Source organism: Camelina sativa, chromosome 2 (assembly GCF_030686135.1).
Source record: "Camelina sativa cultivar CO46 ecotype springtype chromosome 2, ASM3068613v1".
NCBI classification, from domain to species: Eukaryota; Viridiplantae; Streptophyta; class Magnoliopsida; order Brassicales; family Brassicaceae; genus Camelina; species Camelina sativa.
This window is the reverse complement of record NC_141881.1, coordinates 11,558,632-11,663,671: the sequence shown is the minus strand read 5'-3', so window position 1 is coordinate 11,663,671 and position 105,040 is coordinate 11,558,632. Positions and strand designations below refer to the sequence as shown.

At 35.5% G+C, this 105,040-nt stretch overlaps 10 protein-coding genes and 1 pseudogene across 21 annotated transcripts; 6 read left to right on the top strand and 5 right to left on the bottom strand.

Annotated features, from left to right (window-relative positions):
- Positions 1–20,275: 20,275 nt before the first annotated feature.
- LOC104721375 (uncharacterized) lies at positions 20,276–23,473 on the bottom strand. Of its 2 annotated transcripts, none has more exons than XR_002034792.2 (13): positions 23,107–23,473; positions 22,901–22,985; positions 22,737–22,807; positions 22,486–22,600; positions 22,306–22,385; positions 21,930–22,014; positions 21,762–21,842; positions 21,376–21,470; positions 21,238–21,288; positions 20,904–20,995; positions 20,728–20,800; positions 20,579–20,656; positions 20,276–20,500 (listed from the first exon to the last, which is right to left on the bottom strand). XR_002034792.2 is itself a non-coding variant. In XM_010439345.3 (13 exons), exons 1-13 carry the CDS (start codon positions 23,229–23,231, stop codon positions 20,459–20,461), a joined length of 1,062 nt encoding a protein of 353 aa, XP_010437647.1. In that variant the 5' UTR covers positions 23,232–23,473; the 3' UTR covers positions 20,276–20,458. The 2 variants fall into 2 exon arrangements, 1 of the variants encoding a protein (XP_010437647.1); XM_010439345.3 differs by having other exon boundaries at positions 20,904–20,984.
- Positions 23,474–25,839: 2,366 nt separating this feature from the next.
- Positions 25,840–26,824, bottom strand: LOC147948461 (potassium/proton antiporter CemA pseudogene; annotated as a pseudogene). Its single transcript, XR_015566790.1, has 2 exons — positions 26,753–26,824; positions 25,840–26,427 (listed from the first exon to the last, which is right to left on the bottom strand). The product of XR_015566790.1 is annotated as a potassium/proton antiporter CemA pseudogene (transcript).
- A 186-nt stretch (positions 26,825–27,010) lies between these two features.
- Positions 27,011–35,472, top strand: LOC104721334 (uncharacterized). 4 transcript variants are annotated; one of them, XM_087481952.1, is made up of 20 exons: positions 27,011–27,265; positions 27,818–27,873; positions 31,005–31,109; positions 31,223–31,279; positions 31,363–31,433; positions 31,519–31,618; positions 31,700–31,770; positions 31,864–31,967; positions 32,070–32,170; positions 32,249–32,302; positions 32,389–32,444; positions 32,538–32,576; positions 32,731–32,878; positions 32,964–33,139; positions 33,226–33,293; positions 33,395–33,467; positions 33,534–33,595; positions 33,671–34,520; positions 34,606–34,896; positions 35,001–35,472. In XM_087481952.1, exons 2-20 carry the CDS (start codon positions 27,832–27,834, stop codon positions 35,299–35,301), a joined length of 2,769 nt encoding a protein of 922 aa, XP_087338078.1. In that variant the 5' UTR covers positions 27,011–27,265; positions 27,818–27,831; the 3' UTR covers positions 35,302–35,472. The 4 variants fall into 4 exon arrangements, with proteins under 4 accessions (XP_087338078.1, XP_010437602.2, XP_010437610.2 ...); XM_010439300.3 differs by having other exon boundaries at positions 27,203–27,510; XM_010439308.3 differs by lacking the exon at positions 27,011–27,265 and adding an exon at positions 27,495–27,686.
- Positions 35,463–40,252, bottom strand: LOC104721359 (uncharacterized). 2 transcript variants are annotated; one of them, XM_087481963.1, is made up of 8 exons: positions 39,563–40,252; positions 39,067–39,458; positions 38,799–38,984; positions 38,610–38,711; positions 38,473–38,544; positions 38,275–38,388; positions 37,510–37,613; positions 35,463–36,895 (listed from the first exon to the last, which is right to left on the bottom strand). In XM_087481963.1, the coding sequence occupies exons 7-8, from the start codon at positions 37,552–37,554 to the stop codon at positions 35,684–35,686; spliced, it is 1,257 nt and encodes a 418-aa protein (XP_087338089.1). In that variant the 5' UTR covers positions 37,555–37,613; positions 38,275–38,388; positions 38,473–38,544; positions 38,610–38,711; positions 38,799–38,984; positions 39,067–39,458; positions 39,563–40,252; the 3' UTR covers positions 35,463–35,683. The 2 variants fall into 2 exon arrangements, with proteins under 2 accessions (XP_087338089.1, XP_087338084.1); XM_087481958.1 differs by lacking the exon at positions 37,510–37,613 and having other exon boundaries at positions 39,563–39,894.
- A 75-nt stretch (positions 40,253–40,327) lies between these two features.
- LOC104721326 (uncharacterized) lies at positions 40,328–42,334 on the bottom strand. The gene is made up of 2 exons (XM_010439281.3): positions 41,086–42,334; positions 40,328–40,702 (listed from the first exon to the last, which is right to left on the bottom strand). Exons 1-2 carry the CDS (start codon positions 41,899–41,901, stop codon positions 40,577–40,579), a joined length of 942 nt encoding a protein of 313 aa, XP_010437583.1. The 5' UTR covers positions 41,902–42,334; the 3' UTR covers positions 40,328–40,576.
- Positions 42,335–48,500: 6,166 nt separating this feature from the next.
- Positions 48,501–52,867, top strand: LOC104721310 (elongator complex protein 6). 2 transcript variants are annotated; one of them, XM_010439270.3, is made up of 6 exons: positions 48,501–48,836; positions 49,423–51,311; positions 51,393–51,465; positions 51,971–52,179; positions 52,279–52,425; positions 52,531–52,867. In XM_010439270.3, exons 2-6 carry the CDS (start codon positions 51,075–51,077, stop codon positions 52,654–52,656), a joined length of 792 nt encoding a protein of 263 aa, XP_010437572.1. In that variant the 5' UTR covers positions 48,501–48,836; positions 49,423–51,074; the 3' UTR covers positions 52,657–52,867. The 2 variants fall into 2 exon arrangements, with proteins under 2 accessions (XP_010437572.1, XP_010437565.1); XM_010439263.3 differs by lacking the exon at positions 48,501–48,836 and having other exon boundaries at positions 50,159–51,311; positions 51,968–52,179.
- A 2,142-nt stretch (positions 52,868–55,009) lies between these two features.
- On the top strand, positions 55,010–55,888 carry LOC104721295 (molybdopterin synthase sulfur carrier subunit). 2 transcript variants are annotated; one of them, XM_019234590.2, is made up of 2 exons: positions 55,010–55,148; positions 55,484–55,888. In XM_019234590.2, the coding sequence occupies exon 2, from the start codon at positions 55,495–55,497 to the stop codon at positions 55,783–55,785; it is 291 nt and encodes a 96-aa protein (XP_019090135.1). In that variant the 5' UTR covers positions 55,010–55,148; positions 55,484–55,494; the 3' UTR covers positions 55,786–55,888. The 2 variants fall into 2 exon arrangements, with proteins under 2 accessions (XP_019090135.1, XP_087338065.1); XM_087481939.1 differs by having other exon boundaries at positions 55,031–55,169.
- On the bottom strand, positions 55,847–57,346 carry LOC104721301 (uncharacterized). The gene is made up of 4 exons (XM_010439259.3): positions 57,133–57,346; positions 56,826–57,037; positions 56,573–56,729; positions 55,847–56,135 (listed from the first exon to the last, which is right to left on the bottom strand). Exons 1-4 carry the CDS (start codon positions 57,167–57,169, stop codon positions 56,029–56,031), a joined length of 513 nt encoding a protein of 170 aa, XP_010437561.1. The 5' UTR covers positions 57,170–57,346; the 3' UTR covers positions 55,847–56,028.
- A 2,497-nt stretch (positions 57,347–59,843) lies between these two features.
- On the top strand, positions 59,844–60,422 carry LOC147948460 (zinc finger BED domain-containing protein RICESLEEPER 2-like). Its single transcript, XM_087467032.1, has one exon. The coding sequence runs from the start codon at positions 59,844–59,846 to the stop codon at positions 60,420–60,422; it is 579 nt and encodes a 192-aa protein (XP_087323158.1).
- A 289-nt stretch (positions 60,423–60,711) lies between these two features.
- Positions 60,712–65,656, top strand: LOC104721273 (putative pirin-like protein At3g59260). 4 transcript variants are annotated; one of them, XM_010439216.2, is made up of 12 exons: positions 60,712–60,898; positions 61,134–61,296; positions 61,749–61,977; positions 62,167–62,213; positions 62,321–62,463; positions 64,017–64,138; positions 64,242–64,291; positions 64,388–64,426; positions 64,532–64,560; positions 64,664–64,726; positions 64,809–64,909; positions 64,999–65,656. In XM_010439216.2, exons 5-12 carry the CDS (start codon positions 62,461–62,463, stop codon positions 65,486–65,488), a joined length of 897 nt encoding a protein of 298 aa, XP_010437518.2. In that variant the 5' UTR covers positions 60,712–60,898; positions 61,134–61,296; positions 61,749–61,977; positions 62,167–62,213; positions 62,321–62,460; the 3' UTR covers positions 65,489–65,656. The 4 variants fall into 4 exon arrangements, 3 of the variants coding, with proteins under 3 accessions (XP_010437518.2, XP_010437526.2, XP_087338056.1); XM_010439224.2 differs by having other exon boundaries at positions 60,745–60,898; positions 62,333–62,463; XM_087481930.1 differs by lacking the exon at positions 61,134–61,296 and having other exon boundaries at positions 60,763–60,898.
- Positions 65,657–98,143: 32,487 nt separating this feature from the next.
- On the top strand, positions 98,144–100,161 carry LOC147948459 (putative pirin-like protein At3g59260). The gene is made up of 7 exons (XM_087481891.1): positions 98,144–98,643; positions 98,747–98,796; positions 98,893–98,931; positions 99,037–99,065; positions 99,169–99,231; positions 99,314–99,414; positions 99,504–100,161. Exons 1-7 carry the CDS (start codon positions 98,555–98,557, stop codon positions 99,991–99,993), a joined length of 861 nt encoding a protein of 286 aa, XP_087338017.1. The 5' UTR covers positions 98,144–98,554; the 3' UTR covers positions 99,994–100,161.
- The last annotated feature ends 4,879 nt before the right edge of the window (positions 100,162–105,040 follow it).

Sequence of the window (105,040 nt, the reverse complement as noted above, 5' to 3'; positions counted from 1 at the left end):
TATACGGTTCCACTTTCTCCTCCTATTTGTTGAATCTGTGCAGGGTATTGACGCGATGTGAGGAGACAAACCTGGTGCTGAACTGGGAGAAGTGCCATTTCATGGTTGAAGAAGGGATCGTTCTAGGACACAAGATTTCTCAAAGAGGAATTGAGGTTGACAAGGCAAAGATTGAGGTCATGGTTTAGCTTCAACCGCCTAGGACAGTGAAGGACATCAGGAGTTTTCTGGGACATGCTGGGTTTTACAGGAGATTCATCAAGGACTTCTCAAAAATTGCAAGACCTTTGACAAGGTTGCTGTGCAAGGAGGTTGAGTTCGAATTTGATACAACATGTTTGCAAGCCTTCAGCAAGATCAAGGAAGCCTTGGTTTCAGCACCCATAGTGCAAGCTTCGAATTGGGATCATCCTTTTGAGATCATGTGTGATGCTTCAGAGTTCGGAGTTGGAGCAGTTCTAGGACAGCGTATCGAGAAGAAGCTTCATGTCATCTACTACGCGAGTCACACCTTGAACCTTGAGGAATTTCTGGTAGTGAGGAACAAGTGCGAATGCATCCAGTAATGGCATCCTCAACTCAATCTCCTTGACTTGTTTTTCGAACAAGGCTTTGTATTTCTCAGTAAGCTGCTTCTTGAACCTCACTAGAAATGGTAGAGGAGGCTTGTACGGTGGAGGGATGAACTTCGCAGGTCTGTCTTCAGAAACAACAGGCTCCTTAACCGCTTCATGTTTGGACTGCATCACTGGTTCAACCGGGTCTTTGACTGCTTTGTCTGGGTTCTCCATCTGAGCGTCATCCTGACCAAAATCATCACTCCGCTCTGAGACACATCTACTCGAAGAAGGATACCAAACCGAGACTGTTGAGATGGATCCTACTTCTCCAAGAGTTTGACATGGAGATAGTTGACAAGAAAGGAATAGAAAATGGAGTTGCAGACCACTTGTCAAGGATGAGGATTGAAGATGCTGTTCCAATGGATGACTCAATGCCTGAGGAACAACTTCTGGTTACCCAGGTTTGTGAGCAGATGCATGACACCGGGGTTGAGAACCTAAAAATCAACTGTAAGTCGATCACTTCGGATACTGCGCCATGGTATGCTGATTTCGTGAATTACAAGGTCTGTGGAGAAGTTCCTGATGACATGGATCCCTACAGGAAGAAGAAGTTTTTCAGAGAAGTCAACCACTACTTCTGGGATGAACCCTATCTGTACAAGAGAGGTTCTGACGGTCTGTTCAGAAGATGCATAGCAGAAGGGGAAGTACAGTGAGTGCTTGAGCATAGTCACGGTTCCGTATATGGAGGTCACTTCGCCACATTCAAGACAGCTCAGAAGGTTCTCCAAGCAGGTCTCTGGTGGCCAAACTTGTTCAAGGACGCTCACAGTTTCATCACCAAGTGTGATGCTTGTCAGAGGATGGGCAACATCACAAGGAGGAACGAGATGCCCTAGAACCCGATCTTGGAAGTAGAGATATTTGATGTTTGGGGGATAGACTTCATGGGTCCTTTCAACCCGCCATCAAATGGCAATGTCTATATTCTGGTGACAGTTGATTATGTCTCTAAGTGGGTTGAAGCCATTGCCAGTCCTACCAATGATCACAAGGTTGTTCTAAAGCTGTTCAAAAGTATAATTTTTCCAAGATATGGGATACCGAGAGCAGTGATTAGTGATGGTGGAACTCACTTCGTCAACAAGGTGTTTGAGAGTATGCTGAGAAAGTATGGGGTCAAGCACAAGGTGTCTACTGCATATCACCCTTAGACCAGTGGGCAGGTTGAAGTTTCGAATAAGCAGATCAAGGGAATCTTGTCAAGGATCGTTGGGGTTTCGAAGAAAGATTGGTCTGTCAAGCTGGACGAGACACTCTGGGCGTACCGAACAGCGTTCAAGACGCCAATAGGACGAACACCATTTCAGTTGATCTATGGTAAGGCATGTCACCTCCCTGTTGAAGTTGAGTACAAGGCGCTCTGGGCTATCAAGTTGCTGAACTTGGATATTGACACATCTCAGGCTAAGAGAACTCTTGACATCCATGAGTTGGAAGAAATAAGACTTGATGCTTATGAGAGTTCCAAGATTTACAAGGAAAGGACAAAGAATTTTCATGACAAGAAAATTGTTGTCAAAGAGCTCAAGGCTGGGGATCAAGTTTTGCTTTTCAACTCCAAACTTAAGTTATTTCCTGGAAAGCTTAAGTCTAGGTGGTCTGGAACTTTTGACGTCAAGGAAGTTCTGCCATTCGGAGCCATCACTCTTCTGAACAAGGATGGTAGTGAATGCACTGTAAATGGTCAGAGAGTCAAGAAATATTTAGCTGATCAAGTCCGACCAGAGGGGTCTTCTGTGCTCCTCTATGACCATTTGGATTGACACCTTAAATACTACAACACTTAAGGTTAATTGAACCTGCTAGGATAGACACACAAAAAGCCTAGTATCATGAGAGCAAGAACACAAAGGTGTTTAGGAAGAATTATATTAGACTCTCCTAATTTCAATGATACAATATGCATTCTCTTATATAGAGATTTAGTTTCCTATTCTAAGATATATATAAATGTAAATTATACATTAGAGAGAAATATTAACATTCATAAACTATATATTCTAAATCTTCATGTATTCCATTTTTTTGGACAATCATCTCGACCGTCGATCTTTCGGTTTGATCTCCGGTTCTCAATCTCCCAATACAGCTCATTCTCAAAATCAAAAAATCAAAAGACCACATCGACAAGAAAGAAATATCAGCTACACAAGCTCATTCTCCAATGATCATATACTACAATCAAACAATCTACATTTCATAAACATAATCAACTTTTATGTTATTTTCTATAATATAATCGAATCAGGTAATTTAATGAATAATTTGACAAATTCTATACGTGCAGCTATCCTATTATTTGGACCAGCCAACCTGCAACCACTCAATGTATTTTTTGAAATCGAAGATCACAATCCAAATGCAACAAAAAGATTTGATGTGGAAGTCGTAATACAAAACCTAGATATAACACAAAAGCATGACATCCAAGATGAAGAAGGAGAATGCTCAATTTGTTTTCAAAAGTTTCAAATAAAACAATTTCAAAAAAAAACAAAAAAAAAATAGTAAATGCATTGCAAAGTTTCTTGGAAAAAATATAATTAAAAAGACAACCAAGCCCCAACGACTTTTAACCAAAAATAATAATACTAATAGTATAATATAAATATAATATAAACTAATTGTGCAATTCACTTACTTATTTAATAGATTAGAGAGCCAAAAGGTTTGTAGGTTGTGTTTAGTACAGGATCTTTGGAATGTTGATATTAGGGTTTAGATTTTACAATTAATATATTAGGGTTTAGATTTTACAATTAAAACAAAATTATATGTCAGTTTGAGTTTACAAATAAAGTAGTTAGGGTTTAGATTTTATAATTAAAACAAAATTATATGTCAGTTTGGGTTTACAAATGAAGTGGTTATGGTTTAGATTTTACAATTAAAATGAAATTATATATTAGTTTACGTTTACAAATGAAATAGTTAGAGTTTAGATTTTACAATTAGAACGAAATTATATGTCAATTTGGGTTTACAAATGAGATGGTTAAGGTTTAGATTTTACAATTAGAACAAAATTATATGTCGGTTTGGGTTTACAAATGAGATAATTAAGGTTTAGATTTTACAATTAGAATGAAATTATATATCGGTTTGGGTTTATAAAAAAGCAGTTTGAATTTTTAACTTTATAATAATGTATACAAATTTTGTTTACTTATTTAATAAGGAGTTGAATGAATATATTTTTAAATGTATTATGAGATGTCAAATTCTCATTGGTTAAATAAAGAGAAGTGAACAAAGGGATTCACTTTAGGAACCCAAGAATTGTTCTTTTTTTTTGAATCATTGAGAAAGAGAAAGAGAGAGACAGAGAGTGATTATATATGTACATTATTATATACAAACCTTTGAGGATCAGATTTTCTAGCTTGGGAGAGTTTTTTTAACAGAGTCCAGAGTCCAAAGATAGTTTCACAAGGTTTTTAAACAAGGGAAATCCATTACGCCAATAATCAAAGCAATGAAGCATCATCTGCAACACACACAAACAAAGTGGTCATGACTCATGAATGAAACTCAAACAAACTAGAAAAAATACATGGAATAGAGAGAGACATCATAACTTAACGGTATTAGCTGGAAGGTAAGAATTTTTACATTGCAAACCCAAGGAATGATTTTCATTTTATCTTCAAATTCATAAGGAAAAACGCTTACGGCATAGAAAGATAGAGGCGGGCTTCTTGAAAACAATCGGTGAAATTGGACCAGTAATAGTCTCGACATCAGAAACACTGTCAGAGTAGTCATGGTAGACAAGATTTGGCGTGTTGAACCCCAAAAGGCGGACCGTGGGTGTAATGACCCGTATCAAGAAGTACGTACCGGACGAAGGAGATGTGTCCAAGGGACGTGCGATACCTTTGCAAGACGAAGAAAAGAAAACCTCGAAGATTGAACGAGTGACTTGCAAGAGAAGTTACCAAGTCAAAGAAATGGTCTAAGAAGGAAAATGGTCTTGGAGAAACGGACGTCAAATGACCATAAGACCGGAGTGGTCGGAGCTAAGAGAAACGGACGTCCTAGACTATGGCTAAAGAGAGAAATGAGACAAGAAACAAAGAATCACTCTTTGGGAAAATAATTTCATTCAAGTCTAAATAGTTTTGCTAAGGGATAGATAGGTTTAAATAGTGTGAGGGTTTAGAGGGAACCAAGGACACGCGGACTCGCTATGGTCCGCACACGTTTGCCCTTGACGTGTTTTCCTTTTATGGAGAACATGTCGCCCTCTATGTGGTTTAAACAGGACCACACACATCACACTATTCTAACGTTACAAAGGAAAGATCTAGATAAAGTTCAAAACGCAACACTTAAACAAAAAGATAACATGTCCTTAGGCTTTGACGCGGGACCACGTCATCGGCTTCAAAATACGATGGTTTGCGTTAGAACTCGTCGCCTCATTAAATCCTTCTCCGGTAAACCTCGTGGGACAAACCCAGAGTAAGGAAAAAGAGTATGGTCATGATCCTAACGACTTGGTCGCCTTCATCCTTGGGTAAGGATGAAGGCCATGCGACCGGTCTCCACTTGGGTCGCCTTGGCCGAGTTGTTCTCTTGATCTTCTCGAACAAAGGCTTGCATGAATTGGTGTATCTTTTGTCTTGTGGCCTTAGACGAGCTCTTTGATCGTGTAGTAGCTCCTAGAGTGATCCTTGGTGCATTGGCTTGATGTTGTCCTGTGGGTAATGCAAGTGTCTCGGCAGCGTCCTGGGCGTCTTGGTCCGGTACGAGTGTTTCTGGTCGCGTGTCCGGTTCCGTGCTCACATCACCATGTGTCGCCATCACATGCATTTTCGCCAGAGAGTGAGATGCACACGAGAGTGAGTGAGATTGGAAGCGTTTTGCATGCAGAATTTCTGCCACTTGTCAAACACAAATTGCCACTTGCCTAGATAGAGAACTCGACCAAGGGCTTATAAATTGCCTCTTTGGTCTCTCATTTTTGACAAAGCCTCTATCAAACACTAGACTCTTGCAGAAAAATTTCTCTCAACCATTCTTGAAGAAAAATCAAGAGACTTCCAAGGGAAGAAGAGGAAGAAGCTCGTCGGAGCTAGAGGAGGAAGAGGAGGCAGAGCGCTGTCGGATTGCGGTGTGGTGGTGGAGCTCGACTCAGTCAATTCTCTGCCTAAATCACTGTGAGTTGAGGTTATGATTTTAGAGTTGTTGTGATTTGCGTTTGGTGTGAGCATAGAGAGTACATGAGCTTGGTAGCTCTTGTGTCTTTCTTGATTCTTGATTGTTGCATGTTTATCTTTTAGATCTACATGGCAATAAGTTAAGATCTGGAGAGTAGACTAACATGCATTCATTTATTGTTGCATATAGTCTTATTTGGGGATAAAAGATCATGCATGCATAAAGAAATTGGTGATTTGGGTTGCATGCAAGATCAGATCCGAAATGGATGATCATGCATGCATCCTTCTATGAATTTTTCAACCGGTTAGGGAAGAAAAATGAAGTGGGAGAAAAGTGGAACAATCAATAATTTGTCTTGCATATTTTTTGAGAATTAATGTCAGTACCATGCATGATAGAAGTGGGAGGAAAATAGGTTAGCATCATTTGCATGTCAAGGAAAATATTTAAGAAATTGTTCTTAATATTTCTTGAGAATTAAAATTGGTTGCATGCATGTGGATGTTGTCTTAAATGCTTGAATAATTTATTTCTTGCATTTTAAGAATTTTTTGGGTGAATTTCTAGCTTATTTTTCTTGCATGCATTGCTTGATTCTTGCTTGAAATTGTTTGTTAATTAAGTACTTAATTCTTTGTCTCGATAGACTTAGATTAAGTACTTATCTAGCTAGTTCTCATGTGTCATGTTGGACTAGCAATCGACTTCTGTCCCCAAGTGAATGTGGAGTTCCGGCGAGTTAACCTACACGGTCTCGTGGCTTGGACAATCGGTGTCTAGTGAGAGACTAGTCTGATCTATTGCATGACGATGCAAATGTGTGGTGATCCGGTTGGTAGCCTTTGTGGTTTCAACGCGGTGTGGATTGGGGAGATGGGTCAGAAGGTCATTGGGCCCTAGGTTGCGTGTGTGAGATGAATTATAGTGTGTACTTAAGGTGGTAGCATCACTAGTACTTTCATTCTCTTGAGTTTTGGGAGTTGTGGAGATGGCCTATGGTGGCTATGACTCTAGAAGTGTCTTGTTGAGTCATTTCTAGTTCTTGCATGTTGTGTGTTGTTGCTTGTTTGCTTTGTTTGCTTGCTTGCTTGCTAATCGCTTCCGCATTGCGAGATTCTGATTGTTGTTGTGGGTAGTTGGTGTTAGGGGTAGTTGGATTAAGAGGACTGCATGTTAGAGAGTCATCCAACTCACTGAGTAATCGTGGATTACTCACTGAGTAATCGTGGATTACTCACTCCTCTCCATTATTATTTTCTTGCAGGGAAAGTAAGTGGGTAGAGTTGGGCAGCTAGGAAAAACCGGATAGGATGTTTTATATTGTGTGATTGTTGAAATAAAAATCCTTGTTTCCTTTGACATACATTTCATTAAAAAAAAATGGATCCAACTTTATTTGCTTTGTATTTCGTTTTTAAATGAAAACCTTATACATAAGCAAATCGTGATATTTTCTATATATAATCGGACAAGTGGAAAATTAAATGGCCTAGTCCGGGTTAGCACAACGTCGCGCATGCACTAAAGTTGAAAAGCCGGAGGTGTATGCGTAGCGGGTAGGCGGTGGCCAGTGGGCTGGACGGGGAACCTAATTCGTTGGAGGAACATCAACCGAATTTGCTAAAGATTGTCGACCTCACTGTGACGCCCCCCCCTCCAGCCGGTCCGCGGTTAGTCCGGCCAAGGGGACGGTTTGGGGGCGTTACAACGGTGGTATCAGAGCGGGATGTGAAACTCGTGTCCACTTGGGTTTTTCAAACGTTTTTATCGAGTAAATGTGTCGCAAAAACCAGCATTTAGATTCCGGTCTTTGCCTGTTTAGTTTGAGAGAACCTTAGACTTAACTAGCAACTTGCCTTGTGTCTGTGCAAATGTCTTTTGGTGGCAGGGATGGCGGTTGTGGTTCAGGAGAACAAGGTCTGGGGCAGGAGTAGTCAAGTAACCACAACGGTTTCTTTCGAACGAGTCAGAAAGTTCTCGTGTGGCCATGGACTCGGATAAGTGGAGTCTTGAGGGTATGTGTGACGGTTATAATGAGGAGGTGGACCAACTTGTAGGATCCAACCCTATCGAGAATATGGGTGTGGATAATGGTGAGGAAGAGAACCAGTCTATAGAAACTGATCCTTCCGAGTGCTTGGGAGATGACGAGGAGGTCAAAAATGGATGGGATGACCAAGAAGCTGCAGTATGGACCGAGGTGTCGATGCATATTCAAATCACCATCGATGGATGAGGATTGTCCGTGACGATTCCGGATTCTGTGCTGGAAGACTAGAGAGAAGAGATGAGGACCCGAGTTATGGGTATGCTGTCGGAGATAATAGATAAGATTAACCAAGAGGAGCCGGTTGGAGATGGACCAACGGTGAGGCCTAGCACAATGATGGCGGTGAGGCCACTTCTGGAGCATAGGAAGTTAAGGGTTGTGGAGACCCTAACTCAAGTGATGATGATCAAGAAGAGTACCTGGAAGTGGTTGAGATGCTGTCCAGTGATGAAGAGGGTGTACCAACCCTCATTGTTGAGACAAAAAGGAGACCAAGGGAAGCGGCTAGAGAAGGAACTTGATCCAAGTTAGTGGCGGTTCCAGTGGTGGTACCGGATCAAGGAGAGGCGGATGTTGAACCAGTGATTAGAGAGAACCGAGTTCGAGACCATAGTGCCGAGGCACAAGAATTGGAGAACCAAAGAGATGCGGCCAGAAGAATGAGTCAATGGGATCCGATGCTGCTAGAAGTCGAGATCAAAAACAAAGAGTTGATGAGGCGGCTAAGATTGAGTGAGAGGGTGCCAGTACGAGGACAAGAGGGTGAGGCTGAGGCGAAACCCGAGAATGCTCCTATACCGATGGTTGAACCCGAACTAAGGATGAACCAAGATCGAGAAGTGAAGAATGAGAACCCGAGAAGTAGTACAAAATAAATTGGGGGTGAACCCGAAGGGGACCAAGTAATAACCACCAGTGGAGAAACAAGGAATGACCAATCGTATGAGGTCAATAGTGAACCAAGGGGTGACTAGGAGATGGCACCGGATCATGGTTTGGGAGAGCAATCCGTGGAGGGAGTAGACCAAGGACTAAGGGACTCCATGATGGAGTTAATTGAGAAGTTAGCAGATGAAAGAAGAGTGAGGAAAGAAGTTGTTCGATTGGAACATGGTCAAGGTAGTGAGAAACGGTCCAAATATTTGGAGGATGGATTAAGACCCACGAGACATGTGGAGATGAGACCGATGAGAGGTATGCCGAGAACTAGAGCTCAGGCACGGAAGAGGGTGACAAACCCGTCTCGATTAAAGTTGAGGAACATGGCCCACTGTGTTGCGTGTGGAGAAAACGGACATCGAGTCCGCTTATATTGCTGGAGAGCAGCGTTGTGCGTTCCAGGACCGGGAAATACCGTGGTGTGTTGGGAATGCACCAGCTATTGATAAGGTTGGACTTGATCTAATCGGTAATGTGGTCTGGTCCGTACGACCGTCTGTACGATCGTTAGTAAGGCCACTTCAAATGAAAATAAGAGGCTGAATTATCATAAAAGGTCCAAGAGAAGAGAAGGATCGAGAAGAAGTCTTGTAGCAGTTAGAGATAAGGTCACATGTTTCCTTAAGGGAAACCATGGGACGTCGCTATCACTATGGGGATTAGCCCTTTCTCTCTCCCCATGTCTCTATCGTTTACCCTCGTTTGTAAAAGGGTGAAGCCCTAGTCTCATATACTATTTAAGGCTCTTAGCCGACATTGTAAACATACTATTCTAATTGAATCTCTTTTCTCTTTTATTCTCTTTGTTTCATCAACCTTATCTCTTATCTCATCACACTTATCCTTCAACTCTACTTTTTTATTCCGCTTAAACTAACATGGTATCAGAGCAATTTTTTCGATTCACCACTCTCTAAAATCACTCTTTCTATTTACTCTACCCTAATCTACCTACTCTCTTCTTCACTCTCTAGAAATTGTATTCTTTTTCTCACCATGGAAACCGCAAAACTGATTGTTACTCCGGTGGTTCTCAAAGGTGCAAACTATCTCTTTTGGAAAAGAACCACAAAGACCGCTCTTAGTGGCCGGAGACTCTGGATTCATGTTGAAACAGACCAGCTCCCCAAGAAAGCCAACAAAGAGGACGGGAAAGAAGAAAAGGAAGAAGACAAGGAGGTTGACCTCGAAAAGGAAGTCAAATGGTTCCAAGAAGATCATACCGTGCTTGCCATTCTCCAAAACTCGCTGGACGCATCCATCTTAGAAGCCTACTCCTATTGTGAGACAGCCAAGGAGCTATGGGACACGCTAGCGAACGTGTACGGGAATGTAACCAACCTAACCCGTGTATTTGAAGTCAAGAAGGCCATTAACAGCCTACATCAAGAAGACTTGGACTTTACCAAGCACTTTGGGAAGTTTCGGTCTCTTTGGGCTGAACTTGAGATGCTTCGGCCAAGAACCATCGATCCGGCTATTCTAAACGAAAGGAAGGAGCAAGACAAGGTTTTTGGCCTACTTCTCACCCTCAATCCAGCATTCAATGATCTCATTAAGCGTATCCTCCGCGGTGACAAGCTTCCTACTCTCGATGATGTGTGTGCCCAAGTTCAAAAAGAACAAGGGTCACTTGGTCTCTTTAGCGGTAAAGGGGAACTTGTCACGGCCAACAAAGGGGTTTACAAGCATGAGGAGAGGAAGAGGGTGGTGTGTGACCACTGTAAGAAGAGAGGCCATGTGATGAACAAGTGTTGGATCCTCCACCCTCATCTCAAGCCGGCCAATCTTTCGCAAGAGGGTACAAGCGGCCAAGGGACCGGAGCGGTGAACCAAGGAGGCGCAACGGCTATGACAGCATCCTATGGAGACTTGTTGAGGAAGTCTGACTTGGAGGCTCTTATAAAGTCCATTGCTGCACTCAAAGAATCTGGTACCAGCTTCTTTGCTTCTAAACCAAGTAATGCTTGTCATTGACTCGGGGGCTTCTCATCATATGATTAGTAACCCGAGTCTACTAGACAATATAGAACCAGCCCTTGGTAATGTTTTCATTGCTAATGGGGACCGAGTTCCAGTAAAAGGTGTTGGTAACTTGAAACTATTTGAACATAACTCATCTAAAGCGTTTACATGCCAACATTTACTTCTAATCTCTTATCGGTAAAGAAAGCAACTAATGATTTAAACTGCTATACTGTATTTGGTCCTAATAGTGTTCATATTCAGGATATTAAGACCGGAAAGATACTTGGGGAAGGAAATGGAACCGGAGACTTTTATGTCTTAGAGAAACTTTCACAAAGTCCCTCTAATCCGATTTCTTTTACCTCTTGTCTCTCATCTAATAATAATGATAAATGCATTGTGGCATGCTAGGATAGGCCATCCTCACTCTCGTGCTCTTGAGTTGTTGTTGCTGAATGTTTCTTTTAGTAGTTCTAGTTGTGAGTCATGTATCCTTGGAAAACATTGTAGAACTGTTTTTTCCAAAATCCTCTACTATTTATGAACATTGCTTTGATTTGGTTCATTCTGATGTTTGGACATCACCATGCTTGTCTATAGATAACAACAAGTATTTTGTGACATTTATTGATGAAAAGTCGAAATATACTTGGTTAACACTGTTACCCTCTAAAGACTGTGTGTAAGATGCGTTTATAAACTTTCAAAACAATGTTACTAATCACTTTAATGCTAAGATCAAAGTGCTTAGGTCCGATAATGGAGGGGAATACACGAGTCACAAACTCAAAGAACATCTATCTAAGCATGGCATTCTTCAACAAACCAGCTGCCCGTACACCCCTCAAAAAAATGGTGTGGCGGAAAGAAAGAACATGCATCTCATGGAAGTGGCCAGGTCGATGATGTTCCACATGAATGTCTCGAAGAGGTTTTGGGGAGACGCGGTCATGACAGCCTGCTATCTTATCAATCGAACGCCAACAAAAATCCTAAGCAAACTGACTCCCTTTAAAGTTCTTACTAAGACTAAACCATCATTAGGCCACTTACGAGTGTTTGGTTGTGTGTGTTTTGTCTTGATACCAAGAGAACAAATAAGTAAGCTCGATGCAAAGAGTACCAAAAGTATATTCATTGGCTACTCAGCAACACAAAAGGGCTACAAGTGCTATGACCCGGTCAACGGCCGTATGTATGTGTCTCGGGATGTCAACTTCATGGAGAATCAAGGATATTATGAGACAAAGGATTGGAACAGTCTCAAAGACCTCTCAGACTCCACCACTGACCGTGCTACCAACCTCTGATTCCTACTTGAACACCTCGGTGTCACCAAGCCATCATGTCTCGAGGAGTCTCACACAGTCCAACCTTCAGACGTGCCTACAGCCTCACCAGACCCTCAAGACAATCATGATGCCAATTCTCAACCCGAGGAAATGATCACCAAGCTGAGAGAGACACTACCCGGAGAAGCCTTAACAACGCCCTCGGCCCCACCGACTAATGGCAATGAGGCTGAGGTGGGCCAGACTGCACCATCATCATCCGAGCCACTCTCATCTTAACAGCCACTTCGGCGTAGTGAACGCCTCAAGAACAAGCGTTTCTACTACAACAATCAAGCCATGCCCATCCTATTCAGGCCGTATGTTCGCTTGCCCTGTTGCCACCTGATCATTCAGCATTCTTTGGGGCCATTGATGCACACTATATTCCCCAAACGTATGATGAGGCCAAAGATCACAAAGTGTGGCTAGACGCTGTGGCTGATGAAACCGGTGCCATGGTTTGTAATCACACTTGGGACGAGGCCAACCTACCTCATGGGAAGAAAGCGGTTAGCTCCAAGTGGGTCTTTACCATCAAGTACCTGAGCACTGGTGAGATCAAACGATACAAAGCTCGTCTCATGGCCCGTGGTTTTACTCAAACATACGGCACCGACTACACGGACACCTTCTCTCCGGTTGCAAAGCTTCACATTGTTCGGGTTGTTCTCTCCATTGCCACTAACTTATCGTGGGATCTTTGGCAAATGGATGTTAAGAATGCTTTTCTTCAGGGGGAGCTTGAGGAAGAAGAGTATATGCATCCTCCACCGGGGTTAGAAACCATGGTCGCACCGGGAAAGGTTCTCCGACTTCGCAAGGCCATTTACGGCCTCAAGCAGTCCTCTCGGGCCTGGTACCACAAACTGAGTTTTACTCTCAAAGCCCAAGGATTTAAGTATTATGAAGCTGATCACACCCTCTTTACTTGCCGTTCCACCAGCGGCTTAGTGGTGGTTCTTATCTATGTTGATGACCTTATTATCTCCGGCGATGACAAAGAGGACGTCCAGGCCACCAAGGCATTTCTCCACTCCGCTTTTGACATTAAAGACCTTGGTGAACTTCGATATTTCCTTGGGATTGAGATCTATCGCTCGTCGGAGGGTTTATTTCTCTCTCAAAGGAAGTACGCACTTGACCTATTAGCTGAGACTGGTAGACTTGGTGCGAAACTGGCTGTGACTCTACTGGACGAGGGCTACCAGGCCAAGCGAAAGGGGGAGAGTATTCGGCCCAAAGAGGTACAACCGCGAGAACCCATAGACGAGCCGTATGAGGATATCACGCGATACCGCCAGCTTGTAGGTAAGTTAATATATCTTACCATCACGCGACCTGACATATGTGATGTTGTGAACCAGGTTAGTCAATACACGAAGGCCCCAACCCGATATCACTGGAGCATGGTCGAGAGGATCCTAAGTTATCTTAAGGGAAGCCCGGTTCAAGGCATATGGATGTGCAAGAATTCGAACACCGAGATAGTGGGCTATTGTGATGCTGATTATGCTGGAGATCCGTTGGATAGGAGGTCAACCACTGGGTATTGTATATTCGTTGGAGGGAACTTGGTTACATGGAAGTCAAAGAAACAAAAAGTGGTCTCTTGTTCGAGTGCTGAAGCTGAGTATAGAGCGATGAGGAAGATAACAAATGATTTGACTTGGTTGAAGGCACTTCCCAAGGATCTTGGCATTGACTCAAAGAAACCAATCACCATGCATTGTGATAATGAAGCTGCAATTCATATAGCCACGAATTCAGTCTTTCATGAGAGAACCAAACACATTGAAGTTGATTGTCACAAGGTTCGAGAAAAGATCGAAGAAGGGGTGATTTTACCGTGTCACACTCGAAGTCAAGATCAATTGGCGGATATATTTACTAAGGCTGGATGTTCCAAGGTGTGTGAACACATTCATAGCAAGCTTGGACTTGTAGAAATCACTCACCCTTGATCATTTACTCTAATCCATGGACATCACACTCTTTTTCCCTTAACATAGTTTTGTCCCATGTGGTTTTCTATGTTAAGGTTTTTAATGAGGTGATGCTTCATAGAATCCAAGCTTAGTCAGTTCACTCGACTAAGCTTGAGGGGGAGTATTGATAAGGTCAGACTTGATCTAATCGGTCATGTGGTCTGGTCCGTACGACCGTCCGTACGATCGTTAGTAAGGCCACTTCAAATGAAAATAAGAGGCCGAGTTATCATACAAGGCCCTTGTAGCCGTTGGAGGTAAGGTCACATGTTTCCTTAAGGGAAACCATGGGACGTCGCTATCACTATGGGGATTAGCCCTTTCTCTCTCCCCATGTCTCTATCGTTTACCCTCGTTTGTAAAAGGGTGAAGCCCTAGTCTCATATACTATTTAAGGCTCTTAGCCGACATTGTAAACATACTATTCTAATTGAATCTATTTTCTCTTTTATTCTCTTTGTTTCATCAACCTTATCTCTTATCTCATCACACTTATCCTTCAACTCTACTCTTTTATTCTGCTTAAACTAACACCAGCTACAGAACTGTCCAACTCAAAGTGAGAACAAAGCTCCTGCGCCTGCGGCTACGACCTCTGTCAACCCACCCGCTGAACCAAGAACCGGCAGCCACCAAGACAGTGTGAGTGTAGCTGTAGGATGTGTAAGTTCCTGAGAGAACCCTAGGCACCTGTTAGCCATGTGATAGGGGAATATGTAATCTTTTTGGGGAAATATTGGAACTTGTCCTGCAGTGTATGTTTTTTTTTATCTAGGTCTTTAAGACTAGATATTAAACTCGGATAGCAAGCCAGTAGAACCCTTAATTCTTTTTGGTAAATTTATTAAAGGGAGTTTGTGCTAAGTCTTTAGCATGGTGGTTGTTAGTTATGTGTGATTGCTTGCTATCTTTGTTTGTGATTGCCTGCATTGTGTGTGATTGCTAGCTATCTTTGTGTGTGATTGCTTGCTTCTAGTAGAGTAGTTGCTTGCTAATCATTGACTGCATGCATACTAGTTTAGGATGCATATAGGTTGCATAAACTAACCAAACATTTAAGTTGTGATTGTCTTGGAATGATTGATTGAGGATTCACCTAACACCGCAAGAGCGTAATCCGAGTCGAGGATAGCACAAAATTGATTGAGGAAGACACTCGAATCAATTATGGCAAAGTAGAGAGAATAATGATGATTAAAAAAATAATGTGAAGAGTTAGACGCACGATAAGCCAAGTCCAAGGGGTGGACGTAAGTGCAAAAATAATGTGGCAGAGGCAGAGAGTGCAAAAAAATAATGTGGCAAAAGCAGAGAGTGCAAAAAGATAATGTGGCAAAGGCAGAGAGTGCAAGAAAATAATGTGGCAAGAAAGAGTGTGCAAGAAGATAATGATGAAGGAACAAGGAGTTAATATCTTGCCAAAGGTCAAAACTCGGTGAAATTTCACTAAATCAAAAATCAAGGTCAAAATGGACTCAGTGTGAGGAGCCAGACCAAAGATAGTGAACAACTGTCTGATTTGTGAACGAAAGCACAAGATGAAGAATAAGAAGTCGAAGAAGGCGAACCAAAATATGGTGATGGATAAAGGAATAAAAAGGGGTCAAAGGCGGAGAGTATTACGACCAGAATGTGGGACAAGTCGAGTAAGGTTGTGATGAGATAAGACAGATAACCGAGAGAAGTAGGGATACAGGAGGTCCAAGATAATGCTGGAGAGGAAGAAGCTTTGATGACACAAGTCAATAAAGCTAACGTTGTATCAACAACATTTACAACGGAGAGTGGAGACAATAAAATAAGGACTGCAACGTTGGTCGAGAAGACGCCCAGTAGAAGATGTAGATGACAAGGGGTCATGAACATCATGGAAGGGTGAACGAAACATTATAATTCGAGGACGAATTCTTTTGAGGGGGGTAGAATGTAATGAACTGTATCAAGAGTACGTAGATGGAGGAGACGTGTCCAAGGGACGTGCGATACCTTTGGAAGACTAGGGGTGGGCATTTCGGTTTAAGTTTGGGTTTGGTTTGGGTTCGGTTCGGTTTGGTTAATTCGGTTTTCATAAAACTCTAACCATACTCAACCAAAGTTAATTCGGTTTGGTTTGTGTTTGGGTCGGTTTATGTTCGGTTTGGTTTGGTTCAGTTTGGCTTTAGTTTGGTTTGATTTTATTCGGTTTAAAAATCAGTTAATGTAACAAAACAAAATTTATTGTCTTTTGATAATAATAAGTATAAAGTAAACAACAAGTTGTAAGTTGAATAATTCAAAGAATCCATAAAATTTTACCTAAAAATAATAACAATGTTATTATTAAATGTTTAGTAATTAGAGTAAAATAAAAATGAAACAAACCAAACAACATAAGAAGATAGAAAAGTCTAATTTTTTATTGAGTTAGTTACAATTTTACTCTTTAAAACATAGGGTTAAAGTTTTAGATATAACTAAATCTAATTTAACATAAATGAATTCATAAAGAATATAAGATTATGATTACATATTATACAAAAATTATGAATATAATTAATTAAATTAGTTAATAAAAAGCACATTGGATTATCGGTTCGGTTTGGGTTTAAACCAAACCAAACCGAACCGTTTGGGTTGAGAAAAAACTTAATCAAATGATTTGAGAGTAGGATTGGATCTGGTTTGGGTCGGTTTGAGTTCGGTTCGGATCGGTTCGGTTAAAATGCCGAAGATTGAACGGGTGACTTGCAAGAGAAGTTACCAAGTCAAATAAATGGTCTAAGAAGGAAAATGGCCGTGGAGAAACGGACGTCAAATGACCATAAGACCAGAGTGGTTGGCGCCACGGACGCAAGGTCCGGAGATGTATGAGAGTGGACGGAGTCACGGACAAAAAGTCCGGAGACAAACGCAAAAGTCCGAGGTTATGGATGAGGAAGTCCGAGGTCACGGACAAGAGGAGCCAGAGTTACGGACGAGAAGTCCGGGAATGGACGAGAAAGATGGAAGTCACGGTCGGAAGGACCGGGGAATGACGAGGAAATAAACTGCGAATGCACAGTTTTTGATTTTTTTGCGGACAAGCGCGGGAGCTTGGGACGCAAGGGAGACGCGGGAAGGTTGGAGGAAGTGAAAAGGTCTCTCAAGAGTTGTGAGACGCCACGTGTCGCCATCGCATGCTCTCTCGCCATAGAGTGAGATGCACGCGCGAGTGAGTGAGACTGGAAGCTTTTTGCATACAGAATTTCTGCCACTTTTCAAACACAAATTGCCACTTGCCTAGACAGAGAGCTCGACCAAGGGCTTATAAATAGCCAGCCCCGTCTCAACAATTTTTTGGTCCTGTAAATAGCCTCTTTGGTCTCTCATTTTCGACAAAGCCTCTCTCAAACACTAAACTTTTGCAAAAAAAATTCTCTCAACCATTCTTGAAGAAAAATCAAGAGACTTCCAAGGGAGGAAGAGGAAGAAGCTCGTCGGAGCTAGAGGAGGAAGAGGAGGCGGAGCGCTGTCGGATTGCGGTGTGGTGGTGGAGCTCGACTCAGTCAATTCTCTGCCTAAATCACTGTGAGTTGAGGTTATGACTTTAGAGTTGTTGTGATTTGCGTTTGGTGTGTACATAGAGAGTACATGAGCTTGGTAGCTCTTGTGTCTTTCTTGATTCTTGATTGTTGCATATTTATCTTTTAGATCTACATGGCAACAAGTTAAGATCTGGAGAGTAGACTAACATGCATACATTTATTGTTGCATATAGTCTTATTTGGGGATAAAAGATCATGCATGCATAAAGAAATGGGTGATTTGGGTTGCATGCAAGATCATATCTGAAATGGATGATCATGCATGCATCCTTCTATGAATTTTTCAACCGGTTAGGGAAGAAAAATGAAGTGGGAGAAGAGTGGAAAATGCAATAATTTTTCTTGCATAATTTTTGAGAATTAATTTGAGTAGCATGCATGATAAAATTGGGAGGAAAATGGGTTAGCATTACTTGCATGTCAAGGAAAATAATTAAGAAATTGTTCTTAATATTTCTTGAGAATTAAATTGGTTGCTTGCATGTGGATGTTGTCTTAAATGCTTGAATAATTTATTTCTTGCATTTTAAGATTTTTTTTGGTGAATTTCTTGTTTGTTTTTCTTGCCTGCATTGCTTGATTTTTGCTTGAAATTGTTTGTAAATTAAGTACTTAATTCTTTGCGTCGGTAGACTTAGATTAAGTACTTGTCTAGCTAGTTCTCATGTGTCATGTTGGACTAGCAATCGACTTCTGTCCCCAAGTGAATGTGGAGTTCCGGCGAGTTAACCTACGCGGTCTCATGGCTTGGACAATTGGTGTCTAGTGAGAGACTAGTCCGATCTATTGCATGCGATACAAATGTGTGGTGATCCGGTTGGTAGCCTTTGTGGTTTCAACGCGGTGTGGATTGGGGAGATGGGACAGAAGGTCATTGGGCCATAGGTCGCGTGTGTGAGATGAAGTATAGTGTGTACCTAAGGTGGTAGCATCACTAGTACTTTCATTCTCTTGAGTTTTGGGAGTTGTGTGGAGATGGCCTATGGTGGCTATGAGTCTAGAAGTGTCTTTTTTGAGTCATTTCTAGTTCTTTCATGTTGTGTGTTGTTGCTTGTTTGTTTTTTTGTTTGCTTGCTTGCTAATCGCTTCCGCATTGCGCGATTCTGATTGTTGTTGTGGGTAGTTGGTGTTGGGGGTAGTTGGATTAAGAGGACTGCATGTTAGAGAGTCACCTAACTCACTGAGTAATCGTGGATTACTCACTCCTCTCCATTATTGTTTTCTTGCAGGGAAAGTAAGTGGGTAAAGTTGGGCAGCTAGGAAAAACCGGATAGGATGTTTTATGCTGTGTGATTGCTGAAATAAAAATCCTTGTTTCCTTTGACATGCATTTCATAAAAATAAAAAAAAATGGATCCAACTTTATTTGCTTTGTATTTCGTTTTTAAATGAAAACCTTATACATAAGTAAATCGTGATATTTTCTATATATAATTGGACAAGTGGAAAATTAAATGGCCTAGTCCGGGTCAGCACAACGCCGCGCATGCGCTAAAGGTTGAAAAGCCGGAGGTATATGCGTAGCGGGTAGATGGTGGCTGGTGGACTGGACGGGGAACCTAATTCGTTGGTGGAACCTCGACCGGATCACGGGCTGTCGACCTCACTTTGACGCCCTCGTGCGCCGGTCCGCGGTTAGTCTGGCCGTGGGGACGGTTTGGGGGAGTAGGAGGACGGGAATGATAATCAATGTGAATCGTGATTCTCTTAACGTTTGGATGATCAATGTAACTGTGTTGTATGTATAATTCCTTGAGCACAGGGAAAGAACGAATTGTGAAATCAGAAAAATCGATGTATGCAAACCAAACTGTATAAAGGAAGAGACTATTTAGCACAGGAAGGCCAAATTCTCCTCTAGGCCAATGTCCGATACAAATCCTTGTTCCTAATGTAAGCTTGACCAATGTGTTGCTTGTGAAGACACTGCAAGGAAGAAAAGTCCTAAGTCGTTTGAAGTATCGTTGAACAAAGGCAAAGGCATCATCATAATGCACAGATCAAGATCTGAGACGCCTCGTTCCAAGGCATTCATCATGCATCATGAGACATCAAGTGGTCAAAATCATCCCGACATTTCAATGAAAACTTCTTTAAGGAGGAGTTGTTGTTGCAATCACCGCCGTCTTGTTGCAGAGACAGCGTTGAATCAACGAAAGCCCTGAAGTTGTCCTGAGCATCGTCCCTGTTAATATTACTACCCTCGTTGGGATAAAAGACATCTGAGTCATCGAACTTGAGATGGTCTTGAGATGAAATCATGAGTGTGAATAGATCCCTCCATCTTTTGGAGAGAATTGATGTGGAAGCAGCTCGTTTGATGGGAAGCAAGGACAAGATTTGGTCCAGGATCTTATCTGGAAGGGAGCTAAGTGCATCTCTACATCTAACCTCTTTGGTATTCATGATGAGACCGATCCGGTTTCTATGAAATCAAACGGCGGACTTAGATCAGGAGATATATATATGTATATCATGCAAAATTGAAAAAGAAAAAGCCTCCACGTTCGAGAACAATCATCGATCGAACTCAGAAGAAAGATGAATAAAAAAGTAAAAAAAAAAAACAGAAACTGACCTATTAATTTAATTTCAGTGGTTCGACTGAATCATTTCAGGATTTGATCAAAATCTAAAAACGTACGGGCATAAAACTGAATTATTGAAAAAATATCGAAGGTGATCTTTTTACTTTGATTTTCTTGTATTGTCCAATCCAATAACACGAGCTAGAGATTGTTTTTGTTATTCATAAGCTGACACAGCGTAACAAGTGAAAAACACACGACGGCTTTGGCATTGTCTGGTGGTGGTGACGGCTGATTCAAGTCTTAGGCTGTTGTGAAGGTTTCCACATTCCTGGTATCTGTTAAGTAAACGGAATATATAATCAGACTTTGAAGACTAAAACAAATTGATATTGATACACAACACTGACACAAACCTCAACACCATTAGGCCCAATTCTGTTACGTGATACGAAATTCAGAACTAGATTTGCAAACTCCTCCGGTACATCTTCCTGCATCCACGTAGATCATCATTGCACAAAAAGACTCAAATGTAAGAATCATTAGGCAATCGCATTTTTACCTGTATGGCATGTCCAGTGTGTTTGACCACGATCATCTGGAACTTTCCTTGCATTTGACCAATTGTGAGGGTCCTAATCCAATTTAACGACACCATTATTACGACAGGCTAAATATTTCGATCCAACACAAGTTGAGACCTTAGCCAGAGTTCCAGAGGGACAAAAACAGATTTACCTGTCCAACCTATCAGTTCCAGCTAATAGCAAGAGTTTTGGAACAGGAGATGACAAGAACTTCTCCGAGAGACCATCATACCTGCAAGGCAACTAACATCGAATCATAAACTGTCAAAGAGAGGTATATGTTTACACTCGAATTCACAAGACTAGCTGTTGACACTAATAACTCTTGTTATTCGACCGTACCAACAACCTAATAGCCTTAGCATTTGTTTACATATGGATGATAGATTACTTATAAGATCTCAGGGTGACCAAATATGGCCAAGATTCTCTGTGTTGTGCTCAGTGATTTACTGAACGAAAACAAGGGGTAGTGAGGGTCATACCAGCCTTTCCAATATTGCTCTGTTTCCTCTAGGCGCGTCCGGTATACGTAGCTGGACAAAAAAAGTTCATTTCCAGTCATTAGGAAGCAAACATGTGAATACCTCAAAATGGTTACTATCAGTAACAGAGATACGCACCACTGCTTTGAATCATCATATTTGAGGGTTGTTGGGATGGAGACACGAGCAGAATCAATGTTTCTTAAGGACCCTCCTCTAACGCTGTATTCAATCTGCATAAATTATACATTACTTTAGAGATGGCAAACCCAACAAAACTTTACTATAAAATAATCAATAGTTGTTTGCAGCTTTAGCTAAATCTAAAGATCTCAAGGCAATGAGGGGAGCCTTGGAAGCTGAAAGGCCAAAATTTTCATTACCAATGATTCAACAAAAGAAAATATCACACAGCCGAAAGACCAGAAGTAAAACACTATATATTAATGCCATAATACGACACATAAAATTGCTAGATGTCTTGTTTGTGTATTCATTCAACCAAGTGTTTAAAAGTTGCTTACTGCTTTTTGGATGCTAGGAAAATGCTGCATTCTGTTTGAAAGAATTTTCTGCATGTGAATCAATGAGGCAATAGCAGTACCCTGCAATGAAAGCGCTTTGATCAGTTAATCTACAAGAGTGCAGACCAAATGAAAAACATCTGAGACTTTTCCATAAAAAAAGCAAACCTCAACAACATCCACAACGACAAGCCCAGCCAAACTACGCAATGTTTTGTTTGCAGCAACTTGCACAGCGACCGAACCTCCCATGCTGTATGTTAATAACATGAAACCAATTCATGAAAACTGTATTACACTACTTTTCTCCTACAGATTTATGCATGCGTCTATCACTACAATCATGTACCAAAGGGAGCCCACATTTATTCCTTAAAAAATTCAAGTCATAATCATAGGTTCAGTATACGAAACATTGTACCAAGTTGATCGTAAACAACTAAAATCTTAAACTTTATCAGATATGTTACAGGTGTAAGATATATTCCCAGGCACACTCCGTTTACACTTTATGAAACAGATCAAAAAAGAAAAAGAAAAAAACCTGTGACCAACTAGCACAATAGCTGGAGGAGAGTCTCCATACAATTCCTTAATCACAGCCAAAACATCATTGCTCATTGTCTGCATTTCCCATCTTACTACATCAGTCTCAATTTTCAAACACCAACCAGCTAATGTATAAAATCAAACGAGGAAATCCAGACTAGTAAAAACGTTATACCTCGAGCGATAAATCCAATTCATTCTCTGAAACCGATTTACCATGTCCTCTCAAGTCCATGGCAACCACTCTTGCTTTCTCCTTGATTTTACTTGCCACTATAGAAAACGAAAGCCTAGCAAGAAGAACAGATGAAACTATTATATTCTTCATGCCTGTCTAAGTAGTAAGTTCCATACATACACATATTCAGCGAGTTCTCTCATCAGTGAAGTTAACCTGAAGAGCCAAGAATCAAAAAAAACACTCACCCAGAGTATCCACCACCATGAAGACAAAATACAACAGGTCCTTCAGTTCCAGCCATATATACGTGAAACACCTAAAACGATACACACTCCATTAGAGAGCCAAAGAGAGAACAAAACTAAAACGTTCTGGAGAAACTTGAGAGAGCAATTCATTAAAGCGTTACATCGTCAGATCCAGTGATTGATACATCATCTTCTTTATCAAAATAGCTTGTCCACTCTACAGGCGAATACTTCTCCGACGAACTCCTGAATCCCACAAAAAAAAAAAAAAAACAATTTCAATTTATCAATCCACGATGTAAGATTTGTACAGTTGACGATAGAGATGAGAATTGGAGAAACGAAATCAGAATTGAATTTGACTGACGTGGAAGGAGGACGAAGAGGACGAGCGGCGAAGACAGACGCCGGAGCTTCATCTATTGGTTCTACTACATGATCCTCCTCTGAGGTATCTTCACGAAGCGGATTTAAATTTGAAGAAGAATCCATTTGTTGAATTCAGAACAGATCAAATGGGAGTATAGTACGTAACCTCACAGATCTTTAACACTTCTTCTTCTTCCACTCTTCTTCTTCTTTGTTTACAACTCTCGCTTTTCTCCATTTTTCGCGTTTGTTTTTCCGTCGTTTCAATAGGAAGGTGACACCTCGACGAAGGCAAATTGGACTGGGCTTATATATTTTTGGGCCATTTTTAGGCTTAATGAATTCAATCTAACAAATAACTATTCAAAAATCTAATCCAATAACAAGTGAAATATTTATAAGGATTGCTAGATTCATTAACAATCCTATATTCTTTTATTTTAATTGAATAACACAAAATTTTTATTGATTTTATAAAATTTTGAATCCAATAACTCAAATTTATTAAAATTTTAAATGACTTTTTACAAATCACAAACTAATAACACTAAACTTAAATCTATATACTTATTTAAGCAACCCTTTAAACAAATAACCCTACTCCATGTAAAATATTACACAAAATGCCACTATATTTTAATACAAAATATAATAACAGAATCTTAATATTAATTTGTTGTAACCTGAAAATGATTATCCAAAAAATAATAATTATTAATTTATTAGATTACAAGAAATCATTAATAAAATAATTTTGAAATTATTTAATAAAATAATAATAAAATTATTTCGAAATTATGTAATAAAATAATTAAATATATTCTATTTATTGTTTCAGAAATCTTAGGAAACAATAACAAACTATTTAGAAAATTATTAAACTTAAATTTATTTATAAAACTAAGATTAAATATTTACATATCTAAATCATTTAATAATAACAAATATATATTAAAATTAGGATACAACATTGTTTATATTTTTAAAATATATCTATATACTTATTTAAGCTATGTTGTTAAAAATTTAACCAGTTCTGATGTGACATATTACGAAAATGCTATTATATTTTAACAAAATAAAAGTTTAGATTTGTTTACAAAATAATAAAACTCTATTTATTGTTTCATAAATCTTAGGAAATAATAACAAACTATTTAATTGGCTAAAACTTAATTTTTTATACACAATATTCACTATATAAACAATACTAAGTGTATAGTATTGATAATATACATAACTTAATTGTAATTTTCACCTATAAAATTAATATACAACATGTTATACCAATAACTTCAATTTATAAATTTGGTATATTAAGATCTCTAAAGACGATCACATCAATTTGTAATACCAAATCACGGGTCAATACATGTTTTGTTGGATTTTTTTGGTTTTATCGAATGTATAATTAACAAATTTGATATTGCACCAAACCAAAATAGTAGTACCAACTACGGGCCAAAATCAGAGTACGACCTTAAGTAAATTAAATATATGATTTTATAAAATGTATAGAATTAATAAATTTTCTACTATTATTTTGTAACAAACAAATCCAAATTTACATAAATATTTCCTCACGCTGGTAACATTATTCTACAAAATATTAACGTGTATTTATGATTCGGGTAATAAAACGGGTAATGAGACGGGTAACAAGACGATCAAAAATTAAATTAATATCCGATACTCGATCATTATTCATGGATAATATAATTATTATACCCTTCACTCGACCCTAAAGCTGCGGATACTTTTTTTCGGGACGGATTCAAACCAAAAAACGGGTCCAATACGGGTATCGATAGTAGTTTCTAGGCCTACCTATTTGTAGTTTAATATGAATCAAATTTACCATATAGTACTATATTATATAACATGTAAATGAGTGATACAACATAAACATAATATTAACCAGTGTTCAAGAAAGCGGTCTAGGCGGCCGCCTAGGCGCCGTCTAGGCACTAGGCGCTCAGCAGACGTCTAGATGACCGCCTAAACCGCTTAAAATTACATAAATTGTATTTTAATATTTATTTTTGATTTTTAAATTACATATATTAAATTATTATGTTTTATATCTATATATATAATTATAAACATTTATATGTTGTTAATATAATTTAAATACATGTATTTTTTTACTTTTGTTTATAATTTATATTTTTTTATTTTTATAACATATATATTTGTATAATTTTATATATTTAATGTTTTATGTTGTAAACGCTTAAACCGCCTAAAAACCGTCTAGGCCCCGACTAAGCGTTTTAGGCGCTAGGCGCTGGATCACCGCCCAGATACCGCCTAGCGCTTTCTTGAACACTGATATTAACAAATAACAAAATAAAAAAAAATTCCCCGTGCTACCAGCGCGGATTATTATCTAGTTTAAATTTAAATTTACATAACATTTAAATTTAATAACAACAGAATCTACATAACATTTAATTTTTTTTTTTTAAACTCTATTCAAAAATCTTAAACCAATAACTCTCACTTAATGATTTTGTTGAACTCTTCACTTATCCAAGAAAAGGTATTTCTAGTTTGCATAGTCCAATCATTTATTCCGAAAATTTCTACAATAAAGTTAGCTAGGTCGATAAGATACTTCCCTAGCCACAATTCTGCTATTTACATTTACTGAAAAAAAATCAAATTTTTTTTGTTGAAATATACAAGGAATCCCTCATGGGTAAAAAGAGTAAAGTAAATACGACTTTGATTTGGTTATGATGTATAAGGTACGAAAGATTAAAATTGGATCGGTGAATCTTTTTTTAGTCGTTTATTGCATGATAAATCACTACAAGTGACGGAGATACACGATTTAAATAACGAAAAATCCAATATTTAAAAATTGTATCAAGAATGACTGGAAAGGTAGAAACTAGACCAGATAAAATTTGCTCATAATGAGCAAACCCAAAATCTTTGTAAATATAACCAATCATTAGTTCCCAACCGTGAGGCGAATGGAATCCAATACATAAATCAGTTAATAAAAGAATCGAAAAAGCTTTAATTGTATCACTTAAATTATATAGAAATTCTTGAACCCAAGAATTCAGAATAAAAAGCTTTTCCTTACCCCAAAAGGAATAACCACTTAGAATAACGAAAGATATTAGATTTGTCGAGAAGTGCAAGATTGTATGGATATGATACTCATTGTGTATCTTGATGAATTGGATCGTTTCTTTGTGGATTCTTAGACGAAATTGTTGAAATCAGTTTCTGGGTATTCCTTTATCATTTCATCGAGCTGGAATAGAAAGAAGAAATCATATACTTCCGTGGAGGTTCGAGTCCTCTTCAAGGCATAATATTGAAATGGAATAAGTTCGGCAGCGGATCGCGAAATCTTGGCGATCTTCTCTATCTAATGAATGGGGAGGGGGAGTCCGCTTTGAAATCGTCCGCCCTGCACCCCGCAGTATATGATTCAACAGGAATCACACAAAGGTAGATTGATACAATCTAAACCTCTGGTAAAAAGCCCCCCGTAACCCGGCAGATTAAAGTACATTACATAGTTCGTTTTAGGGATTGGTGACTTACCCATTCAGTGACTTTGGCACTGGATGGACGTTACCAAAATTGGTACTATCGGGTGTCGGGTGAATTCAATAATAGACGCCTGGCGACATTCCAGCCTTCCTTCTCCTTTCAGGACCTATCCTAAAGAGAATACAGTACTTCTTGGTCATGAATATCTGAATAGGGGTTGAACTCTTCACAAATTTTTATAAATTAGAATACAATAACAAACCTTTGATGATAAAATTTAACAAATTTTAAAAGGTATGATTATACTAATATGATTTTTTTAATTTGGAGATTGGAAATCTCACAATTTTATGTGAAATGCTCTTGCATCTTTTTTTATTTAATGTGAATGTGAATAATTGAGCATCCAATCTTCTTCTTTTTTTTTTTTTGATTGATGTGAATGATAGAGCATCGTATATTACAAAGTGATAAAAAAGAACAAATTTCACGTTTATGTTTTTTTTTTTTTTTTTTGTCCCTAGAAGGATGCTTCAACCATCTTGACCTAAGTTCAAAATCAGGCGGCGAGATAACTTGTGCTTTGTCAACAAAGTACTTCCACACTTCACCAGAGTAGAGTACGAGCAGTCAAAGAAAAGGTGCTGACGATTCTCATCTTTTAAAATATAGTTTCTTATTAGGAAGATAATTAATATCATCACTCATCAGTACTGGTATATCGTATATGTTTTGGATTTTACAATTTGCCAAACATCACCAACCGAGGGCCTACCGTACCCTATCTTTCCATCAAAGAAAAATTCCATATCTTGCTTCAAAGCATGCTTATCTTCATTATATAAACCCCTTCTCTCTCTCAGACTGATCAACTCAGACTCCTTTGGTAAAAAAAAATTACTTTTTAATTTTAAATACTATTGTGATCGTGGTCATGCATATATTTTATGTCAATCATCAGTTTCAAGCGTTTCCTAGTTTTGTTTTCCACTCAAAAACTGATATCAACTTCGTTCTTCCAAAACCATGCATTGATAGTTGATCTCAATCTCACATCCAAAAGTTTCAAATTTTAAACCCTTCATGCTACTTTTCAAGCTTTTGCAAGTTTATGTATTTTTTGTTGTTGTTTGCTGTTCCATGTGTTATATAAACTCTTTGCATAACCAGTGAATCCTTTAATCCTTATATAGGTAACTAATTAAAGATGAAGAACGGTCACTCGGAAAGCGAACTCCAAACTCAAATGGTAATTTAATATTTTCTCTCATGTTACATATCTGTTCTGAACATGAAAAACTTTGGTTTTGATCACTTATCCATAATCAAGTACGTATGGTTGGTTTTCAATCATACTTCAAGTACGATAAAAGATCTATAAATTGTCAATCTTTTTTTTTTCTTATTCTTTTTACTAAAAGACGAAGAAAAAAAGAAAAAAATCAGTCAGTTTGCAACGTCAAAGTCACAATCAAATTACGTGTCTAATATTAGTAGTTTTGGACCACTCGTTTCCTAAATAGTAATGAAGAATGTGAACTCTCTTGCGATCTTTTTACTCTTTAGATACATGTCACTGTCATCTATTTTTATTTTTTTCCTTTGTCAACATCTGTCGATTACAATTTTACTATATATTGCACGTTATATTTGAAGTTTTCTTTCTTGTAGTTTTTTAACCTCTTGTCTTGTTGGTTTATATGAAGTTTACTACCATTAGAATCAATTCCAATACTAAACATAATAATCGAATAAGATTAAAAATGCTTTATCACAGAATATTAAAGCAAAAGATGAAAAACATACTGTATATAGTAGTATCAGCTGTCTTCTACTCTACCCCGAATAATAGTATTGTCTCTATCTCGAATAAAATGGAAGGTAATCTTGGGAATATATATATATTAAACTAATGATACTAATAATATACATCCACCAAGTGAATTTTCAATAGTAACGTTTTTAAAACATATTTATAAACTTATATTAGTAAAATTAATGAGATATAGATATATACATATTTATAAACTTATATACATTGTCGTAAAATAAGGTGGTAAAAAGTTGATGATACAAAATAGAATAACTGATAGTACAAAATTTTAGACTCCACTTGGTACCGCAATTAATCATTTTGAGACTGTAAATAGGCGGAAATAGTATACTATAACATTTCTTAAAAATGTATGGGACTATACCACTTTTTCCCTAATTTTAAAATTTTGTTTGATATTTCTAATTTTTTTTTAAATTATTGTACCACCATCTTTTAAAATCATTTCTTATTTTGCACAGTCAAATAAAATTATTGTCTCGTCAAATTTTGCACCGTCATTGCTACAATAACCCACAATTTATTAGAAACAACTAAAATAATCTATCAAGATTTTAAAATATTTGTTAGCATATTTTTACTATATTACCCTTGCATATATTACTCATTTTTCTTCTTAACTACATAAATATTGTAAAAATCACACATATAATACTAAATATTCAGAAAATTATTTTAAAACAAAATTTTAAAAAGGAAATAATGGAAAAACGAAAATTAATAAAGAAAATCATTTAATAAGGGATTCAAATGAAAAAGGAAATATTTTTTAAAAGAAAAATCTTCAAAAATCTTTAGTAATTTTTTGTAGACTTCAAAAATATAAATTAACAGATTTATAGGTCTGCATAGTTCTATAAACTTTGGTTAAGTCTTCGCATTTTTGGTAGACTTCAAAAATATATTAGTCAGACTTATAATTACTTTGCAAAGAATCATAGACTTTAGTAAAGTCTTCAGATTTTTGGTAAACTTAAAAAATATATTAAGCAGATTTATAGTTAGTCTGCGGAGATTCATATATTTTGATAAAATCTTCACATTTTTGGTAGACTTCAAAAATATATTAAGCAGACTTATAGCTAGTCTATGGAGTAATCTAGACTTTAGTTAAGTCTTCGCATTTTTAGTAGACTTCAAAAATATATTAAGTAAACTTATAGCTAATCTGCGGAGTAAATCTAGACTTTTGTTAAGTATTCGTATTTTTGGTAGACTTCAAAAATATATTAAGTAGACTTATAGCTAATCTGCGAAGTAAATCTAGACTTTTGTTAAGTCTTCGTATTTTCGGTAGACTTCAAAAATATATTAAGTAGACTTATAGCTAATCTGCGGAGTAAATCTAGACTTTTGTTAAGTTTTCATATTTTTGGTAGACGTCAATAATATATTAAGCAGACTTATAGCTAATCTGCGAAGTTCTATAGACTTTTGGTTAAATCTTCGTATTTTCTGTAAACTTTAAAATTATATTAAGCAGACTTATAGATAGTCTGCAGAGTAATCTAGACTTTAATTAAGCCTTCGCATTTTCAGTAGACTTCAAAAATATATTAAGTAAACTTATAGCTAATATGCGGAGTAAATTTAGATTTTTGTTAAGTCTTCATATTTTCGATAGACTTCAAAAATATAATTCAGTCCAGAAATTCAATAAACTTGAACAACTAAAACTAATCAAAAAGAAAAAGACGTAAGAGATCTTATATTGTAGACAATGAAAAAAGTCGATTCAATATTAATTCTATTATATTAGGTTTTAAACAATTAATATATTTTTATAAATATTTAAATATTGAAATTTAATTTTAATAATTTTATGAACCATATATATTTGTCATTTGAAAAAAAAAAAGGCAAAGGATTTTTGGTATTATGAAAATTATTACACAAAAAGTGAGTTAACCTAACAATAAAAATAAAAAGAAGTTAGTCTGGCTAATCATTAAAAAATTGGATTAATTCTCTCTTTTTTTTTTACTGCCAAATCATTTTTTACTCTCTCTGTTTTACAAAGAGTGTCATTTTGACACATTTCACACAAATTAAGAAAAGTTTGAATTATACTTATTTGCCCCTATTTATTAAGTGATTAATGATCAAAATTCAATGAAAATAGCTTTAGATTTAAGGATAAAAAAGAAATTTTAGCATTAAAACACTCATTGAATATGTAAAATGACATTCGTGTTGTGAAACAAGAAATTTTTTCGAGAATGACACTCTTTGTGAAATTATATTTTTCTCTTAGAGGGTTCAACAACTCGTTTAGGGAAAGTGACAGCTATCCACGAAGTGCCAACAACTCGTCACCACCACCGCCTCGTGGCGGCTGGCATCTAAGCGCCTCATTTCTTTTGCTTCTGTTATCTTCGCCACCAAAAAAAAAAAAAAAACTTATCAAAACATCTTTTTTTGAATTCTTAATAGTTAGTTATAAGAACATGAAACATTTGGTACTAATTAAAGACTAAAACTTTTGTTACCTAGCTTATTGATTTAGTCATACATGTTAAGCAAATTTTGATTTACAATTTTTTTAGATTGGAAATGAGAGACTTCCTAAAGTAACGTGGCAAAGGAAGTTGAACAGCAACGTAAAGAACCCTTCTGAGTTCAAGATGAGTATAAGAGATCTTCTTCATCTGGTACATTTCTTTTTATAGTTATAAGCTGAATCAATATGACTAAAGTTTATTCAGATGATTGTAGATATTAAAACTTGTTTCTCTCTTTGTCTCTTTGTGTGGCATTTCTGAAGTTTCCAATAGGCTACAGATTGTGGCGTTACACTAAAGAACAAGCTGTTAAAGGAAAAGTAAGTTGTTTTATAATGTATTCACAAACAAAAAAACATTTGTTCTTTAACACCAGATTCTGAAACTTCAATTTCTTGATTAGGTTTCGATGTACGATATGTTCAAAAAGCGTCATGTAACAGGCAACCATGGCGTCCCATTAGGTGGAATTGGGTAAGATTTAAGTTTAATATAAGCAACAGGTTGATCTTTCTATTGGAATTGTTGTTAATACACAAAATCGCGCGTTTTTTTTAAGTGGAGGAAGCATTGGAAGGAGTTACAAAGGTGAATTTCAGCAGTTTAAGCTCTTTCCTAAAGTTTGTGAAGAAACTCCAATCCTCACAAACCAGTTCTCTGTAAGTATATATCTCTCGTTCTGACACTTACATTCACAAAGATGCATGCTTTTTGATTACGACGTTATGGTAATTGATTAGGTTTTTGTTTCGAGACCCGGTGGGATGAATTATTCAACTGTTCTATGCCCAACAAAGCCAGAATCTGTAAAGTGAGACACTTACTTGGTTTTTTCATGGATCATTTCAAAGGCAAACTTTGTTGCTTATTGTTCCGGTTATATAACTTAATGTTATTTATGCAGTGGTAAAACAGAGGATTTAGGAATAGAATCATGGGACTGGAACATGAAAGGGGACAAATCTATGTATCATGCTTTGTATCCGAGGTCTTGGACCGTTTACAACGGTATTAAAATGAATCTAACCATGGTTCGTTATAGAGCAAAATGTACTCAGATTCATGATTGCTAAAGGTTATAGTAAAATGTCTTTTGACTTTGGAGAACAGAGCCTGACCCTGAACTAAGCATAGTTTCTCGTCAAGTTTCTCCCTTTATACCTCAAAATTACAAAGAAAGCAGTCTTCCAGTATCGGTTTTCGAGTTTACGGTAAGAATATCCCAATAAGAAGTTCTTTTTTATGACTTTTTATCTCAAGAGATCATAACAATTGTACCTTTTTGGCAGGTGAGTAACCTTGGGAAAGAAGAAGCAACGGTTACTTTGGTCTTTACTTGGGAGGTACTCTAATCGCAAACAAAAATAATATCTATCTGTTTCATGTATTTGAATTTTCAAGACCATTTTTGTTTGTGTGCTTTACTTAGAACTCAGTGGGAGGAGATTCTGGGTTAACTGGAGAACACTACAACTCAACAACAATGTAAGTATCTACCTACATCTTAACGTCTATTGTCACAGCTTCTGTCGTTTTGTTCTAACACAAGAAACTGATTTTGATGGTGTGATACATCAGGGAAAGAGATGGAGTTCATGCAATAGCTTTACATCACAAGTAAACTTCTTTTACTTAACCCTTAAGTTACTGAAAATTCCTCTGTTTTCGCCATTTGAACCGGGGTTTATTGCCGGTTTCCGGATGATTTAGTGTCGATATATTACAAATGTGATGGAATTAAATTGTTAAAAGACTCACTGATAACTTGCAGGACGGCCAATGAACACCCGCCAGTTACTTACGCCATTGCAGCGCAAGAAACAGAGGATGTTCATGTCTCGGAGTGTCCATGCTTCTTAGTTTCTGGTCATTCTCCTAAAGGAATCACAGCAAAAGAGATGTGGGATGAGATTAAAAAGGTGTAATCTTTTTGTTCTCATTTCTTGCAATGTTCTTCCAAATCTATTCAAAGAAAGGTCTGAATGTTTTTGAACTCTCTTTCAGAACAAATCGTTCGACGGGTTAAATAACGAGCCAGGCTCACCTTCGAGACCTGGAACATCCATTGGAGCAGCCGTAGCTGCTAAAGTGAATGTTCCTCCAGGTTGTGACCGTACTGTCACGTTTTCACTCTCATGGGACTGTCCTGAGGTGCGGTTCAATGAAAAGACTTACCACAGGTACAACCTATTCATTCAAAAATCTTGCATGAATATATATACTTCTATTTTAGTACTCACCTAATGTGAATCCTTATACTTTACAGACGATACACAGAATTCTATGGCAACTTAGGCGACGCAGCAGTGGAAATGGCTCGAGACGCTCTTCTAAGTACGTACAGGAATTTGCAACAAAAGTCTCATATGATGTTTTCGGTTTCTTCTTTGCAACAAAAGTCTCATATGATGTTTTCTTTCTTCTTGAAACACAAGATTATGTTGATTGGGAGTCTCAGATTGAAGCTTGGCAAAGCCCTATTCTTTCAGACACTACACTTCCTGACTGGTAAACTCTATTTTTACCTTGAAGCTTCTCTTTTACTCCGCAATCGCTAACCAATGAATATTTCAGGTACCGAGTTACTCTATTCAACGAACTTTACTATTTCAACTCCGGAGGAACTATCTGGACAGGTAATTTAGTTATAATGTATAAACAAACAACTGTAGAATTTTTCTTTGACTATTTTGTTTTTTCACTATCCATAGATGGCTTGCCTCCCAAGGAAAACAATGAAAGAAGCAAGAGTTTAAATACAGAACAGAACAACATTGTTATAGACCTCTTCAAGAAAATAAATGCGGTCTGTGAGCAGATTCATTCTCCTCAATACTCGAACGCGGAAGAGAACATTGGGCAGTTCATTTACCTCGAAGGAATTGAGTATCTAATGTACAACACTTACGACGTTCACTTCTACTCTTCATTTGCACTTCTTAGTCTCTTCCCTAAGCTCGCACTCAGCATCCAAAGAGACTTTGCAGCAACAGTTTTGTTTCAAGATCCCACCAAGAAACAGATCATGAGCTCTGGCGAGTGGGTTCCAAGAAAACTTCTTGGATCTGTTCCTCATGATATAGGTCTAAACGATCCGTGGCTCGAACTAAACGAATATAACTTCTTCAACACGGATCGTTGGAAAGACTTGAACGCCAAGTTTGTTCTTCAAGTCTACAGAGACGTGGTTGCCACCGGCGATCAGGGTTTTGCGAAAGCGGTTTGGCCGTCTGTTTACACAGCAGTTGCTTACTTAGACCAGTTTGATAAGGACGAGGACGGGATGATTGAAAACGAAGGGTTCCCGGATCAGACATACGATGCTTGGAGTGTTACAGGGGTTAGTGCTTATTGTGGCGGTCTCTGGGTTGCTGCTCTTCAAGCTGCGTCTGCGTTTGCTAGTATTGTTGGGGAAAACGCTGTTGCCATTTACTTCAATGCAAAGTATGAAAAGGCGAAAAGCATTTACGAGAAGCTATGGAACGGTTCGTACTTCAATTACGACGATAGTGGTAAGGGGTCTAGCTCCTCAATTCTTGCTGATCAGTTGGCTGGACAATGGTAAGAGTAAGACTCAACTACTCCGTTTACATACTCAGTTCTTTTCGCAACGCTATTGAAGTAGCGGTCTTTTGTGTTTTTGTAGGTACGCGAGAGCATGTGGATTGAAGCCGATAACGAAAGAGGAATGGGTAAAGAAAGCACTCGAGACGATCTATGAGTTCAATGTGATGAAAGTGAGAGGAGGGACGCGTGGAGTAGTGAACGGGATGTCTCCGGATGGACAAGTGGATACGAACTCGTTGGTTTCAAAGGAGGTTTGGGCTGGGACTACTTACTCTGTTGCAGCTTGTATGATTCAAGAAGGAGAAAGAGACAAAGGGTTTCAGACAGCAAGTGGAATCTACGAGGCTGTTTGGTCTGATCGTGGTCTCAGGTATATACATAATAAATAAGCTCACTTTCTGTTTCGCTAGACAAAACAAAAGTTAGTTACAAAATCTTTCTTCTTCTGTGGTGGATTTGCGTGTGTTGGTGCAGTTGCTCGTTTCAGACACCAGAAGCGTGGAACATGAATGATGAATACAGGTCTCTGTGTTACATGAGACCTCTTGCTATATGGGCTATACAATGGGCATTGACACGAACTGGATCGTTTGAAGAAGAGAAGCAAAAGTTAGTGGAAGGAAAAGAAGAAGAAAGTGATTTGTTGTTAAGGCAACACAAAGGGTTCCAAGATGTGGCTCGTTTTGTGAAGATAGTACCGACGAGCAATGAACATAGAACTAGAAGCCTCCTCCAAGACACGTATGAGGCCGTCCTCAATACACTCCGCTTATAGCCTAAGACCTCGAACTTATTTCTATGTCCCGGATGCAACATTTTTGCATCACATGTTTATTTATCTTGTCTCGTTAAATGAGGATCAAAATCTAAAACACTGTTCCTGGTTTTGGGAACAGTCACGATATTGTCACTGGTTTCGAGAAATATAAAATCTACTTTTGAAGCATGACCAACGAAAATAAATATAAGAGCTTAAACTATCAGCAACAGTTCAACAACAGTTCAACATCTAAAGGTTAATAGAGAGATTACAATAAAGCATTGAAGGTGAAGGAGTCAAGAGACGAATCAGATCCACCTTTTCATAAGAAACTGTCTTAGACTCCAGCTGCGTGAGTGCAGCAGGTCTAGCAACTTTGCAACATTGGATGATTCTCTTAACGTGGAGCTGCGTAAACCTGGTTTGCATCGTACTGATTCACTTGTGTGCTCCCTGGAGCAGTCACATACCCTGCAGGTTGAGTTGCAGGCTGTTGCTCATATCCTGCTTGAGTAGTTGCTGCTTGTGAATAAGCTGTTTGGCTTCCTGGTGCTGCACCATATCCGTAGTTAGGATCTTGAGAGCTTGTGTTGTAACCATAGTTTCCACTGTTTTGGGTCTGAGCAGTACCATAAGCAGGCTGTGAGGATGGATATGAACTGTATCCACTGGTTGGAGCTACTTGCCCACCATATCCAGCTGCTGCAGCCTGCTGTGCACCAGGCTGGTCATGAGTGGAAGAAGTTGGCTGAACACTTTGTTGCTGGTAAGCTGGACCAGTTGCAGGTGTTTGTGTACCATTGTTGTAACCGTCAGATGGAGCCGAGCTATAGGAAAGGTATGCTTGCTGTTGCACTGGCCCACCACTTGACGTGTAACCATATTGTTGTTGTGGAGCCATGTTGGTAGTGGTACTGCCATATGGTGCTGCTGCTGCTGGAGTTGCACCCTGGTAAGGAACATCACCGGAAGGAGTTGCCGCTGCAGGCCGTGGAGGCCCATATCCTTGCTGGACTGGACCTTGTTGCATCCCATAAGGCCTACCACCAGGTTGCTGCATTTGTGAATAGCCTGGCTGAGCACCACCCACTGGTGGGTATGAAGCTCCATAAGGAGGCTGCATCGGAGGATTATTGTCATACTTGGGCTGTTCATACATCTGCCCATAAGTCTGCTGATGACCGGTCTGGGAGTAAGGAGCAGTATGTCCATACTCTTGCCCGTGACTCTGACCGTAACCATAACTTACTTGGGAAGGAGGGGGACCACCCAAGGCAGGAGAAGGTGCATGGCCAGGAGGTGGAACTGGACCAGAGGTTTGAGCTCCTTGTCTACCATAATAATCGTAAGGACCAGAAGGTGGAGGTCTTTGGTCCCAGCCAGCATTATATCCACCTCTAGGGGGCATATGCTGTGGAGGATAACCACCGTAACCGGGAGAATTGTAATGTGAACCTTGAGATGAATACGGTCCACGGTTGTGGTAATCATAGGGCATTGAGTGGGGAGCATAAGGACCTCGAGAACCCCATTGAGGTGGACCACCAGGCCCTCGGGGTCGGTAGGGAGGCTGATTATAACCACCAGTATAGGGTGATGGCCTTGCATCCTACAAACAGAACAACAATAAAACCTCCCATCAGAGACCATAAAGATGGAATAACATATCAAACAGCAGGTGATGCTATTATAAAAACATGATTCCACTAGGACAAAGCAGATGAAATTGTAGATATTACACAAAAGTGATCAAAGAACATAGCAAGACAGCAAGAACAAGAAGGATTTTATTATGGCAGTCCGGCCAAATGAAAATCAGAAGCATGCCACAGATGCAGTGACAGCTATAATCCTACAGATAACATGTCAAACTAATAAATATTTCAAGTGAACAGAAATTTTTTGCCTAAGTTTGGCACCATCGAATAATTGGAACTGCAGTACTTGACACAAATAAAATTAGATCTTGATGTCATATTAAAGCAACTCCTCATTACACTCTCCCCTAAGCCATTCCATGCAAGTTCAGGCATATCTTATGCAATTTATTTACATTAGGTTGCAAATGGAGTTACAGAAATCTCCCAATCTCAATGGTAAAACACTAGGTGTGCATTGGCCCACAATATTCCAGATAAAGCTTTCTTCAAAGACATTAATTATGGACATTTTCCCTAGATTTAAAGTTATCAGTATTGGTCCTGGAGTTGTTAAGTCTCAAACCTGCAAGCCTGAATAACAATGTCTGATACCTTCTTCTGCAGACATCAGTCTACTGAACACCAGCGAGGCAATGCTGACCCCAAAGTGAACGGTACTAGCGAAATCTGCATTTTTAAAGCCAACACCAATTCGAGAACGGCACCTTTAATATTAAAAAAATCATGGCAACCGATATCGAGGATAGAACATATGATGTTCTTAACAGGTTTAAGTGAGCATTATGGTACACTCGCACATGTTTGTTTTTGCAAGCTAACCTTTTTGGCAGCAGATCAACTGTTTTTTAAGGGGTGTGTTCAAAGAAGATGCAGCTATCTAATGACCCTAGGAGATGGTATTGTTAAGAGCACTTAATAGACTACTGCATACGTTTTCCATACTTACTAAAAGATGGAATGTAACATTGATTTCATAGCGTAGCATTATTCCCAGGAAAGCAACATAAATCTGAGAAGAAATCCCCATCTTAAACAGCACAACATGAAAATAATATACTAAACCAGATGATGGAAACACTTTAAGCAAGCGCACATATCTATCAGCTCAAACAAAGTGTTTGCATAGTAAAATTAAAGACAGTAACAGGTACCACCATATCATAATATAACATCCCAACCACATAAACCATGCACCAAAGACGAAACGAAAGAAACATAGTAGCATTCAGGAAATGAACGATTTTTCAGGCACACGATACAACAAACCAAACTCAAGAATGAATGAAAACACATGCATCGTTCAGAGCAAATAGTATCAGAAACAAACCTGATACATAACTTCTTTTATCATGTCGGTTGCTATGTCAATCTGCCTCTTATCTCCAGAGATACGGACAGTCCTCTCCTTCTCACCATCACCTTCTGCATGTTGAGGTATTAACTACACAGCAAATTTTTAATCAGTTTTCACATAGATTGAGTCATGGTAAAAAACGTGTCCTAACATCATATAAAAGTAACCGACCTGAATGCGTGCTCCGGACCTTGTCTGCATGTTTTTGATTGTCTCCCCGCCTCGGCCAATAATAAGACCAACCTGTCAGTTGAAGCCGGATTAGGGATGACTAAATTGATGCTAGAAAAAAATAAAAGAGGGAGTACCTTATCATTCGGAACTTTAATCTCTATCTGTTCTGGAATCCCAATCGCATGAGTGGCAGGATGACGCCTCGCAACTAGGGCAGGTGAACCTCCTGCTTCGGCCTAAGGTAGTAGCAGAAGAAAATATTATCTTAAGATGTGTAGTGAAGAAGCCAAAACTGATGGGAGAAAAAAAAAACAACTGTTAACCTCTGCTATGACTGCACTGATAAGCTTCTCAGCATTTTCAATGCATACAACAGTTCCAATGATCTCAACTGGTCTTAGCGCAGAGTTGGGATCAGCTTCTGAATCCCTCAAAATTTGGATTTTAGCACCCGAGTTAAATTGAAGATGCCGTATAGTCTCCCCGCCTTTACCAATCAGTATACCTACCTGCAAAGCATTGACAAATTTACAGTAAGACATAGTATACTCAACAGACTAGTCAGAACAGAGACAAAATAAATGATATCACCTTTGAACTTGGGACATCAATTCTACGAGTCGTGGATTGAGTAACATCAACCTCCTTCTGAGAATTATCACCATCCAATTCCTTAATTTCTTCTTCACCAATCTTCTTCTCATTCAATTCCTTACTACTTTCATCAACCTCTTTCTGAGATTCACCACCATTACATTCTTCTATAGTACTTTCAACTGCTGGCTGATCTACACCACAAGTCTTATTTTTTTCAGACTCTTCAGCATTAACGGGATCTTGAACTTCCTCAACAGGAGGTAAAGAATCTTGATTCTCATCCTTGTGTACACTTGGTTCCTCAGTTTCCTCTTCCTTAGGTTCTTGAACCTCTTCTTCATCTTTAACCTCCACTGAAGAACCATTTTCTTGTGTTTTCCCATTATCTATACATCACAAAATGCCCATAAGAAAAAAAAAGTGAGACTAACATAGCCAAAACTGTAACCCCCCCAGTTTACAAAAGAAGCGAAAGAATCAGAAAAAATACCTAAACCATCTTGAGTTTCATCATCTTGGAGCTTGGCTCGCTTAGCCTGAGAAGAATCAGAAGCTGGTTTGCTCTCATCTAAAATATCTCCGTTAGAGCCATTATCGAAGCCGGCATGTTGCTCAGGCTCAACCTCGTCGAGCTTGCGTTTGAGATCGAACGGTGTCGCAGGGATAGTGACAACCTCTTCCTCCGCCATCTCTTGAAACGATGAATCTGGTGAAAGCTGCGTACTTTTTAGGGTTTGGGGGAAAAGAGAAAGAGAGAACTTTTTTTTTTATCTCCTCCGGCAATAAGCTGTGACTCTCTCTGAGCGGTGACACGAACAACTGAGATTAACTTTGTAGGCTCGACAATGTGTTTCTTAAGTTTGGGTTGGGCCTTTTAATGGGCTAGCCCGTTTGTTTTTTGAAAAAAAACAATACCAAAAACTACAAAGTTCATCATGTTTTGTTTTTCTTGCTTTCCGAGGCTTTTGGTTTTGGAAATTTCTTTTTTAGTTTTTTACTCTCTCATATACAAGTTACAACCCCTTCTGTCGTTGATGTTGTGGAGACAGCTTCTGCTTAAGGTTTGTAGTATCAACAAGTACAAGAGTTTATATGCGAAAAGTAGGATTTCATAGGCAGTACCTCTTTGTGGTTTTATCGACTTCGGACTATGTTATCCTGATATGCGAGGGTTGTCCTCCTATTAATAAGAGAGTTGTTCAATTCTATCTCTGTGGATTTGTTATACCTTTTGATGTGTTTAAGATCAAACAAATAAAAACGCTTACCAACTGGGATTTTTAGTCTCTTGACATAATACATAAATTGCTACAGTAATCACTTAGCGTGTCTCCCATGGCAGGGACAAGACTCAGCAAAAGCGACTTCGTAAGATGGTAAACTACTAATGGATAGGTACGACATAAACACATGGTTTTGTATTCTTTTGATACATAACATGATGAGACAGACATTGTACGACTGTTTCTCCACTGTGTATACGTATTGTAGACATCGGCTTCTCTCATCTAAGGCTCATAACCGGCCATGCGCCAGGAGATGGTAGAACAGGGCGGATCACAGGGACCCTTCTTACCTCTGTGAACACTTCATTGAGTCGGGCTGCCTGACTCATCACCCGCGACGCCTTCTGCACAGATCACAAACAACCCAAGACGTGATAATGATAGAAGACAACACCACCAAACGAATAACATGCAAAAGAGCTGTGAGCTAAGGGAAAATATCAAAATCTCAGCACTTTCTACGGGTGATACCCTAAGCACCTTTTGTTCTTGATCCAGACAAATCACAAGAACATATATTAACTACAAAATGAAACCTTAATTTAAACCAGGACAGGACAATCATTGCACTAAAGAACTAAACCTGAAATTCTACTGCTCAACTCAAACCAATTGCATCAACGCAACCTAATAGAGGAAAGCCTCCTCCTAAAACGAATCATTCTACAATAGCAGACCAACTTAAAGCAAAATGGTAAACACAAGGCTGAAAGTTAAAATAGTGTACCTTGTCGTCAATCGTAACTTTAAGGTGGAACCTTTGAGCTTTCTTTTTCATATTATACAATCTGCGTCCCAAGAGAACCAAACCCATCACAGCTGCAGCCATAGAGACAGACCAAACCGGACCAATCTTAAACACAGAGTACTTAAGAAGCACGAATGGCATCTTCCACCACACAATCTCTCTACTTTTACCCTCATCGCCAGATCTCACACCCCCAACTTCTACAATACTCCCTCCATTTCCTTCACTCGCTTCAGTAGAAGCAACCACACTATCAGAAACAATCTCATCATCTTCACCATTCACAACCCCAGAATCTCCAGAAACCAATTCATTTCCCCCTGCATCAGACCAAGACTTGCTCGAATCCTCAATAGGCTCCTCAACACCAGATTGGCTCTCAACGTGCCTTTCATCAGAAACTTCATAGTGAGATACAGTTCCACCAGTTAATTCAGCAGCAGCCTCGCTCTCGAGATCCTTCTCATTTGCAGCTTCATCAAAACCACTCAACCTAACCTCACCATCGCCCAAAACATCATAAACCCCTAATTCATTTCTAACACAATCATCACCCAATTGATTAACACTGAACTGATCCAAACCCAAATCAACCCGATTCGGAGGCTCCGACCCGTGATCAACCCGGGAAGAATCACCCGATTCAGTTACGAGGTTATCAGCAGAGAAATGATCAGAGAGAAGAATCATACCGACATCGATTACACTTGAACTCTTCTCCGATATGATCGAATCAGTTGATTCTGTATCAGAGCCATGAAGAAGCTCCCAATCGAGTAACCCATCATCATCCATGATGATCGGATTCAAATTTTAAGAATAATTAGAAACCCTAATGAAAACCCCCAAATTATTTTTGCAAAAGGATCACAAAAATAGAGCGGTTGATGTGATGAAAAATATAGAAACGAAGGGTTCTTATCCACTTTGAGGAAGTAAATACGTGGAGATATCTAATTGGATACGTGTCAATCGCAATGCACAGCTAGATATTCTTTACGCATTTAACTATGGTAGACTCAGAGAAGTATGGTATTTATTCCTTTCCTCTTTACCCATCTTTTTACAAATCAATTTGATTATTGGACACTGGATGGATGGTGCGGATCAAACGGATTAAAGAAGTATGATTAGATTGAATAGAGTATAGAATGAAGAGATTTTATTTGGATGTTCGCCATGAGTTGGAAGATGCGAATCAAACGGATTGAAAAAAAATGTTTAAATCAAATATAGTAAAATAACTGGAAGTGAAATATAAAAAATAATATAATTATTAAAATAACATTTAACTAAATCCTTTAAAGATAAAACCATTAATATAAAATCTAGCACTATAAAATAAATTGATGAGTTAAGAAAAAAAAAAGGATTGAAGTTATTCTTGGGGTTTTAAAATATCTTTAGACTGAAGTTCATATAATTTTTTAAAAAAAAACTAATATAGTTTGTCACTTCAAAAGTAATATTTTCAATTTGGAATATTATGTGTGAGTGTATCAATAAAACAATCAAAAAGTGTAAGTTTCAATTTTGATTGAGCCACTTGGTATTCCTTTTCTTTTAAGTTAAAAATAAATTAAAATATTTGTTTATAATTAACCCACTTTTAAAGGCATTTAACTCCATTTAACTCTACATTTAACTCAAATGTAACTCCTACCCAATAATTTTACATTCATTCCTCCAACTAATATATTTATCTTTCAAGAAAAAATGTTTTTGGTAAAATTTTAATATTTTTTAAATTATTTAATTGTTTTAAACTTTGAAATGAGGAATATTCTATATATAATAATTTTATGCGTAGTTACTAAATTTTTTTGATAATTTTATTTGATTCAATTTTACTATACTACAGTCATATGTTTACAATGTCATTAAGAAAAAATCTTTAAATCAATGTTTAACCTCTATAAAACATTGATTTAAAGATTTTTTCTTAATGACATTGTAAACATATGAGTGTCATTGATTTTTAAATGTTTCCCTAACCTCTATAAAACATTAAGAATACAATGTCATTAAGAAAAAATCTTTAAATCAATGTTTTATAGAGGTTAAACATGATAGATTCTCTCATATTAGGAAATGTTTGTTTGCCAAAAAAACAAAAACAGGAAAATGTTTAAATTTCTATATTATTATTTATATTAATATATCTAATCAATTTGTACTAACTTTTTGTAGTATTGGTTAAATTTTTGATTTATAGAAAATATTATATATTTTAAATTTTGTATAAGAAATAATCATACCAAAAAAATGTTGACAAGAGTGTTATTTTGAGAAATTGCTATAATTTTTTTTGAGATTCATACATTAGTATATTTTTTTTTTGAGATTATACATTAGTAAAACAATATTTTAGTTTCAGAAAATTTAAGAAATATAATCAAAACTATTATGCATACAACCACGCATTGCGTGGACTAATTACCTAGTATACAAAAAAGTAACGTTCAAATATACGGAATAAATGTTAAATGAAGAGTATGTTCGGTTAAAGTTACATTTGTCACTGCTAGAATTGTGCAGATTAAATGGATTAAAGAAAGACATATGTTTAGATTAAGTATAGATTATGTTCGATGTTTGCCACAGGTTGAACGATGCGGATTAAACAGATTAGAGACATGTGATTAGATAAAATAGAGTGTAGAATGAAAAGATTTTATTTGCATGTTTGCCACGAGTTGGAAGATCCGAATCAAACGGATTGAAAAAAAAGTGTTTAGATCAAATATAGTAAAATATACAAAAAAGTAATGTTCAAATAAGCCAAATCAATGTTAAATGAAAAGTATGTTCAGTTTAAGTTACATTTGTCACTGCTAGAATTGTGCAGATTAAATGGATTAAAGAAAGACATATGTTTAGATTAAGTATAAATTATGTTCGATGTTTGCCACAGGTTGAACGATGCGGATTAAATAGATTAGAGACATATGATTAGATTAAATAGAGTGTAGAATGTAAAGATTTTATTTGCATGTTTGCCACGAGTTGGAAGATTCGAATCAAACGGTGAAAAAAGTGTTTAGATCAAATATAGTAAAATATACAAAAAAGTAAGGTTCAAATAAGCCAAATAAATGTTAAATGAAAAGTATGTTCGGTTAAAGTTACATTTGTCACTACTAGAATTGTGCAGATTAAATGGATTAAAGAAAGACATATGTTTAGATTAAGTATAGATTATGTTCGATGTTTGCCACAGGTTGAACGATGCGGACTAAACAGATTAGAGACATATGATTAGATTAAATAGAGTGTATAATGAAAAGATTTTATTTTCATGTTTGCCAAGAGTTGGAAGATGCGAATCAAACGGATTGAAAAAAAGTGTTTAGATCAAATATAGTAAAATATACAAAAAAGTAACGTTCAAATAAGCCAAATAAATGTTAAATGAAAAGTATGTTCGGTTAAAGTTACATTTGTCACTGCTAGAATTGTGAAGATTAAATGGATTAAAGAAAGACATATGTTTAGATTAAGTATAGATTATGTTCGATGTTTGCCACAGGTTGAACGATGCGGATTAAATAGATTAGAGACATATGATTAGATTAAATAGAGTGTGGAATGAAAAGATTTTATTTGCATGTTTGCCACGAGTTGGAATATACGAATCAAACGGATTGAAAAAAGTGTTTAGATCAAATATATAGTAAAATATACAAAAATATAACGTTCAAATAAGCCAAATAAATGTTAAATGAAAAGTATGTTCAGTTAAAGTTACATTTGTCACTGCTAGAATTCTGCAGATTAAATGGATTAAAGAAAGACATGTGTTTAGATTAAGTATAGATTATGTTTGATGTTTGCCACAGGTTGAACGATGCGGATTAAACAGATTAGAGACATATGATTAGATTAAATAGAGTGTAGAATGAAAAGATTTTATTTGCATGTTTGCCACGAGTTGGAATATGCGAATCAAACGGATTGAAAAAAGTGTTTAGATCAAATATATAGTAAAATATACAAAAATATAACATACAAATAAGCCAAATAAATGTTAAATGAAAAGTATGTTCTGTTAAAGTTACATTTGTCACTGCTAGAATTGTGTAGATTAAATGGATTAAAGAAAGACATATGTTTAGATTAAGTATAGATTATGTTCGATGTTTGTCACAGGTTGAACGATGTGGATTAAACAGATTAGAGACATATGATTAGATTAAATAGAGTGTAAATGAAAGATTTATTTGCATGTTTGCCACGAGTTGGAATATGCGAATCAAACGGATTGAAAAAAGTGTTTGATCAAATATATAGTAAAATATACAAAAAAGTAACGTTCAAATAGGCTAAATAAATGTTAAATGAAAAGTATGTTCGGTTAAAGTTACATTTGTCACTGCTAGAATTGTGCAGATTAAATGGATTAAAGAAAGACATATGTTTAGATTAAGTATAGATTATGTTCGGAATTTGCCACATGTTGAACGATACGGATTAAACAAGATTAGAGACATATGATTAGATTAAATAGAGTGTAGAATGAAAAGATTTTATTTGCATGTTTGCCACGAGTTGGAATATGAAAATCAAACGGATTGAAAAGAAGTGTTTAGATCAAATATATAGTAAAATATGCAGAATAAGTAACATTCAAATTAGCGCAATAGATGTTAAATGAAGAGAATTGTACGTGTGATTAAAGTTACATCTGTCACTACTTGGATTGTGCGGATTAAATGGATTAAAAAAAGACATATGTTTAGATTAAGTAGAGTAAAATTGGTAGATTTTATTCGGTGTTTGCCACGGGTTAAACAATGCAAATCAAATGGACTAAGGACATATGTTAAGAATAAGTAGAGTAGAATGGGTAAATTCTACTTGCGTGGTCACCACGAATTGAATGATGCGAATCAAACGAATTAAAAAGATATGTTAGATCAAGTAGATTAAAATAGGTGGACTCTATTGAGATGTTAGCCACAAGTCAGAAAATGCGAATCCAATACTGACTGACCGTTCATGGCGGATGATCATCGCCGTTTATTTTCAAACGGATAAATTTGTATTTTAGGTATTTTGATAATAATTTATCTTTTTAATTTTGGAAATTAATTAAAAAAACAAATTTACTTTTAATGGGATTTTGTAGATTTTGTAGATAAAGAAAGAAACATTAATTAGTTAAGGCATATTCTTTTAAACGACAACGGTGAAATTCTGGTGTACAACCTAAGCAAACTCACCACATTTGACAACATATTCGGAAGATAGGGATCATTTTTCCTCGTTCCGATTCAAATCAAACTGGAAACTACTCCAGCTATTGCATTGGGTTTTAATCCAATCAACGATTGGGCTATCTCTCGAATTATTCAAATCAAACTGGAAACTACTCCAGCTATTGCATTGGGTTTTAATCCAATCAACGATTGGGCTATCTCTCGAATTTTCTGGTTTTTTAAAGAAATTGGCATGACAATTGTATCAGAAAATTGTACAACTGTAAAAGAATTTTGCAATGAAATTCATTATAATGAGAATTATATAGTAAAGAATTCTTATAATAAATATAATTTAGAAAGCTGATTCAAGAGATATAGAAAGTCATCTTGATCCCTAAGAAATTCACAAATTTTAGGATCATAACATCTAATCCAAGAAACATAAAACAATTACAAGATTGAGTTTGTCCTAGCCGCTTCTTCTCTCTGGCACAACCACCGAGGTTCCTTTCCCCGGCGGCGCCGAGACCGATCGGCATCGCTGGGCTTTGGTTTCGTCATCTTTGTCCTCTCCTCTGTCTACAAATCTCGCTCATGTCCTTTTTTATTTTCACCGGAGTCCTCCTGACAGTCCAGATCTCCTCCGCTTCCGTCTCTCTCTCTCGGTGAGGTTACTCGTCTGAGTACCCAGCTGTCTGAGACCCCTCAACCCCCCCCCCCCCCCCCCGGAATGCCCTGGTAACCTTGGAGACTATCTCTCGATGTGGCTTTATCCACAGTCAACCTTAACATCTCTCCGATCCTCGGATTTATATCCTCTCTCCAAGTGTTTTACTTGGCTGCAGCTGGACGGGAGCTTTGTGTTGACGTTGGAGCCTTTGAAGATCTTGACGAAGAAACCCATAACCTCGGCTTGCTCTGTCCCAACCTTGTTATCTCTTTGGCCCAGGTTTGCTCTCCAATCTTATCTCGGAACCCTGGTAGATAGTCTACTTATCCTAGACTATGATTCATCCCTGCATTGGAATCTACTCACACGCGCATATAATTTCTGTTTATCAAGTTCAAATTATTTAGTACCGGTGTGTTCTAATTGGTCAAGACGAGGTTCCCTCGATAGCAGAATATTGGTTTCTTATAATTTGCTTGAGAATATTTTGTGTCGAGTTCAGTGTGAATCCATGTTTGGTCTAAACTCCACTCTCTTCCACCCTAGTCAACGCTTGATTTGCTTAGTGGTATCACTAGTTCAAAAACTGCTTCTGATCTCTAAGTCACCATTGTTGCAAGACTGGTATAAGAGTCCTTTGAAAACCGTTTTTATCGGATCTCCTAGGGATGTTCTCTTTGATGGAAAAAGCTTGGTGAAGCTTGGCATTATGACCCCACCTATACGAAGTTGGGGTTACTGAGCTTTCACCAGCCTCCTATCTCCACTTCTCATGATTGCAAAGCTCACAAAACAGCAAATCATCTACTTTTTGAAGTCCCCTCATAGAAACTTGAAGATTAGTGGCATTATAATCCCCACTCTATGGAGTAGTGGTTACCACAAAATCTTTAAGCTCTTCTCACTCAACCTTGGACCTGCAACTACTTTAGTAGTGATCGGCCCTCAGAGCTCTACCATTGCTCGACCTCTTATCAAAGCTCTACCTAGAGTAGCCCCCCTCACTCCGGTGAGACAGTCAGCTTTGACCATTTCATCGCCAAATAGTCTTAGATCCAAGACAATGGCCACCCATTCCTCCATTGACCTGCTCATGGAGTTCACATCGACTTATCTTGATTTCACAGGTTCCAGTTTGCTTCCTAGCATGTGGTCCATAGCTCTCAAGTTACTATCGATTGTCTCTATCTACTTATGTCTCTATGTTGATTTATGCTTTGGGCAAGTTCCCTTTGTGTTGTATCCTAAAAACTTTCTCTACCTTGTATGTTACCTTCTATTTTAATTGAATGATAACATCTGTTTGATCAAAAAAAACATCTAATTCTTGCAGATCTATGAACATGGAACATCTAACAATTTACTATGAATATGAATTCAAAAGACACTAAGACATTAATTTGCTTATCTCCTTTCTTTTCCTTTTTCTATTTTTAGATTTTTAACCATTAGAGCTTGTTTATCGGGAGGTTTTAAGAGATTTTAAGAGAGATTTTAAGTGTTTTGTAGATTAAAAATAAATCAGATAAAAGAAAAAAAGATAAGAGGACCTCTTATTTAGTAGACTCAAATTTGGAATAAGAGACCGTACGTGTCACGTTTCTGTTGGCCAAAGAAATTAATAGAAGAAGAAAAACAAATTATGCCCGAGATAATTTTTCTTTCTTTTTCTCTCTGTCTCTCTCTCTTTCTCTCGCGATAGAATCCCGATTCGACAAAGGAAGAAGATGAATCGAAGGATATGGAATCAAGAAGAGGTTGGGGTCGGAGGTGATGCGGAGGAGATTTCGCGATTAGGGGTTGTTTGATTTTTTTATCCCAAATTAGGGTTCTTTGATTTTTGATCATCCTCTCTCAAGGTATCCTTTCTCAATCTCTCTCTCTCTCTCTCATTTGATTTCGCTTTTAGCTTCTTCAATTTTGTGAGAGGCTGTTGGGTTTGGTAGTAGAGCATGTCTTTCTTTTAGAACTTGCGTGATGGGTTTCTGTCAAGTTATGTGGATTCTGTACCTATTAAAGTTTCTTCATTTTTGAGTCTTTGCCCGTTTATTCGTTGATTTGAAAGTGTAGACTTTTATTTTGGAATGTTCTCTCTGCCATCATAAATTTTTATATTTTCAATAGACTTTGGTGTTCTTGTTCTCGGTGGATGAAGTGGAGAACAATCTGGGGAGGTTGAAATTAGATTGTTGCAAGTTTGTAAACCTTGGGATTTGTTACATTGAGAGTTTGCTTTGTAGTTTTATCGTTTGAGTTTGAGATTGTTTATCATATCTGATCCATTCAAACTGATGGTCATGGTCATGGACCAAACAACAACCACTTATTCTCCTCTGGTTCATCTCATAACCATTGTTGTGAAACAATCTCTAATTGCCAAAATCTTTGTACGTTTCCTAGAGCTAATGATTTCTGATAATTGTTATGTGATACTTCGGTTTGCAGACTTCTTGGTATGTTTTGGATTTATTGGAAGGGCTGTGGGTACTAGCGGGGGCAAGATTAAATGGCAAAGAAGGAAGGTTAATCGGTTTCACTATGTGTATGAGCAGAGTAGCAGTCTACAATCTTTCGAGTTTGGTGATGAGTACAGTGATGACTCCAACAAACACAACAAGACCCATCACAATGACTTTGGAAAACAGTGATCCAAATGTGAGGTACTTTGTTTATATGCACTTCGCTGAGGCTGAGGTAATTCACCTTAATATAAAGTGTATGAATTGTCCTTGTTGGATCAAAAGCTCAATGTTGTTTTGGTTGTTTGTTCATTCATAACTGATGAAGTTGAATGAGATTAGATTCAAAAAACTAGATTTTAAAAAATAAGAGACTCAAAATTATATCCTACCATTGGAGAGGATGATTTTTATTATAATCTCAAGGGTTCTTATTTTATAAACAGTACAGAATATATTCATTAAAAATTACAACAGTACATAAGAGACTAAAAATTAAAACCCACCGATAAACTTGCCCTTAGAACTTCAAAATTTGTTTGTTGTTGCAGATTATTCTAAACTTTATCAAAGAAGATCAAGTTGTTTTATATATGTGGTTTGATTTAGATACTAGAATAATCAAATTTTAATGTTCACACGCATATAAGAGAATTGACCACACGTACATATATATTTGCTTATTAATATTTTATAACTTTTTAATCGATGTTTATGTTATTCCAAACACTTTTCAATATCACAAATCACAAACAGTTATTGTTCATTCTACTATACTTAAAGTCTTAAACGATTTTCAAATACAATTTAGTTTATAAAATTAAAAGGTTTTTTTTAATCAAATATGCTCTTAATTTCATCAAAAATACATGAATGATTATGCAAGTAATTTCATATTAAGATGAGAAATAGTGGAAATAGGACGGAAACTGCTAATTTGGATAGTGAAAACATTGTACATAAAACGATTTTCACAAAAAATGATACATAAATATGGATAACAGTATCGGTACATAACCGTAACTTAAACATTAGACAATTAAATTGTTAATTTTAAACGAATTTAAGACTATTAATTTTATATGAAAAAAATATCGGGATATCACCTAGTTTATTTTTGTTTTGGAAAACCAAAAATACTTTGAACTCCACATTTGGTATTTTAAACTTCCAGTCCAAGTCATATAATTAAAAACATTTTTGATATTTAGCTCTATTTTTTCATCATGTTCAATTGTTCATATATATTAATATTATACTAGTACGTCTAAAAATAAAACTGTAGTTTCTTTCTTCATTGCCAATTTTGTTATCGATTTGTAGTAACAAAGAAATTATTAAACATCTCAAAAACACTCGTCACGACAAGTCTCAAGAGAATGTTTTTAATATCTGTAATTGACTTGATTTGGTATATAAAAAAACCTTTGATTATATAGGTTAAAACATTGGTCATTTAGGCTGTTAATTTATAAAGAATCGAAAATTAAGGGGTTTAAATTAGAAAAGTATTCTCCAGGGAACAAAATATAAATTCGATCAAACTTGAAGGCCTTTATTGTTATATTTTCTTTCTTCTTTCTTTCTGCAAAAACCTAAAATTTCTCCTTTGTCACTCTTCTCCGTCCAATTGTCTCCATGGATCGTTCTGTGAATCTCCTCGACTTAGCCTTAGGGTTTGATGAGCATCAGCTAGCTAATCCATCGCCACTGAATGGGAAAGTAGTACTAATCGAAGACTGTGTAGAGACGAGTGGCTCGTTCGTACTTCACCAGCTGATGAAACGTGTTCTCTCCCCTAATTCCTCCGACGCCCTAATCTTTCTCGCTTTTGCTCGCCCTTTCTCTCATTATGATCGAATCTTGCGTAAACTGGTAAAAGTTTCAATCTTTTTTTACTGTTCTGTCTCAATTTTTACATTCATTGCTTTTCTCAGTGTTGTGCCATTGTTACAGGGATGTAATTTAGCTACCCATAAGACGAATAATAGACTGGTGTTCTTTGACATGCTCATGATTAAGTGCTCAGGTGAGACTTTTAAGGTAAACACAGTCGATTTGATTAGAAAAGTAGACTTTAGCTAATGGCTTAATGTCACATCAGCTTAGTTAATAAGTTAGTTAGTCTTTGATAAAGCATACTTGGGGTGGTTGAAAGTGCATTGGCCTAGTTAGAGTGGTTGGAAGTGCATTGGCCTTGAAAAGTAGGGGAGCTTTCATTTTCGTGATCATCGGTTCTTCTTTGAAAGCAAACGATTTAAAGAGATAGAGAAGCTATTGTCTCTGTTCTCTGCAAATCAGATTCTGAAACCAGTAGGTTGTATTGGGAACACACATGATGAGTTTTGGTGGGGTTAGCTTAGATTCTATCTCAATATTTTACTTTTATTCTCAAATTTATCGACTTGTAATGGGCGTTTCATTGTTTTGTGTTGTCAGTTGTCGTCTTTAAACCTTGTTAGTAAGGTGCTGATTACTCTTGTCTTTTCAGATCTAAATACACTTTTTTTTTTACTGAGATCTCTTTTTAGCAGATGGTGATAAAGTGGAAGACAATGTGAGTGCAGTTGCAAAACTATTTCGGGAGATACAAGAAACCGTTCGAAAGCTACAGAGTGTAACAAGTGGTAACATAACCGTTATGGTGGATGATATGTCTCTCCTGGAAATTGCTACTACCGGCAGCAATTCAGATCACGTCTTGGACTTCCTGCACTATTGCCACACCTTAAGTTCTGAAAGCGTAAGTCAGAGAGGCTGTAACCCATTTATGAAGTACATTATAGGTTTTTTCTTCTTTTTGAGTCTTTTAACCTCAATCTTTATTTTTCTCTTAAGACAGAATTGTTCATTGGTCATTCTCAATCATGAAGATATATACGCGAGTATGGACAGACCTGCGTTTTTGCTACAGATGGTGTGTCTTGCAGATGTTGTGATAAAGGCAGGGCCTTTAGCCTCTGGTTTAGCAAATGATGTACATGGCCAAGTAAGTAATCACAATACTCTTTTTCCTCAAAATTACTATATTGAACCTTTTGTTTGATAATTTCTTGGTGTCTAAATGATTTTTGTTGTCTTATTGCATATGCAGTTGACTGTTCTGAACAAGGGGATTAGCAACTCCGGTCGAGGAAGCTCGAGGAACAAGTTGCAAAATTTTCAATTCAGGATCAAGGACAATGGTATCGACTATTTCTATCCTGGTTGCAGAAGCTGATGATTAGAGACTGTTTTTAAGGGTCATTTAATGGTGTGATAGTGATGCATCTAGAAATTTTGTTTTGTTTTCATAAGGAAGCTATTGCATTTAGGTTTAAAGATTATGTACTCTGTCTCTGCCAAACATTTTTTCCAAGTGTCTTCTGGTTGTCACTTCATGACTTTACTTTATCTAAGAGTCAAATGGCTATGCAAATTTTTTTGGATAATATTGATTATATAATATTGTAAACTATTATGCATAGGAACGACACAAAAAGATGTGATCAACTAGGCCAATGCACTTCCAACCTGCGACGCCTTCTGCATAGACCATAAACAACTCAAGACGTGATAATGATAGAAGAAAACACCACTAAGCGAATAACAGCTAAAGGAAAATATCAAATCTCATACAATATATATATATATATTCATTTTCTTACATATGAAACTTGATACATTTCACACACATACAGACATATTTATATTAATAAAACTATATCTAATATTTTTGAAATACATTATATCAAATATATTTTTTTCAACGAGCTTTACTAATCAGGAATTAATAGTGTCATGATACAATTGTTCCCTTTAACCTATCAGGAAGATAAACACTTTCACAATTGATACAACCATACTTAGCTGATAGGTGGGCTGCTTTGTTATTCTTTTGGAAAAAAATAAACTGAGTCTCAAGGAAACGTTGTGGCCATAGAAGAATGTATCTTGGTAGAGACCTGCGATTGATGTATCATAAATGCGTCCATTTATGATGTCGATTAAAACTGAACAATCTCCTTTTAAACATATTGATTTGAATCCTTGTAACCAGACTGGTTGCATAGCAGATAATAGTATAATACAGCCTTGGCACCTCCTTTTTATGGGGACTGCCCTGTTTTGAGAAAAATAAGCTCCCTAACATTTAGCTATGCCTATGCCATTTATGGTCTCAGGTCTCGTACTATCCATCCTACATTTCAAGAAAGAAGGAGGAGTATCTTGGTCGGATCCAATTGTGGACGGTAGACGAAGTTGCTGCAGTCGTGTAACTCAACTCTTGATCAGACTCGGTTGTCGTAATCCACTCGTTAGTGTCCGCCTTAGCCTTTAATCAGTACAACATTTTTGGGGCTATCTTGAAAATGATGAAAAAACAAGATTATTTATTTCTTTGCAATTAACCATAAAGGAAGGAATTTTTGTTCAATAAGTAAGTCCTTAAGAGGTTTGTATGAGCAAAACATCAGCAGCAGTTTGGTTTTGTCTCATAGTTTGAAACTCAAGAATGTTTGAAATATATTCGTTACAATCATGAGATGGTGAATGTAATAATGTTAGAGGTATATCCGATAATCTCCAAGACATTATTGCAAAAAGGCATGCAAGTAAATAGAACGTGATTGTTAGTTTTATCTGCCAAACAACTGATGACGTAAAACAGAGATTAGGATCAAAAGATCAAAATAGATTCATAGGAAACGCAGTCTCAACATCCCATCTGTAAGAGTCTCCAATGGAGATCCAACAAAAGGATGAGGAAGATAGAGTCTAGAGAATTCTAGAAAAAGATTACAAACCCAGATAATTGCCTATTGAAAGCAAGAGCTAACATGTGCTCTATATACACTGTGAAAACATAAACAGAATTATTACGTTTACTAGAATGATTCACGGCGTTTAACGGCTAACGTCTCCAACTCCATCTTGTGACGCGTGTCCCATGCTTCCTTCCTTCTCCATTTGAGTCATATGCCCTTTCCTATATCAACAACATATTTGACATTTGTGATCCAACTTCATTCCTCGGGTATTGGTTGGTACCTAGAACTCGTGAAAGAAGTCAACAGTTTTTTTTTTTTTTTTTTTTTTTCGGGATAGTTGAGAGTTTTTAGGATGATCAAACCATGAGGATCATCCAGACGACCGTCTTCACTGACGGGATCGTGAGTTAAGAGTCAGTATTCCGACCAAACGATATAATCTCCCGATTATTGTAGTGTCAATCAATTTTGTCGAGAGGGATGAATATTTGTTGGAGTATTAATATCCCTGGTCATCCTATACATTACACACTATTGTACACCAAAACCAAAACATATCCCATCAAGTATGATTTTACTTTTCTATTGAGATTTCTGTCTCACAAACAAACAATATATTTAGAGAATTTTATCATTTTAAGCGTAAGGTTACTGTTTGTTCAAAAAAAAAAAAAAAGCGTAAGGTTACTACTTACTAGGTTAGTCGGTTGGTGCGTAAATAGGGTATAATTAACACACTTAGAAAGTTTATGGTTTATTCCGCGACGAAGGGAAAGTTTGGGACTTTTTTGATTTAATTATTTCCATATGATCGAACAGGGCCACAAATCTAAAGATCGTCGCTGACTCCAGAGCCTGTGGCTGTGGTTGGTTTAAGCGATTTCCACCCTCTCTCACCGGAAAGCCCCGGCTAGTTTCCACCGCAGATCGACTCTTACGGCTCCGCTTAATCAGCCTCCTGGTATACTATAATATGTTCCATGTAAAGCTCCCAGATTTAGATAAAAAATTTCATCTTTTTAAAAGTATATGTGATTCCCCTGGGCCCTGGTTCGGAAATCAAATCCTTGTTTAAGCAGCTCAGAATCGGAACTCGTATTAATTTTTATTTTTATTCATTTAGATAAGTCTTGGTTCATTTTGATTCAATTGTTCTGTGGCTTTCCTTTTACAAAACAAAGTCTCAGTTTGTGTCTTGGTTCATTACTTTTCTTTATACAATGTTCTCAGAATAAAACAATTCACAGCTGGAGACTCTGCTTTGTGTGAAGACTCAATCCTTGTGTGTTTTCTCAGGTGTTTTGGCTATGGACAAAGAGGTTACAAAGATTGAAAGTGATGACACTTCGTCGGTGGAGATCAAAGTGTTGTTATTCGCAAGAGCACGCGAGCTCACAGGTGTGCCTGATCTAACTCTTAAGATGCCATCAGGTAGTACAACGCAAAAATGCATGGACGAGTTGGTTCTCAAGTTCCCAAGCTTGGAAGAGGTTCGTGGCTGTGTCGTTCTTGCGCTGAACGAGGAATATACAACCGATTCCGCCATTGTTCAACATAGAGATGAGTTAGCCATCATACCTCCGATAAGTGGCGGCTAATGCATCAGCACTACTTAAGCCCCTTGATTTGGGTTTGTACTTTTTATTAAAGTTAAACAACAACAGAAATATCTGTCTTATAATAAAAGAAAGGTTTACATCAGTTCTACAAATCTTCCAGTTTGTTGTGTTTTCTCATTCCGTAGATCATTACAATCACAATTTCTTCTTCTTCTTCTTCATCTCAATATTGATTATCATACAATCATTCTAACAAAGAGAAAAGAGAGTGTTATCACTGTTTCAGTAGCGACGTGGTCTTGAATGGTTGATACTATCTAGTGCTGAACCAAGAACCCTTCTACTATACTCCAAACTTGCTCCATTTGATACTCCTGGTGGAGGTGGCTCTGCAAAAATGCACAATAACAAAAAAACACAGAATAAAGTATATTAACTCTCACTCATACTCCGAAAGACAAATTTTGAATGAACTAAAAAGTTTCTTGATATCGTAATCTGTGTTGAATTCGACAACGAAGCAGCTTAACTTCTCATAACTCTAGCAGCTAAACTAGTGATAGCCATTAGCTTAAGCAAACAGACCCAAGTCTTATGCTTAGAAAGACAAATAGATTGAGCAGAAGGTTCTTGATTTACTCATCTGTGTTAAATTTGGCAAAGAACCAGCTAAACTCTTATAACTCACCAGCCAAACTAATGATACATTGAGACTACCATCTATACTCTGCCTAACTTGTTGTCAATGCTTCAAAACGAAAGCTGTTTATCATTCTATTTGTTCCATGAATCAAGAAGGGATAATAAGTAAACCAAAGAAACAAACCTTGTGTGTAATCCAAAGGCAGAGGTGAAGGCGGAGAGATCAATTGCGACGAAAACCTCTCTGAATGATAAGCAGCTCTATCCGAATGCTCGAAAGCCAAAGGCTGAGGTCTCGTTCTATTACCGGAGTTCGCCTGCAACTTATCCTGTCCAGATATCTAAATCCACAAAACCAAAACACAAAAAAAATCAAGAACATATCAATACCATTAGGCAAAAGATTTAAAAAGACAGAGAGGAGAACAAGGACTCACAGCAAACTTGAGAGTTCTACTGTAAAGAGAAACAAGTCCAGAGAAAAGCTTAACAGCGTAATCAGCGATTTCTTCAGTCTCGTACTCAGCGAAGGCAAAGCCTTTAGGTTTATCAGTTTCTTTATCACGAGGTATGTGTAGATCGATTACTCTACCAGCTTGAATCATTATATCATACAAAACCCTATCGCTTACTCTCTCGTCTACGTTCCCTGATTTATCAAAAATTCATTTCGAGTGGTTTCCGAGAAAGTTTTTTAATTGTCAGGTAAAAAAATTTTGGAGATGTTTGGAAGAGACACTTTACCTATGTAGACGGTGCAATTGGAATTTCCTCCAGACATTGAATCTGAATCGGGAACACTGGAAACCCTAAAAAGCTTGAGTCATTGAAATTGAGGAGAAAAAGAAGAAGAAGAAGTTTCGAGAGGATTGAAACTGTAATTTTTACAAACATTATTGTTAAAGGGGATAAATGACTAAAAAGCCCTCTATGTCAAGCTGATACAAACAAAACCAGTGGCGAATACGTGTTCCGGTTAGGATCGATTTAAAGAACATTGACATCATTAATTATATGTTTTTTTTTGTTTTTTTAAAAATATATTTGTTGTCTTAAAAAAAATAAAAATAAGTGACTTCATTTTGTTCATATGTGATACCCCTGGGCTTTCGGCAGACCCGAACAAACCGACCTGAGTAAACCGAAACATTCGGTTTTCGGGACCGAGATTGAAGGATGCGGAGAACTGATAGAGAAAATTAATTTGCGGATTCGGTTTCGGGTAATTTCGATTCGGGGGATCAATTCCGATCGGTTTTACTAAACCAAGATATATATATATATATATATATATATATATATATATATTTCTCATTAACCCTAAACCTAATAATCATTTTCATCCCCGAGAGAAAAACACTCTAACCCTAAACGATTGCGAAGGCGATTCTCCGAGAAACCCAAACTCCGTCTCAGTCTTCTCTCGTTATCTTAATCTCTTCTTCTGTTATTCTTCTTCGTCTTTTACAAGTAGATAGGCATTCGAAGATTTCTGAAATCGAAAGATTTGGTGAACCCTACTCCCCAAATCAAGAAGGTAAACTCTTATTCCTTTCAGTCTTTGTTCTTATAGTTGAAATGGTTTTAAATCCTTGGATTTCTGTTAATTTGTAGTACTTGAATCTCGTTAATGTCAGATTTCAATAAAAACCCTAACCCTAATTTTTTCAAATCGATTTATTTTTCAAAATTTGTTATAGTTTATTATAGATTATTATAGATTTGTCTTCTAGGTTGTTAAATTTAGTCGTAATTTTGTTAATCTGGGATTTAAACACAAACTAAACTAGGGTTTCTGTTAATCGATTGTTTTGAGTAGCTAGTTTTGAGTATACTTTTTTTGATGGTTTACTTATTTGAACTTCTCTAATGCTAAGCGTTTGTGATGCTTTGTAGATGGATGCACATGACCCAAACGACCCTAACGTCGAGAAGTATGCTGAAGAACCTGTTATCATTGAAAGAATTGCTCAGGCTGGGACTACTGAGGCTGGGAAGAAAAGGACTGCTGACTCTGCTCTACCACCTAAGCCAAAGAGGAAGTATCTTAAAAGGGTTGAGGTATGGCAACACTTCATTCAGAGGAATGAGGATGATAAGTTAAGTTTTTGTAAGTATTGTGGGATAGAAGTAGGGTGTGATACGGTTCTAGCAGGGACTAGTTCTATGAGGGGTCACATTCGTATCTGCAAACTGTACAAGGATTTCACTGAGAGGGAGAATCTGAAGGCATTAGGTACTTATAATCAAGGGAATATGAGGGTCATTAGGTATGATCCTCAGCTGTTTAGGAATCTGTAATGAATTGGTTGTGGTGAATGAGTTGCCATCATCGTTTGTTGAATCTGAAGGGTGGAAGCGGTTTTGTTTCAACATTCTGCCATTATATCAGACTTTCTCTAGAAAGACATGTTCTAAGGACATTGCTGGGAGGTATCTACAAGAGAAATCAGAGCTTAAACACTTGTTTAGTGTTGAGAAACAAAGAGTCTCTCTAACCACTAATATATGGGTTTCGCAAACCACCTCTGTCAACTACATAGTTGTGACTGCTCACTGGATTGATGAGAATTGGGCAATGCAGAAAAGGATACTTAGCTTCAAGGTAGGGACAGATCACAAAGGAGAGACAATTTCAGGACATCTTCTTGATTGCTTAGAGGATTGGGGGATTGAGAAAGTCTTCACAGTTACAGTTGATAATGCTAAGGGGAATGACAAGGCTCTGAAGGTTTTTAGAGAAGCGTTGATGCTGAAAGGAGGTGAAGCTTTAGTAACCAATGGTGAATTCATGCATATGAGGTGCTGTTCTCACATCCTCAATCTAATTGTGGAAGATGGTCTGAAAAGGGCAAAAGATAGCATTGTTGCTATCCGGAATGCCATCAAATATGTGAGATCCTCTTTTACAAGATTGAAGTCCTTTCAGTTGAGGTAATCACTTTAAGTCTTTAACCATTTGATTCTAATTTGTATTTAACTATTTATATTACTTTGGATTGTTTGCTTCTGATTTGGCTTTAATCTTCTACATGTGTGACACAGGAAAGGTGTGTAGAGGCAACTTGCCTCTGGATGTGGTTACAAGGTGGTATTCAACATACCTTATGCTCACCTCAGCTTTGAAGTTACGAGTAGCCTTTGAGAAGATGCTGAGTGAGGACAAGCTGTACGAAGATTACTTCATGGAAAAAGATGAGACTAAGCCGTGTTGGACCACCAATGTTTTCTGATTGGGAAGAGGCCGAGAGGTTAGTGAAGTTTCTCAAGGTCTTTTACAAATCTACTTTGGCATTCTCTGCTTCCACATCTGTGACCTCGACTGTTGCTTACAAGGAGATTGTAAACATTGAAAGACATTTAATTACTAAGTGTGGAAACAGTGATGAGGAGGTTAGAAAGCAGGCTCGCATTATGAGGGATAAATTTGAGAAGTATTGGATGGGTTAATGAATATGAATCCGCTAGTCATTGTTGGTAGTGTCTTTGATCCCAGGAATAAGATGCAGTTTGCTAGTCTATGCTTTGAACAACTTTACGGTAAGGATACAATAGAGAGTAGGAAGCTTACTAAATTAGTCATAGATGTGATGAGAAAACTGTATGAGGAATACAGTTCCAGACTTAGCAGACCTGTTGAGGTTGAGCAACCAGAAGCATCACAGGCAGCAAATACTATGGCTGCCTTATCTGATGATGATGATGAGGATGGCTGTGTGGGGGTAGAGACTTTATACAACTACATGATTAGCACTAAGAGACAAGTAGATTGCTGCAGTGAGTTGGATATCTACTTAACTGAGAAAACAGATGTTAGAGTGGAGACTGCTTTGGGTTTCCCTTATGATATCCTCTCGTGGTGGAAGTGTAACACCCAGAAGTTCCCTATCTTATCTACAATGGCTAAGGATGTTCTAGCTATCCAAGTCTCCTCTGTCGCTTCAGAATCAGTGTTTAGTATTAGTGGCCGAGTATTGGATTCATATAGGAGTTCTTTAACTCCTTATATGGTTGAGGTACTGATTCTCACTTAACAATGGCTGAGATGATCACTTTAATCCTTTGCTTCTGATTTGTATTTATATTACATTGGTTTGTTTACTTCTGATTTCTCTTTACTATTCTACATGTGTTCGTACAAAGCAGAAGCTGAAGTTGCTTCCATAATGCAGATGTTGGATGATGTTGCATTCTTTGAATCCCTTGGTTAGACCATCTCCATCGGTAGTATAGTAGCAAGTATGTTAGGGATTTTTAGAAAAAAATAAATAAAAAATACTGAATAAGCTAAGATATTTGAGAATTATATCTTAGCTAAGACACGTGACTGTAAATATGTAAAGGACATGTGTCGAATGGGGAATGGCTAGATGAAAAAAAACTTGCGCGTTTTTTCTTTTCGTTTCTTCTCTTTCTCTTTCTATCTCTCGATCTCTCTCTTCTCTCTCGATCTTTGATCGATCTTTTTGTCGATGGTCAATGATGCAATCTCTATCTCAATGCTCCAATGGTATGATTCTATCCTTTCCGTTTGTAGATTGTGATGAATTAGGGTTGGAATTTGATGAATTAGGGTTATCGGAATTGGAATTTGATGTTAGGATTATCGGAATTGGGATTTGATGTTAGGGTGTAGGGTTTAGGGATTTAATACTTATACACTTGCGATGTAGGTTTTGAACTTAGGCTGTTATGTTATTTCAAACTTCAAAATTTAACTTTGGTTCTTCTGATTCAATGTGCAGATTAGAGAGATGTGGTTTAAAGAATTAATGAAGTTTCATAATAAAAAATTTGGCCGAGGGGTGCATGCTCATGTAACAACATCAAACTGATTCTAGTGATTGATGCTCTTTGATTCAATACAATACGTCTTCTTTTGTCCACTTTGAATTCCCCACCATAAGTGTGAGTCTAACTTCCTTTAAAGTTTATTCGTTGGTACAGAATTTAGATCGGATAGAGGTACTGATATTTATTCCTTTTCCTGCGATGGAATAATGCTCTTTTTCTCTATAATCTCTCTTCCTTTCTTTACTTTGTTCTGTTTCAAGTTTACTCAACCAATAGTAATCTTCTTTTTTCCAAGCTTTTGAAAGTCTCGAACTTTTTCTGTTGGTTGGTTAGTATCATGTTGCCACTGATTTTGGGATGCTCAGCATGCTCATAGGCATGCTTGTCCTGTTTTTATTACTAGTCCGATTTCATAGATAGATTGTTACAAGTCTCTGTTCCTTATGTTCATCATATTCATAGACATGATTGAGTTTGTGTTATTGATCAAGTTTGAATGAGTGTTTTTGTTCTTGAAGAAAACTGATTTTGTGTTTGAATTTCTGATCATGAATGAGTATATGCAGGAAAGAGCCGAGAGCAATAGCACCAACAAGCCGACATCAACTTGTATAGCTGCGGATGTGCTTAGCCAAGGTACAATAACCGGGCTGATAATAGTTCTGCAAAGCCACGTAACCAATCAAGCCTGCAAAGCCAATCTTGCTTGAAGTTCAAGATTCTTCTTCTTCTTTGTTTAAAGCAAGTTTTTGAAAAAAGTTTAAGAACTTTGAATTAACAACTTTACCATTGGAGGTGAGTTTTTTACTTATATCTTAGGAAAGTTTTTAGCTTTGAATTTGTATTTTTCTCATAAAAATAATGTTAACATATTTCCTTACATCTTTACCAATGGAGATGCCCTTAGTATAAGTGTATAACCAATTTGTTTACTCTTGTTTATAAACAATTCTGTTTACTTATGACCATTGTTTTTTTGTATAGATTCTCGGAATGCACAGAATGATACTCAGTGACTCTTGCTTGCCTTGGTATAAGTTATGTATTTACATTTATGTTTTCTAAAAACTAGTTAGATTATTGAATGTTGGAATTGGATTACTTATTGTGTTTCTCTGTTTTTGATGTTTACTGGTAGTAATATAATTAGGAAGCTGCTCTTTTGTACTTTTTGATGTGGAGTAGCAGCATTAACATAACTCCGGAATATGAAAGTGGTAGCTGCTCTCTTTTGTGGTTTTTGATGCGGATTAGCAGCATGCACCATGCAGCCTTGATATGGTATTGATTCAATAGCTTCTACCTCCTAAACAATGAGTTGGTATTGATTCAATTCTAATCAAACTGTTATTTAGGCTGAGGGCTTTTGGTCCATTCTTTTGTAAATCATGGGTGAGAGTTTTTAGTGAATTAAAAATGATATTGATCACTACAATATTTATACTAAAAGAAGTTGGCTGATTTATAGATAGTTATTAGGTTTGATAAGAAGTAATCTTTATACAATCCCATTAATCACGTAATATTTAGTTTGAAAATAGGAATATGCTCCTAACAATCCAAATATGGTATTAAGAGAATATCTAAATTATATATACAAGTATATAAAAGTCTGTTAGAAAATAAGTATAAATTTACTAATGGTTTGTTGATGTTTTCGTTTATATATGGTAGTCACTAAAATACAGAAATATAAATTTAGATTGATTTTCTAATGATGTGTTTACTGATTTTTTTTTCCGCAAATTTTGGTTTTTCAAATCAGACATTTAATATTTGAAGTATAATTTGGATAATGATTAATATTTGATTGCATATTTGGTAATAGTTTGAAAGATTCGGGATGTTATGTTTTAAAAATTCACATTAAATATAAAATCGTATTTAAATATGGTAATTAATGCTTTGTGGTAATTTTGTGGTAGTTACTAATTATTAGGGATACGATTTAAATATAGTAATTAATGCTTTGTATTTTAATTAGTTGTTTATATTATACGGTGTTGATTTAGTTAGATGGTATATGGTAGGTCTTAATTATACCCGATTTTTATGAGATAATATCTTTTTATTTTGTTCGGCAACTGTAATGAGTATCAGTTTGTTTAGCTTCAATTAATTTCGAATTCAATCTGTTTGGCTTCAAGTATTATACTTATCCCTATTCAGTTTTCAGTGGCATTTCATTGTAATAATCTCTTAATATATGTCTACTTATTAAAAATGCTCCCCTTTTAATAGTATAGATGTTTATAGAGTTTAAACTAAAAATCCCAACGAATCATACGTGTACAAGTTATCTGGTTTTTTTTTTCATGTGACAAAAAAGAATGTTTTTTTTTTACAAAAAAGAATGTTTTTTTTACAAAAAAGAATGTTATTTTCAAAATAATAATAATTCCGAAAAACATATTTTATTAAAATGTAAAGTATTTAGAATGTAAATGTTAATTCAGGGAATTTACTTATATTATTATGTATTTTACTAAAATTCATTATATCTGCAAAAAAAAAGAAGTTCTTGAACGACAATAATGAATTTTGGGATGTTTTCTATATTTTTATTTTATTTTCTTTAACATCAAAAGCTAATTTTCCTATCCTTTGATGTTTAAAAGAAGAAAATATTATAGAATTTTTTTTTTTTTTTTTTTTTTTTTTTTTATTTTCGACAAAGCTATAGAAAGTTTACATTTATGATAAATTGGTAAAATACATTACAATCAAACATTTATGGAAACGAGATTTTTTTATTTATTTCTTTTTTTGTCTTTGTTTTTGTGATATAAATATGTGTACGCACGCCAAAAATAAACACACAAACACTCAAACAGAGAGAGACAAAAGACACAAAGGACATCATCACCATGTCAGAGAGACAGGTTGTTAAGAAGATTTATGCAAATTTTGAGAACGACGGTGGTGCTGGTAATGTTATTAGACAAGGCATCACGAAGTGAGTTTGCTTTTTTTATTGTTTATCAATTTTCTAATGTATAATCCAATGGCTTCTTCACCTTCAAGTTTCATTTATTTTTCTTGTTGCATGGTTAATTCAGGACAAACCATGAGTTATTGGACCCGTTCGTCTCGCTTGCTGAACTTTCCTGTAACATTCTTTTTACTTCCCCAATGTGTGAATTAAATTTTTTGATTTTGATGTTTACTTATTGTTTGTTCTGATTTGCTCTGTTTCTTGATTCAGTTTCACCTCCTGGTGGATTCAGAGATCATCCTCACAGAGGTCAAATTCACGCCTATTATTATTATTTTTTTTTTTCTACGTACATCTGCTTAATTCCTCTGGTCTCTAATTTTCCTGATGTAATTGGATCAACTGTGTACACAGGTTTTGAAAGTGTGACATACATGTTGCAGGTGAGAACATATATATATCTTCTTCATCCATGATTTAAATCAATAATTAAAAGCCTTTTCTACTTTTGCTTACTTGGATATCGATTTAACTTGTACAATATAGGGAGGCCTCATTCACCAAGACTGTAATGGTCATAGAGGTACAATCCAAGAAGGAGATGTTCAGGTGAAACAATAAACATAATTAAAATACTCTTACTACTAAGCTTTCTTGTTGCATCCTTTTGATTTTGGTTATTATATTGCAGTGGACGACAGCAGGAAGAGGACTTATTCATTCTGAAATGCCTCAAGAAGAAGCTAACAGTCTCATACAACTCTGGATCAACCTCCCTTCCAGTCAAAAGATGTACAAAAAAAATTCTTCATGATAAAAGATTCTAGTTATATTCATCTTTTTCAATGTTTTAAGATATCTTTTGTTTGGTTTTATGACAGGATCTGGCCAAAAAACCGAGAAATACCGAATTCATATATTCGTAGAGCATGGGACAATGGAGTAGAGGTCAAAATCATAGCCGGAGAGTCGATGGGAGTCAAGTCTCCTTGCTACACAGAAACACCAATCATGTTCCTTGACGTTACTCTCGACCCAAGTGCTCAAACCAACCAGACCATTCCAGAGTCATGGACTGCTTTCGCCTACGTTCTAGAAGGCGATGAAGGCGTGTTTAGCTCCTCGGACTCTTCCACAGTAGAAGCACACAATGTTGTGGTATTTGGAAGAGGGGATCAAGTTAGCGTGGAGAATACATCAAGCTCTAGGCCGTTGAGGTTCTTGTTGATTGCAGGGGAACCGATCGGCGAGCCTGTGTTTCAGCACGGGCCATTTGTGATGAACTCGCAGGCTGATATTGATATGACAATTGACGACTATCGCAACGCCAAGAATGGCTTTGAGATGGCTAAGTCTTGGAGGTCACAGTGAAGAGTTTGAAGCAATAACCAGAGACATGCAGTTATATTTATTAGGTTTTCTTTTCTTATCGCACACGGTTTTAATCTTACATTCTATTTCTATATCTTATCATTGTCCGTAATAATAAAAACACATGCTACGTTTTTAATAAATTGATTCACAATAATGTTTTAACGATTTGAAGCTTAATTTTCTTTTTCGTCTTAATGAACCAACTATATTTGTTTACCCTCACTAGGATTAAAGAATAATTTTTCACAAAAGACAAAAAGAAAGACATTTATCAAAATAATATATTTTAATTACTTTTTTTTTTTAATATTATTATTTATTTAAATAATAAATCAGGAAAAAAAGAATTAGCCTATTAAAACTTGCCACATGTCGTGGTTGTCAAATAATATATTTTAATTACTTTTTTAATATTATTATTTATTTAAATAATAAATCTGAGAAAAAAGAATTAGCCTATTAAAACTTGCCACATGTGGTGGTTGCCAAGAGAATCGATTCTTTCGATTCTATATGAAGAAGCGTTGCTTATCTTTTACCTTCCTATATTATTATTTTATTATTACTTTTTAATTTTTAATTAAGAGTACACCTAAGAGAACTACCAGTAATCATGCCCTAAGTTCACTTAAACCGACGAAAGCATAAATTAAGAACAAGTCCTTACATAATAACTTAAAGCCAAGACATACTCATGGCTTTGACATGGTGAAAAGAGGCATGAGTGAATCCAAAAAAATTTGAGAAACCATATAGTAGTAACTAGTAACACATGCTTTAAGCAGAGGACAAATTGAGGTTATCAAAGATTACTTGAATCTTGCATTTGGTTAGACCTTCTCGAGGAACCATCTGAAACTGTCCCAGCACTTCTTCCACATCTTCGTGTATGGATGTTTTGTAGTGTATTACGAGTTTTTTTTAGTTTCGGCATTGTCTCAAGAAAGTACACGACTTGCTTCATCATCTTGTCTATGTCATCCTCTTCATAGATAACTCCAAACTTCAATACCGTTAAAACCTTCACAGGACTTGATGATAGGTATGCAAGTGGGAATATCCTCCTCCTCCAAAGGGCTCCACAAGCACTCATCGCTTATACACTTCTTTCCAACTCTTGTGAAGAAGCCCCTAAAACACAAAAGGGAACTAGCTAGTTTGATCAAAATCTAATTGCCTTGATGTTTGAATAATGTATATCAACCAACATATGGTATAATAAAGGATATAAATACTCAGTACTTCGAAGACAAGTGTTTTTTAAGTTTGGGCTGTTTTTGAGTAATGCTGTCAATGATTCCCATCCTACATTTCTGTCAGTCTTGACAGTTAACCGAAGCAGGTTGTAAGAAGACATGCTCACTTCAGTCTAATAACTCGGATTTAACAACTATATTATATTGGTGGATCAGTAGCTGCCACTTAATTTACACCTTTGTGATAAGCTAGTAAACACATTCAACTTGACAAAGAGAAACTGAAGAAAAATCATGAACGGAAACTGAAACAGTTTTCTGTTACACAAAATCTGAATGAAAAAGATGAACACAAAGGGTGCATCCTTAATAGCTTAATTAATCCACAACGGTTATAAACTCTACAAAAGAACTAAATCTAAAAATCAAAGAGAAAGAGACGTCGGGATATGGAAACTCCTTGTGAACTTGATGAGTGGTCTTTGTTTAGTTCATCTTTTCGTCAGGGTTGTCGTAGACGCCAATCAGCTTCTCATGCATATCTGATGTACATCAACAAATATGTGGACGAGTTTTTGGGTCGTGGCTCTTCTGGTTTGGGATCTAACACCAATATACGCTTGAAGAACATTTGAGAAGTGCTTTTTGATGTCAACACTGTCGTTCTTTAAGTGAATATGTCTTCACCTATAGTTTTGATTTAGATTCAACGAAAACTGGATTTGAGAAGATTTTGGCTAAAGCTCCCCTCGTGTTGAAGCCTATAAAGGAATTTTCTTGGCTTATGCTAATTCAAGTCTATAAAAAAGTCGAGAGTATAAAAAAAAAAGGGAGAAAAACTAGATTGACCCAAATTAGGAGGTTAATTACTAAACTAACTCGTAAAATGTTAGGGTTAGATGAATAATTTTTTTGCCTAAAATACTCTTTTTTGTTTTATTAGAAAAAAAATAAAGTCAAATTTACTCTCCCATAATTTTTTTTAAGAAAATCTAAATATTTTCAAAAGAGGTATGGTAAAAAGAGGCATGAGTGAATCCAAAAGAATTTGAGAAACCATATAGTAGTAACTAGTAACACATGCTTTAAGCAGAGGACAAATTGAGGTTATCAAAGATTACTTGAATCTTGCATTTGGTTAGACCTTCTCGAGGAACCATATGAAACTGTCCCAGCACTTCTTCCACATCTTCGTCTATGGACGTTTCGTAATGTATTACGAGTTTTTTTAGTTTCGGCATTGTCTCAAGAAAGTACACGACTTGCTCCATCATTTTGTCCATGTCATCCTCTTCATAGATAACTCCAAACTTCAATACTTTTAAAACCTTCACATGACTTGATGATAGGCAAGTGGGCAGGTGTTGGAACTGCAGTTTTCTTAAAATTTGCAGGTTTTGGGACAATGATTTTCTGGCGATTTTCCGGCCAAATTCCGGCCAAATGGCTGATCGGAATTGTCTTGTCGATAGTGCAATGGAAAGCTGGTAACGAGTACTATAAGATGGTATACTCATACGTCCAAAACAGAGTTGATTTGAATGAGAAATAAGAGTGTGAAGTGAGCTACTTGGGATGGTTTGGGAAATATCCCACATCGAAAATATGAGTGATTTTTCACTCATATATATATATAGTTTCACACTCTTCTAGTTTCAAAAGTGTGTAGAAGGAAGAAGGAAGTTCCCACACGCGCGCCGAACCGAACCGGGCCGGGCGCGGGCTCGTGGGCTCGTGGGAATTCTCGCCTCGCCGAGCATTTTTTGGTCCGCTGTAGGCCCATTTAATTTTTTGGAAAGACTTGGCTTAAACTCCAAGTAAACTTGGGCGGTACTCCGAGAATATTCAGAGAATATTTTCTAAATATTCACGCGAGACCACCTCCTTCCACTATATATAGAGGTGCAGCCTCTCATTATTTCTCACACTCAAAAACACAAACCCTCCTTCTAAGAAGTCCAGCCGCAGAGCTCTCTCTCTCTCCCTCTCCCTTGCTTTAGTCAGAGTAAGTTCTTATAGTTAGTAGTCTTGAGAGTATAACGTAGATCTGTTCGCTTGAGTTCTATTAATGGTGTGCTACTGTAATAGTTCGTGATCGGTTGTATCCTGGGATTCATAAATTGTGATTGTCCGAAAGCACTTACAGCCGATTTATTGAATTGAGGAAAGAGATATCATATCTCGCCTCCGTGATTTATTTACTGCTTTATATTATGCTATTGTGAAATTGTAATTCGTTCTTAATTTCGTTATTTAAATATAATTCGCATATTTTCTCAATTCGATTTTTGCGCTCCTAACAGAATGTCCTCCTCCTCCCAAGGGCTGCACAAGCACTCATCGATTTTACACTTCTTAGTACTTGCCTCCGCCAGTTTACATCTGAGCTTAATATTTCTAGCATCTTACTTTCTTATATGTCTTAGGTACCAAAAAAAAAAAAAACTAAATTGGTGACCAGTTTTTTGGAAAGGAATGGAAGGAAAAGTGTAATTATCATTTTAATTATCATTTAGGAATGGAATGGAAAACTACCTTGTTATTTCTTATTTTAATTATCATTTAGAAGTGATTTATTATCTAAATTATAATTTATGGACCCCACATTATTCATACTCTTTACTTTTTTTTTTTTAGGAATCATAGAAGAAAATTGATTTTCTTTAAATTTGATAAGGGATAGATTTTCCTACTGATTGCTATTTTATCATTTTTTCGTTCTCTGATCGTTCTTTTTTATTCCTATTCTTTCTCACTTCGTTTTGTTTTTCAATAGGTTACCAATCGGAGTCTAAAAGTCAGGTACTATAGATTCTTTTGTTTCCCACATTTATGTTGTTGCAAAATTTAATAATTTTTGATTGATCCCTAAATATTAATCTAGTATATCACTCACTTGTTAACTTAATAAAAATAACTTTAAAAGCTCAACGAGACAACAACTATGTGATGGAAATTAATTAGAGTTAATATTTGTTTGGTTAAGAAAAAAGAAAAAAAAAACATTAGTTTGGTTATATAACTAGGTGTTAGTTCACGCTACGCGTGACTTATTACATAATCGCTATTTTATTTTGAAAAATAATATAAATTAACATATTATTATTATATTATTTTTTCGGTGTACATCAAAATTTAAAGACTACGTAGTATGAATTTAAATAAGTAAAGAAGTCAAATTTTCTTTTGATGATAGTAGATTTATTGCAATTAAGTCATATTGTATCTTACATGCCATATGCCATATATTTTTGTAGTTATAGTCATATTTCAAAATCATTGTGATACATATTTTCATAAAATTTATTTTGTGGTGTTAGTTATGCATATTGTTTATTTATTTATGGTGATAGCTTAAAGAGAATTAAAATGTTTTAATTAAGAAAAAATCAAAATAATAAACAGTAGGTTTGATAAAATTAAAACTATATATCATATATTACATGTATATCCTATTCAAATAAACTGAAACTTTTATTAAGTTAAGATATCATTGGTTAAATCAAGGAAAAAATAATGATATTGTAGAATTTATAAAATTATGTGAGATTTGAAATATGAGGTCATGAGGATTATAGTGAGATACGTGTCTTTCTTTTAATAGATAATACGTAAATCAATGTATCAAAAGTAACTATTTGAGAGTTACAAAAGTGCAATTAAGTGCATATTAATACATTTTTGACATGTTCTATTATATTAAATTAAATTCATTGAAAACACTACTATGATATTATTATGGGAGTTACAAACAAATTTTTATACTTTTCTAACTCCTAAAATTTAAACCCATTTATTTTAAAAGTGAGTGTTGGTTGGTCCATAATTTGATTCAGAATTATAATATGTTACACATTGATCGTTTAAAAGGAATAGGAACATCTCATTCTCAAATAAATTTGATTTTTTTTTTGTTAAAATCAACATATGCGAACTTAAATTTAACTATGGAAATTTTAAAAATAAATACGAATAGATTAGAAAGGCAAGAAATATAAAAGAAATATTTTATTTTTATATAAATAATATAAAAATTGAAAAAATGTTAAATATATATATATATATATATATAATACTTTCTAAATTAAAATATAGAATCAGACTCTTACAGCACATATGATATATAACAACATTTGATATTGATGGGAGAGGAGGAGAGAATGATTACTTATAAGATGATAATCCAAATTAGATAATGTAGATGAATCTTTAAAAATAAGAACAATGTAAAATATATATCATGTCGTCTCTAAAATTAAAATTTAGCATTAAAATTTCACAATGATATTTCATTTGGTTTTTTGTAATCCATACAACAAAAATAAGAAATCGAAAACAAAAATACGAAAAATGATTTGAGGTATTGTGGAAGAGAATGAGGGAATATGAAAATGATAAAGTAAAAGAATGCCAATATGAAAGAATGAGAGAATGTTTATTTATATGATAAGAATTGATGAAAGTTACATTTAGAAGTATGAGAGTTACAATTATAATTTATTGTGTTTGAATAAAATTGAGTGGTGGAATATGATTAATGCATAATTTATTTTATTTTCAGTTATAATTTTTTTTTATATGTGAGTTAAATATATTGTGTTATTTAGATCTTAGATATTGTTTAAAGCAAATAAAAAAATAAAAAAATTAGAAAGCATTAATGGAAAATCAACCAATAAGAAAAGATCAAAATTTTACTTTTATGTATATGATTTCTGCATGGGGGTTGGTCTATAAAACGTAAAATGTTTTTGATATAAAACAAGTTAAATGAGATGGATATGCGGCCAAGTTGATATTTACAATTTGAAACTAAGCAACTACATTAAATTTTCATAATATGGACTAAAAATGTAATATTGATATTTACAATTTGCATAACTATAAAACTACTAATTTTAAATAATTAAAATTTTCACAAATAATAATTTTACACATATAACAAACAAGAACTATTTCTTTAATCATTTAATCGGTTACTTTATTTCAAAAAGAAATCACTACAAATTGAAATTATATAATAATAATAATAATAATAATAATAATAAATTAAAAATCTGTAAAATTGCATTAATGTCGGCAAGCGTCTATTGTGAAGTGCTGTGCAGGATGGGGGTGGTGTGTCTTTCCAACTATCTTGCGATCAAGTGTTGAAGATAACGAAAACACACTTTTATTAGAAATGGTAGAAAGAACCAATGCTCGTAATAAACAAAAGAATCTGTTCCCAACTTACAAGAGTCTAGAATAAAAACAACTCCAATAAGCTGAGCAAACCACCGTTTACAGATATCGGAAAATAGAGAGAGATTACAAAAGATCTTATTCTTAGATTATTCGCAATGAAGAAGACGACTGCAACGGCTTCTCCTTATAAAGAAACTTTGGACTCTAGTGCTCCAGCTCGTATGTGACAGCTCATGTGCGACAGCTCACCAACAACTCCGTCGACGTTCCGTTAGTCACAAAACAGTCCTTCCACCAGCTTTTAACATGTGTCCTCCTTTATTCAAATGCATTTCAACTAAAAAGCTTCGATAACAGAAACCCTATTACAGAGCTCCCCTGTTTGGAGGACCTTGTCCTCAAGGTTCAAAGGAAGGGAAGCGTCGCTGCAGATCAAATAAGTATTCCCAAGTGGCTTCTTCTTCACCCTCATTAGTCCACTTAACCAATACCATTGTAGCCGCACGACCTTGACGTTTAACCATTTTCCTCTCCAAAATGATCTCAGGTTCCTTGAGTAAAACGTCATTAACCAGCACTGGTAACTCAGTAGAAGTGTAAGTCCAACCCACCAGAACCTTGAGCTGTGAAACATGGAACACCGGATGAATCTGAGAACTCTCAGGAAGAGCCAACTTATATGCCACTGGACCACAGCGATCCACCACTTTATACGGACCATAATACTTTGGATCGAGCTTCTCGTTGCTATGAACCACAACTGATTGCTGACGATATGGTTGGAGCTTGACAAACACATAGTCTCCAATGTCAAAGTTTCTCTCAGTGCGATGCTGATTTGCAAATACCTGCATCCTGTGCTGAGACCTTAAAAGATGGAACTTCAAGATCAGAATCATACTCTCACGTTCCTGTAAACTCTTAGCCACCACCGCAACCTTAGACTCTCCCCGAAGGTACGGCAGATGAACAAGAGGGGCTTGACCATAAACAGCTTCGAAAGGAGTCGATTGAGTCGCGGAGTGGAATGTGGTGTTAAACCAATACTCAGCCAAAGGAAGCCACTTACTCCACTCAAAAGGTCTATCACTACACATGCACCGAAGATAAGTTTCCAGGCAACAATTCACCACTTCAGTTTGACCATCACTCTGTGGATGATAGGCACTCGAGAAATTCAACTCCACCCCTTGCATTGCAAACAACTCCTTCCAGAATGTACTCAGAAATATCTTGTCTCTGTCACTCACAATGGACTTTGGGCACCCGTGGAGTTTGAAAATGTTGTCCATGAATGCTTGAGCTACTGTTATCGTCGTATAAGGGTGTGATAGAGGTACGAAATTTGCTGCCTTGCTCAACCTGTCGACTATGACCAGAATCACATCCTTTCCTGCTGACTCCGGTAAGCCGTCTATGAAATCCATGGAAAGGTCGGTCCATAATGTTTCAGGGATTGGTAATGGCTGCAACGGACCAGGACTCGCCACCGTTTCATATTTACAGCATTGACAGACATCACAGGCTCGAATGTAAGCATGAATGTCTTTCAACATTCCCTTCCAATAGAATAGTCCCTTGACTCGTTGGAGAGTTGCATCTCTACCCGAATGTCCACTGCTACCCGAACAATGTAACCACTGAAGGAAGAAGACCGCAGTTCTTTTTTATTCCTATTCTTTCTCACTTCGTTTTGTTTTTCAATAGGTTACCAATCGGAGTCTAAAAGTCAGGTACTATAGATTCTTTTGTTTCCCACATTTATGTTGTTGCAAAATTTAATAATTTTTGATTGATCCCTAAATATTAATTTAGTATATCACTCACTTGTTAACTTAATAAAAATAATTTTAAAAGCTCAACGAGACAACAACTATGTGATGGAAATTAATTAGAGTTAATATTTGTTTGGTTAAGAAAAAAGAAAAAAAAAACATTAGTTTGGTTATATAACTAGGTGTTAGTTCACGCTACGCGTGACTTATTACATAATCGCTATTTTATTTTGAAAAATAATATAAATTAACATATTATTATTATATTATTTTTTCGGTGTACATCAAAATTTAAAGACTACGTAGTATGAATTTAAATAAGTAAAGAAGTCAAATTTTCTTTTGATGATAGTAGATTTATTGCAATTAAGTCATATTGTATCTTACATGCCATATGCCATATATTTTTGTAGTTATAGTCATATTTCAAAATCATTGTGATACATATTTTCATAAAATTTATTTTGTGGTGTTAGTTATGCATATTGTTTATTTATTTATGGTGATAGCTTAAAGAGAATTAAAATGTTTTAATTAAGAAAAAATCAAAATAATAAACAGTAGGTTTGATAAAATTAAAACTATATATCATATATTACATGTATATCCTATTCAAATAAACTGAAACTTTTATTAAGTTAAGATATCATTGGTTAAATCAAGGAAAAAATAATGATATTGTAGAATTTATAAAATTATGTGAGATTTGAAATATGAGGTCATGAGGATTATAGTGAGATACGTGTCTTTCTTTTAATAGATAATACGTAAATCAATGTATCAAAAGTAACTATTTGAGAGTTACAAAAGTGCAATTAAGTGCATATTAATACATTTTTGACATGTTCTATTATATTAAATTAAATTCATTGAAAACACTACTATGATATTATTATGGGAGTTACAAACAAATTTTTATACTTTTCTAACTCCTAAAATTTAAACCCATTTATTTTAAAAGTGAGTGTTGGTTGGTCCATAATTTGATTCAGAATTATAATATGTTACACATTGATCGTTTAAAAGGAATAGGAACATCTCATTCTCAAATAAATTTGATTTTTTTTTTGTTAAAATCAACATATGCGAACTTAAATTTAACTATGGAAATTTTAAAAATAAATACGAATAGATTAGAAAGGCAAGAAATATAAAAGAAATATTTTATTTTTATATAAATAATATAAAAATTGAAAAAATGTTAAATATATATATATATATATATATAATACTTTCTAAATTAAAATATAGAATCAGACTCTTACAGCACATATGATATATAACAACATTTGATATTGATGGGAGAGGAGGAGAGAATGATTACTTATAAGATGATAATCCAAATTAGATAATGTAGATGAATCTTTAAAAATAAGAACAATGTAAAATATATATCATGTCGTCTCTAAAATTAAAATTTAGCATTAAAATTTCACAATGATATTTCATTTGGTTTTTTGTAATCCATACAACAAAAATAAGAAATCGAAAACAAAAATACGAAAAATGATTTGAGGTATTGTGGAAGAGAATGAGGGAATATGAAAATGATAAAGTAAAAGAATGCCAATATGAAAGAATGAGAGAATGTTTATTTATATGATAAGAATTGATGAAAGTTACATTTAGAAGTATGAGAGTTACAATTATAATTTATTGTGTTTGAATAAAATTGAGTGGTGGAATATGATTAATGCATAATTTATTTTATTTTCAGTTATAATTTTTTTTTATATGTGAGTTAAATATATTGTGTTATTTAGATCTTAGATATTGTTTAAAGCAAATAAAAAAATAAAAAAATTAGAAAGCATTAATGGAAAATCAACCAATAAGAAAAGATCAAAATTTTACTTTTATGTATATGATTTCTGCATGGGGGTTGGTCTATAAAACGTAAAATGTTTTTGATATAAAACAAGTTAAATGAGATGGATATGCGGCCAAGTTGATATTTACAATTTGAAACTAAGCAACTACATTAAATTTTCATAATATGGACTAAAAATGTAATATTGATATTTACAATTTGCATAACTATAAAACTACTAATTTTAAATAATTAAAATTTTCACAAATAATAATTTTACACATATAACAAACAAGAACTATTTCTTTAATCATTTAATCGGTTACTTTATTTCAAAAAGAAATCACTACAAATTGAAATTATATAATAATAATAATAATAATAATAATAATAAATTAAAAATCTGTAAAATTGCATTAATGTCGGCAAGCGTCTATTGTGAAGTGCTGTGCAGGATGGGGGTGGTGTGTCTTTCCAACTATCTTGCGATCAAGTGTTGAAGATAACGAAAACACACTTTTATTAGAAATGGTAGAAAGAACCAATGCTCGTAATAAACAAAAGAATCTGTTCCCAACTTACAAGAGTCTAGAATAAAAACAACTCCAATAAGCTGAGCAAACCACCGTTTACAGATATCGGAAAATAGAGAGAGATTACAAAAGATCTTATTCTTAGATTATTCGCAATGAAGAAGACGACTGCAACGGCTTCTCCTTATAAAGAAACTTTGGACTCTAGTGCTCCAGCTCGTATGTGACAGCTCATGTGCGACAGCTCACCAACAACTCCGTCGACGTTCCGTTAGTCACAAAACAGTCCTTCCACCAGCTTTTAACATGTGTCCTCCTTTATTCAAATGCATTTCAACTAAAAAGCTTCGATAACAGAAACCCTATTACAGAGCTCCCCTGTTTGGAGGACCTTGTCCTCAAGGTTCAAAGGAAGGGAAGCGTCGCTGCAGATCAAATAAGTATTCCCAAGTGGCTTCTTCTTCACCCTCATTAGTCCACTTAACCAATACCATTGTAGCCGCACGACCTTGACGTTTAACCATTTTCCTCTCCAAAATGATCTCAGGTTCCTTGAGTAAAACGTCATTAACCAGCACTGGTAACTCAGTAGAAGTGTAAGTCCAACCCACCAGAACCTTGAGCTGTGAAACATGGAACACCGGATGAATCTGAGAACTCTCAGGAAGAGCCAACTTATATGCCACTGGACCACAGCGATCCACCACTTTATACGGACCATAATACTTTGGATCGAGCTTCTCGTTGCTATGAACCACAACTGATTGCTGACGATATGGTTGGAGCTTGACAAACACATAGTCTCCAATGTCAAAGTTTCTCTCAGTGCGATGCTGATTTGCAAATACCTGCATCCTGTGCTGAGACCTTAAAAGATGGAACTTCAAGATCAGAATCATACTCTCACGTTCCTGTAAACTCTTAGCCACCACCGCAACCTTAGACTCTCCCCGAAGGTACGGCAGATGAACAAGAGGGGCTTGACCATAAACAGCTTCGAAAGGAGTCGATTGAGTCGCGGAGTGGAATGTGGTGTTAAACCAATACTCAGCCAAAGGAAGCCACTTACTCCACTCAAAAGGTCTATCACTACACATGCACCGAAGATAAGTTTCCAGGCAACAATTCACCACTTCAGTTTGACCATCACTCTGTGGATGATAGGCACTCGAGAAATTCAACTCCACCCCTTGCATTGCAAACAACTCCTTCCAGAATGTACTCAGAAATATCTTGTCTCTGTCACTCACAATGGACTTTGGGCACCCGTGGAGTTTGAAAATGTTGTCCATGAATGCTTGAGCTACTGTTATCGTCGTATAAGGGTGTGATAGAGGTACGAAATTTGCTGCCTTGCTCAACCTGTCGACTATGACCAGAATCACATCCTTTCCTGCTGACTCCGGTAAGCCGTCTATGAAATCCATGGAAAGGTCGGTCCATAATGTTTCAGGGATTGGTAATGGCTGCAACGGACCAGGACTCGCCACCGTTTCATATTTACAGCATTGACAGACATCACAGGCTCGAATGTAAGCATGAATGTCTTTCAACATTCCCTTCCAATAGAATAGTCCCTTGACTCGTTGGAGAGTTGCATCTCTACCCGAATGTCCACTGCTACCCGAACAATGTAACCACTGAAGGAAGAAGACCGCAGTTCTTTTTTATTCCTATTCTTTCTCACTTCGTTTTGTTTTTCAATAGGTTACCAATCGGAGTCTAAAAGTCAGGTACTATAGATTCTTTTGTTTCCCACATTTATGTTGTTGCAAAATTTAATAATTTTTGATTGATCCCTAAATATTAATTTAGTATATCACTCACTTGTTAACTTAATAAAAATAATTTTAAAAGCTCAACGAGACAACAACTATGTGATGGAAATTAATTAGAGTTAATATTTGTTTGGTTAAGAAAAAAGAAAAAAAAAACATTAGTTTGGTTATATAACTAGGTGTTAGTTCACGCTACGCGTGACTTATTACATAATCGCTATTTTATTTTGAAAAATAATATAAATTAACATATTATTATTATATTATTTTTTCGGTGTACATCAAAATTTAAAGACTACGTAGTATGAATTTAAATAAGTAAAGAAGTCAAATTTTCTTTTGATGATAGTAGATTTATTGCAATTAAGTCATATTGTATCTTACATGCCATATGCCATATATTTTTGTAGTTATAGTCATATTTCAAAATCATTGTGATACATATTTTCATAAAATTTATTTTGTGGTGTTAGTTATGCATATTGTTTATTTATTTATGGTGATAGCTTAAAGAGAATTAAAATGTTTTAATTAAGAAAAAATCAAAATAATAAACAGTAGGTTTGATAAAATTAAAACTATATATCATATATTACATGTATATCCTATTCAAATAAACTGAAACTTTTATTAAGTTAAGATATCATTGGTTAAATCAAGGAAAAAATAATGATATTGTAGAATTTATAAAATTATGTGAGATTTGAAATATGAGGTCATGAGGATTATAGTGAGATACGTGTCTTTCTTTTAATAGATAATACGTAAATCAATGTATCAAAAGTAACTATTTGAGAGTTACAAAAGTGCAATTAAGTGCATATTAATACATTTTTGACATGTTCTATTATATTAAATTAAATTCATTGAAAACACTACTATGATATTATTATGGGAGTTACAAACAAATTTTTATACTTTTCTAACTCCTAAAATTTAAACCCATTTATTTTAAAAGTGAGTGTTGGTTGGTCCATAATTTGATTCAGAATTATAATATGTTACACATTGATCGTTTAAAAGGAATAGGAACATCTCATTCTCAAATAAATTTGATTTTTTTTTTGTTAAAATCAACATATGCGAACTTAAATTTAACTATGGAAATTTTAAAAATAAATACGAATAGATTAGAAAGGCAAGAAATATAAAAGAAATATTTTATTTTTATATAAATAATATAAAAATTGAAAAAATGTTAAATATATATATATATATATATATAATACTTTCTAAATTAAAATATAGAATCAGACTCTTACAGCACATATGATATATAACAACATTTGATATTGATGGGAGAGGAGGAGAGAATGATTACTTATAAGATGATAATCCAAATTAGATAATGTAGATGAATCTTTAAAAATAAGAACAATGTAAAATATATATCATGTCGTCTCTAAAATTAAAATTTAGCATTAAAATTTCACAATGATATTTCATTTGGTTTTTTGTAATCCATACAACAAAAATAAGAAATCGAAAACAAAAATACGAAAAATGATTTGAGGTATTGTGGAAGAGAATGAGGGAATATGAAAATGATAAAGTAAAAGAATGCCAATATGAAAGAATGAGAGAATGTTTATTTATATGATAAGAATTGATGAAAGTTACATTTAGAAGTATGAGAGTTACAATTATAATTTATTGTGTTTGAATAAAATTGAGTGGTGGAATATGATTAATGCATAATTTATTTTATTTTCAGTTATAATTTTTTTTTATATGTGAGTTAAATATATTGTGTTATTTAGATCTTAGATATTGTTTAAAGCAAATAAAAAAATAAAAAAATTAGAAAGCATTAATGGAAAATCAACCAATAAGAAAAGATCAAAATTTTACTTTTATGTATATGATTTCTGCATGGGGGTTGGTCTATAAAACGTAAAATGTTTTTGATATAAAACAAGTTAAATGAGATGGATATGCGGCCAAGTTGATATTTACAATTTGAAACTAAGCAACTACATTAAATTTTCATAATATGGACTAAAAATGTAATATTGATATTTACAATTTGCATAACTATAAAACTACTAATTTTAAATAATTAAAATTTTCACAAATAATAATTTTACACATATAACAAACAAGAACTATTTCTTTAATCATTTAATCGGTTACTTTATTTCAAAAAGAAATCACTACAAATTGAAATTATATAATAATAATAATAATAATAATAATAATAAATTAAAAATCTGTAAAATTGCATTAATGTCGGCAAGCGTCTATTGTGAAGTGCTGTGCAGGATGGGGGTGGTGTGTCTTTCCAACTATCTTGCGATCAAGTGTTGAAGATAACGAAAACACACTTTTATTAGAAATGGTAGAAAGAACCAATGCTCGTAATAAACAAAAGAATCTGTTCCCAACTTACAAGAGTCTAGAATAAAAACAACTCCAATAAGCTGAGCAAACCACCGTTTACAGATATCGGAAAATAGAGAGAGATTACAAAAGATCTTATTCTTAGATTATTCGCAATGAAGAAGACGACTGCAACGGCTTCTCCTTATAAAGAAACTTTGGACTCTAGTGCTCCAGCTCGTATGTGACAGCTCATGTGCGACAGCTCACCAACAACTCCGTCGACGTTCCGTTAGTCACAAAACAGTCCTTCCACCAGCTTTTAACATGTGTCCTCCTTTATTCAAATGCATTTCAACTAAAAAGCTTCGATAACAGAAACCCTATTACAGAGCTCCCCTGTTTGGAGGACCTTGTCCTCAAGGTTCAAAGGAAGGGAAGCGTCGCTGCAGATCAAATAAGTATTCCCAAGTGGCTTCTTCTTCACCCTCATTAGTCCACTTAACCAATACCATTGTAGCCGCACGACCTTGACGTTTAACCATTTTCCTCTCCAAAATGATCTCAGGTTCCTTGAGTAAAACGTCATTAACCAGCACTGGTAACTCAGTAGAAGTGTAAGTCCAACCCACCAGAACCTTGAGCTGTGAAACATGGAACACCGGATGAATCTGAGAACTCTCAGGAAGAGCCAACTTATATGCCACTGGACCACAGCGATCCACCACTTTATACGGACCATAATACTTTGGATCGAGCTTCTCGTTGCTATGAACCACAACTGATTGCTGACGATATGGTTGGAGCTTGACAAACACATAGTCTCCAATGTCAAAGTTTCTCTCAGTGCGATGCTGATTTGCAAATACCTGCATCCTGTGCTGAGACCTTAAAAGATGGAACTTCAAGATCAGAATCATACTCTCACGTTCCTGTAAACTCTTAGCCACCACCGCAACCTTAGACTCTCCCCGAAGGTACGGCAGATGAACAAGAGGGGCTTGACCATAAACAGCTTCGAAAGGAGTCGATTGAGTCGCGGAGTGGAATGTGGTGTTAAACCAATACTCAGCCAAAGGAAGCCACTTACTCCACTCAAAAGGTCTATCACTACACATGCACCGAAGATAAGTTTCCAGGCAACAATTCACCACTTCAGTTTGACCATCACTCTGTGGATGATAGGCACTCGAGAAATTCAACTCCACCCCTTGCATTGCAAACAACTCCTTCCAGAATGTACTCAGAAATATCTTGTCTCTGTCACTCACAATGGACTTTGGGCACCCGTGGAGTTTGAAAATGTTGTCCATGAATGCTTGAGCTACTGTTATCGTCGTATAAGGGTGTGATAGAGGTACGAAATTTGCTGCCTTGCTCAACCTGTCGACTATGACCAGAATCACATCCTTTCCTGCTGACTCCGGTAAGCCGTCTATGAAATCCATGGAAAGGTCGGTCCATAATGTTTCAGGGATTGGTAATGGCTGCAACGGACCAGGACTCGCCACCGTTTCATATTTACAGCATTGACAGACATCACAGGCTCGAATGTAAGCATGAATGTCTTTCAACATTCCCTTCCAATAGAATAGTCCCTTGACTCGTTGGAGAGTTGCATCTCTACCCGAATGTCCACTGCTACCCGAACAATGTAACCACTGAAGGAAGAAGACCGCAGTTCTTTTTTATTCCTATTCTTTCTCACTTCGTTTTGTTTTTCAATAGGTTACCAATCGGAGTCTAAAAGTCAGGTACTATAGATTCTTTTGTTTCCCACATTTATGTTGTTGCAAAATTTAATAATTTTTGATTGATCCCTAAATATTAATTTAGTATATCACTCACTTGTTAACTTAATAAAAATAATTTTAAAAGCTCAACGAGACAACAACTATGTGATGGAAATTAATTAGAGTTAATATTTGTTTGGTTAAGAAAAAAGAAAAAAAAAACATTAGTTTGGTTATATAACTAGGTGTTAGTTCACGCTACGCGTGACTTATTACATAATCGCTATTTTATTTTGAAAAATAATATAAATTAACATATTATTATTATATTATTTTTTCGGTGTACATCAAAATTTAAAGACTACGTAGTATGAATTTAAATAAGTAAAGAAGTCAAATTTTCTTTTGATGATAGTAGATTTATTGCAATTAAGTCATATTGTATCTTACATGCCATATGCCATATATTTTTGTAGTTATAGTCATATTTCAAAATCATTGTGATACATATTTTCATAAAATTTATTTTGTGGTGTTAGTTATGCATATTGTTTATTTATTTATGGTGATAGCTTAAAGAGAATTAAAATGTTTTAATTAAGAAAAAATCAAAATAATAAACAGTAGGTTTGATAAAATTAAAACTATATATCATATATTACATGTATATCCTATTCAAATAAACTGAAACTTTTATTAAGTTAAGATATCATTGGTTAAATCAAGGAAAAAATAATGATATTGTAGAATTTATAAAATTATGTGAGATTTGAAATATGAGGTCATGAGGATTATAGTGAGATACGTGTCTTTCTTTTAATAGATAATACGTAAATCAATGTATCAAAAGTAACTATTTGAGAGTTACAAAAGTGCAATTAAGTGCATATTAATACATTTTTGACATGTTCTATTATATTAAATTAAATTCATTGAAAACACTACTATGATATTATTATGGGAGTTACAAACAAATTTTTATACTTTTCTAACTCCTAAAATTTAAACCCATTTATTTTAAAAGTGAGTGTTGGTTGGTCCATAATTTGATTCAGAATTATAATATGTTACACATTGATCGTTTAAAAGGAATAGGAACATCTCATTCTCAAATAAATTTGATTTTTTTTTTGTTAAAATCAACATATGCGAACTTAAATTTAACTATGGAAATTTTAAAAATAAATACGAATAGATTAGAAAGGCAAGAAATATAAAAGAAATATTTTATTTTTATATAAATAATATAAAAATTGAAAAAATGTTAAATATATATATATATATATATATAATACTTTCTAAATTAAAATATAGAATCAGACTCTTACAGCACATATGATATATAACAACATTTGATATTGATGGGAGAGGAGGAGAGAATGATTACTTATAAGATGATAATCCAAATTAGATAATGTAGATGAATCTTTAAAAATAAGAACAATGTAAAATATATATCATGTCGTCTCTAAAATTAAAATTTAGCATTAAAATTTCACAATGATATTTCATTTGGTTTTTTGTAATCCATACAACAAAAATAAGAAATCGAAAACAAAAATACGAAAAATGATTTGAGGTATTGTGGAAGAGAATGAGGGAATATGAAAATGATAAAGTAAAAGAATGCCAATATGAAAGAATGAGAGAATGTTTATTTATATGATAAGAATTGATGAAAGTTACATTTAGAAGTATGAGAGTTACAATTATAATTTATTGTGTTTGAATAAAATTGAGTGGTGGAATATGATTAATGCATAATTTATTTTATTTTCAGTTATAATTTTTTTTTATATGTGAGTTAAATATATTGTGTTATTTAGATCTTAGATATTGTTTAAAGCAAATAAAAAAATAAAAAAATTAGAAAGCATTAATGGAAAATCAACCAATAAGAAAAGATCAAAATTTTACTTTTATGTATATGATTTCTGCATGGGGGTTGGTCTATAAAACGTAAAATGTTTTTGATATAAAACAAGTTAAATGAGATGGATATGCGGCCAAGTTGATATTTACAATTTGAAACTAAGCAACTACATTAAATTTTCATAATATGGACTAAAAATGTAATATTGATATTTACAATTTGCATAACTATAAAACTACTAATTTTAAATAATTAAAATTTTCACAAATAATAATTTTACACATATAACAAACAAGAACTATTTCTTTAATCATTTAATCGGTTACTTTATTTCAAAAAGAAATCACTACAAATTGAAATTATATAATAATAATAATAATAATAATAATAATAAATTAAAAATCTGTAAAATTGCATTAATGTCGGCAAGCGTCTATTGTGAAGTGCTGTGCAGGATGGGGGTGGTGTGTCTTTCCAACTATCTTGCGATCAAGTGTTGAAGATAACGAAAACACACTTTTATTAGAAATGGTAGAAAGAACCAATGCTCGTAATAAACAAAAGAATCTGTTCCCAACTTACAAGAGTCTAGAATAAAAACAACTCCAATAAGCTGAGCAAACCACCGTTTACAGATATCGGAAAATAGAGAGAGATTACAAAAGATCTTATTCTTAGATTATTCGCAATGAAGAAGACGACTGCAACGGCTTCTCCTTATAAAGAAACTTTGGACTCTAGTGCTCCAGCTCGTATGTGACAGCTCATGTGCGACAGCTCACCAACAACTCCGTCGACGTTCCGTTAGTCACAAAACAGTCCTTCCACCAGCTTTTAACATGTGTCCTCCTTTATTCAAATGCATTTCAACTAAAAAGCTTCGATAACAGAAACCCTATTACAGAGCTCCCCTGTTTGGAGGACCTTGTCCTCAAGGTTCAAAGGAAGGGAAGCGTCGCTGCAGATCAAATAAGTATTCCCAAGTGGCTTCTTCTTCACCCTCATTAGTCCACTTAACCAATACCATTGTAGCCGCACGACCTTGACGTTTAACCATTTTCCTCTCCAAAATGATCTCAGGTTCCTTGAGTAAAACGTCATTAACCAGCACTGGTAACTCAGTAGAAGTGTAAGTCCAACCCACCAGAACCTTGAGCTGTGAAACATGGAACACCGGATGAATCTGAGAACTCTCAGGAAGAGCCAACTTATATGCCACTGGACCACAGCGATCCACCACTTTATACGGACCATAATACTTTGGATCGAGCTTCTCGTTGCTATGAACCACAACTGATTGCTGACGATATGGTTGGAGCTTGACAAACACATAGTCTCCAATGTCAAAGTTTCTCTCAGTGCGATGCTGATTTGCAAATACCTGCATCCTGTGCTGAGACCTTAAAAGATGGAACTTCAAGATCAGAATCATACTCTCACGTTCCTGTAAACTCTTAGCCACCACCGCAACCTTAGACTCTCCCCGAAGGTACGGCAGATGAACAAGAGGGGCTTGACCATAAACAGCTTCGAAAGGAGTCGATTGAGTCGCGGAGTGGAATGTGGTGTTAAACCAATACTCAGCCAAAGGAAGCCACTTACTCCACTCAAAAGGTCTATCACTACACATGCACCGAAGATAAGTTTCCAGGCAACAATTCACCACTTCAGTTTGACCATCACTCTGTGGATGATAGGCACTCGAGAAATTCAACTCCACCCCTTGCATTGCAAACAACTCCTTCCAGAATGTACTCAGAAATATCTTGTCTCTGTCACTCACAATGGACTTTGGGCACCCGTGGAGTTTGAAAATGTTGTCCATGAATGCTTGAGCTACTGTTATCGTCGTATAAGGGTGTGATAGAGGTACGAAATTTGCTGCCTTGCTCAACCTGTCGACTATGACCAGAATCACATCCTTTCCTGCTGACTCCGGTAAGCCGTCTATGAAATCCATGGAAAGGTCGGTCCATAATGTTTCAGGGATTGGTAATGGCTGCAACGGACCAGGACTCGCCACCGTTTCATATTTACAGCATTGACAGACATCACAGGCTCGAATGTAAGCATGAATGTCTTTCAACATTCCCTTCCAATAGAATAGTCCCTTGACTCGTTGGAGAGTTGCATCTCTACCCGAATGTCCACTGCTACCCGAACAATGTAACCACTGAAGGAAGAAGACCGCAGTTCTTTTTTATTCCTATTCTTTCTCACTTCGTTTTGTTTTTCAATAGGTTACCAATCGGAGTCTAAAAGTCAGGTACTATAGATTCTTTTGTTTCCCACATTTATGTTGTTGCAAAATTTAATAATTTTTGATTGATCCCTAAATATTAATTTAGTATATCACTCACTTGTTAACTTAATAAAAATAATTTTAAAAGCTCAACGAGACAACAACTATGTGATGGAAATTAATTAGAGTTAATATTTGTTTGGTTAAGAAAAAAGAAAAAAAAAACATTAGTTTGGTTATATAACTAGGTGTTAGTTCACGCTACGCGTGACTTATTACATAATCGCTATTTTATTTTGAAAAATAATATAAATTAACATATTATTATTATATTATTTTTTCGGTGTACATCAAAATTTAAAGACTACGTAGTATGAATTTAAATAAGTAAAGAAGTCAAATTTTCTTTTGATGATAGTAGATTTATTGCAATTAAGTCATATTGTATCTTACATGCCATATGCCATATATTTTTGTAGTTATAGTCATATTTCAAAATCATTGTGATACATATTTTCATAAAATTTATTTTGTGGTGTTAGTTATGCATATTGTTTATTTATTTATGGTGATAGCTTAAAGAGAATTAAAATGTTTTAATTAAGAAAAAATCAAAATAATAAACAGTAGGTTTGATAAAATTAAAACTATATATCATATATTACATGTATATCCTATTCAAATAAACTGAAACTTTTATTAAGTTAAGATATCATTGGTTAAATCAAGGAAAAAATAATGATATTGTAGAATTTATAAAATTATGTGAGATTTGAAATATGAGGTCATGAGGATTATAGTGAGATACGTGTCTTTCTTTTAATAGATAATACGTAAATCAATGTATCAAAAGTAACTATTTGAGAGTTACAAAAGTGCAATTAAGTGCATATTAATACATTTTTGACATGTTCTATTATATTAAATTAAATTCATTGAAAACACTACTATGATATTATTATGGGAGTTACAAACAAATTTTTATACTTTTCTAACTCCTAAAATTTAAACCCATTTATTTTAAAAGTGAGTGTTGGTTGGTCCATAATTTGATTCAGAATTATAATATGTTACACATTGATCGTTTAAAAGGAATAGGAACATCTCATTCTCAAATAAATTTGATTTTTTTTTTGTTAAAATCAACATATGCGAACTTAAATTTAACTATGGAAATTTTAAAAATAAATACGAATAGATTAGAAAGGCAAGAAATATAAAAGAAATATTTTATTTTTATATAAATAATATAAAAATTGAAAAAATGTTAAATATATATATATATATATATATAATACTTTCTAAATTAAAATATAGAATCAGACTCTTACAGCACATATGATATATAACAACATTTGATATTGATGGGAGAGGAGGAGAGAATGATTACTTATAAGATGATAATCCAAATTAGATAATGTAGATGAATCTTTAAAAATAAGAACAATGTAAAATATATATCATGTCGTCTCTAAAATTAAAATTTAGCATTAAAATTTCACAATGATATTTCATTTGGTTTTTTGTAATCCATACAACAAAAATAAGAAATCGAAAACAAAAATACGAAAAATGATTTGAGGTATTGTGGAAGAGAATGAGGGAATATGAAAATGATAAAGTAAAAGAATGCCAATATGAAAGAATGAGAGAATGTTTATTTATATGATAAGAATTGATGAAAGTTACATTTAGAAGTATGAGAGTTACAATTATAATTTATTGTGTTTGAATAAAATTGAGTGGTGGAATATGATTAATGCATAATTTATTTTATTTTCAGTTATAATTTTTTTTTATATGTGAGTTAAATATATTGTGTTATTTAGATCTTAGATATTGTTTAAAGCAAATAAAAAAATAAAAAAATTAGAAAGCATTAATGGAAAATCAACCAATAAGAAAAGATCAAAATTTTACTTTTATGTATATGATTTCTGCATGGGGGTTGGTCTATAAAACGTAAAATGTTTTTGATATAAAACAAGTTAAATGAGATGGATATGCGGCCAAGTTGATATTTACAATTTGAAACTAAGCAACTACATTAAATTTTCATAATATGGACTAAAAATGTAATATTGATATTTACAATTTGCATAACTATAAAACTACTAATTTTAAATAATTAAAATTTTCACAAATAATAATTTTACACATATAACAAACAAGAACTATTTCTTTAATCATTTAATCGGTTACTTTATTTCAAAAAGAAATCACTACAAATTGAAATTATATAATAATAATAATAATAATAATAATAAATTAAAAATCTGTAAAATTGCATTAATGTCGGCAAGCGTCTATTGTGAAGTGCTGTGCAGGATGGGGGTGGTGTGTCTTTCCAACTATCTTGCGATCAAGTGTTGAAGATAACGAAAACACACTTTTATTAGAAATGGTAGAAAGAACCAATGCTCGTAATAAACAAAAGAATCTGTTCCCAACTTACAAGAGTCTAGAATAAAAACAACTCCAATAAGCTGAGCAAACCACCGTTTACAGATATCGGAAAATAGAGAGAGATTACAAAAGATCTTATTCTTAGATTATTCGCAATGAAGAAGACGACTGCAACGGCTTCTCCTTATAAAGAAACTTTGGACTCTAGTGCTCCAGCTCGTATGTGACAGCTCATGTGCGACAGCTCACCAACAACTCCGTCGACGTTCCGTTAGTCACAAAACAGTCCTTCCACCAGCTTTTAACATGTGTCCTCCTTTATTCAAATGCATTTCAACTAAAAAGCTTCGATAACAGAAACCCTATTACAGAGCTCCCCTGTTTGGAGGACCTTGTCCTCAAGGTTCAAAGGAAGGGAAGCGTCGCTGCAGATCAAATAAGTATTCCCAAGTGGCTTCTTCTTCACCCTCATTAGTCCACTTAACCAATACCATTGTAGCCGCACGACCTTGACGTTTAACCATTTTCCTCTCCAAAATGATCTCAGGTTCCTTGAGTAAAACGTCATTAACCAGCACTGGTAACTCAGTAGAAGTGTAAGTCCAACCCACCAGAACCTTGAGCTGTGAAACATGGAACACCGGATGAATCTGAGAACTCTCAGGAAGAGCCAACTTATATGCCACTGGACCACAGCGATCCACCACTTTATACGGACCATAATACTTTGGATCGAGCTTCTCGTTGCTATGAACCACAACTGATTGCTGACGATATGGTTGGAGCTTGACAAACACATAGTCTCCAATGTCAAAGTTTCTCTCAGTGCGATGCTGATTTGCAAATACCTGCATCCTGTGCTGAGACCTTAAAAGATGGAACTTCAAGATCAGAATCATACTCTCACGTTCCTGTAAACTCTTAGCCACCACCGCAACCTTAGACTCTCCCCGAAGGTACGGCAGATGAACAAGAGGGGCTTGACCATAAACAGCTTCGAAAGGAGTCGATTGAGTCGCGGAGTGGAATGTGGTGTTAAACCAATACTCAGCCAAAGGAAGCCACTTACTCCACTCAAAAGGTCTATCACTACACATGCACCGAAGATAAGTTTCCAGGCAACAATTCACCACTTCAGTTTGACCATCACTCTGTGGATGATAGGCACTCGAGAAATTCAACTCCACCCCTTGCATTGCAAACAACTCCTTCCAGAATGTACTCAGAAATATCTTGTCTCTGTCACTCACAATGGACTTTGGGCACCCGTGGAGTTTGAAAATGTTGTCCATGAATGCTTGAGCTACTGTTATCGTCGTATAAGGGTGTGATAGAGGTACGAAATTTGCTGCCTTGCTCAACCTGTCGACTATGACCAGAATCACATCCTTTCCTGCTGACTCCGGTAAGCCGTCTATGAAATCCATGGAAAGGTCGGTCCATAATGTTTCAGGGATTGGTAATGGCTGCAACGGACCAGGACTCGCCACCGTTTCATATTTACAGCATTGACAGACATCACAGGCTCGAATGTAAGCATGAATGTCTTTCAACATTCCCTTCCAATAGAATAGTCCCTTGACTCGTTGGAGAGTTGCATCTCTACCCGAATGTCCACTGCTACCCGAACAATGTAACCACTGAAGGATAGAAGACCGCAGTTCTTGTTTTGCTGGAACCACTATCTTGCTTTTTCGACGCAAGATCCCCTGAACCAACGAGTAATGCTTCTTCGCAGCCTGATCTTTTTTCAGAGCCTCAATGATCTCCTTAATCTCCATATCTTGTTCATATTGATCCTGAATTTCCTTCATTAAGTCACGCTCTACCACTGTCATCGCCATATGTAAAACCTCAGCCCCTTCAACCCTCGACAATGCGTCTGCAACCAAATTGTCTTTCCCTGCTTTGTACTGTATCTCATAGTCAAACTCTAGAAGCTTCGGTAACCACTGCTGTTGTATAGGCATGTTTAAAAGTTGCTCAAACAGGTATTTAAGGCTTCTCTGGTCTGTTTTAATTATGAAATGATTAGGGAGGAGGTAATGGCGCCATTTTTGAACTGCAAATACCACCGCCAATAGTTCCTTCTCATAAATGGACAATAGCAGCTGTTTTCCCTTTAAATGGTGACTAATGTAAGCTATGGGATGTCCATCTTGCATCAACACTGCGCCTATTCCTTGAGAGCTAGCATCTGTTTCCACCACAAATGGTCTATCGAAACGTGGAAGAGCTAATGCTGGAGCCTCACATAAAGCCTTCTTTAACTCTTCAAAAGCTTGTTGAGCCTCTCCTAACCATAAAAATGCATCCTTCTTACTTTCTTAGTTAATGATGTTAATGGTCGAGCTATAGTCCCAAAGTTACGCACGAACCGTCAGTAGTAGGCAGCTAATCCAAGAAATCATCTCAACTGCTTCAAGGACACTGGTACCGGCCATTCTGCGACTGCCACCACCTTATTTGGATCAGTAGAAACACCACGACCTTCGATATAATGCCCAAGGTACTCTACCTTATCCGTGGCAAAGCTGCACTTACTCCGTTTGGCATATAGTTGATTCTCTTTCATCAGTTGGAAAACAGCTCTCAAATGTTCAGCATGTTCTTCTTCTGTGGCACTATAAATCAATATGTCATCAAAGAATATGAGTACAAACCGCTGCAGAAACTTCCTGAATACCGTATTCATCAAATTCTGGAAAGTTGCAGGGGCATTGGTTAGGCCAACAGGCATCACCAGATATTCATAGTGCCCACTGTGGGTTTTAAAAGCTGTTTTATGCACATCCATAGGGTCCATTCTCACCTAATGATACCCTGCTCTTAGATCAATCTTCGAAAATACACTGGACCCTCCCAACTCGTCCAGTAAGTCTTCAATAAGAGGAATAGGGAACCTGTCCTTTACTGTTAACTCGTTAAGACCTCTGTAATTGACACAAAGTCTCCATGTCCCGTCCTTCTTCTTGACCAAGACTACATGGGATGCATACGGACTGGAACTACCCTGAATGGTGCCCACTTCTAATAACTCACCCACCATTTTATCAATCTCGTTCTTTTGGTGGACTGCATAGCGATACGGACGGATATTGACTGAGTTTGCTCCTTCCTTTAGTGGTATCTTATGGTCATGGTTCTCTCTGAAAGGAGGTAATGTAGTTGGTTCTTTGAAGATCTCCTCAAACTCCATCACTACTTCTCCAATTCCTGAATCCTCTGCAAGAACCGGATTCTCACCCATTACACTGCATAACTGCATTTCCTCCATGTTTCCCTCTTCTGTTGCATATATCATAGAGATTTGAGCCTCCTGGTCTCTTATCTTCTTCAGTTTGTTTGTGATATATCATGGTTTTTGTGGTTTTTAACCATGATATAAGGAGTCTTTTAGTGTCTTTTCATTTGTTTCTAGATTGTTTTTGAGTCTTTACAGGTTTTTAGCATGAAAGGAGCGAAATGGAGCAATTTGGATGTTTTGGAGCATAAAATCTCGAAGAATCAATTTGGACTCGAGGCAAATCAAGGGCATCGATCGACACCAAGATCAAGAGCATCGATCGACACCCTCTTCAGCCGATGAAGAATCACAAAATTGGAAGTTTTACAATTCTGCCCCAAAGTCTTCCATAATTGCAACATAAGTCCCTGACGTGTTTTAGGACATATAAATAGTGTTTTTAGGTTTTCCAAACCCTTAAGTTATATTCTATCAAGTTTTATTTTTCCTGCAACCCTGTGAGATTTTGAGAGCTTTGGAGAGAGAGAGAGATCTGCTTTGAGAGAAGAATTTCTTGAACTCCCTTTACTCTTTTAATTTCAATTGCTTATTATTCAGAAAGATGTTTTGTTCTTCAATGATTATGTCTGAGTAGTTTGCTTGTTAGGTTTAGGATTTTTCACAAGGATTTTATGAATTATTAGATCTGTTTATTTAGGATTATTTATCTATCTAGATCTTCATCTTAGGTTGTTCTTCATATTAATCCTTGATTGGCCATCTAGAATTAATACCCTAGGAAAATAAATTGATATGAGAATATAATTGATTTTCATGATAAAACCTTTTGATGAGCAAAGTTATTTCTTTCAAAGAGATTTGATTTAATAATTTTGTGAACAATCTAACTTGTTTTTTAAAGCTGATTTATTACCTAGAATTTTTGCAAAGAGATTTGGATTTTCTGGTTTTAAATTTAGATATTATTTGCAGTGAGAACTGATTTAATTTACAAAAGTGTTAGAGTTATAGATCTGTTCTTAATTGCTTGAATCCTATTTATTTCCTGATTTAATATTTCATAATTTCCTGAGAAATTCCCTAGGCCTAGCTTTTTGATCCCCTGAATTTACAACAACTTTTATTTAATATTTTGCATTGTTTATTTTAATTCAATTTAATTTGTTTAGCATAATTGAAAAACTCTATAATTTATTGTGTAGTCTTAAGTCCTTGTGGAATTCGACCCCTAAGTACTGCATTGATCTCTTAATTTGAGAGAGTAGCTCTGGAGTAAATTTGAGCATATCAGTTTGCTTTTACTCCTTGCACCGATCCTGGCTTAATACCATGCAACATCACCCTTTGGTTCCCATACTTAAAGCTCATTTCCAGTTCCTTGAACTCCCATGATATAACTCCTAAGGTTTGAAGCCACTGGATTCCCAAAACCATGTCACAACCACCCAATGGAATCAACATAAAGTCTGCAGTGAACGTTGTATTCTGTAAAGTCCACTGAAAGTTGTAGACTGCTCCATGAACCATCAACGTCCTTCCATCCGCTACTGATACTCGTGTCATTTGAGACGAGTCGACCACACAACCCAATCTTTCTGCAGAACGAGGGTCCATGAAGTTGTGTGTCGAACCAGAGTCAACCAGCATGAAGATAATTCTTTTCCCATACAACCCTTTCACTCTCATTATGTCGTACTCCTCTACACCAGATACTACACTTACAGACACTCGAGGTGTGACTTCCATGGTTTCTGGGTTCTCCTCTTCCTCATCACTCTCGTCCTCTCCACCCCCTACTTCGATAAGATACAACTGCTTCCTTTTGTGTTTTAGGTAGTGGTCAGGAGTATATTTTTCATCGCAGAAGTAACACAACCCTTTAGCCCTTCTATCGCTCATTTCTGCATTGGACAAAAACTTCTTAGAACCTAACCCATCACCCTTGTCATCCATCTTCTTCTCCAAATAACCACCAGAGTAAGGTTCCTTCTTCACACCAAGAATACCTTTTCCACCCATGTTTCCAGAAGACGGTTTAGTCGATGTCCCAAACTGTGAAACAGGCTTCAGGGGGTGAGCTTTCTCATAGAGGCGACCCAACATCAAGCAATGGTGTACCGTTTGTGGCTGAAACATACGTACATGCATCTGAGTATCCACTCTTAGGCCTGCAAGGTAAGCACTCACCAAGTAATCCTCAGACATATTAACCCTTGTTCTAAGCAACTCAAATTTCTGGTAATAATCAACAATACCATCAGTCTCATGTAACTTCTTAAGCTCAGAATAGGATCCTCCAACACATCATAAAATCTCTCTTTAAGTTTCATCTTATATTCATCCCAATCTCGCAACAAATGACCATAAATATTGGACTGTACCAGTGCATGGTGCCAATGAGCTGCATGACTGTCGAAATGCACAGCTGCCATTTTGATCTTCCTCGCGTGTGGTGTTCGATCTAACTCAAAGAACTCCTCCACCTTGAACAACCACTCTTTCACCCCAGCACCATCAAAACGAGGGAAATCAATCTTACCGATCCTGGTCATGGTATCATAGTTCTCCGAAGACTCTGTTCGTCCCCAGTCATCACGAGCCTTCGAATCTAAGCACACCACGTGAGAGGTTGAAGCCCTCGGAGGACTCACATCTTGCTCCTTGGTAGCTGGAATCGGCTCCTTGGAACTTGATAGGAGACGGATCGCTGCAAACATCTCCTTGATACTACTATCAAGCTTCTCGTTCTGCTCCATCAACTTCTCCTCCAGTGTGTCGGTGCGTGAGATCATTTTGCTGATCTGAGTACCGATGGCCTCCTCCGCCTCTCACACCACCACCCTAGCTTCACGAGCCACGGTTTCCTTCAACACCGTCTGAGAACGAGTTTCCGCCATAGTTTCCGAGGTCGGTTAGCTCTGATACTTTTGATAACAAAAACACACTTTTATTAGAAATGGTAGAAAGAACCAATGTTCGTAATAAACAAAGGAATCTGTTCCCAACTTACAAGAGTCTAGAATAAGAAACAACTCCAATAAGCTGAGCAAAGCACCGTTTACAGATATCGGAAAAGAGAGAGAGATTACAAAAGATCTTATTCTTAGATTATTTGCAATGAAGAAGACGACTGCAACGGCTTCTCCTTATAAAGAAAACTTTGGACTCTAGTGCTCCAGCTCGTATGTGACAACTCATGTGCGACAGCTCACCAACAACCACGTCGACGTTTTGTTAGCCATAAAACAGTCCTTCCACCAGCTTTTAACATGTGTCCTCCTTTATTCAAATGCATTTCAACTAAAAAGCTTCGATAACGGAAACCCTGTAACAGTTGAACCGTGCAGGTAGCTGCTTTTGTGGTAGAGGTAATTTCTATTCGTAACCTTGAGAAGAATTTGGTGGCTCTCGAGAAATCCATGGAAGTACCATTGACAAGTATTGCTCGTGAATTCGTTAGGTGTAGGTCTAAGAATTTGCGTCTTGATAGATTGCCGCAAGAGATATTAGAGTTGGTCTCCTTGAAGTATCTTGATTTATAAAGAACATTGATTGCGCGACTACCTGCTTGTCGCCAAAGGTTGAAAAAACTAATGCCTTGTATCTAGCGAGGGTACAACAAGTCTTCGGAGTATCGATGGGATATCAAATTTGTCGCGCTTAAGAACATTAACGTTACGATATTGCAATAAAGATCTTGTTTAATTTGACGGAAGCTTGAAGGAATTGCTTCTCTTGAAATGTTGAAACGAAGTTCTAACCAGTGAAATCAAGTCAAGATCGGTTTTGGAGAAACTGTTTTTCTCTGGCATGTTGTGGAGATGTATGTATTCAAAAAGTAGTCTATCAAAGACATTTTGGACGAATCTATCAATTTATTGACTTTTACGAGTAATATCCGTAGCCCCAGTACGTGGTCCATACTTCGCAAACTTCTTATCGCTGTTCTGGTCTAAAAAGATTTGACTTGGTTGTAGAGAGATATAAGCCTTTTTTTTTTTTGGTCATCTGAGAGATATACAGTAGAACCTCTATAAATTAATACTCGGTAAATTAATAATTTCTATAAATTAATAAATTTCTTCGGTCCCAAGTTGGAATTAGTGTAATTTTGGACAATATTCGATAATATAATAAAATAATAATTTTTTTGAAACTCTTTTGTAAATATATGGTCCTATCAATAATATAAATTAATAATCATATAAAATTATCTAAATATATGTATATATCTACACATTAATTTTTAATTTTTATTAGAGTTCATTTTTAATAGCCGGACACATGTTTTTGAAACATTTCAGTGGGGTCCCACTTTGAAAGGGCCCCTACTTTTTTTTTTATGAATCAAAAATATAAAATTTGATAAAAATCTTTAATAGAGAAAAAGAAAAAAGATAGTTTTCTTTTTAAAAATTTAAAGTTTTTGTTAGATTTTTTATAGATTTTATAGTAATATGTTTTTAATACAAGAGTTTATATTAAATGATATATAATTTTACTTTGTAGGTTTTGATAGTATAATGTCATTTTACCTAGAAAAATTGTCATTTTACCAAAAAAAATGCAACTTTTTTTAATTTGGATAGGGCCCCCGATTTCATTGGATTAACTATATAGTTTCTTTCAGATTTAAAAATCCGAAACTCATAAACTCATTAAAAAAAAAAAAAACTCATTAGACATGTTTTTCAATGTGAAGTTTAATTTTATTTTTGTCTTAATGAACCAAATTTTTGTTTATCCCTCGCTAGGATTTAAGGGTAAGTTTTCACAAAAGACAAAGCAAGAAAATTGAAAACACTATAGACATTAAGCCGAGACACACTACTCATGGCTTTGACATGGTGAAAAGAGGCATCAGTGAACCCTAAAGAACTTGAGAAGCTATAGTAGTAGAACTAACACATGCTTTAAGCAGAGGACAGGTTGAGGTTATTAGAGAGAACTTGAATCTTGCATTTGGTTAGACCTTCTCTAGGAACCATCTGAAACTGTCTCTGTACTTCTTCCACATCTTCTTCTATGGACGTTTCGTAGTGTACTATGAGTTTTTTCGTAGTTTACAGTTAAAATTCGACACTAGAACAGAGTACACAATCAGAAAAATATAATAATAGAAGAAATGAGAAACTTTACGTGGGTTTTGGCGCTGAGTTCATCAAAATGCTAACTGGTAAGTGGGAGTGGGAGAGGCAATCAGGCAACTAGGGTTTTCTGAAATCGGGAGTACAACAACATCGTGGCAGGAGGGGAGAACTCTAATTTTAGATGAGTGAGTACCTCGGCTCCTAAAACGTCGTCGTACAAGTTGCCTGTTTTTTTTTCATGTGACAAAAAAAGAAAGTTACATAAATTAAAAAATTTATGAAAAACATATTTAAAAAAGAAAAAGTAAAATATTTAGTGGGGTTTATTAGTTTGAGATTTGAATAGAGTTCTATAGACTTTAAATGTTATGTAGAATCTGTTGTTATTAGATCAATATTTTGTTAAACTCTACTAAAATTTAGTATTATTAGTTTGTGATTTGTAAAAAGTCATTTAAAATCTTAACAAATTTGATTTATTGGATTCAAACTTTTATAAAGTCATTAAAAGTTTTGTGTTATTCAATTAAAACAAAAGAATCTAGAATTGTTAATGAATCTAATTATTATGTTATTAGTTCATGATTTTATACACTTTCTTCACAAAATAAAGTTAGGAAAAGTATCACAAAAATACAAAGATTGTTTGGAGTATTTTAAGAGATTTTACAAGATTTTAGAAAACTAATCAACAAATCTATAGAATACTATCTAGCTATTGGATTGTAATTTATAAAGAATTTTAAAGACTTCAACAAAATCATCAAAAGTGAATAAGTAAAAATGTTTTAAGGATTGCTACAGAATATTATATAGTTTTGTTGATTGGTTTTTTAAAATCTTGTTAAATGTTCCAAAATCTTGTAAGATCGTGAGGAATAACGGCTTCGAAAGGAGATCCTAGATTCCATCAATATTGAAGTTGCTAACCAATGGAGATGCTCTAAGGTCACACTTTTTACTCTTTTCAAAAATGCAATTTTGAGTTACTTTAGCGGGAATTGGTGTAATAATACTAGAGAAGTTCCGTTGAAATGATGCCAATCGTGTCTTGAAAATAATGCCAGCTTTTGGATTAGATTAATAGATTGATGAGATGCTTGGATCATTTTGGGAAAAACGGCTTTTGCATACCTGGACAATTACAATGTGTTGAATTTATACATCGAACTATTCACTGTGCTTAAACATACATGCAATTTTAAAATATTTGAATTCTATACATAAACTTTTGATTTTGTGTCTAAATATACATGTTATCTGGTTTTATACATAAATTTATACATCATACGTCGTCGTACAAGTTATCTGGGTTTTTTTTCATGTGACAAAAAAGAATGTTTTTTTTTTACAAAAAAGAATGTTTTTTTTTACAAAAAAGAATGTTATTTTCAAAATAATAATAATTCCGAAAAACATATTTTATTAAAATGTAAAGTATTTAGAATGTAAATGTTAATTCAGGGAATTTACTTATATTATTATGTATTTTACTAAAATTCATTATATCTGCAAAAAAAAAGAAGTTCTTGAACGACAATAATGAATTTTGGGATGTTTTCTATATTTTTATTTTATTTTCTTTAACATCAAAAGCTAATTTTCCTATCCTTTGATGTTTAAAAGAAGAAAATATTATAGAATTTTTTTTTTTTTTTTTTTTTTTTTTTTATTTTCGACAAAGCTATAGAAAGTTTACATTTATGATAAATTGGTAAAATACATTACAATCAAACATTTATGGAAACGAGATTTTTTTATTTATTTCTTTTTTTGTCTTTGTTTTTGTGATATAAATATGTGTACGCACGCCAAAAATAAACACACAAACACTCAAACAGAGAGAGACAAAAGACACAAAGGACATCATCACCATGTCAGAGAGACAGGTTGTTAAGAAGATTTATGCAAATTTTGAGAACGACGGTGGTGCTGGTAATGTTATTAGACAAGGCATCACGAAGTGAGTTTGCTTTTTTTATTGTTTATCAATTTTCTAATGTATAATCCAATGGCTTCTTCACCTTCAAGTTTCATTTATTTTTCTTGTTGCATGGTTAATTCAGGACAAACCATGAGTTATTGGACCCGTTCGTCTCGCTTGCTGAACTTTCCTGTAACATTCTTTTTACTTCCCCAATGTGTGAATTAAATTTTTTGATTTTGATGTTTACTTATTGTTTGTTCTGATTTGCTCTGTTTCTTGATTCAGTTTCACCTCCTGGTGGATTCAGAGATCATCCTCACAGAGGTCAAATTCACGCCTATTATTATTATTTTTTTTTTTCTACGTACATCTGCTTAATTCCTCTGGTCTCTAATTTTCCTGATGTAATTGGATCAACTGTGTACACAGGTTTTGAAAGTGTGACATACATGTTGCAGGTGAGAACATATATATATCTTCTTCATCCATGATTTAAATCAATAATTAAAAGCCTTTTCTACTTTTGCTTACTTGGATATCGATTTAACTTGTACAATATAGGGAGGCCTCATTCACCAAGACTGTAATGGTCATAGAGGTACAATCCAAGAAGGAGATGTTCAGGTGAAACAATAAACATAATTAAAATACTCTTACTACTAAGCTTTCTTGTTGCATCCTTTTGATTTTGGTTATTATATTGCAGTGGACGACAGCAGGAAGAGGACTTATTCATTCTGAAATGCCTCAAGAAGAAGCTAACAGTCTCATACAACTCTGGATCAACCTCCCTTCCAGTCAAAAGATGTACAAAAAAAATTCTTCATGATAAAAGATTCTAGTTATATTCATCTTTTTCAATGTTTTAAGATATCTTTTGTTTGGTTTTATGACAGGATCTGGCCAAAAAACCGAGAAATACCGAATTCATATATTCGTAGAGCATGGGACAATGGAGTAGAGGTCAAAATCATAGCCGGAGAGTCGATGGGAGTCAAGTCTCCTTGCTACACAGAAACACCAATCATGTTCCTTGACGTTACTCTCGACCCAAGTGCTCAAACCAACCAGACCATTCCAGAGTCATGGACTGCTTTCGCCTACGTTCTAGAAGGCGATGAAGGCGTGTTTAGCTCCTCGGACTCTTCCACAGTAGAAGCACACAATGTTGTGGTATTTGGAAGAGGGGATCAAGTTAGCGTGGAGAATACATCAAGCTCTAGGCCGTTGAGGTTCTTGTTGATTGCAGGGGAACCGATCGGCGAGCCTGTGTTTCAGCACGGGCCATTTGTGATGAACTCGCAGGCTGATATTGATATGACAATTGACGACTATCGCAACGCCAAGAATGGCTTTGAGATGGCTAAGTCTTGGAGGTCACAGTGAAGAGTTTGAAGCAATAACCAGAGACATGCAGTTATATTTATTAGGTTTTCTTTTCTTATCGCACACGGTTTTAATCTTACATTCTATTTCTATATCTTATCATTGTCCGTAATAATAAAAACACATGCTACGTTTTTAATAAATTGATTCACAATAATGTTTTAACGATTTGAAGCTTAATTTTCTTTTTCGTCTTAATGAACCAACTATATTTGTTTACCCTCACTAGGATTAAAGAATAATTTTTCACAAAAGACAAAAAGAAAGACATTTATCAAAATAATATATTTTAATTACTTTTTTTTTTAATATTATTATTTATTTAAATAATAAATCAGGGAAAAAAGAATTAGCCTATTAAAACTTGCCACATGTCGTGGTTGTCAAATAATATATTTTAATTACTTTTTTAATATTATTATTTATTTAAATAATAAATCTGAGAAAAAAGAATTAGCCTATTAAAACTTGCCACATGTGGTGGTTGCCAAGAGAATCGATTCTTTCGATTCTATATGAAGAAGCGTTGCTTATCTTTTACCTTCCTATATTATTATTTTATTATTACTTTTTAATTTTTAATTAAGAGTACTCCTAAGAGAACTACCAGTAATCATGCCCTAAGTTCACTTAAACCGACGAAAGCATAAATTAAGAACAAGTCCTTACATAATAACTTAAAGCCAAGACATACTCATGGCTTTGACATGGTGAAAAGAGGCATGAGTGAATCCAAAAAAATTTGAGAAACCATATAGTAGTAACTAGTAACACATGCTTTAAGCAGAGGACAAATTGAGGTTATCAAAGATTACTTGAATCTTGCATTTGGTTAGACCTTCTCGAGGAACCATCTGAAACTGTCCCAGCACTTCTTCCACATCTTCGTGTATGGATGTTTTGTAGTGTATTACGAGTTTTTTTTAGTTTCGGCATTGTCTCAAGAAAGTACACGACTTGCTTCATCATCTTGTCTATGTCATCCTCTTCATAGATAACTCCAAACTTCAATACCGTTAAAACCTTCACAGGACTTGATGATAGGTATGCAAGTGGGAATATCCTCCTCCTCCAAAGGGCTCCACAAGCACTCATCGCTTATACACTTCTTTCCAACTCTTGTGAAGAAGCCCCTAAAACACAAAAGGGAACTAGCTAGTTTGATCAAAATCTAATTGCCTTGATGTTTGAATAATGTATATCAACCAACATATGGTATAATAAAGGATATAAATACTCAGTACTTCGAAGACAAGTGTTTTTTAAGTTTGGGCTGTTTTTGAGTAATGCTGTCAATGATTCCCATCCTACATTTCTGTCAGTCTTGACAGTTAACCGAAGCAGGTTGTAAGAAGACATGCTCACTTCAGTCTAATAACTCGGATTTAACAACTATATTATATTGGTGGATCAGTAGCTGCCACTTAATTTACACCTTTGTGATAAGCTAGTAAACACATTCAACTTGACAAAGAGAAACTGAAGAAAAATCATGAACGGAAACTGAAACAGTTTTCTGTTACACAAAATCTGAATGAAAAAGATGAACACAAAGGGTGCATCCTTAATAGCTTAATTAATCCACAACGGTTATAAACTCTACAAAAGAACTAAATCTAAAAATCAAAGAGAAAGAGACGTCGGGATATGGAAACTCCTTGTGAACTTGATGAGTGGTCTTTGTTTAGTTCATCTTTTCGTCAGGGTTGTCGTAGACGCCAATCAGCTTCTCATGCATATCTGATGTGTGGACGAGTTTTTGGGTCGTGGCTCTTCTGGTTTGGGATCTAACACCAATATACGCTTGAAGAACATTTGAGAAGTGCTTTTTGATGTCAACACTGTCGTTCTTTAAGTGAATATGTCTTCACCTATAGTTTTGATTTAGATTCAACGAAAACTGGATTTGAGAAGATTTTGGCTAAAGCTCCCCTCGTGTTGAAGCCTATAAAGGAATTTTCTTGGCTTATGCTAATTCAAGTCTATAAAAAAGTCGAGAGTATAAAAAAAAAAGGGAGAAAAACTAGATTGACCCAAATTAGGAGGTTAATTACTAAACTAACTCGTAAAATGTTAGGGTTAGATGAATAATTTTTTTGCCTAAAATACTCTTTTTTGTTTTATTAGAAAAAAAATAAAGTCAAATTTACTCTCCCATAATTTTTTTTAAGAAAATCTAAATATTTTCAAAAGAGGTATTGTAAAAAGAGGCATGAGTGAATCCAAAAGAATTTGAGAAACCATATAGTAGTAACTAGTAACACATGCTTTAAGCAGAGGACAAATTGAGGTTATCAAAGATTACTTGAATCTTGCATTTGGTTAGACCTTCTCGAGGAACCATATGAAACTGTCCCAGCACTTCTTCCACATCTTCGTCTATGGACGTTTCGTAATGTATTACGAGTTTTTTTAGTTTCGGCATTGTCTCAAGAAAGTACACGACTTGCTCCATCATTTTGTCCATGTCATCCTCTTCATAGATAACTCCAAACTTCAATACTTTTAAAACCTTCACATGACTTGATGATAGGCAAGTGGGCAGGTGTTGGAACTGCAGTTTTCTTAAAATTTGCAGGTTTTGGGACAATGATTTTCTGGCGATTTTCCGGCCAAATTCCGGCCAAATGGCTGATCGGAATTGTCTTGTCGATAGTGCAATGGAAAGCTGGTAACGAGTACTATAAGATGGTATACTCATACGTCCAAAACAGAGTTGATTTGAATGAGAAATAAGAGTGTGAAGTGAGCTACTTGGGATGGTTTGGGAAATATCCCACATCGAAAATATGAGTGATTTTTCACTCATATATATATATAGTTTCACACTCTTCTAGTTTCAAAAGTGTGTAGAAGGAAGAAGGAAGTTCCCACACGTGCGCCGAACCGAACCGGGCCGGGCGCGGGCTCGTGGGCTCGTGGGAATTCTCGCCTCGCCGAGCATTTTTTGGTCCGCTGTAGGCCCATTTAATTTTTTGGAAAGACTTGGCTTAAACTCCAAGTAAACTTGGGCGGTACTCCGAGAATATTCAGAGAATATTTTCTAAATATTCACGCGAGACCACCTCCTTCCACTATATATAGAGGTGCAGCCTCTCATTATTTCTCACACTCAAAAACACAAACCCTCCTTCTAAGAAGTCCAGCCGCAGAGCTCTCTCTCTCTCCCTCTCCCTTGCTTTAGTCAGAGTAAGTTCTTATAGTTAGTAGTCTTGAGAGTATAACGTAGATCTGTTCGCTTGAGTTCTATTAATGGTGTGCTACTGTAATAGTTCGTGATCGGTTGTATCCTGGGATTCATAAATTGTGATTGTCCGAAAGCACTTACAGCCGATTTATTGAATTGAGGAAAGAGATATCATATCTCGCCTCCGTGATTTATTTACTGCTTTATATTATGCTATTGTGAAATTGTAATTCGTTCTTAATTTCGTTATTTAAATATAATTCGCATATTTTCTCAATTCGATTTTTGCGCTCCTAACAGAATGTCCTCCTCCTCCCAAGGGCTGCACAAGCACTCATCGATTTTACACTTCTTAGTACTTGCCTCCGCCAGTTTACATCTGAGCTTAATATTTCTAGCATCTTACTTTCTTATATGTCTTAGGTACCAAAAAAAAAAAAAACTAAATTGGTGACCAGTTTTTTGGAAAGGAATGGAAGGAAAAGTGTAATTATCATTTTAATTATCATTTAGGAATGGAATGGAAAACTACCTTGTTATTTCTTATTTTAATTATCATTTAGAAGTGATTTATTATCTAAATTATAATTTATGGACCCCACATTATTCATACTCTTTACTTTTTTTTTTTTAGGAATCATAGAAGAAAATTGATTTTCTTTAAATTTGATAAGGGATAGATTTTCCTACTGATTGCTATTTTATCATTTTTTCGTTCTCTGATCGTTCTTTTTTATTCCTATTCTTTCTCACTTCGTTTTGTTTTTCAATAGGTTACCAATCGGAGTCTAAAAGTCAGGTACTATAGATTCTTTTGTTTCCCACATTTATGTTGTTGCAAAATTTAATAATTTTTGATTGATCCCTAAATATTAATCTAGTATATCACTCACTTGTTAACTTAATAAAAATAACTTTAAAAGCTCAACGAGACAACAACTATGTGATGGAAATTAATTAGAGTTAATATTTGTTTGGTTAAGAAAAAAGAAAAAAAAAACATTAGTTTGGTTATATAACTAGGTGTTAGTTCACGCTACGCGTGACTTATTACATAATCGCTATTTTATTTTGAAAAATAATATAAATTAACATATTATTATTATATTATTTTTTCGGTGTACATCAAAATTTAAAGACTACGTAGTATGAATTTAAATAAGTAAAGAAGTCAAATTTTCTTTTGATGATAGTAGATTTATTGCAATTAAGTCATATTGTATCTTACATGCCATATGCCATATATTTTTGTAGTTATAGTCATATTTCAAAATCATTGTGATACATATTTTCATAAAATTTATTTTGTGGTGTTAGTTATGCATATTGTTTATTTATTTATGGTGATAGCTTAAAGAGAATTAAAATGTTTTAATTAAGAAAAAATCAAAATAATAAACAGTAGGTTTGATAAAATTAAAACTATATATCATATATTACATGTATATCCTATTCAAATAAACTGAAACTTTTATTAAGTTAAGATATCATTGGTTAAATCAAGGAAAAAATAATGATATTGTAGAATTTATAAAATTATGTGAGATTTGAAATATGAGGTCATGAGGATTATAGTGAGATACGTGTCTTTCTTTTAATAGATAATACGTAAATCAATGTATCAAAAGTAACTATTTGAGAGTTACAAAAGTGCAATTAAGTGCATATTAATACATTTTTGACATGTTCTATTATATTAAATTAAATTCATTGAAAACACTACTATGATATTATTATGGGAGTTACAAACAAATTTTTATACTTTTCTAACTCCTAAAATTTAAACCCATTTATTTTAAAAGTGAGTGTTGGTTGGTCCATAATTTGATTCAGAATTATAATATGTTACACATTGATCGT

Coding starts and splice junctions, on each gene's coding strand:
- LOC104721334 (XM_010439317.3), top strand. CDS start 30,678: ATGACACTCTTTGTGAAATTATATTTTTCTCTTAGAGGGTTCAACAAC. Junction 31,280..31,362: donor AACAAGCTGTTAAAGGAAAA/GTAAGTTGTTTT, acceptor TTTCTTGATTAG/GTTTCGATGTACGATATGTT. Junction 32,171..32,248: donor TATCGGTTTTCGAGTTTACG/GTAAGAATATCC, acceptor CCTTTTTGGCAG/GTGAGTAACCTTGGGAAAGA.
- LOC104721359 (XM_087481958.1), bottom strand. CDS start 39,761: ATGGCGGAGGAAGAGGTTGTCACTATCCCTGCGACACCGTTCGATCTC. Junction 38,389..38,472: donor GGTCCGGAGCACGCATTCAG/GTCGGTTACTTT, acceptor TTTGCTGTGTAG/TTAATACCTCAACATGCAGA. Junction 36,896..38,274: donor TAAAAGAAGTTATGTATCAG/GTTTGTTTCTGA, acceptor TTCTGTTTGTAG/GATGCAAGGCCATCACCCTA.
- LOC104721375 (XM_010439345.3), bottom strand. CDS start 23,231: ATGGATTCTTCTTCAAATTTAAATCCGCTTCGTGAAGATACCTCAGAG. Junction 22,386..22,485: donor AATTGGATTTATCGCTCGAG/GTATAACGTTTT, acceptor TGGGAAATGCAG/ACAATGAGCAATGATGTTTT. Junction 20,501..20,578: donor TTGGGCCTAATGGTGTTGAG/GTTTGTGTCAGT, acceptor TTTACTTAACAG/ATACCAGGAATGTGGAAACC.
- LOC147948460 (XM_087467032.1), top strand. CDS start 59,844: ATGAATCCGCTAGTCATTGTTGGTAGTGTCTTTGATCCCAGGAATAAG.
- LOC104721301 (XM_010439259.3), bottom strand. CDS start 57,169: ATGTCTGGAGGAAATTCCAATTGCACCGTCTACATAG. Junction 56,730..56,825: donor GTAGAACTCTCAAGTTTGCT/GTGAGTCCTTGT, acceptor TTGTGGATTTAG/ATATCTGGACAGGATAAGTT. Junction 56,136..56,572: donor GCCTTTGGATTACACACAAG/GTTTGTTTCTTT, acceptor GCATTTTTGCAG/AGCCACCTCCACCAGGAGTA.
- LOC104721273 (XM_010439216.2), top strand. Junction 64,292..64,387: donor CTCGCTTGCTGAACTTTCCT/GTAACATTCTTT, acceptor TTCTTGATTCAG/TTTCACCTCCTGGTGGATTC. Junction 64,910..64,998: donor CTCCCTTCCAGTCAAAAGAT/GTACAAAAAAAA, acceptor GTTTTATGACAG/GATCTGGCCAAAAAACCGAG.
- LOC147948459 (XM_087481891.1), top strand. CDS start 98,555: ATGTCAGAGAGACAGGTTGTTAAGAAGATTTATGCAAATTTTGAGAAC. Junction 99,066..99,168: donor GTGTGACATACATGTTGCAG/GTGAGAACATAT, acceptor TGTACAATATAG/GGAGGCCTCATTCACCAAGA. Junction 99,415..99,503: donor CTCCCTTCCAGTCAAAAGAT/GTACAAAAAAAA, acceptor GTTTTATGACAG/GATCTGGCCAAAAAACCGAG.
- LOC104721295 (XM_019234590.2), top strand. CDS start 55,495: ATGGACAAAGAGGTTACAAAGATTGAAAGTGATGACACTTCGTCGGTG.
- LOC104721310 (XM_010439263.3), top strand. CDS start 51,075: ATGGATCGTTCTGTGAATCTCCTCGACTTAGCCTTAGGGTTTGATGAG. Junction 51,312..51,392: donor ATCGAATCTTGCGTAAACTG/GTAAAAGTTTCA, acceptor CCATTGTTACAG/GGATGTAATTTAGCTACCCA. Junction 52,180..52,278: donor ACACCTTAAGTTCTGAAAGC/GTAAGTCAGAGA, acceptor CTCTTAAGACAG/AATTGTTCATTGGTCATTCT.
- LOC104721326 (XM_010439281.3), bottom strand. CDS start 41,901: ATGGATGATGATGGGTTACTCGATTGGGAGCTTCTTCATGGCTCTGAT. Junction 40,703..41,085: donor AAGTTACGATTGACGACAAG/GTACACTATTTT, acceptor TGATCTGTGCAG/AAGGCGTCGCGGGTGATGAG.